Source organism: Zalophus californianus, chromosome X (genome assembly GCF_009762305.2).
Source record: "Zalophus californianus isolate mZalCal1 chromosome X, mZalCal1.pri.v2, whole genome shotgun sequence".
NCBI lineage: Eukaryota > Metazoa > Chordata > Mammalia > Carnivora > Otariidae > Zalophus > Zalophus californianus.
In genome coordinates, this window is record NC_045612.1 from 15,330,332 (window position 1) to 15,474,510 (window position 144,179).

Genomic DNA, 144,179 nt, shown 5'->3' on the forward strand with positions numbered 1-144,179 from the left:
ATGCAGTGCTGGGAAGAGATGTGTAGAAAGCACACCATTATAACGTACTGGTGCCGTACAGATAGAATGGACATAAATAACCTCAAGATCACAGGTCATAGTAAAGGGTGATAAAATAATTAGGAAGTTATGTGTTTTGAGCATTGATTACCTGTGTTTTGAATGTAATTCATTTAATTGTAGGCTTATATAATTTCACTTTTAACGAGCACTTGCAAAATTCCTGAAAACTTCACAGTCAGCTCTCACACACCAGTACAGACTGTCTCCAGGTACTTCACTGTAACCACTGAATACTCCTTGGGAAGAATTTCACAGAAGCAGGGCGCCTGGGTGGCTCAGTTGTTAAGCGTCTGCCTTCGGCTTAGGTCATGGTCCCAGGGTCCTGGGATCGAGCCCCGCATCGAGCCCCGCATCAAGCCCCGCATCAAGCCCCGCATCGGGCCCCGCATCGGGCTCCCTGCTCCGCGAGAAGCCTGCTTCTCCCTCTCCCACTCCCCCTGCTTGTGTTCCCTCTCTCGCTGCGTCTCTCTGTCAAATAAATAAAATCTTAAAAAAAAAAAAAGCATTTCACAGAAGCATCTTCTAGAAAAGTGCCACCTTTTGCCTTCATGTGGGCAAAAACTCAAAAACATATGGCCACTACAGTTTGGCTTGAAGAGGTTGATTTGTTTCCCCCTCTAAGGCTGATATCTGAGCATGGCAGAAATATTTTCCTAAATGTGGAAACATAATCCTATTTTCTGTTGACTCCATCTTGAGACATTTTGGCAACATCACTACAACCCACAAGCAACACAAACTATTCAAGGAAGGCATCTGAGCACACGAGAATTGCCTTTCTCTGGTCAACCTGCTGGCTCCAGAGCTCTCTTCTGATTCTTAACTGTCATCGAGCTCAGTGTTTGTACAGTTTTATGAAGTCAAACTTCTAAATGTCTTACTTCAGTGAGAAACGAAATATAAATCAACCTTTGAAAACTCCACAGACCCTGATATTGAATGCAGAGTCAGGGGAGGTTTGAAGTATTTGGTACTCTGAATATTCACTACTAATTAGCAATGGGTCAATTCTAACCACCCAAGCCCTCCACTCAAGGAATACGCGTTGTGGAATGGGGTAGGCCTGCCGAGGGCTCCTGGCCCTGGATACTGCACCAACATCACATTGTGAAACTCTTGGGCCTCTGGGCAAGTTGACTTAGCGTGGTTCCAAAGACCAGAGGGTTTCCTGCTCTGGGAGTGACAGTGAGCAAAGCAGGTACCAGGGAGTAAGCTCTGACCTTTTCCTCATGCTACTGGGATGACTATGAGCAAATTATTTAGCTTCTCTGAGCCTCAGTCTTCTCTTCTATAAGATAAGGAATATTGGCAATACCCATCTCATAAGACTGTTGGGAAATTAGATGAGATAAGGTGTATAAAGTTCCTCGCACATCAGTGATATGTTTTTTTTTTAAAGATTTTATTTATTTATTGAGAGAGAGAGAGAGAGAATGGTAGAGAGAGAGCATGAGAGGGAAGAAGGTCAGAGGGAGAAGCAGGCTCCCCGCCGAGCAGGGAGCCCGATGTGGGACTTGATCCCAGGACTCCAGGATCGTGACCTGAGCTGAAGGCAGTCGCTTAACCAGCTGAGCCACCCAGGCGCCCCAGTGATATGTTTTAAAAGTTGCTTAGAATAGGGAAGCAAAATCTTGTAGCAGCTAAGCATCCACATTGTAAAGTCAGATTCTGTCCTAAATCAAATTTTAGCCTTGCCCGTTCCTAAGTGACTCTGAGTAAGTCATGGCTCCTTTCTGAGGCTTCGGTTCCCCATCTATTAAATGAAGCTGATGGCAGCACCTGTCTCCCAGCGTTCATTAAATGAGCTCAGAGAGGTGAAGTGCTAGATATGTTGTAAGCCCTCAGGAAATGGGCGCTTTTAGCCTGCCATGAGGGGACAAACACAATTCTGCAAGCATTCAGGAAGAACACGTTGCGTTCCCATCACGGAAGGAAGGCGGGGCAGACACTGATGACTAGAACACAAGGCTGGACTGATGACAGCCAAGACAGGGGTGCTGGAGGCCTGATGGTTCCCTCAGACAGAGGCCAGTATACTAATGCTTGAGGTGAGATCCTGGGGACACAAACCATTGGCCTTGGGGTTTTCTTTCCCAGAGGCTTTTTTGTATTTACAGTTTTATTTAGGCATAAGAGATGTAGATTAAACCACACATATCCGAAGAGTACCACCTGATGAGTTTTGACATAGGTATACACCCACGAAACCAGCACCACCATGGGGATAATGAACATTTTGCATCACCTCCAAAAGATTCTTCATATCCCTTTTGTAATTCATCTCCCATCCCTCCCTTCCCCCAGCGCAAAGCAAACACTGACTTGCTTTATGTCACTTTAGATTAGTTTGCATTTCTGAAACATTATGTAAATGAAATCATGCAGGATGTACTCTTTTTTGTGTGGTTTCTTTCACTCAGCATAATTATTTTGACATTCATCCATGTTGTCATATCTATATCAACAATTTGTTCTCTTTTAGCTGAATGGTATTCCAATGTGTGAAGATACCATATTTGCCTGTTGGTAGACATTAGAATTGTTTCCAGTTTTTATCTATTACAAATAAAGGAACTATAAACATTCATGTACATCACTGCAAGGGCAAATGTTCTAATTTCCTTTAGGAGTGGAAACACCGGGTCATAAGGTAGGTGTATGTTTAACATTTTTTTAACCAAACCACTTTCCAATGTGGCTGCCCTATTTTACATTCCAAAAGCAGTGCATGAAGCTTATAGTTTCTCCAAATCCTCACCAACTATTTGGAGAAGCAAGCATTATGATGTGCTATGATACGGTTTTCTCCATGTCCCTCGTGCTTGAATTTTATTGAGGTTCTTGGATCTGAGGGTTTATAGTTTTTATTACCCTTTGGAAAGTTTCGGCCATTATGTCTTCAAATAACATTTCTGTCTCCCTAATTCCTTTTGGGACTTCAATCACATCCGAAGTTGTCCCACAGTTCACTGTTGCTTTGCTCATTTTTTTCTCTCTTTTTTCTCTCAGTTTCATTTTGGACAGTTTCTATTGCTATGTCTTCAAGTTGACTAAAGTTTTCTTCTGCAGCGTCTAACGTGAGCAATGTCATCAGTGTATTTCTTATCTCAGACATTAACATTCTTTATCTCTAGAAGTAAGATTTGAGTCTGTTTGCTCTCTTCTCTGCCTCTCCTTAACATGCCCACGCTTTCCTCTACCTTCTTGAACATACGAAGTCTGTTTTATTAACAAAACATTTTAATGTCTTTGTCTACCAATCCTATCATCTGTGTCTGTTCTATTTAAGGAGTTTTCTTCTCATTAGGGGTCATAGTTTCCTGTTTTGCCCACCTTGTAATGTTTTATTGGATTTTAGACTTTGCAAATATTATCTTGTTGGGAGCTAGATAATTTTTGTACTCCTTTAAATGTTTTTGAGCCTTGTTCTGAGTTGTGGTAAAGATAGTTGGAAACTGTTCAATCTTTTCAAAGCTTGATTTTAAGCTTTGCTGTGTGGGATCAGAACAAACCTTAGGAGCACCTGGGTGGCTCAGTCGGTTAAACATCTGCCTTCAGCTCAAGTCACGATCCCGGGGTCCTGGGACTGAGCCCCATGTCAGTCTCCCTGCTCAGCGGGGAGCCTGCTTCTCCCTCTGCCTGCCCCTCCCCCTGCTTGTGCTCTCTCTCCCTCTCTCTCTCTCTCTGTCAAATAAATAAAATCTTAAAAAAAGAACAAACTTTAGACTAAGGTTAATTTGGCTCCACCACTAAGGCAATCTTCTTCTGAGTAGTCAGTCTGCTGTCCTGTATGTTACGAAGTGTCTTCTCTCTGGCTTTTGGGAACCTGAGCTCTAGCCGGCCATGGGTGAGCTCTAGACATCCCTCCACCTATTCCTTTTGCGTCATTCTTTCCCCAGCCATAGGGAGTTTTCTCACACACACGTGCTGATCAGCATTTGGTCAAAAATTTGAGAGGTACCTTTTACAGATCCCTGGAGTACGTGTGCGCTCTCTCTCTCTCTCTCTCTCAGAAGCTCCTCTCTAGTATATTACCTTGTAAAATCTAGCCACCCTCACCTCCCTGAATTCTAAACTCTGTCTCCTCAATTTAGGCAGATTTTCAGGTTCAGCCTGGGCTCCCCAACTGGAAACCTCTTCTATGTAGCAAACTGGGCTCACCTCATTTATTTCTCTTTTCCTGAGGATTACTGTCCTGTACTTCTTGTTTTCCAGTGTGTGACAATCACTATTTCATATATTTTGGCCACTTTTTTAGCTGTTTGGAGTGGAAGGGTAAATCCAGTCCTCGTCATTCTTTCACGGCCAGAAGCAGAAGTCCAGATTTCAGTTTTTAAATATTTGAGTTGGATTAGTTTGGGGAATTTTTAATAATACCCTGATAGAAAATGGATGGAATCAAAAGTCAGAAACTGACAAGATCTTTAGAGATTACCTAACACTTCCCTCTCCTCATTTAGTGGATTAAGAAAACAGAGATCAGAGAGGGGAGAGGATCTTCTCATAGTCACACAGCAAGTTAGCCACAGAACTAGGACTAGAAATCGGGTCTCCTGCTCTTCATTTCTAATCCATCCAATTATTTTCTGCCAATACTCTCTTCCAAACCATTTGATTTAGATAGACATAGCTTTGAAATCCAGACCTTCTGTCCTGCCCAAGCCCATGGAGTGGGCAATATTAGCTCACACCCAGATGGTACTTAATTTCCTTTGGATTTTGCAAACACAACCCCTAGGGTTGGCCTAAAGTGAATGCCAGAGAAGCTCATAACATGGAAAAACTTTAAACGCTCCCATGGGTAGGCAATCCAGAACAAAACCATATATTATTCCCCACTGACTTATTACAAACTCGCTAAGCAAGAAAGAGTATGACTTAGAATTTAGATTAACTAATTTGGTCATTTTGCCACCTATGGGAGCCATGTATCCCACTAAGAGAAGCCGTTATCACCGCCCCTGCATTTGTCTTCCCGCAATTCTAGCAATTCTCCTGGATTCCAAACGTTTTTTTCTGATCTGGGTCCCTGGGAACCTTTCTGTTTTGCCTCTTGAGCCTTCCAAGAAGCAGTCTAGGAAATGTCCCTGCATTGGAGTCAGGTAGAACAGGTTTTACCTCTCAGCTCCAACACATGCTGTGTGGCCTTGGGTAAGTTATTCAACCTCTCTGTAAGGACAGGGATGGTACTATCATTCATGGCTTCTAAAGCACTTTTTTAATTTTTCTTTTTACATTTTAGCATCCTTGAAATAAAGAGGTATATTGCTATGAATGATGTGACAGTTAAATTTGCAGCTTTTCTTTCTTAATGATATATGATATCTTGGATTCTAAAAATACTGTATTAATCTCTAACTTGCAGAGTTTCCTCAAGGTTTAAAGAGGATAGAGCAAACATAGGGCTTGGCACATGGTAGGCACTCAAGGACCCTTGCACCTCCATTGTTACCAGAATCAATACCTGGGTTGAGTGGTGGGCCTGTGATTTCCCTCATGCAGCAGTTGATACATCCATCAGGGCAGTGTGATGAGGTGAACAAGTCTGGGAAGATCAGGCTGGCATGCTGCTAGCCAATGTTGCAGCATGTGACTGTCGCCAGACCCTAGAGCCCTTTCTTCTAGTAGCTTCTTGTTCTCTAATAGTATTATCCCAAGATTACTTCTGTTGCCACAGAATTGTGAAGGTAGGGAAAAGGACTAGGTGACGTCTGCGCCATCACCCCAAACTCTCCCTGTCTCATCCCAAGAACCTCTCCAGAATCTAAGGAAGCTTGTCAGTTGAAGGGCTCTTCCAAGGCCATCAGAATCAGAGCCTGCAGGGCCTGAAGCCAAATCCACATTGTCCAAGGCCCCCCACATACCTCCAGTTGGGATGCTGATACTTGAATGCCTTTGAAATTCAAGGACACCAACTCTGTTCATGCCTGGAGGGAACAAGAGGAAACAGACACCTGAGGATTTACAACCCTCAAATATCTCCTTGTACAAAAAAAAAAAAAAAAAAAAAAAAAAAACACAAAAGTGACTTTCATTTCTTTCCCAGAGCTTCCTTGGCTTTCTTGCTGTTTCCTGCAGGCAGACTGGCGTCAGTTGCAGAGGCCTCATCCCGCTTAGCGCCCAGGGGTGCAGCCGCAGGCTCCATGTACCTGCCATTCGAAGGCACCCACCTTTAATATGTACCTCGAGGTCTGCGCCCTGTCTCTGATGGATCCCAGCAGTCCAGAGAACTCTGGGGACCGCAGTGGAAAGGAGGAAAGGGCGGGATGGACTGAACTGGCCTTGGTCTCTGACCACTTGTCACAGCTTGACTGCCTCCCAAGTGATTCTAAAATACCGGCGTCTTGAGGGAACTGCCATTTGACAGTGCATGCCACCCGGGATTCTGCACCATGGCCAGCATGAGGCTAGAAATTAATAACTGTGAGCGATTATCATGGAAACTGTCTCCAGGAAAAACGACCAGGTTTATACCATTCAACCTTGGGAAGATAAAATCAGGTCTAGCAGAAAAAAAGACAAATGATCTACAGCAAATGTAGGACTTTAAATCCAAAGAGCGTCCTGGAGCCTGATGAGACACCTGCCTTGTCTCCCTGTCCGGGAGGCATGGGATGCAGGAGTAGGGGGCGTCTCTCTCTAGCCCATGAACGGACTCAGAATCTTGTGCTCATTCTAGACGCTCTCCAACACCTCCTGCCCTTATCGCTCGGTTCTGTCAATTTTGCCTTTCCGTGGGTCTCTCCGTTCAGCACCCTCTGCGTGACCTGTCAAGACCGGACTTGACTTGTCCCCTGCCACACAGCCTCCTTTCTGCTCTTTGTCCATTCAATGTCTCACCCACCCCCACCTCAGCCCTGCTTCTAGAAGACCCTGGAAAAACAGAAATCTCATCACATCGCCATGCACAGAAACCATCAATGAACAATAATGGCAAAATATTATCATTGTTAAGGCTGAATGGCGTGAACGTGGGGGCTTATTTTATTATTCTCATTACACTTGCGTACGTTTGAAATTGTTCATAATAAAACAAATCCTCGCCAGCCCTCCAGGCATCTGAGGATACAGTCCAAAGTCCCCAGGCTGGCATTCAAGGTCCCTCAGGACCTGCTCCTGCCCCATTTTTCCAGCTCACCTCCTGACACTCACCATACTGTAGCCTCTCTTGGCACCCAGCTCTCTCCCGAAGCCTTATCTCTGCCAGTGTGTCTCCTTCTTGCAGAACATGCTTTCCCTTCTTTCCTACCTAGAAAACGTTTCCTCATCTCTTGGAAACCTCATGCAAATGACCCCTGGACTGGGATATGGGATACCTTCCCAGGCCTGGCCCTCCCTTTTTATTTGGGGGGAGTGGCGGGGGCGGGGGGGGGGGGGGAGGGAGACAGCCTATGCCCTGGTGTCCGTCCAGGCATGATACAGAGCAAACTCTCCGTATGTTTGGGAGAGACCAGAAAGTCTTGGTTAATAAAGCAGGTGCAACATTTACTTGAACTTGGGTAAGTAGGGCAATCTCTCTTAGCTTCGGCTTCTGTCTCTATAAAATGAAGATAATAGCAGTACTTATCTCACAAGGCTGAGGTAAGGATTCGGTGGTATTCTCCGTGTAAACAGCTTAACACAGTACCACAGTACCTGGTGGGGGGGGGGGCGGACTTATAGACAGACTTCAATCAAATAATATAGTGGATAATTAAGCAGCTTCTCCTCGACGAAATGCTCCCAAAACCCACAGGAAAGGAACTACTGTTTAGCCCTTGCTGGGGGCTAGAGAAAACTGGAAAATTGGTGACCTCAGAGTCACGATTCCTCTCTCGGGCCCACGGGTGGTTCTTACTTTAGGGGAGTGGAGGTGAGGGGAGGGGGGTCTTCAAAGGTCGTGGCCGGAGGCCCGGGCCCAGGTTTCTGCTCCTCTGGGAAGAACTGTTGCAGGTCTGTGGCCGGGGCCTGGCCCGAAATCCGGGGGCCAGGAAGGCACAGGGTTGCACGAAAATCCGTCCTGGCGACAATCCCCAGTCTGTGAGGTGTCGGCGAGTTCGGGCCGCCCCGGTGGGGGCCGCGGGGTGAGAAGATGGGAGCGGGGTCCGCGGCGGCGCCCCCCACCCGCCGGCCCCGCTGCTCCCGGCGCCCGCGGCCTCGTGCGTCACCGGCGCGGGCGGGGGCCGAGGGGAGGGGGACGCCGCAAGGTGAGGGCCCCGCGCCGCCTTAAGACGCCGCGCGCCCCCGCCGCCGCTCAGAGCTTGCAGCGCGGCGCGCCGGCCGGACGTGCGGGCTCAGGCGCCCCGCTCCCGCCGCGCCCCGCGCCCCGCGCCCGCCGCGAGCTCCCCCGCCGCCGGCGCCTCGGGAGGCAGCCCGGACGAGCGCGGCGAGTCCCCGAAGGAGCGGCACGCAGCTCCCGCGGCGCGACGCCTCCGCCAGCAACAGGTAAGCGGCCCGGGGCCGCTGCCCGCGCCGCGGCCCCCGCGCCCACCTGGCCCCGCGCTCGAGCGCCCCGGACGCCCAGTCCGCCGCGGCCCGACGGCAGCCGCTCCGGGCCCGGCCGCGCCGAGCCCCCCGTGCGCCCCGCTCGCCCGCCCGCAGCCCTCGCCTGTGCCCTCGCACTTCTCGCGCGCGGCCCCCCACTCTCCCCTTTGCTCCCCGTCCTCTCTTCCTTCAGTCTCTCTTCGATTTTCCTCTCTCCGTCTCTCCCTGCCTCTCATTCGCTTGCTGTCTCTCATTCGTGGTCTCCATTCCTCTTCCTCTCGTTTTTCTATGCCTCTGCGGGTGGCTCTCATCCTGTTTCCGTCTCTCCTTCTCTTTCTGTCTCTCCGGGTCTCATTTTTTCTTTCTCTGTCTCTCTCATTCCCTTTCTCTTCTCTGCCTCCCGGTGTCTCCCTCTTTGCCTCTCTCAGACTCTCCCACCAGCCGGCACCCCTGCCTCCTCTCCTCTCCCCGAGCTCCCCCCGAGCTCCCCCCTCCCCAGCCGCGCCGCTGCGAGAGATAGAGAGATAGCGGGCGGGGGGGGGGGGGGGGCTGGAGGATACAGGGAGGGGGTCGCAGGAGGCATCCTCCCTGCCTCCCGCTGCGGCCGCGCCGCTGAGAAACTAGGAGATTTATCCGCCGGAGCCCGCGGTAGCCAGGGCGGCAGCTGGTTTCCATGGCAAAATAGTCAACCCAGAGATAGAGATCGGAGACAGAGATCCGGCCAGAGAAAAACCGAGGTGAGGGATCGTCGGAGGCAAACGGAGAGACACAGAGATACACACGCACTGAAAACATACGAAGAAAGTGTTGCGCGAGAGTCCCGGGGACAGAGGGAAAGACAGAGAACCCGAGTGTGTAAGTGCGCGCGCTAGCGAGATAGCCCGAGCCACGAGAGACAGGGAGAGCCAGGAGAGACAGCGGCAGATCGTCAGAGGCAACGGCGAGAGACGGGCAGACAGCGGTAAACAGGGAACTAAACGCGCGGAGAGACAGAATCCGCAGGGAGACACGCGGGAGACAGAGGGAGACGCGGAGAGCGACTGGGACACGCAGGCAGCGAGGGATACTGAACAGGGGCACTGGGGACCCACAGAGATTGTCAGGGAGATAGGCTGGGGGAGACCGGGAGAGACGAGACCGCATCGGGAAAGGACCGAGCAGCGCACGCACTAGCGAGGGACAGAGACCGCGACCGGCAGAGACACGCAGAGAGATGGGAGCGCATCAGCGAGAGACGCAGGGAGAGACGGGGACGAGGCCGGGAGACGGGAGGAGAGAGACAGAGAGAGACGTGCGCGCACAGCTACAGAGAAAGTGCGCTGGCGAAAGAGTAACGGGGCGGGGGGCGGGGGAGGGGACGGAGTCCGAGAAATTGACTGAGACCTGAAGGGACGGACGGGAGTGACAAAGAGACGGAAAGCTTGGAGAGAGAACGAGAGACTGACGGGGAACGACTGCGCGCACGTGCTAGCGAGAGACTGGGAAGGAGAGACAGGAGACAGAGTGAGAGACCCGGGCGAGAGAGTTGGAGAAGAACGGTGAGACACGGCCACAGACCCCCAAGAGCCACAGGGCAAGTGCGCTAGTGAGGGACACTGGGGAGAGATGGAGCGACACGTAAACAGGCAGAGACAGCGCTCGGGCATGAAACAGCGCGCGCGCATGCGCCAGCGCCAGAGATCGCGGGAGAGACGCAGAGACGATGTGGGAGAGACGCAGCGCGCGCACGCCCGCGGGAGCGGCGGGGGCGGGGGGCGGGGAGCCCCGGGGAGCCCCGAGACCCCGAGACCCCGAGACCCCGAGACCCCGAGGGAGAGCCGAGCGGAGGGCCCGGGAGAGCAAGAGGAGGTGCGGAGAAACTGCCCTCCCGCGGGCCAGGGCGGCGCGGGGGTCCCGGGGAGGGCGGGGTGACTAACCCGGCCCCGGGTGTTTCTTCCGGCCCCAGCACAGGCACTGGCCACGGCCCGTGCGGCCCGCCCGCCGCCGCCATGACGTCCACCTGCACCAACAGCACACGCGAAAGCAACAGCAGCCACACGTGCCTGCCCCTTTCCAAAATGCCCATCAGCCTGGCTCACGGCATCATCCGCTCGAGCGTGCTGCTCATCTTCCTCACCGCCTCCTTCGTCGGCAACATAGTGCTGGCGCTCGTGTTGCAGCGCAAGCCGCAGCTGCTGCAGGTCACCAACCGCTTCATCTTTAACCTCCTCGTCACTGACCTGCTGCAGATTTCGCTCGTGGCCCCCTGGGTGGTGGCCACTTCCGTGCCTCTCTTCTGGCCCCTCAACAGCCACTTCTGTACCGCCCTGGTGAGCCTCACTCACCTGTTCGCCTTTGCCAGTGTCAACACCATCGTGGTGGTGTCCGTGGATCGCTACCTGTCCATCATCCACCCCCTCTCCTACCCCGCCAAGATGACCCCGCGCCGGGGGTACATGCTCCTCTACGGCACCTGGATCGTGGCCATCCTGCAGAGCACACCCCCTCTCTACGGCTGGGGCCAGGCTGCCTTTGACCAGCGCAATGCCCTCTGCTCCATGATCTGGGGGGCCAGCCCCAGCTACACCATTCTCAGCGTGGTGTCCTTCATCATCATTCCACTGGTGGTCATGATTGCCTGCTACTCCGTGGTGTTCGGTGCGGCCCGGCGGCAGCATGCTCTGCTGTACAACGTCAAGAGCCACAGCTTGGAGGTTCGGGCCAAGGACCGCGTGGAGAATGAAGTTGAAGAGGGAGAGAGGAAGGATGCGATCCGTGGCCAGCATGGAGGTGAGGTCAAGGTCCAGGAGGGCGGCGTGGAGGCCAAGGAAGGGAGCGTGGAGAGCAGTTCGGGGAGCACGGCCAAGGGCAGCGAGGGGGTCAGAGAATGCAGCTCGGTGGTGGCCGGGGAAGGCAGCGCGGAGGGCAAGGAAGAGGGCAGCCTGAAGGCAGACAAGGGCCGCACGGAGGAAGGCCAGTGCAACATCGACCTGGGTGAAGATGACATGGAGTTTGGCGAGGAGGCCATCAATTTCAGTGAGGATGACATCGAGGCCGTGAACATCCCAGAGAGTCTCCCGCCCAGTCGCCGAAACAGCGCCAGCGACCCTCCTCTGCCCAGGTGCTACCAGTGCAAAGCTGCGAAAGTGATCTTCCTCATCATTTTCTCCTACGTGCTGTCTCTGGGGCCCTACTGCTTCCTAGCAGTCCTGGCTGTGTGGGTGGATGTCCAAACCAAGGTACCCCAGTGGGTGATCACCATCATCATCTGGCTTTTCTTCCTACAGTGCTGCATCCACCCGTACATCTACGGCTACATGCACAAGACCATCAAGAAGGAAATCCAGGATATGCTGAAGAAGTTCTTCTGCAAGGAAAAGCCCCCAAAAGAAGACAGCCACCCAGACCTGCCGGGAACAGAAGCCGGCACAGAGGGTGGGACCGAAGGCAAGACCATCCCTTCCCATGATTCTGCCATTTCGCCTTGAAGCTAGTTCGAAGGCAAAGCTTGAACCGTGCACAGTGCAGAAACAGGAGCAGCTTTGTTTTCCGCGGACCGCCCCCAATCCCGGTAACGCCAACCCATACCATTTCAGGCAAAGGCCTTGCACACATCCTTCTCACCGCCAGATAGAGAAACATGTGGAAGAGGTAGGAACTGGAGTTTTCCCTTAGAAGTGTGTCCCTCAAAGCGCAGACTTGAGGATTCTGACTGAAATATCCCCCCCCAAAAAAAGTATTAGGCTCTAAATTTCTTAAAGCAACAAGGGCTATCCACTTTGGACCTGTGTCTGTCTCCCCAGAGCTACAGCGTGTCAGCTTTTGCTCTGAGGAAAAAGGAAGATGATGCCTGTGAACTTAAGGACTTTTAGGCCCTCAGGTCAAGAGATTATGGGTAAGGGCTACAGCCTGTGTTCAACTGAAAGAAAAGCAGCGGACCAAATCATTCATGGAGCCCAAGAAGCAGAACCCCACTGACTGATCAATGTACGAGTCAAGTTCTAAACTGAAGAGACCCACGATCTGGTGTAAAGACTATTATGGAAACTAAGGCAAAGGGCATCGTGTAGTTAAAATACCAAGAAAGTTTCTAGATCCTCGAAAGGGATCCAGAAAAGCAGAACAGGATATTAGGGCATGTTTGAAATGGGAAGGTAGTCCAAGGGAAAAGGTAGAGAAATAACACACATCCATGAGGCTAAACAGTTGGCTCTTTTCCGTAAAACCCTGGGTTTGTGCTCGGGCTGGGACCCAGGTCATTCCACGCAAATGGAAAATTGTCAATTGACACTAAAACTATTTTCTGTCTCCTATTCGAATAATAGTGAGACAGAAAGCATGCCACAATTTCACAGTTTTCCCTTTGTGATTGAATCGGGATGCTCATAAGAATCCTCCAAATCTCCTCTGCCAGTCACTTGTTCGGGGGTGGGGGTGCGGGGGTTCCCAAATAGGCCTTTTTGGTCAAACAGTATTTCCAGAAAAAAAAAAAAAAGAAAGAAAGAAACGTGACTGGGAGTGGCTAAAAGTTTACAAAACTCACACTGCCAATCAAGAGTGATGTGGCCATTAGAAATCTCTTTTGTGTCCGTGGGATCATAGACAAGTGACATGACCTCCACGTGGGGAGCAAGTAAGACAGGCTAAACATTTTCCTTCCTCCAGGCACACCCATGTGTCTTTTCCACCTGTGGCTCTCTCTAAAGCCTTTAAGCTCCCTGCAGATGTGGAAGAGAAATAGAAGAGAGTCAGAAATAGCAGAGACGGTGGTTTCACAATACCTGGCAAGCATCTGACCTATTTCAAACAATCCTAAGTGAAAGCATTCAGGTCAGACATATCCTAAGTATTGCTACTGAAATACGTTGCTTTGGCAAAGACTTCACAATACCTAAATTATCCCCAGGGTCAATACAGAGGAAGGCTCTTTCACATCTCAAACCCCAAAATCACTTTGGGTCAGGATATGCCTGTGTATTTCTGAGGGCACAGACCACATTGACATGACCAAATAAACATGGACCCCCAAAATGGTCAAGACAGTGTTTTTGATCCTCCTGATGATCAAATGAAAGCAACTCCATGGCCAGTCAACTGTTCATGCAGAAAGCCAACATTAATATGGGTGGAGGGAGAGGAGGGGGTATTTGGTTGAAAAATGGTTCGTCGGGTGGTTGTACATAAAGATGGCCATATTCAGAGTTTAGCCTCATTCTTGTGTGATTACCATGTCTATATTAGAACTCAAATTTCATTCATGTAAAGGACCAACTCATTGAATTTTTTTATCTCTTCCTCCTCACAGATTCCAACATGAGCTTCTCAAGGGGGAGAGGTAAACAGCAGTGTATGTGGGCTATGAATAAGTCTGCGTGGAAACTTGGGATTGCCACGTTCAGAATTTAGGAAAGGAGAGGGGGATAGAGGCAAACGGTACTGAGCTGGCCTGTCGACTCAGTGTGTCCGTGAAAATCTTATCAGTTCCAACCTCATTACCCTGGAGCGTGTGGTAATTCTGACAAGTGTGGGCTGAAGTTTCCCCTTGCACTATCCTTTATTTTTCTACTAAAATGTATAAAGTGAATTAATAGTCATAAATTTATTATACCAATTTATTGCCAAACTCTCACAGTGACCTGTCCTCAAAGGATAGCTGGGTGGAGAAATGGCCCGTGTGGCCAGGCCTCTTAATACGGGGGAAGGGTATCGCCTTGAAGGTCTGTCATGGTCAAAACAGTTCAAAGTAGCGAGAGCCTGTCCTTTGAGTAGAAATGCTTACCTGGGTAGGAAACAGGATTTCCAACACACGTGTCTCCAAATATTTTGTTGAAACTGAACTTCTTGTTTTATTTTTTAAAGCTCAACCCCTTCAAAGTGTATCAGAGAAAATTGTTTGCCAAAATCCCAAATCAAAATGGAACCAGAGCCTGTCCGAGTGTGGTAAGTTTACTTAACAGCACACGCAACATTCTCCGGGCCACCAAGACTCACCAATTTCCTTTATAAAGTTCCTCTTTTCCCTATTTTAGTCATTGTCCGTTCTTACAGCAAATTGGATTTTTCAAAGGTGAAAACCTTTTGAAAATTAGGAGACTGGAAAAGAGGACCTTTGAATTAAGAGCACTCTGCTTTGCTGACATTTTCTACTTAATGAACAATAGGGCCTCTGGTTAGCTCGAGATAGCAACTGCTTCAAATTTTGTGCTATTTTGAATAGAACACTATCAACCTAATGAGGTTTTGCTGCACATACTGTTTTGTCATTTAAAAATCTGAAAGCACACAAAAAAGTCATCATTAGCCTCACAGATCCTCATGTGCAATAGCATTCCCTAAATGTTTTTAAAGGATGTATTCTTTTGCCAAGGCCACTTCATATGTGCAGTAAAAATCCCATTAAAGTACAGGGGCCAGACAAATCAGACTTTGAAATGATGTGATTTCCAATTTAATGATTTCCTTATTTAAAAATAATAAAGCATCTAGTTTGCCAAGGAGTCGCAGGTGCTTTCACTAACACACCAATTTCAAAAAGCTTGGGAAGGCAGTAATAAGGAGCAAGCCTTGGGCTTCCATGGCTTCTGTGATTCAAGGGTCCATCTTCTGGAAAACACCACAAAGAGCAGCTCCCTGCCTACCTCTTGCCGGCAGGCCCCTGCCTCCACCTGTCTCACTCCCCCTCCCTCCCCTTGCCCTGCTGGCCAGTCCCCTCCTGCACCCAGAGCTGACAGATTTGCAGGAACCTGGAGGCCCGTGGAAGCAGGGAAGGAGAGAAGTGAAAGGTAGGAGTGAGCAGCAGTAAAAGGTATTTTTCTCTCTCCTCCCCAACTCCAGTCCAATTTAGAGATGACGGGATATCAACTTCAAATTCAACAGGTAAGGAAAAGTGCCATTTTATAGCTTAGGAGGAGGTCGGCACCTCATTTCTTACCCAAAAAGCACCCAATACAGCCCATCTTTGGGGACACCTTCAGTCCTGTAGATACTGTCCACTGATTGCAGCAGGAAAAAAAAAAAACACTAAAAAAACTTTTACCTATAAAATTATAAGGTGCCTAACATTGCCTTATTTTATACATAATTAGCCAATTAAGCTAAAGTTACTTCAAAAGATTTTTTTCATACTACCTTGAAGAATAATTTACAAGATTAAACTAGGCGTTCTTTCTTAGACTTTGCCAAAATGCTCTTAAAAATGTCTGAAATACACCACTTGGAAGAGAAGAATTATGCATCATCTGGTAATTGGAACTCTCCAAAATAAAACCCTCAGAGGTTGTCGGGATGAAACACAGAGAATAACAATTTATTAACTACTGGACTCGTTTTTTCTCTCACAACTATCCTCCCCCATATTTTGAGGAAAAAAAAAAAAAACAAAAGAAGTGTTTGCCCCTCATAATGGTTCTTTTTGGTTATTGTTTTTTGTTTTTGTTTTTGTTTTTTGCTGTGTTCCTCTTTAAGACAAACCCCATGCTGTCAGGAGAGGCTTCTCTAAGCAAAACGTCTTTTCCTTCTAGAGCAGACAAAAAGATTAAAGGAACAGTTGGCTGCCAGCCAGTTACCAAGATAAGGAGAGAAAATCTGGTCAGTCATGGCTTTTAACCCTCTCCCTCCTTATCTCTGTCTCTCTCGTTTTCTGTGGGCTGGACAGGTGCTCTTGACCCCCCTCAAAGCCCCTCCCAGCTTAGGCACGAGGAGATGGAAGCAGTGAGCTGCAGATAGCAGACCATAGCCTAAAACTTGAAAAGAAGCCCTTGTCATAAATTCTTTCCAGTTACTTACAAAGGCTCTCTTCCTCGATGGCAAATGCCCAGCTTGTTTACAGCAGTCTTCTGCTAAAAGCAACAAGACTGGCTGAAGGAAGAAGTAGGAAAGCTGCAGTCCACCGAACTTGACCACTGATTGCCACGTCACTGGCAAGTTCACTGCTCTTTGGTAAGTAGAATAAGAATCCTCGGGGTAAAAATGAAGGCTGCCAGTAGGAATCAAATGTTCCCATCATTGCCTCCCAAAACTCTTAGATCTCAAAGTACACACACCAAGAGGAAACCACATAATTTCTACACTCACGAGAGGCTCGCTATGTTTGAAGACTCATTACTGGATCTCCCTTGTTCCAAACTGTAGACGGAAACAAGATTGGTTTTAGCTTGGTGCTTTAAAGTTGAGTGGATTCCCCACCATGCTTCATCTGTGTTACAACTTTAATGTTAAAAATTTGGTATTTTGGTCTGTTTCAGTGGTGTATTCCCTTCTGTGGTAGTTCTCCTAAATCTAAGCTGTAACTGTATATAAAATACCAGTGTTCTTGGAGATAAGGTGCTAGATATTAGATTGTATGTGTTCATAGATAGTGTCATCCTCAACAATGGATAGTTCGTACATGTAAAGTTAATAAAATGCATGCAGAATTTCATGTGTGACCCACACCTTGGTCAGTTTCTGAAGTAGAACATAGTACATTCGTTTTTTTAAAATTTCATTTTTAAAGTGTATACTACAGGCTGTATAAGACGGCTCTTATACAGTGGGGTAGCAGGTAACAGGTGCCTTTCGTTCCTTAAATCCCTGGTAGTCTCTGACAGGGGAGAACTTATTCTAGTACAATTGATCATTAGTGTGAATTAATAATCTTGGCTGAAGTCCTCCCTGGCCGTTCTCCACAACATGCTTGGCACTGGTATGCCTGTTGTCCATTAGGGTGAATGTACAGAATGCAAAATCAAAAAAGACAATCCTTTCCCCTTCAAAGAGCACAGACCACAGGAGAGGCTATTGGAGTCCTGTTGACAGGATTAAAAAAAAAAAAAATACTGTACTCTCAAGACCCAACCAGTACCTGACCGTGAACTGACAGGACACACATTTAGCAGATCTATATTGTGCCCATCCCTCTATGGCTAGAGCAGCACCCAAACCCAGAAAAAGGCTGCTCTGGGTTTTTCCTTTGATCGGTCGCCTGAGAGATGAGCTAGAGCACGGATGGGTAAATAACGTAGTGGGACTCCTCCGGGGTTCGCAGCTAAGGTGTTTGAGAATATTACAGTCATGTATCAACAACATTTGCATCAGACGAAAAAGAGAGAACGATGAGTTTATTATATTTTAAAACAAAAATATGAAAACAGAAGACTATGTATATACGTATACCCTCATTGAGTAATTTCTAAAACTGCCTTTAAAAATCAAATTTTATGTGCTCTGAGACTGAAAACCATAGAAAGATGCATTCAGTCAAAAACAGTTCTCTTTAATATGTTCAATTTTGAATTTAAAATTTTCCTTTTCCTTTAAAAAAAATTTGTAATTTAAAAGTGCCTTTTCAAAGGATTGCCACATTACAATCCTGGGGCCAGGTTCCCCTTGGCACAACTTACCTTCAGGTGCACAAAAGGGGTGGGCTTTATCCTCCTGCCCCAGCAAGAAGAGAAACCCCTTCACACCCCAGTCAAATTCATAAATCAATACTGTTACATGGGCCAGTAGTCTCAGAGACTCTGCCCAAGGACAAGGTTTCATATATTGGTTGGTTTTAATTGGATCCTTTCTAAAATGGTTACAATGCATTTTTTTTGCCGGACAGGAATAATGGACTCCTGCTTGGGGAAGGCAGAGAGATTGATGTTTGTGGCTTAACTAAATATTATTAAGTAATGTTTGTGTTTCTTAAATAGGTGCTGTTAATCTGTCCTTGGTATTCTTCTTAAATATGCTAAATAAAGTCTAATTTTAATGTGCGTATCTGGTTATTATGCTGGGCTCAGTGGGAAAACAGTGAGGGAGACACACAACTAGGTCCCCGTGCATTCTGTCTTGCTCGAAGGGAGGAGACAGGATAAACTAACTGTATGACATGGTAGGATGGAACATAGGGGCTCCAAGATTTCATACTGTGCTGCCCCAATACAAGAAATATGCCACAGGATGGGGGAGCCATCCTGATGGGCTTGCTGGAAGAGGGGCATGTGCCTCAGTCCTCTATGAATGAAAAGGATTTCAAAGTGACAGTTGGGTGGGCAGAGTAGGAAAAGGGCCAGGTGGTTTGTGGGGTTCCCAAGGCAATGAGGTCTGCCCAGGGGGAGGGGAAGGAGTAGCCTTCCATTTTAGGAAACAATACTGCCCAGCACCCAGGTAACCCCCACTGGGCTCCTGCTCCTACCACCCTGCTACCCATTACCAGGACACCTCCCTTGGCACAACCCAGTCCCAGCCACCTCAGCTCAGCCCCAGTTCACCAGGGTTTCCGGAACAGGAGGGCAGGCGCACGTTCCCTCGAGCCCCAGGGTGAGAAAATTATACCTTGAACACCAGCCATGACATATGCACACACAGGACACAGACAAGACAGTCAAATATGTCTACAACATAAGAGCCCCCTAGTTCCTCCGGAGCTGACGTGCTTGACCTGCTAGTGGCTCTTCTGTCATCTCATCAGCAGTAGTTCAAGGAATTGCACACCTCGTGCTTCCCGAGTGGCATTCATGGCCCATGCTCAGAGGCTCAGGGAGCTATTAATCTCCGTTTCAATCAAAGTAAAGTGCTCTTCTCCATTTTTCACTCCAAAATCAAGCTAAACACTGATGTACACATTGTATTTCAAGATGTTCAAAGATGGCTGCCACGAGACCTGCACACAGCTGCAAAAATAAATTTGCCCTTCTATTTCTTTCTAATACTTATTACTGAAGTATGGGTGACCTACAATGTTATATGAGTTTCAGGTGGACAACACAGTGATTCAACAATTCTGTAGGTTACTCGCTGCTCCCCACAATGGGTATGGTCACCATCAGTCACCATACAACATTATTACAACATGATAGACTGTATTCTCTATGCTGTCCTTTCCATCTCCATCACTTACTTATTTTATAACTGGCAGTTTGTACTTCTTAATCCCCTTCACCTATTTCGCCCATCCCCCTCCCCCCCCTCCCCACTGACAACCACAGTTTGTTCTCTGTACCTCTGAGTCCATTTCCATTTGTTAATTTTTTTTTTTAGATTCTACATATGAGTGAAATCATATGGTACGAGTCTTTCTCTGCCTATTTCACTCAGCATAATACCCTCAAGGTCCAGCCATGTGTCACAAATGGCAAGAGCTCATTCTTTTTTTTTTCTTTTTTTTGAAGATTTTATTTATTTGACAGAGAGAGACACAGTGAGAGAAGGAACACAAGCAGCAGGGGTGGGAGAAGGAGAAGCAGGTTTCCCGCCAACCAGGGAGCCCGATGCGGGGCTCGATCCCAGGACTCTGGGATCATGACCTGAGCCGAAGGCAGACGCTTAACGACTGAGCCACCCAGGCGCCCCAAGAGCTCATTCGTTTAACAAATTTGCCTTTCGAGCAAACTACTACCATCAATGCAAACAGGAGGGCTTGTGAGCTTAGATAAAACTCCCAGGCAGCCAACCCGGTGGGAAGAGTCCCCTGAAGCTCACTATAACACTGCTTGGTTCAAAGTATTTAGAGGAGAATGGAATTGGTTCCAGTGAATCTCAACAACAGTTACTCCTCTCAGGCAGGGCCTAGGGCTCAGCCTGATTTTGAGACTGAGTGGGAGAAAGTGGAGAGGATCTGAAAATTCTATTCAAGACACACCTTTTGACCTTCTATAGCCACTCCCTCTCTCGCCTGTCTGCTCCAGGCCCCAGGCCAATTTGCCTGGGGTCTGAGCCCTGATCCTTCACTATAGACAAAGGCATCCTACGGGCTAGGTAATTACCTTCCTCCTTGAGGCAACTACTAACTTCCATTTCCTCCCACCACTCTCCTTCAGAATGCAACTCTCTGACCCCATCCCTCCCCATCCCAATCTCCCCTTCAAGAGCAACAGGGCTTCTTTGATCCCCCCACACACAAACAAGTACTCCTCAGCTTAAGGAAGGCTTTGAGAATGTTCATGAATTGAAGCTTGTGCATATACAGTTTTCAAACATTTTCCTCAAGAAGGCCAATATTGATCAATAAAAATGTATCACAGAAAATATATGATTTTCATGACTGCCTTCCCAAAATTGCAAGCTCAGAGAATATTTGTCATAAGAATTCCTGACATTTGGGGAGTTATGACACCTGACTATTGTTTAGTCAAAGCAAATAAATCCCAGAAAACTGGTTCCGAAAAGCTAAGTCAAACTTGAACATTCTCAGCCTCCAAAGGACAGCAAATAGAAAAAGACAACCAATAACCAGAAATGTGCAGATTTAATTAAGGAATAAGACAGCAGTGCCCGGTATTTCATAAACTCTATATATACTAAACCAATGTGCAGGGATGCCTGGGTGGCTCAGCCGGTTAAGCGACTGCCTTGGGCTCAGGTCATAATCTCAGGGGCCTGGGATGGAGCTCTGCATCAGCCTCCCTGCTCAGTGGGGAGTCTGCTTCTCCCTCTCCCCCCCACCCCCATTCATGCTCTCTCTCGCTCTCTCAAATAAAAGCTTTAAAAAAAATGATGTGCGTTGTTAAAATGGTCATCCAGGGGCACCTGCTTGGCTCCGTCAATAGAGCAAGTGACTCTTGATCTCAGGGTTGTCAGTTTGAGCCCCATGTTGGACGTAGAGCTTCCTTTAAAAAGTAAATAAAATAGGGCGCCTGGGTGGCTCAGTTGGTTAAGCGACTGCCTTCGGCTCAGGTCATGATCCTGGAGTCCCGGGATCGAGTCCCACATCGGTTCCCTGCTCAGCGAGGAGCCTGCTTCTCCCTCTAACCCTCCCCCCTCTCATGTACTCTCTCTCTCTCTCTCTCATTCTCACTCTCTCAAAATAAATAAATAAATCTTTAAAAAAAAAAAAAGTAAATAAAATAGGGGCCCCTGGGTGGCACAGTCAGTTAAGCACCAATCCTTGGTTTCGGCTCAGGTCATAATCTCAGGATCATGGGATGGAGCCCTGTGTCGGGCTCCATGCTCAGTGCAGAGTCTGCTTAAGTAAGATTCCCTCCCCCTTTCCTTCTTCCCTGCTCTAAAATAAATAAGTCTCTCAAAAATAAATAAATACATAAAATGGTCATCCAAATACAAGAGTGGAATACAGTCTGTACAATCCACATAAGATAGAAAAATTCACATTTTACCTAAGATTTATTTGACAATAGTTCTGATGCTGTAAACAAAATAAAGAAAAAGGAAAAAAAAAAAACATTTCATCTGAAAAGCCCGTGTGCTCAGCTTTCATTTCATAAAGAAATGTGCCTCCCTTGCTCTAATTGCTTTCAATTAAACCTTTTTATGGTATCTTTTCAGGACAGTCTGACTTAGAATAAACCTGTTTCCAAACCAACCTGTTTTTTTCCACATAATCAGTATTTTGTGTCATACAAACTGAGGCCAATGAGATTTTTAAGTGATATATATTTAAAATGTGTAGTAGGAAGCATACACATATATCTCCATAGATGTTCATACAGATATAGATGTATATATTCAAAAGCAGCGGTGACATGCCTGGAAGCCTTTGGGGGACATTCTTTAATCCACTTTTACCACACTGTAGATTTTAGTAATAAACCAGAAACAGGAAAAAAAATCCAGTTGTCCCTGAAACAAAATGAAAAAGATCCTTGTTAACCAGAGACTATAGCAAATCAAAGTAGCTTTCTCAAAAATGCAAAGCATGTCAGTTTTGAGGTGGACTACTGATTCTCTAAATCTCAGGACTCCCACATTATCAAACAAAAAATCACCAGGCTGTCTTGTTGAGCAAAGATGAGCAGTGGGGCTGGATGCAGCCACCTGCAACAGGGTGTGAGAATCCATTTGATTGAATGCTGCAGGTCTCTAACCAAAGCAAAAAAAAAAAAAAAAAAAAAAAATGAGTAGCTTAAGTTCTCTATTTCAAAAAGGATACAAAGAGGTCCAAGGCTAGTTTCTAATATAATAAACTTGGTATAACTTGCTTCAATTTAGAAAATGTAACCATTATCACTTGATGTAACAAAAGTGGCAATAATCTATTATTTACTTGCATATTCAAGACATAAATTAGTTTTATAAATCAAAGTTTTGTCTTATTAAACTTGAGAAATATCCCATTTCTGGGGATTTATCCTAAAGAAATGAACCCGTAGGGGCACCTAGGTGGCTCAGTGGGTTAAGCAGCTGCCTTCGGCTCAGGTCATGATCTCAGGATCCTGGGATTGAGTCCCGCATAGGGCTCCCTGCTCAGTGGGGAGCCTGCTTCTCCCTTTCCCTCTGCCTTCCCCTCCCCGGCTTGTGCTCTCTCTCTCTCTCTCTCAAATAAATAAAATCTTAAAAAAAAAATGAAATGACCCCATAGAAGAAAAAAAATTACATGCAAAAAAGGTGTTCATAATACTATGATTTATAATATTGAAAAATTACAAACCAAATGCCCCCCAATAGGTGACTTAGCTAAATGATGTACTAAGTGCTCAATGAAATAAGATAGTCATCAAAAATGACAAATTTAAAGACTATACAGCAGCATGGAGCACTCTTTATAATATGGTGTTAGGTAAGCCAGATTGTAACTCACCAGTGTGAACACTGTATACATTTAAACCCATGCACTAGATACAGAGAATGGACCAAAGAAGATACCTTTATATGTAGGGTGATACAATTCTGGGCAAATTTTTCTTTAACATAGGATTTCATCGATGTTCATGTTATAAAAACAATTCTCAGATGATATTATGGTTCAATAACACAAAGAAAACTCTAATAGGAGTCTTCTTTTCCAGATCCTATAATCTAATGGGGGTAACTCAAGACAATCAATCGTCTAGCAAAACATGTTAATCACAGAAGGCTTTAGGCAGGGTTTGGTCCCTTTTTCTTTGCCAGTTTCCAAGCTATCCAATATACCATCATGCCACCTCCCTCCCACCCTTCAAAGCTCCTTGTCAGGAGTCAGTGTGGTATAGTGACTAAGACCATGCATGGGCTCTGGGAGTGACATAAACCTGCTCTTTTGGTTACTAGCTGTCTGATCCTGGGCAAGTGACAATCTAGCCAAACCTCCATTTTCTCAGCTGAAAAATGGGGATGATAATACCCATTCCCATTTTAAGCTTCCTTTTCTGAATACAACAACTTCAAAGGTTCAGGAGATGACCATGTGTAGCTAACACATGTCTCTGAATCTAAGATATTCCTGATTTCAATTTGCTGCATATTATCCCCATACACTACTGAAATGTCTTATGAATTCTCAAACTTTTTTTAATAATTTTTTATTGTTATGTTAATCACCATACATTACATCATTAGTTTTTGATGTAGTGTTCCATGATTCATTGTTTGTGCATAACACCCAGTGCTCCACGCAGAATGTGCCCTCTTTAATACCCATCACCAGGCTAACCCATCCCCCCACCCCCCTCCCCTCTAGAACCCTCAGTTTGATGCTCAACTTACAATACTCACATTGTCTCCTACCCGAAACACAAAGCTCCATCAACTCTCACACTGTTCTGATTGGCAGCTGAGCTAAGTCAGCTGACTCTGGAGTCAGGCAGACACTTAGCTATAGGATATAGAACAAGCTACCCATCTCTGGTCCTCCTAAGTGGAAAGGAATTCTATCCCCCACCCAACTAATGGGACTGGCCTGAGAGAAAAAGGTAAGATACATTAGGGTGCCTGTCAGAGGAGCTAGCATTCGTGTTCTGATCTGGGGCTTGAAAAATATAGTCACATGGGGCTTATTTGACTAGTGTGGTAGTCCTCAACATTGCCTGTACCCTGGCATCATCTAGGAGGATTTAACAGCTACTGTTGCCTGGGTCACGTCCCCCAGATGTGATTGATCTGGGATACAGCCTCAGTATCAAGATTTTTAAAATCTCCCCAGGTGATTCTAGTATGCAACCAGGGTTTCAGAGCCTCTGGTCTAGCCTGCCTTTCTGTCCCCCTCTCTCCCTCCCTCCCTTCCTTCCTGTGAACAAACATCATTAAGTATAAAAAGAGGTGGGGAAATTTCTCTTCTAAGGGCCACTGAACCACACAATTGAAAAGCAACTTAAAGGATCTGGAAAAATGGAAATATTTTTTTCTACAACCCAATTGCTTGTACTACAGTTTGTGGGTAGAAAAAGAGATGGGCCAAAAAGGGAGAGAATGGTCACTTTGGTGTCTCTGTCTACTTTTGCCTCAGGTCAGAGAAAATACTAAACCAGTACTAGAAATGTCCTAGTTTCTTTCTAAGCTTCATAACCTTTTATCATTAGGTCAGGTGATGCAGGATCTTGATGAGGCAGCCCAAGCCAAGCAGAGAAGCCCATTTTTCCCCTTGTCCTGGCCCTAATTGCAATTCTCTAAGGTAAAGAATGCACAGCCTGATCCTGGGACTGCTCTCCAGTACACATTTCTTCTGAGGCTTTCCCAAAGTAGTCATTATATATGCACACTTGAAGAAGAAGAAGAAGAAGAAACTAGCTAAATAAAACATTTTGAAAGTCTACCAAATTCTACTTGATAGGATCAAACCTTTAAAGAGTCTTTCCACAGCCACTGTGGGGGCTGTATTCCAATACACATTAATCTCAGAATTTGCACCAGTAAGACATGCAGACAGAAGGTTTTCTTAAAGTTGGAAGGAAAGCCATTACACAAAGGAATAAAGAGAAAGATTGTTTGGAGAAAAGAGTCTTGGGGGCCTTGACTCTCTTCGGCCATATTTGATTCAGTATTCATGAAGCACTTTCTCTGGGCCCGGCCCTTGCTGGGTGGGTAATGAGGAGGACAGAACAGGGCTCTTGTAGGGAATGATCTCAGGTGATGGCTATCCTACACATCTCCACTGACAAAGACATCACATTCTCTTCATCTCTCATCTAGAAAACTCTCTCGGCTCACCTCTGCCTCCAGTCTCTCTCTCCAATCCATCCTGCACTTGGTCAGAGTGACTGTGAGATTTCCAAAGCACAAATTTGATTGTCATGCCTCTACTTGCAAACCTTTAATAGCTCCCCATGGCAAAAGCACTCAAACCCCTGAGTGTATCAGAAACCTTTTAAGCTGTTAAAAATAAACATCAGCAAGGATTCTGATTCAGGGCTTTGGGATGGGCCCTGGGCATCCGCTGTATTGGTTTTCAATCATTTCCACAAATGAATGCGATGCACGCCCACGTTGGTGTCAGCTCATAAGGCCCTCCAGGACAAGGCCCCAGCTTCCTCCTTTAGGACTTGTTCCTGTCACTCCGTGCCTTAAAATTTCAAACTCCAGCAGCCCCAAATTACCTACAGATCTCCCCATACCATGCCTTGCTCATCCTGTCAATTCCATCTTCAAACTCCAAGACTCAGTCTTCCCTCAAGGAAGTTCTATCACTTTCTCCAGCATAGCTTTTTCTGACCTCCTTCACCCTCCCCATGCCGGGGCTGGGCGCCCCTGTTCACTGCTTTCACAAAACCCTGAGCTTCATTTTTAGGCTCCTTGCCACAATGCGTGGAATGATCAGTTTTTTTGTTTTTTGTTTTTTTTCAAGATTTTACTTATCTAGGGCACCTGGGTGGCTCAGTTGGTTAAGCGACTGCCTTCCACTCAGGTCATGATCCTGGAGTCCCGGGATCGAGCCCCGCATCAGGCTCCCTGCTCAGCAGGGAGTCTGCTTCTCCCTCCGGCCCTCCCCCCCTCTCATGCTCTCTCTCTCATTCTCTCTCTCTCAAATAAATAAATACAATCTTAAAAAAAAAAAGAGATTTTACTTATCTGAGAGAGAGAGAGAGAGAGAGAGCATGAGCAGGGGGAGAGGCAGAGGGAGAAGCAGGCTCCCCGCTGAGCAGGGAGCCCGACATGAGGCTCGATCCCAGGACCCTGAGATCATGACCCGAGCCGAAGGCAGTCGCTTAACTGACTGAGCCACCCAGGCACCCCGGAATGATCTGTTTAGAGGCCTTCTCTCTCCAGACTATAGCTGTGAGGCTAGGGGTTAAGGCTTACTCAGTTTTGTACCCCCAGTGCTTAGCATGGTGTTGAGCACATTGTAGGCAGATAACAAAAGTTTAAACTGAACTGTTTGGATAAACTGCATAGCAATGTAAGCTCCATGAAGACAGAAATCTTTATCCCTTTATATGAAGTTTTGTTCACTGCTAAAGCCCCGGCCTCTAGGGCTAGTGCCTGACGCACAGCAGGTATTGAATATATACTTCTTGAATGAATGGCAAGAATTTGGAGAGGGCATCACAGAGAAGGTCCTCTAAAGTTGGACTCAGGTATTTGAGGATGGGAGACAGGTATTCCAGACAGAGCGAACAGTACCCATAAAGGCCTGGAACAATTAAACCCTGACAGTTGTAAGGAACAGTGAGAACCATGGCAGAAGGATTGGGACATTAAGGGTGTATGACCGAAGAATTAAGGAAACATCGGGTGTCTGGCTGGCTCAGTTGGAAGAGCACATGATTCTTGATCTCGGAGTCACGAGTTCAAGACCCATGTTGGGCACAGAGATTACTTAAAAATAAAGAAACTGAAAATATTCTTTAAAATATTAAAAGAAAAAGTAGAGTTAAGGGAATATCAAAGAAAGCATATAGGAGAAAAGACTGCAAAAGTAGGTGAGAACCAGGGAGTGAATGCTAAGAAGTTGGGATTTGATTAAGCAGGCAGCTGGGAGCCAGTGACAATGCATAAGATGACCAAATTTCTATTTCATGACAACGACAATGATGATGATAATAATGATGAGGACGATATGTGTTGTTTACTAAAAATTTCTATGCCTGGCTCTGGGTTAAGCGCTTACACATGCGATCAGATTGAGTCGAAGTCTCTGAGCTAAGTACTAGGATTCTCCCCATTCTATAAGGAAAGAGGGGCTCAGAGGGTCTGTCGACTTGCCTTACAACATCCAGCCAATAAGCAATTCAGATGGGACTCAAAGCCAAGTCTTTGTTCTAGGGTAGGGAGATCAGTACGGGCTGAGGTGACCACGAACTGCTTCGTGCAGAAAGACCGCAGAGAATGAGCAGCAGCTGGACAGGAAAAGCCTGGCGTGTCGGGAGTAGAAACCAATTCAGGTATGAGATGCTAGAGAGTGTAAGCCACCCAGTACAAGAATATGCCAGAGAATGCAGGTTCTGCTTCCCGCCGGGGAAAGCGAGGCTTCCCTTCCTCTGAAAAGTTTTAGCAGACTATTCAAAACTAGAAGAACACTGGCTACCGGAGGACCCAGAGTTAGAGTAGGTGTGTAGCTACTTGCACTGGGAAAAACAACGGGAGCCCCAGTTTTCCATACCCTCAAGACTAGAGAGGACTCTGTCCTGCTCGTTCCTACAGCACCTGGCATGTGGATCCATAAATGTAAATTGAAACCAAAATGAGCTGGGCTTGAAGAAGTAATGAGGAAAAACTGGAAGAATGTGCCTCCATTTTCTGAAAGAAGGGTCAAAAGGGTATGGGAAAGACTGAGATATTGTTTCCATCAGCTTATTCCCGAGGGCGGTACTGTGCTCTTAGATGCGCCCGTCTTAGCCCTCCCAATTCAGAGCAGTCCACCTGATCAAACAGAGGACCACGGAGGAGATTCCACAGGCATTCTCTGGTTGTTGGCTTGGCCTCAGCTCAAGGAAATGGCTCTCTCTTGAGGAGGACATGGAGAGTTGTAGTTAAGAGAATGAGCTTTGGAGTCAGACCAGCCTGGGTTCGACTGAATCAGAGCTCCAACACTTACTAGCTGAGTGACCTCAGACAAGTCACTTGATCTCAGTTTCCTCATCCATACAATGGGAGTAATATGACTTAACATCTCATGATAATTAGACAATTAGGTGAAAAGTAAGTGAGATAAATACATGCAAATAGTTGGCACACAGTCAACTCAACAAAAACCAGATAGTATTAGATCTATGTTTCCGTATTCCCTCTTAACACATTGCCAAGCCCATAGAAGCTTAATAAATATTTGTTGGTTGGTTAACAATTAGCATTAATTTATCTTTATCCCTTTTTGATCTTTTACCCTTTAGAACTGAAATATTTTTTTAGATTATTTATTTATTTATTTGCCAGAGAGAGAGAGAGAGCGCGCGCGCACAAGCAGGGGGAGCGGCAGGCAGAGGGAGAGGGAGAAGCAGGCTTCCCTCTGAGCGGGGAGCCCAATGTGGGGCTTGGGCTCGATCCCAGGATCCCGGGATCATGACCTGAGCCGAAGGCAGACGCTTAACTGACCAAGCCAGCCAGGTGCCCCAGAACTGAAATTTTTAATAAGGCAGAGACAAGTCGGTATGGTAAAACACGAAAGGCCCACTATGGCTAACATTTGTGCGTTGAGGTAATTGGCCTTTTCCTTCAGTGTATTTCATCTTACACTGTGTGAGGACATGGATTCTTCACTTTAATTTAGTGATAAAATATTACACAGTAGACATTCTCAAAACATATTGAGCTTCATTAGGTTCTTTTAATGAATAAAAATATATTCAAAGCACAGACACTTAGTGAGAAAGCCACCAGTAAAGCACTCGGCACTTGGCTAATACTTCTGGGTCTTAAAAGCTCCTGGTACCAAACTGGCTTCAATCACCGCACAGTGAATGGTGATTCAGAGTCTCAGATTCTAAACATAATCTTGATTTTTGAGACAATCAAAACTGTATTTTGAAAATAGCATTAACTCCTAAAGAAAAGTAAGGTTTGAAAATAGTTCGCTCTAGACCGGGGTTTCTTAACAGTGGCACTACTGATGTTTTGGGCCAGATAAATCTATTTTGTAGAGGGCTGTTCTGCGCATAGTAGGATGGTCAGCAGAATTCCTGGCCTCTACCCACTAGATGTCTCTAGCACCCTTCCAGTCATGACAATTAAAAATGTGTCCACATATTGCTAAATTTTCCCTAGGGAGCAAATTCACCCCTGGTTGAGAAACACCGCTCTAGAATAATAGACTGTGGCTAAATAATAGACCTCGGCTAAATGCAAACATTTTTCATTGCTTGCTTAAAATATACATCATCACATAAAAGATTTCAAGGTTTACATTAGGCTATAAATGCCATTATTATAATACAACATAGCACTTTAGACTTTTAGAGAAGGAATCCTAAGTGTTAGATCTTAATTGGTTATTGTGATTTTATATCCTTCCTATCAAAATCTACAAAACTACATTATTTCAATTCATTTTCTTAAGACTTTAACTCATTTGGGGCACCTGGCTGGTTCAGTCAGTACAGCCTGACTCTTGATCTTGGGGTTGTAAGTTCAAGTAGAGATTACTTAAAAATAAAATTTAAAAAAAGACTTTAACTCATTTGTTGATATCTAAAACAAAACTTGATGCAAATAAAAATCACTATCTTCCAATCGAGACCGAGTATCCATAAGTGAACCATCAATGAGCATCCATAAGAAATCGGAGGAAAACAATCAAATTGGAAGACATCACAGCCTACTTGGTAATGCACAGACTTAGTTTCTTTTTTAACTAGCTTAACCAGCTGATAAACTAGTTTTTTAAAACCAGTTGAGATTTGAGGCAAGTCACCCACACTTAACTGAAATTTATTTATCTTAGTCTATACAATACAAGGTTTCCGTCCTGGTGCCCTCTGGTGATACTGTTGATATACTGTGGCTTATCTTCCCTCTCCCTGTCCCTTGCATCCTACGTCAACGTGTTGTTTACACCTCGGTAAGTGTGCCACCAACTAAAAATTGGGTAGAGGAACACCAGCCACAATGCACAGCACTTCCTTTGGCTCAAAAAATGAGAGGAAGACAACAATGGGATGCCATTGTAGACATACAGTGTTAACAAAAAAGAAAACCACTTTTGGGGTTTTGTTTTGTTTGTTTTTTCAAAAATAATACTCGGTGCCAGCCAAGGTTGTGGGGAAACCAATACACTGTGCTAATGGCAGAAAAGCATAAAGAATCATAAAAATATTCATGCTTTTTGACCCTGCTATCCCATTTCACAGACTGTCTTAAGGAAATAATTCAAAACAGAAAAAACAAAGTTCACTAGGCAAGAAACGGTTAAATAATCTGCTCAATAGATTAAGCAGCCTTACAAATGATAAATATAAAGGATTCATAGTTGGGGCACCTGGTTGGCTCAGTGGGAAGGGCGTGCAACTCTTGATCTCGGGGTCGTGAGTTTGAGCCCCATGTTGGGTGTAGAGATTAAATAAATTTTTTTAAATAAATAAAGGATTTGTAGCAACATGGAAGTATACTTAGTATATAAATAGTCTTCCCTACAGTCACAACACTCAATATTGAAAGATGACAGCTGTGAAGTCTTATCCTTCTGCTGCGATGACACAGATGAATCCAAATACCAAAGACAATGTGGTGACCACAAGGAAGAGCTTTGGATGAATGCATAATTATTCTAAATGAGTGTGAAACTCCTCGGCATTTTTAACATGAGTGGATATTGCTAATTTTCAAGTTGCCATTAAAAAAAAAAACCCTCTCAGAAGCATTTGTCTACAGCAAGAAAGAGTAATCAGCAATTAATAACTGTATTTTTGTGTACATCCATATTCTCAAGACTAATGATTTAATTAAGGATGTCTTCCTCAAAAGTGAAACATGACCATAAGCAATAAGCCTCACTTCCTGCTGTGAGCCTCAAAATATAATGATGATGAAAAAATAAAAAGTAATTCAACAGGAAAAAAATATATAATGATGAAATGTAAAGAGATGCCATTTAAGGCTCTGTAAGCAGACAGGGCTTCTTAAAGAACAGTTCTAGAAAACAGATGCCAAAACCAAAAACACTTCATGGGATGCCTGGGTGGCTCAGTCGGTTGAGTGTCCAACTCTTGATTTTGGCTCAGGTCATGATCTCGGGGTTGTGGGATCAAGTACCCCCCCCAAATTGGGCTCTGCACTCAGTGGGGAGTCTGCTTCTCCCTCTCCCTCCCCCTCTGCCCCCCTTCCCTCCATACTAGGTCTCTCTAAAATAAATAAATACATCAAAGATGGAAAGAAATTTAAATGAGTCAGTCTTGGGAAAGGAAGCACTACACTCACTAGAGTTGGCGTGTTGAGTTGGCAGTGCCAATGGGACAGGCAAATGTTCAGAACCTAACTGCATAGACTTAGGAGCTGTCAGCATTGAGGAGGTAGATGAAGCCATGGGACTGGATGAGCTCTGAAACGGGGAGGGTAAAAGAGGGGCCTGAAATGCTAAAGACTGAACCTTGTATAAAGGCTAGAGGTAGGTGACAGGAAGAGGAAGGGAGGTACAAGGAGAATGATGCAAATTACATTGAGGGAGTTTCACAGAATAGGTGCTGAGTAGTTAGCTGCAGAAGCCAAGGAGGGTGAAGGCTAGGGAAAGGCCATTAGATCTGGCAAGGGATCACTGGGAACCTTCAAGAGTCAGTATCCAGGAGCATCTGGGTGGCTCAGTCGGCTAAGTGTCTGCCTTTGACTTGGGTCATGATCTCGGGGTCCTGGGATCGAGCCCCACATCGGGCTCCTTGCTCAGCAGGGCCTGCTTCTCTCCCTCCCTCTACTGCTCCCCTGATGCTTGTGCACTCTCACTCTTGCTCTCTCTCAAATAAATAAATAAATAAAATCTTTAAAAAAGAAAACAATCCTCGTATTAAAAAAAAAGTCAGTATTCAGTGGAGTGTGACAGAAGAGACAACAAGTGGTGGAGCCAACCAATGGGAGAAGACTTCTATCAGCAATGTGACCATTCAGCATTCCATCTACTTTCTGAAAGAAGCTGTTGTCATACAAGACTCCCAGAAAAAAGCAACCTGAGTCAAAGTGCTAGGTATTGAAGAAAACAGAAGCCTGAAATTACTGTATGAGACACATCCAACTGCACATCATCCAAATATAAAAAACCAGTCAGTCACTGGGGGAGAAATCCAAAACAAAAGACATGAGGGATGTAGACAAGGTCTACACACAGCAACGTAGAGGAACCTCACCAACAATACCAAGGAAAAGAAAGCAGACATAAAAGAGTACATCCTATAGGATTTCATTTATGCACAACTCAAAAACAGGCCAAATTAATCCATGATGCTAGGTGTCAGGGGAGTGGCTGCCTTTGGGGAAGGTGAGTGGAGAGAAGTGGCTTCCAGGGCACTGATCATGTACTGTTCATTGCCACCAACACTAGTTAGAAAAGTGGGTTCACTTTGCAATAATTCATCGAGCTGTACGTGTATGGTGCATGTTGTGTGCACTTCTCTGTATGCATATTTTAAATACGAAGTTAGAAAAACCGCAAAACACATGAAAAGCCTGGTAAGACTAGGCTGGTGAGACATTCTCAGGCCTTCAGTTTTAAACAGAACGTCTGGTGGCTGAGAGATGAGAGGAGTCCAGCATAGTCTTCTGTGTGCTGAGGAATTAAGACTGGCAGTTTATAGGTAATACATTATTAAACAAGGAGACCCACCAAGATGCCTTGGTTTCTCAGGTAAGGAGACACCAAGACAAGACACTTGTCTTAAGGCTTTGATTTCTGACAAATTTCCACAGTTGATTTTTACGTTATCTATTGAACCTGAGAGTTAAAATCAGAGACAATACTTGAAATGTGTCCAAGTGATGTAGATAAGTCATATGACTTGAGTGAAAACCAGAACTTAAAAGTGAGGCAGGTAGAGGGGCGCCTGGCTGGCTTGGTTGGTGGAGCATAGGACTCTTGATCTCAGGGTTGTGAGTTCAAGCTCCACGTTGGGTGTAGAGATGACTTAAAAATAAAATCTTAAAAAAAATAGTGAGGCAGATAGAATGGAAAGCTGCCTCACTCATCCTGAAGAGGGTTCCAAGCTCTCCAACTTCCTTATTTCTCTAACTGGATCATTTTATAAACCACTCCATTTTGCCACCTTTATGGCTTTAAGCATTAATCTAAACAAGAGTTGCCATCACATCTTGAACCCAAATAACAACCCCAAATGAGTAATCCTGAGAAGTCAACATCTTGTCCCTCGCATCTAATTGCTTATATGACTACACATTTACTTAATCTATTTTTGCTAATTTAAAAGTTATTCAAGCCAGTTAATGTTTATGCTTGGAGGCTATTCAAAGGTGATTACACATAACCCTTTCTGTGCTTTGGAACACATCCCTACTGTTTAAAAACATTCACAAGGGACAACCTTGAAGCTAAGTACAAAAGGTCCCTCCAGTTCCCCAGGCTTTGCAATCTTTTATCCCCAAAGCATAAAAATGAACATGATGACTTTGTTCCCTATTCCTTCCATTAATTGTTAATTGATGCTTATTACATTATGGCTATCTCCAAGTCTCTTCAGAGAGTCTGAAATGCATGAAGTAATTCTGTGGTTACCTGTGAGAAGGAAGAAAATCAAGACCATGACCATTGTGTACCCAAAGTACAAAATGCTGCTTGCAATGCCCATGATTTGAAGTTTGGCAAAGAAGTAATGAACTGCATATATGAAAAGGTAAACAGCTGTAAAACTGCTGGTAAAAAAGGCTCTCCACCACCAATGATAATCCTGCAAAAAGAAATAACAAAAACAACTTTTTAGATGAAATCTAACTATAAATGGGTTAGGAATTATTGTCCTAAAATAGGCTTCATTAGATTATGCAGTAAAAGAAATAAAAGAGGAAGTTTTGTAAGAAATTCAGTGTGGGGGGCACCTGGGTGGCTCAGTTGGTGATGTGCCTGCCTTCAGCTCAGGTCATGATCCCAGGGTCCTGGGATCGAGCCCCACATCGGGCTCCCTGCTCCGCGGGAAGCCTGCTTCTCCCTCTCCCTCTCCCCCCGCTTGTGTTCCCTCTCTTGCTGTGTCTCTCTCTGTCAAATAAATTAATTAATTCTAAAAAATCTTTTAAAAAAAGAAATTCAATGTGGTATACACTGTCTGACTAATGTACGTCTGCTTGGAGTGCCTTAACATGTATAAACTCTTTGTTTCCAGGGAGACCATGTGTGCCCTCAGGGTCTGTACTTGTAATGCACGCATCCTTTCTATCAGGACCATCCTTTCTATCAGGATACTGCCTCAGCCTTGGAAGGTTTTCCGGTCAGCTTCAATTTACTGGCCACAGCTGCCTCAGGCTAGGTAGGAAAAGATTAGTATAGAAACTTCAGATAGAGCTTTATGGCGAATGTGATTTGTTTTACCCAGCTGAATTCGGGACCCATGGAGGCATGACTGAGGTCAATACGCAAGCTCTGCGTATTCTACGGGCTCCTGATGATGCTAATTTTACTGTAAGGGCACCTGGCTGGCTCAGTGGGGAGAGCATGCGATTCTTGATCTCAAGGTTGAATTCAAGCCCTACACCGGGCGGTGGAGCCTACTTAAAAAAGAAAAAAAAATGGGGCGCCTGGGTGGCTCAGTTGGTTAAGCATCTACCTTCAGCTCAGGTCATGATCCCAGGGTCCTGGGATCAAGCCCCACATCAGGCTCCTGCTCAGCAGGGAGTCTGTTTCTCCCTCTGCCCCCTGCTCATGCTCTCTCTCTCAAATAAATAAAAATTTTTTAAAAATTTTTTTAAAAAGACAGAAAAAAATTTTTACTATAAAGGCACTGTGGTCAAGGGTCAAGGGGACCTACAGTACAGAAAAGAGTTACATAGCAGGTCTGAAGTTACTATCTTTAGAGGGGTCTGCTTGCAAGGTTGGCCCTTGGCTTACATCTGGAAATTTGGCTTTTAATCATTCCCTGACTGATAAGACTGGTTTGCTATACCTAGACTGTACAAAAACAATGTGATTTATGATGAGCACTTGCTTTCCTTTTGGGAGTCTGGAATTTTTGTAGTTGCTAAGCAGAGGGTGCCTATGTGACTATCTCCTAATGAAGACCTTGGATGCAGAGTCCCTAATGGGCTTCCCTGGGCACAAACATCACACATCTATTACTATATTTTTTACTGCTGGAGAAAGGAGCACAATTGATGTATCCTCTTGTGTAAAAGAGAAAGCATAGGAAGACTGTATGTAGATTTCTCCAGACTCCACCTGTGTCTTCTCCCTTTGCTGATTCTGTTATGTATCCTTTGGCTATAATAGGCACTAGCCATGCATACATCTTTATGCTGAGTCCCATAAGTCCTTCCAGTAAGCTGCCAAATATGTGGGTGGTCTTGGGAGCCTCCAAAACATTTCTTTTTTCTTTAACTAGGCTCCACATGTGGAGCACAATGTGAGGCTTGAACTCATGACCCTGATATCAAGACCTGAGCTGAGATCAAGAGTCAGATGCTTAACTGACTGAGCCACCCAGGCACCCCATCTAAGAAATAGAAATATACACATCATATGCCTATGAAAATGCTCTCAGGCATCATGTATATGATAACCATTCCCTAAACTCTCTATTGTCACCTTTAGAGAGTCACATTTAACTACCAAAACAAGAAGGATGTAGGGGATCTACGAAAATAATGTTCACTACCACCTTAATTATCCAGAATGACATCAGAAAAAAAAATGGGGGTGGAGTGGGGTAAACAGAACTATTTATGTCCATGGTAACCAAAAGGCATGAAATGAAAATAAGAGAAAGGGCCTTTAGCAGCAATCTCAAACCCATAAAACACAATGCTGGCCTAAGCGGAGAAAATTTTAATTGTTAAAAAAAAAAAGCAACATTGAACCAGATCTTTTATATGTCCAAATATCAAATCAGTTCCCTATATTTTTCTATGTTAACTGAATATTATGCAGCAATTATAGTAACTAGCCAGAGAGAAATTGCTTTCTGTTTAAATTTTCCATCAAAGTCACATTAACTTGATAGCTGCATCAAAATCAAAATGTGTCATCAGGAAAACACAATATAAAACTGATCCCACATTCTAGAAACCATGCAGTTAACAGTTGCTTCAATTCCTTTCTCAACAGAGGCTTCTAATTCCAATAACACGAGTTTTGGAAGCACAAGATACGTTCGTTTCTTAGGTCTTTACCTCAGCGCACAAATGGAAATAACACAGCAAAACTGTAGCTTCTGAACAGGTAATCAGGAGAATTATAAAGACCAAGAAAAGGAAGCCAAACATGAAATACATCTGATGAGACCTGAAAATAAAAATGACAGCTTTAAAATTAACTTCACAGTACAAAAAAAGCCCAATCCAAATCCATACAAGAGACGGCCACACTTCTCGAACCTTAGCAACTCATTCCAAACCTTTATCTATCCATCCAGTATCCAAAAGATATTCCCTGACCTGTGTGGCTTCAGAGTTCTGCCTGATCTTGTCCAGGTCGTATCTGTGTGGCTACTTACCCATAATTCTCTGCTCACCTCATTCAGTATTCAGTTGAGACCCATCAGTATCTCTGTCATTTTCTTTATGCACATTTTTTTCTTTTTGGCAATAGAAGGTTGTAAGTGCAAAAATACCAGCGACTACGTTATATAACACAAAACCACAGAATCAAATACTGCTTTGCCTTTGAAGCTCTATTGACAGGCAGCCTCCCCCAATAGGTCTTGATAGCACAGCACACAAAATTCTATCAAATATACTTTCAGACGTGCATCTTCTTAAAGCTGTGTGTGGATTACATTTCTGCCAGACTTTGGAGGAACAAAGTCATTTCTTTCATTATTATGGAGCCGAGCTGACTAAATTGGGATGAGCAATTTTAAAAGCCTCCTAAAGAAAAGAAACTGAGGAACCAATCGATACTCCATTTTAAAATCTCCTGCAGAATGTATCCCTGGGCACAAGGGCGAGGGCCAGGGCTTGGGGAAAATCATCTCTGTAGATAATGAACATATACAAAGTTGCATACGGCAAGCACACTCTGTTTCATTGAAATAAAACTTGTCTGAAGACTCTTCTGGTTTTCACTTGAAAATTATTTTCCCATCAGAAACATCTGGAAAATGCGGTTACTATAATCTATTTTGCAGCAGGTTAAATATTTAGTTGCTGACAAGGTAACAGATTTTATTGCTTATCTTTTAAACAAATTTGACACAATGCTGTTTAAAAGGTGAGCAATTAATGTGCATGATTAAGCCTAACTTTTGAGGACTTGAAAGCTGTGTCTGAAAGACTGCTTTGGGACAAAAGCATTCTAAACACACACAGCTGGCTACTGCATTGAATTTTATGGGGACTTTGCCCCATCTCCAAAACTCCCTCTGCAGCACCACCCCACTCGACTCGCTCCTGAAACCAGAATGCAGTCAAGAATCAGGAATTAAGAAAAAAAAGGAACTTGGAGAAACTGAAGCTGTCGAACTTGCATCAGAGAGCACGGGTTCTTACTTTACATATCAGAGTTCTTTTTTTTTTTTTTTTTTTACATATCAGAATTCTTAAATCACGACAGTTTCAAAGTAACAAATAGAAAGAGGAACGCTGTAAGGAGAAGGCATCCTGACAACAGAGCTAACAGCTGACAGACAGGAGAGCAGAAAAACATTACTTACAGCTCAGTACAGATGAAGACCCAGAGTCAGTGGTCTTCAAAGTATTTTTAGCAGAGGAACTCTGAAATCTTGCATGGAAGGTCAGTACAGAAAAGAGAGACACATCAGGGCCGCCTCTTCCCATCTTTAGGCGCCTCCTTCCAGGGGACACCCCTGCCCCACCCCCTGCAAAGGCTCAGAGAAGTACAGTGTGAGCCAACTTTCTAAGTCATCTGGAAAGGCTTAAAAAGAGGTTATTACCTTTTAAAAAGGAAACCTGCATAGAAATTTCCATCAAATAGTGTCTTGAAAAACTTGTGAATTAAGTCAAAGTTCCCTAGGAAATTCCCCTGGGATCAGATTGCCATTTCCTGGATAAAAAGCGGGGGGGGGGGGGGGGGGGGGAGGGGGCAGCAAATGAAGTTTTACCATACCAGAATTTAACCTCCTTGAAATACAGGAAAATTAATTGATCAACAATTAAGATTTTTTTGAGATTATGAAAATCCAATACTCACCAAATACTGTTCAGAATGAAAAAGAGTTGAATAAAAATACAGCCAAAAGGTAAAATGCCACCGATTATGACGCCAAAAAGTGGTTTGGTACAGAAATTCTGCTGAGGAATATGATGGGGAATCTGGTTTGTGTGAACTGGACACTTAAACTGCTCGAAAAGAAATCAAGTGAAAATCAGAATGAATGAAATTGAAGTGAATTTATATACATACAATCACAACACAGAATCCTGAATCAGAACAGGACATGGAACACTTCCAAGAGCAGTCATGTGGGCAGAGCCTAGACCACTGTGTGATAGAAATATAATGCAAGCCATATATGCAGTTTTAAAGCTTTTAGAAGCTGCATTTTAAAAAGTGAAAAGAAATAGGCAACATCGGGGCACCTGGGTGGCTCAGTCACTTAAGCATCTGCCTTCAGCTCAGGTCATGATCCCTGGGTCTTAGGATCGAGCCCCGCATTGGGCTCCCTGCTCAGTATCCGCCCCCCCCCCCCACCCTGCTCATGCTCTCTCTCGCTATCTCAGAAAAATAAATTAAAAAATTTTAAAAACAAATAGGCAGAAGCAACTTACGAATACATTTCATCTAACATCTCCAAATATTTATATTGAAAGTGCTAAATAGATGTTTTATATTTTGTTGTTGTTCTGTTTGAAATTCACTATATATTTTACACTTCCTTACAACACTTACCAATTTGGAACTAGCCACATTTCAAGCACTCAGAAGTCACATGTGGCTGGTGACCACCATACTAGAGAGCACACAGCTAGATAATAAGGATGTTTATCCTTTCCTATCAGTTCCGAGGGAGAGATTAGACAAGATTTAGTGGCGATTATTCCAATATGAAGTAATCGATATCAAAAAGTCCTCTCAGAATGTGTAGAAAACCTGAAAGACTCCACCAAAAAATTGGCTAGAACTAATACATGAATTCAGCAAAGTTGCAGGATATAAAATCAACACAAAGAAATCAGTTGCACTTCTATATACCCATAATGAAGCAGCAGAAAAAGAAATCAAAGAATCAATCCCATTTACAATTGCACCAAAAACAATGAGACACCTAGGAATAAACTTAACCAAAGATCTCTACTCTGAAAACTATAGAATGCTTACGAAAGAAATTGAAGAGGACACAAAGAAATGGAAAAACATTCCATGTTCATGGATTGGAAGAACACTGTTAGAATGTCTATACCACCCAAAGCAATCTACACTATCAAATGCAATCCCTAATCAAAAATGCAATCCCTATCCAAATACCAACACATTTTTCACAGAGCTAGAACAAACAATCCTAAAATCTGTATGGAACCACAAAAGACCCCGAATAGCCAAAGCAATCCTGAAAAAGAAAAGCAAAGCTGGGGGCATCACGTTGCCCGATTTCAAGCTATATTACAAAGCTGTCGTCATCAAGACAGTATGGTACTGGCACAAAAACAGACACACAGATCAATGGAACAGAATAGAGAACCCAGACCCATAACTATATGGTCAACTAATCCTCAACAAAGCAGGAAAGAATATCCAATGGGAAAAAAGTCTCTTCAACAAATGGTGTTGGGAAGACTGGATGGCAACATGCAAAAGAATGAACCTGGACCACTTTCTAACACCATACACAAAAAATAGATTCCCAAAATGGATGAAAGACCTAAATGTGAGACAAGAATCCATCAAAATCCTTGAGGAGAACACAGGCAGCAAACTCTTAGTTCAGCCATAGCAACTTCTTCCATGTTGCTGGAGGCAAGGGAAACAAAAGCAAAAATAAACGATTGAGATTTCATCAAGACAAAAAGCTTCTGCACAGCAAAGAAAAGCACAAAACTAAAAGGCAACTTGCAGAATGGCAGAAGAGATTTGCAAATGTCATAGCTGATAAAGGGCTAGTATCCAAAATCTATAAAGTTCATCGAACTTAACACCCAAAAAACAAATAATCCAGTCAAGAAATGGGCAGAAGACATGAACATTTTTCCAAAGAAGACATCCAGATGGCTAACAGACACATGAAAAGATGCTCAACATCACTCATCATCAGGGAAATACAAATCAAAACTGCAGTGAGATACTACCTCATACTGGTCAGAATGGCTAAAATTAACAACACAGGAAACAGTAGGTGTTGACAAAGATGTGGAGAAAGGGGAACCCTCCTACACGGCTGGTAGGAATGCAAACTGGTGCAGCCACTCTGGAAAACAGTATGGAGGTTCCCCAAACAGTTAAAAATGGAACTACCCTACAACCCAGCAATTACACTACTAGGTATTGACCCAAAGGATACAAAAATACAGATTCAAAGGGGTACCCACACCCCAGTGTTTATAGCACAACGTCCACAATAGCCAACATACGGAAAAAGCCCAAATGCCCATCAGCAGATGAATGGATAAAGATATCATATGAACTACATATATATAGATATATATATATCTATATATGTAGTTATATATCTATATATATACACATATATATGCTATACATAATATATAACATATATATAATATACACATATATATGTATATATACATGTGTGTATATATGTACACATGAACTACTATACACACACACACAATGGAATATTGCTCAGCCATCAAAAAGAATGAAATCTTGCCATGTGCAACCACATGGGCGGAGCTAGAGTGTATTATGCTAAGCAAAATAAGTCAGTCAGAGAAAGACAAATACCATATGATCTCACTCATAGGTGGAATTTAAGAAACAAAACAGATGAACATAGGGGGAGGGAAAAAAAGAGAGAGGGCAGCAAACTGAGACTCCTAACACTAGAGAACAAACTGAGGGTTGCTGGAGGGAGGCGGGTGGGGGAAGGGCTAGATGGGGGATGGGCAGTAAGGAGGGCACTTGTGATGAGCACTGGGTGTTGTATGTAAGGGATGAATCACTAAATTCTACTCCTGAAACCAATATTAAACTATATGTTAACTAACTAGAATTTAAATAAAATTTGGGGGGGAAAAAGAATTTCTCTTAAAATGTGTATTTTTCAGACATTTTTCTTTTTTCTGCTCTGTGTGGAACTCCAGCTCCTGTTTTGTCTTATTTCTTTCCTGCAAACTCACACTATATCTTTATACAATCCTTTTGCAGTATGGCCTCATTTAGTCTTTTTGATATCCTGCTCCTTTACACGATGCATGGAATAGGCTAACTTCAGATCTATAAACTGCACAGCTCCATTTTTCAGACTGTATCTTTGCTTTCTTCCCCCACTGTATAATCTTATTACTTTTCTGACTTTGTTAAAGTCAGCCTTTTGACAATATGTCCCTTTAATTTCATCCAACAGAGATAGACAGAAATATAAACAACCTATAAAGTGGGAAGTACATTAAATAGCGTCTTTTGAAGTATTACTGTGTTTCATTTTTAAAAATTTTTTCAAATCTTTTATTCCAAAATGATTATCCTTTGTAGTTTTTGCCAATGGTACATTTCGCATTCCATATATAGTAATATACATATTGAGGTATTATTTCAGACATTAGTCAGTGGCCAAAAGCAATTATTTTACAAATTTACCTTTTTCTTGCTTCCAAAGTATGCACCCAAAAATGTTAATGGTACTGAAATTCCAAACCACATCGCAAGGATACCTATCAGGGTACCAAAGGAGATTGCAGCCAATGACCCTTCCACCCAAAGAATCAGGTTCATAAAGAAAAGGTCGACAAAGACGACACTAGGGAGAAAAAAACATCATCAGGAAACAATATGCTTTCAGGAAAATGTTATAATCATACTTGATGTGAATGTCAGAACATTCTTTTGGTGGGAAGGATATAATAAATGACAAGGCTAAACCCTAGAAGAATATTAAGTCTCACTGTGGAAACCCGGCCACCGAGCTGGGGCTTAAACCCAATACCATATAATAAGACAGCAGTTTATTATAAGACATCATTTCTACATCCTACTCATCTTTGCACCTCCAGAGTCTAGCAGAAAATAAGGTGTGGAGTAATATACCATGGAAAAACTCAATGTGCAATATAGTGAACACAATTAAGAACATGCATATACTGAGGGGCACCTGGGTGGCTCAGTTGGTTAAGCGACTGCCTTTGGCTCAGGTCATGATCCTGGAGTCCCGGGATCGAGTCCCGCATCGGGCTCCCTGCTTGGCAGGGAGTCTGCTTCACCCTCTGACCCTCCCCCCTCTCATGTGCTCTCTCTCTCTCTCATTTTCTCTCTCTCAAATAAATAAATCTTTTTTAAAAAATGCATACACTGAAAACAGAATTCCAGACTGAAATGGGCTATGAGTCTCAAGTCCAACAAGTGTTCACTTAACACAAGAGCTTTAAATCAGCCACTGGATAAATCACCAGGCAAGCCCAGCTATTGTGCCCCTATTGGTTCCAGACAAGCTTGGTCAAAGCTACAGGTGAATGTGGGTATGGGTATGGATGTGAGTGTTTCTGAAAGCCTAAAAATGAGGGTGAAGGGGTGGTCAGAGGCTAGATTGTGGAAGGCCTTGAATGTCGGGGTAAGGAAGGTAGACTTGCTCCTGGCAACATCAGGAGGCAGCTGAAGGGGTTTTACACTCAAAGCTCTGGGGTACACAGTGCAGCCTTCCAGGCAGATGAGTCTGCAGCATGGCAAAGGACAGCCCTAAGGGAAGAGAAACTAGAGACAAGGAGACCAGATACAAAGTGGTACCAATCTGTATAAGGTGGTGATGGTTAAAATGTAAATGATGTATATAAAAGACATGAAGCACTGAGAGACTTTTGGTTAAAGATGGCAGATTGAAATCACACATTTAGTTCTGCCGCCTCCTCAAAACTCTGATAAAATGTTAGTAAAGGAACTTTAAAAAGGCACAAATACACAAGAAAGGGGGATACAGGAGAGAAGACATTAGCAACAAATTTTGGAAAGCAAACAGCAGATGGACAAGTAGTAACTGAGTTAGTACAACTGGGAAACCTGTATCCCAAGTCATCTGTAGGAAAAGCCGAGAGGCCACTCAGGTTATACCACAGAACTCCAGAAAAGGTTCAGGGATACGTAGCGCCAGGTACCCCTGTGAGTGGGAGGGAAGGAGTGGCCAAAACCAGGACTGGCTGAAAGTCAGCCCAAGACACTCACAGACCTGCAGATTCCCTCCCCTGCACCGCAGAGCCAAAGACCTTCCCTTCCCGACCCCAGCAGAAGACTGGAGGGTCTAGCCTCTTAGAGAAGGTCCCTGCAGCTCACAAGAAAACTCTAGAAAGGAAAATCTATGATTGACATCCACGAAGAGATTAGAAGAGGCACTGCAGCCATGAAGCAAGATGACACTTTAAGGACTGGTGAGAAATAAAAGAACTCTTTGGAATTAGAAATATGACAAGGGGAATGAGAACCTCAGTAAAAGGGTTAGAACATAAAGCTAATGGTATGTCTTAGAAAGCAGCTTGAGGAGGAAGAGGGGGAGGAGAAGAAATGAAAACACCCTAAGTGCCCATCGAAACATGGGTGGATAAAGAAGTTGTGGTGTATATATACGCTGGAATATTATTCAGCCTAAAAATGGAGGAAATCCTACCATTTGCGACAACATGGGTGGACTTTGAAGACATTATGTTAACTGAAATAAGAGAAAGACAAATACCATATGATCTCACTTACACAGGGAATCTAAAGCAAAAACAAAAGCAACCCAAACTCGGGGCGCCTGGGTGGCTCAGTCGGTTTAGCATCTGACTCTTGGTTTCCGCTCGGGTCGTGATCTCAGGATCATGAGATCGAGCCCTGTGCTGGGCTCTGCGCTCAGTGGCAAGTCTGCTCAGGATTGTCTTCCTCTCCCTCTGCCCATACCCTGCTCGCTCTCTTTCTCTCTCAAATAAATAAATAAATCTTAAAAAAAAAAAAAAAGGGCAAACCAAACTCATAGAAAAAGAAATCAGACTTGTGGCTAACTGGGGCCAGGGCGGGGGGAAGAAGGTGGTCAAAAGGTCCGTACAAAGGACGTAATGTACAACATGATGGCTTCCGCTAACGCTGCTGCGTGGTAGATAGAGAGGGAAGTTAAGAGTGTAAATCCTAAGAGATCTCATCATAAGGAGAGTTTTTTTTTTCCTTTTTCTTCTTTATTTGCCTTTTATTGTAGCTATAGGAGATGACAGATGTGAACTGAACCTATTGTGGTCATCAGTGCACAGTATATGTAAATGGAACCATCATGCTATATGCCTTAAACTTATACAGTGATGGATGTCAATTAGTTCCCAATAAAACCGGAGGAAAAAAGAAAAAATTAAATAGGTCAAAAAGAAAGAAAGAAAAATTAGATGAACAATCCAGGCACATGAGAAATAGGAGTCACTTGAATAGACAGAGTTCTTCATGTCTTTTAGGGGTATTAGGTAATTAGCTCAAGGTCAGACAGCGGATAAGAGGCAGAACTGGGATTCTAATTCAGGTGTGTGTGATTCTTCATGAGCAAGCTGTTTCCATGCCACCATGCCATCCTAAGGCATCTATGGTGGGAACCCACCCTGCCAATCAGGTCTATCTTCTCTTCCCCCAGACATTTTGTCAAAGACCAGAGAGAGGGAATGTGGCATCAGCCACATCACGACGCACCAGCTAAGACTCTGGTTAATTCTTTAGTTGGAAGTTCTCTCAAGGTCCATTCCAATTCTAGGATATAATGCTGCCTTCCTATCTGCCACCTTTCTCCAATTTCTTATTCAAGATCATTTTTTTTGGATGTTCCTCATCTCTCATTATAAACCAACTTCAGCCATTTCTTCCTTCATGTTACTATTTCTGCTCCACCCTCCCCACTGTATGATCTCTTCTCCCTACTAAAACCTATGTCAGTAGGTACCTCTATTGTGCTTTTTGAAGGCTCACACATGCTCCTGCCAGAGACGTGGTTTGAAGCTCTTTCAAACAACAATAAATGCAACAACAGTAAACCTCCACCTTAGGTCTCATTAGTTTCTGGCATCTTAATAAGGGAATCTGGTTTCCTATGATTTAACCATACTTCTTCAAATGTTTCTTAATACCTTTCTGCTCTAATGAATTTGTTCAGCCACAATATTCCTCTGCCAAATTTCCTAGCTTTTGAGAGATTCATTTCAGCTGTTATCATTCCATGGCCAGAAAAATTATTTCTCACTTGACAAATCATAACCTCCCTTCTTATACATAAACTCAATTAACCCGTCTCAACAATTTCCCTTTTGAAAGTACACTCTAGAATGTTAATATGTGTTTAACAATTCTGTAACTGCCCTTCAGTTTCAAGTTTTTATATTCTAAATAGTTCTTCCTTTGTTGATCTCTAATTATTTCTAGACCTTTTCATGGAATCTTAAACAGCAAAACTAAAAGGAAACTTAAGAGGTCATCTGGGTTCATCTCCTACCTGAAACATTTATTCACAAATTCATCAAACATTTATTGAGTACCTATGTGTTAGGCCCTGGTGTTCAAAGATAAGTAAGAACCCTTGCTCTGAAAAGCTCAGTCTAGTGGGGGACAGAGATAGACAAATAAATTACAAAACAACATGGGAAATACTATAGCAGATGATAAACACAGAGCAGTAGGAATACAGAACAAAAGAGTAATCAAAAGCACGTTATAGCTCACAAAATAATTTCACAATCCATTAGTTCATTTATTTCTCTAAACGACTCTGTGACACAGGCATTACCCGGCAAGGAAACGGACAATCAGGAAGGTTACAGGATTTCCCCCAAAGTCACTTACCTAATACCGAGAGCCTAATAGTAAGTGCTGGAATTCAGACTTGCTTCTCTCTAATTATAAAGTTTGGGTACATGCCCATCAAACTAGGCTACCTCTGCCTTTTCCTACCTACCACTTTTGGGGTTACATGAAGGAAAAGTATATGGTTTAATAATCTTACTTTCTTCAATTTCTTTTAGGGAACATCTATGTTCATTAACCTAAATGCTTCTTCTTTTAAATCTAAAGCCATTTTTACACTGCCCATTTATGGCACCACATGAGCTACTCGCACATTGATATACCATGAGGCACTGAACTTCTCTTTCCAACCTACTACGTTCTAAGAAATGAGAATGCCAGTACCTTATAATTCTCTCTCCCATCTACCTAAAGGAGCCCCTAAACCACTCGAGGGAAGTATGTCCTTCATATCATGCCTGGTTTATTGCTTTAAAATTGCATTCAATTCTACTAACAGAACTAGGAAAACGAATCTGTTTTGCATTTTTAAATTATTCACTTGATTCAATCATACAGTAGATATTTACTGAGCGCTTACTCCATAGAAGGCACTTATACTCCATATAGGGCACTTGGTTACAAGCTGTGAGAGATACAGAAATGAATAAGACATAGTACTCACCCTCATGAGTTTTAAAATGCACAATAAGGCATATCACAAATAACTCCAATCTAAGGAACACTGTGATAAGTGTTATAATAATGATAATAGACACTATAAAATTCCAGAACATGGAAGTGGTAGCATTTGAGCTGGGACATAAGAAAGAATAGAAATTTGGCATTGGAGGATTGGAAAGAAGTGATTACAAAAAGATGGAACAACATGAGCAAAGGCATGACAGCAGAAGTCAAGAGTAGCTGATAACCACAGCTACCATTTATTGAGCACTCAGTATATGCTAGGCACTCTTTCAAATCCATTACACACATTATCCCATTTAATCCTCACAGCAACCATGAGGTAGATAATACCATGATTTGCATTCTACAGATGAAGAAAGCCAAGATTAGAGAGGTAAAACCACTTGCCCAACATCCCATGATTAGTAAATATTAGTTGAAGATCTTTTTTGCCTAATTTAAAAGACAACTGCATAATGCGATCATTATAAATCTGTGTTGACAAGCATGCAAAGTATTAAGATGTAATCTGTATGGCAACAGCAGCTCAAAGAAGGAAGGAGGGAAAGGAGCTACATAGGAGCAAAGTTTTTGTATAATACTGAAATTAAGTTGGAATTAATCCAAATCAGATTAGTATACATTGATTAATTTAATTGTAATCTGTAAGGTAACCACTAAGAACTCAAAAAAAATAATAGAAGAAATGACAAGGGAATAAAAATGGTGCCGTAGAAAATATCTATTTAATGCAATAGAAGGCAAAAATCTCAAAGAGATGCCCGAACCCCTATGTTCATTCAGCATTATTCACAACTTGCTCAAGGCCTGGTAACTAGAAGGAGGCAGAACTGGGAAATGAACTGCTATGTGTGTGCAGAGTGTAGGGTATGTGTGCATGGGAGTGCACGTGCGTGCACGTGTGTGTGTGTGTGTGTGTGTGTGTGTGTGTGCGTGCGCGCGCGCGCCTCTAAAGCCTGTGTTAGGGGCGCCTGGGTGGCTCAGTCATTAGGCGTCTGCCTTCAGCTCAGGCCATGATCCCGGGGTCTTGGGATCGAGCCCCGCATCGGGCTCCCTGCTCCGTGGGAAGCCTGCTTCTCCCTCTCCCACTCGCCCTGCTTGTGTTCCCTCTCTCGTTGTATCTCCTTCTGTCAAATAAATAAATAAAATCTTTAAAAAAAATAAATAAAAAAATAAAGCCTGTGCTGGTAGCTTCTATCACTACCTCTCCACTTTAATATACGGTTATGAGTTGCTGTTATTGTTGTTTATAATGAAATTATTTAAAAATAGGTGGGGCACCTCGGTGGGTCAGTCAGTTAAGCATCTCTCTTTTTTTTTTTTTAAAGATTTTATTTATTTATTTGAGAGAGAGAAAATGAGAGAGAGCACACGAGGGGGGGAGGGTCAGAGGGCGAAGCAGACTCCCTGCTGAGCAGGGAGCGCGATGCCGGACTCGATCCAGGGACTCCAGGATCATGACCTGAGCCGAAGGCAGTCGCTTAACCAACTGAGCCACCCAGGCGCCCAGTTAAGCATCTCTTGATATCAACTCAGGTCTTGATCTCAGGGTGTGGAACTTACTTAAAAATAATAAAAGTAATAAAATAAAAATAGGTAACACATGCATATGGTATATGATGCAAAAGGTTTAAAAAAAGAGTGAAAAGTAAGTCTGATATAAATAGTCTCCTTCACACTTCTGTCCCCCAGCCACCCAAAACCCACCCTGGACACAACCACCATTATTTAAATTTGCTTTTCAAATTTAAATTTTTTTTCTTTACTTTTACAAAACCGTGGCTTGACACTGCATCATTTCATAGTCCATGTAAACCTGAGCCATGTTATTATGGATTTCTACTCAAATTTTTAAATTTTTCTGTGTAAAACATTCTTCAAAATTGATCCCATAGAAAACATGATGAAAACCGCTCATAGTGCACCGCAAATGCTAATGCTTTTCAGACATTAATTGTTTAATTTGTCTAATCAAGCCTAGTGATATGGTATATTCTAATTCTTTTACATCTTCTATTTCAATGATGTAACTTATTATTGCAGTAAGATGGAACATCTGTGTGATGAAAAATGGCATTATTCATCTTGAGCCACGAAGGCAAAGATTCAGGGGCAATTTTTATTTCTTTCTTCTATAGTGCCTCACATAATGCCTTAAATATGGTAAAAACAAAAACAAAACAAAACCAAAAAGACCACAATAAGTATGTTGAATGAGTAACTAAATAATGCAGAGAATAGTGAATGGCTTATAGACTGGCTCTTGCATGTAATATCCCTTGTATTACAATCTAGTATAATGACTTTTGCACAATGGCACTTCATTGCCAAATTTATTCAGTTTTGGATTCATGTGAGTCTTGAACTTGAAGCAACAAATATCTGAAGTATTGTCAAGGACGTCGCTTTCTTACAGAAATGTAATAAAGCATTCACCTCAGAAAAGACCACCCATTCAAGTTCCCTTGAAAAGAGTTATAGGAAAAGCAGATGGCTCTATTCAAGGTGGGGAAGGGGAGGGGTGTGCACTGTCCTTATTTTAAATAAGTCAAAAATTCTGAGGTTCCTGTATTTGATGTGCAAACTTGTAATGTTCAATCCTTTCAATGATCTAATCTTTTTCCCTGGAGTTTTGAGGGAAACCAGCCACATGGAGATGAATGATTATGGGTCTACAGAACCTATCACTGCATTGCATGATTTATTGCATGACACACAGTCACAGAGCATTATTAAAGCATTTGCTCTCACTTTGTCACTAATCAGAATATAACACAACTGAATTTACTATGTATAACTTTCACTATAGGACCTCTTCCACTATTGCAACATACTCCTAGCATCACGGATGTGGGAACTTTGTAACAAATAGGAATTAAAGTACCACATGACAATTAAGATATAATCCACTACTTTTCCTTTAAAAAAAACTGTCCTTTATAACATATCAAGGAAAGAATATTAGAAATGAAACGTGTTATGAACTGCATTGTGTCCCCCCCCATTCATATGTTGAAGCCCTAATCCATTATGTAATGGTATTTGGAGGTGAGGCCTTTGGAAGGTGATTAAGCTTAGATGAGGTCACGAGAGTAGGGCCTTCATGATGAGATCGGTACCTTTCTGAGAAGGGACACAAGAGTTCACCATCTCTGCCTGCCAAGTGAGGAAACAGTAAGAAGGCAGTCATCTGCAAGCCAGGAAGACAGCTCTCACCAGGACCCAACCCTGTTGGTGCCCTGATCTCCGACATCCCTGCCTCCAGAACTGTGAGAAATCAAATTTCTATTGTTTAAGCATCCCCCACCCCAGTCTATGGTATTTTGTTATGGTAGCCCAGGCTAACTAAGGAGACGAAACCCAAAGTCCCAGGCACCCAGGTGGCTGGCTCAGTTTGTTAAACATCTGCCTTCATTCAGCTCAGGTCATGATCCCAGGGTCCTGAGACTGAGTCCCGTGTGGGGCTCTCTGCTCATCAGGGAGCCTGCTTCTCCCCCTACCCCTCCTCCCACTCGTTCTCTCTCTAATAAATAAAATCTTTAAAAAAAAAAAGAATTCCAACAAAATCTCAAAAAAAAAAAAAAAAGAAAAGAAAAGAAAGAAAGAAACCCAAAGTGAGTCAGCACTTCATCAGTGAGGTTCTGTGGGAAGAGCCCAGGACAGGATGCAGGGGGGACATTCAGTTATGTATAGCCTGGGCTCTGTCACCGACTTCCCGTGTGACCTCGAACACTTGCTCCCTGGCTTGGCTGCCAACCCCACATCTCTATAATGAGGGGGCGGGGGGAGCTACTGGCCCGCCACAGCGGAGCCCCGCCCACTCCCACGTGGACCATGACTCTACCTGAGAGCTGGAGTCACGAATGACACCTCAGGACCTAGGGGAGACAGGAAGAAAGGATCCCGGAAGCCAGTGACAAGGGGAACAACACAAGGTAGAGCGGAAATTGCCATTCTAACATGATCTATAATGCAAGCTATATAACTGAGATGCGTATTTATGAAATCTGCTTCCAAACCAAAGATCAAAATCGAATACAGCGGCACCACGGCTGTCTCTTTGTACTAGAGGTTACGATGTACAAAAAGATGAAAGGAATGCAGATACCACAGAGAGAGAATGCTCACGCTACAGAAAACACAGTGGTAGCTCATCTCCTTTCTACTCCTCATTATCGGGTACAGTGATTTTGTTTTCTAAGAGGAAGTCCAAGAAAGAGTATAATTGTGTAGAGAAAAGAGAACGAGCAATACTAACCCAGGACATAATAGTGCTGTCAGCAAAAAATTTGTCTTCCAGTTAACACCTTTAAGTGCTGAAGAAGGAAAAGACAGAAATAGTTACTGTAGCAACTTATTTAGTCCACTTTTCAACTACTTTATACCCAGGGCCCAATTACATTTTGATAGGCCAGCTAAAATGCCCCATGCAATTTTTAAATGTTTTCTTTTACAGCCTCTTAATGTCTACATTTAACACACCAACTAACTGGAATGATAACAGTTGCAATGCTTACTCTTATACATTCTAGCCGACACATATCCAGCAGGGGTTCCCAGGAGGACCCATAACACAACGGCACAGGTCATCAAGGCCCCCCGATTGGCGGGGGAAAGAAAACCAAAGCACGCCAGAACTAAAGGTACAAAAAAGAAATATCAAAGCAGTGACAATAACAGCCCCAGAAGCATGCAAGACTTCATAATAAATTAAAGACCTGCTTATTAAAACACATTACGTGTAACAGCACACAAGGAAATTCTGTGGTGTGAGTACTTAAGTGACACTGTGAATGACTGTTATTCACTTAGCTAATGACAATTTTTTTCTTAACGAAAAGGTGTGATTTTCAATACTGGGCACATGAAGTCAGTTTCCAAGTGGGGTCTAGTCTTTAATCTCACTGCTTAAATCAAAATTAAGCAAACTAAATCCCCCTTCCCTACTCCAGGATCACGCCCTAAACAGCAACTCATTTTTCCCCACAAAAATGTCCTTCTGCTTCCCTTTATTCAAGGTGAGGAATAAAAAAATCAAAGCAAGACTTGGTCTCAGGAAAATATAACCTTGAGAGCTGCATTTTGAAATTATCACTGACATGTGAAACACCTAATAAGCCTTCCTCTTTTTTTTTTTTTTACAGCAGCTTTGTTTATGAAAATCAACACTCTGGCTATCAAAAATTGACAAGCTCCATTTTCACTTTATAAATGAAGGCAGCCAGGGTTTATCAGCCATTGAAAGACTACTAAAGATGCCATTGTGTTTACACATTTAAAGACCAGCGCCTAGGCTTGCCATAGCATTTCAAAATGCTAGTCATTAATTATGAATTCCCTTAGTCCACGTTAAATATGCTTCTACCCACACGCTGATTTTCAAGAAAGCACCTATTTTGCAAAGCGAGGAATATATGTATTGGACATTACAATAAATTATTCAGAACTGAAGAAGCCATGAAAGGTCCTTGACATAGGAACGTGTTCAGACTCCTCTCCTTAATTTGAGAAGATGGAAATGTAAGTACTAGAAAACATACATTTTCTTAAACTTCAGGGTATTTTCAAAGTCCTTTTGTGCACATGGATCAAAATTTAACATAGGTCAGCAGTTGACTAAGAATGTTTAAGATGACACCTATTGATCTGAGCCTACTCACATAAGGTAATAAACATCATAATCAAAACTTGTGTTCCTTGACCCAGGAAAGCTGAGAGCAGCATTCTATTCCTTGGAGGTCTGAATACATCCCCATGAATCAGCTTCCAACCGAAGTCCTCCTGGACCTCTTCCTGCACATGAGAAAGTCTTTGGTAAACACACACTATGACAGAAAGTTACTGAAACTCTGAAAGGTAGACGAAAATGAATTTTACTCGAAAGACAGATTAACTGGAAACCAATAGCTCATTTTGGATACAGCAGGTCTCTGGAAGGTATGTGATCCTGCCGTAAAATAAGTCGCTCCCTTACTCCAAGGTTTGCATTGGGGGGAATGTGTTCATCATATAGGGCACACACCTGGCTTAATTTCATGAAGAAAGCAAAATCATTTGACATACAGAAGGAATTCAACCAATTTTATAGACATTTAAAATTCACCAATACACAAATGACTATAAGAGTCAAAATGAATAAATGAGATAAAACTAAATTTAACCTAAATGATAGCATTTTGCAATGTTTGGTACATTTATCTCATGCTCCAAATTAATGAAAACCTTAAATAATATCCTGAAAGTTCAGAAACGTATAAAAAGGAATAGAACCAGAGTTGATAACAAATACTTCTCTAACAAACTTACTTGTACTTTCTAAAAATCTACACAACTCCCTAACTTCTGATTTGGTATAATGGGCAAAACGACTAGACACTGAAAGTCTGCTGTATTCAAGGTATTATATACTCTAAGTACAAATATAACATTGACAACTGGGCAGCATAGGCGTTCAAATATGTGCTGAACCAAATATGTGCATTTTTACTTACAGAAAAATTCGCCTGATTGTATCTGATAATATCTCTATGGAGAGCTCTTAATAGAATCATAGCCACCATCCCAGACAAGAAGAGAGCGATAACAAAGGAATTCATAATACTAGAAAATTTAAGGAAGAAAAAAAGAGAGAGAAGTTAAATCTCAAGCTCCTTATTTGAACAGTGAAAAGAAAATGTGTGTATGTATAAAAGAAAGACATGCAAATTATCATTGTGTTGATCAGTTTTCCAAGGTTAAACTTAGATCAAATGCTGAATACATCAATATATTAAATGAACTTAAAGCTCTACCACAAGAAGTGCATTACAAATAAAGCAATAGAGGGCGCCTGGGTGGCTCAGTTGGTTAAGCGACTGCCTTCGGCTCAGGTCATGATCCTGGAGGCCCAGGATCGAGTCCCACACATCGGGCTCCCCGCTCAGCGGGGAGTCTGCTTCTCCCTCTGACCCTCTTCCCTCTCGTGCTATCTCTCATTCTCTCTCTCTCAAATAAATAAATAAAATCTTTAAAAAAAAATAAAGCAATAGAAGCAACATTATTAAGGTGATTTTAGAATTTTTTTAAGAGTACATTCCCAAAAAGAAGCAAGGAGAAGTAAATAAGATGAATAACAGAAACTCAGTTCCAGAGCATGGCACTGAGAACGAAAGTTCAGGAATCAAGGTTGAACTAATGGCTGACTGACTTCTTAGCTGATAAACCAAGGTTGTAGTCTTTTTATCATTCTGTGAGCTTCAGGGTAATGACCCCATGGACAACTTACCTACGAGCTCTTACTTAAACTAAAACTTAAAAATTATCCCCAAATCAAAACCAGTACTTCTGCCATCCTACCACCCAGCCAAACCCAGACACGTCAAGAAAGTTTCACCAGAATCTATGAAAAGACCAGCACTGTTTTAAAAAAGTGGAGGTTGATTGACGTCTATGGCTGCCAGAAGGGAGGTGGTGGGGGGATGGGCAAAATAGGTGAAGGGGAGTGGGAGGTGCAGGCTTCCAGTTTATGGAATAAGTCACAGGGATGGAAGGCACAGCATTGCGGATGTCGTGAATGGTATTGTAACGGTGCTGTATGGGGACAGAGGGCGGCCACACTTGTGGGGAGCACAGCAGAACGTACAGACTTGCTGAATCACCATGTTGTACACCTGAAACTAATGTAACATTGTGTGTCGACTAGACTTTTTTGATATAAATAAATAAGCCAGCCAGCCAGCCAGCCCTGGGAATGAAAGGTACAGCACAAGGAATATAGTCCATAATACTGTAATAACTGTATATGGTGACAGATGGTAACTACACCTATCATGGTGAGCGTTTCGCAAAGTACAGGATTGTCAAATCACTATGTTGTACACCTGAAACTAATAATATTATATGTCAACTATACTTCAATTAAAAATTTTTAAAAAGATGATTGATGTCTAAAATGTCTGTTAAATGTTGTAAGTAAATTAGCTCATGACAGAAACTAAAGTACATTCCTCATTACACTATAAATATCACTGCTACTAGAGATTAGCCCCCACAAGGTATCCAGAGGCCCCTTGCTTTCACAATCCCTTTGGAAAAACCATTTACATAAATTTTATCTGAAGAGACTCCTGGAGGTGTAACAAAATGGGACCTGGCCAGTTGCTCAAACAAGAGACTCTGTGGAAAAGCTACGGTATGATCATAATAATGAAGAAGAGAAGGAGTGAGAGCAGGAAGAGCAGAAGGAACAAGTCTAGAAAAACAGGACTGGGGGATGCTGTTCTCACTTGTTTTTAAAAGATTTATTTAGAGAGAGAGAGAGAGTGCATGCAGGGGGTAGGGGCAGAGGGAGAAGGAGAGGGAGCATCTCCAGCAGACTCCCACTGAGTATGGAGCCCAAGGCAGGGCTCGATCTCACGAACCTGAGATCATGACCTGAGCCGAAACCAAGAGTCAGGCACTTACCAACTGCACCACCCGGGTGCGCCGCTATTCTCACTTTAAAGGCAATGGCAATATAAGGAAAATCATCACCTCAAAAGACCATACTCAGAATCACACCTTTCCTCACTTTCATTTTTACTTTTGTAGTCTTCTTCCACTCCAAATTGAGCTAACACCTGACCCCTCCCTCAGCACTTTGCCACAGTCATGCCCAATCATCACATTCTCAGCTGGTCCATCCCTCCGTCTCAGGTTGAAACTTCTAACTCTGTGGTTTGGCCCTGTTGAAGATTCCTGAGGAATCAAGCAGTTTCCCCTGAATCCACTAGAACATAGTAAGCTTCATGGGAGCAGAAACCTGTGTGGCTCCCTCACACTGTCTCAGAGCCAGGCAGAGCGCACGGCCACCTAACAGAGACTAGGAAGAACACCAGTGGAATGAGCGGCCCTTCACTCAAGCCCCGACCCCCACACAGTCCTCTCCATTATCTGACCTGCTGAGGGAATGTCCCCTTGAGAGGGGAAACTAGCCACAGAAGAAAAAATGTCACCCAAGACCATCTCTGGTAACAAAATAATTTTTAAAAATATATATGTATAGGGGCACCTGGGTGCCTCGGTCGGTTAAGCCTCCAACTCTTGATGTGGGCTCAGGTCATGATCTTGGGGTCCCGGGATTGAGCCCTGCCCTGGGCTTCATGCTCAGTGGGGGGTCTGCTTCACATTCTCTCTCTCCCTTTCGCTTTGCCCCTCCCCGTGCTCGTACTCTCTCTAAAATAAATAAAATCTTTAAAAAATATATATATGTAATACAAATATATATTTACATTTCCCCCCTTTAAGCTATGTATTCTTTGTTTCATAAAGTACTTACGTAGGGGAGCCTGGCTGGCTCAGTTGGAAGAGCATGTGACTCTTGATCTCGGGGTCATGAGTTCAAGCCCCACATTGGGGGTAGAGATTACTAAAAAAAAAATAAATGAATTTAAAAATAAAAAATAAAACTAAAGTACTTACCTAAACCACTGAATGTTGGTATAAGGCATGGACTCCAAAATATAATCCCATCTAGATGCCCACTTGATGCTTTTGTTTTCCTAAAAAACAAAAATATACAATTATATGACCAAACTTTCACTGACCTTTTGCTGGTTATAATCCTAAAACAAACAAAGTTATTCGGCATGTACTTTCTCCATCTCGTCACCACTAACTTCATGGAATAATGAGATGTACCCTGGCATTTTTATCTTATTTTTATTAACTGATATTCTTCTTCATATCAGAAAGGGACTAGAAAGGAAGTAATTTTAGCCTGCTGCTGTTCACCAGAAGTAGCAACCTTTTTTAAAAACAGACCATCTAGGGGCACCTGGGTGGCTCAGTCAATTAAGCTTCTGACTTCGGCTCAGGTCATGATCTCAGGGTCCTGGGACTGAGCCCCGAGTTGGGCTCCACACTCAGCAGGGAGTCTGCTTGTCCCTCTGCCCCTCTTCCTACTTGTGCATTCTCTCTCTCTCTCTCAAATAAATAAAAATTAAACAATAAAACAGACTATCTGTTTGCTTAAAGTAATCTCTACACCCAACGTGGGGCTCAAATTCACAATCCCGAGATGAAGAGTCCCATGCTCTTCCGACTGAGCCAACCAGGCACCCCTACATTTTTATACGTTAAGTATTTTGAGAGGTAGTAGCAACAAGTTTACAAAAGATGTTGTCTTCAAATATTGTAATTTTCAATACTGAATAAACCACAAGAAAATACAATTACCAATCAAGCTGTTCCTGTTGATGTGTGATCAAACTCAAACTGTCAGCAGCTTTCTTACAAAATATCCCCAGTAGATGAAGATCTTAAGTGGTAACCCCCAATAAACACTTACACCATTAATTCAGAGTAATCACCCCCCAAATCAATAACATGCTCTTAGCAAAAGGAAAATGCTGGTACAAATTGACCAAGTAATGTTTGAAATGACTTATTATTTATATATTTTTTAAATGTTTTATTTATTTATTCATGAGAGTCAGAGAGAGAGAGGCAGAGGCAGAGGGAGAAGCAGGCTCCCCGCCTAGCAGGGAGCCCGATGCGGGACTCAATCCCAGGACCCTGGGATCATGACCCGAGCCGAAGGCAGATGCTTAAACATCTGAGCCACCCAGGCGCCCCTGAAATGACTTATTATTTAAAACTGAGTGTTTGTAAGACAAAAATCAGAGGGAGACAAACCATAAGAGACTCAACTCTAGGAAACAAACTGAGGGTTGCTGCAGGGGAGGAGGGTTCAGGGGCGGGCTAACTGGGTGATGGACATTAAGGAGGGCACGTGATGTAATGAGCACTGGGTGTTACATAAGACTGATGAATCACTGACCTCTACCTCTGAAACCAATAATATATGTTAATTAACTGAATTTAAATTTAAAAATAAAATAAAAGTGGGTGTTTGTTAGGTGTCTTTTCTGAAGTTTAGAGTTGGAGTATGGAGACTCAATGTGCGCTTTTTTTTTTTTTAACAAGTAGGCTTCACGTCCAATGTGGGGCTTGAACTCACGACCCTGAGATCAAGAATTGCACGCTCTACGGACTGAGCCAGCCAGGTGCCCCTAATATGTACTGTTTTAAAAAACAAAAACCCAAGGGGCACCTGGATGGTTCAGTTGGTAGAACATGCATGTGACTCTTGATCTCAGGGTTGTGAGTTCGAGCCCCACAATGGGTGTGGAGCCTACTTAAAAAAATAAAAATTTTAAAAATCCAAAGGGCAGATTTTAATTGGGTTTTATTTGAGAGAGAGAAAGAGAGAGTGCATGAGAGGAGGTAGGGTCAGAGGGAGAAGCAGACTCCCCACAGAGCAGGGAGCCAGATGTGGGACTCTATCCTGGGACCCCAGGATCGTGACCTGAGCCAAAGGCAGTCGCTTAACCAACTGAGCCACCCAGGTGCCCCTTTAATTGGGTTTTAATTCAACGGTTGATTTTAGCTAAAACCTGATGACTAGGAGATCGTGGTTAACATCAGCAGTGACAAAGCAGGTTGACATCACATGCCTCCTAACGTGCAGCATCACTTCCACTGTATAATCTCTGCTAGAACGTATGGCCTGAGCCTGCTCATAAAGAACCATCAGACAGACCCAGATTAATAGTCATCCTGCAGACTGTAAAGTCCTTACTCTATAAAAATTTCAAGACTGTGGAAGACAGAGAAAGAAAAACCAGTCTGGATTGGAGATCACAAACTAAACACATACTCCTGGATAGGATCTCAAACCACGAAGGGAAAAAGTGACACTGTTGGCCAGCTGGCAACATTTGAATGGATGGATGTGGACCAGATGGTAATGTGATACCAATGCAGATTCCTGATTTGGAGGAATCACTATGCTAGTGATATGCTATGCTAGTAGGAAAGTGATCTTGTTTGGGGGAAAGACTCCGGAGTGTTTAGGGGTGATGGAACACCTAGCTCTCCAAAGATTCAGAGAAAGACTAAGGCTAATGGACACACAGATAAGGGTGAAAAATGCAGCAAAGGAGTAAAATAGTAACAATTGGGGCATCTGATTAAAGAGACTATGGGGGTTCTTTGTAGTGTTCTGGCAATCTTTCTGTAGTCTGAAACTGTTCTGAAATAAATAATTATTTAAAACCTGTAAGGAGGAGCGCCTGGGTGGCTCAGTGGGTTAAGCGTCTGCCTTCGGCTCATGTCATGATCCCAGGGTCCTAGGATCGAGTTCTGAGTCGGGCTCCCTGCTCAGCGGGGGACCTACTTCTCCCTCTCCCTCTGCCTACTGTTCCCCCTGCTTGTGCTTTCTCTCTCTCAAATGAATAAAATCTTTAAGAAAATAAAAATTAAAAAAGTAAAACCTATAAGGAAATCAGAATTTATAGACAAATCAAGGGATAAATATTCATTGCATAAAAGCATGTATCTTAGCCATTCTATTAAAATATTGTTTCAATAGTAAAATGTGACTTCATTTGTAAAAATTTGAATTACGGGCATCTTCTTCACCAGCCTATCCATTGCCTTAAGCAAGTTAACTCATATCAAGTCTTTCAAAACGGAGAGATACTTTCAAATATGCGCCATGAAGTTTGGGTTTTTAAATACAAAGAGAGCCTAGAAAAATCTGTTAAACCTAATGGTTTTTGCACCAAACATTGCCATCTGCTGGAAATAACAGACTATAACACATATTACTCTTCCCTAAGAAAATAAGAAACTATTTAAAAATCCTAAGGCACATTTGAGAACAAAATGACAAATGCAGACAGATAAGTGGTGGGACCTATTTCCTTAATCCACTGAAAACTAATGAGTTATTCTGCTTCTTTCCATGCCAGCGTTTCAAAGTCTTTTCTAAGACACAGCAATTCTCCTAAAACAAGTCCTTAATTTTGTTTACACTGGAGGCACAAGAAGCAAAGGTAGAAACACACACAGGACTTCTTGAGTCCTGACACAGTATCCCACGATGGAGCTCACTCAATAAATACTCTGGAAGGGGCTCCAAGAATCAAATGGGCAGACAACGAGGGCTTCTTCTAGTCCAGATGTTTTCAACACGGGGAGCAGCGCCCCCTCGGGGGCAGAATGAAAATGTGTAGGGATGCTTCTGGTGTTTGCAGCATAGAACGCCGGACTTCTACAGCGCACTGGGAGACCAACCAACACAACAAGGAATTGGGAAAAACTTCCAAATGCGCCATCCAATATGGTGTGAGGGAAAGACTGCTTATGATTATGATCTGTGGGGCACGTGGGTGGCTCAGTAGGTTAAGTGTCTGCCTTCGGTTCAGGTCATGATCTCAGGGTCCTGGAATCAAATTCTCCATCGGGCTCTCTGCTCAGTGGGGAGCCTGCTTCTCCCTCTGCCTCTGCCTCTCCCCCTTGCTCGTGTGTGCACTCTCTGTCTCAAATAAATATTTAAAAAATACAAATTTTTAAATTTTAAAAATGATTATGGTCCGTGCCTAGATTCTAATTCCATTTTACAAATAAAGTATTTTTACAGGTTTTTAATAACACTGACTTTTTTGGGGACTGCAACTACCATGTAAATTGAGGGAAAACAGTACTATGTTCGGTTTGAAACTTTTTTTTCTTTTTATTTGACAGAGCGAGCACACAAGCAGGGAGACCGGCAGGCAGAGGGAGAGGGAGAAGCAGGCTCCCCGCTGAGCAGGGAGCCCGAGGAGCCCAATGCGGGACTCGATCTCAGGACTCTGAGATCGTAACCTGAGCCGAACGCAGACGCTTAACAGACTGAGACAGCCAGGTGCCCCTGGTTTGAAACTTTACCAAAATCGATCAACATTTCAGAAAATCGGGCGCCTGGGTGGCTCAATCGTTAAGCATCTGCCTTCGGCTCAGGTCATGATCCCAGGGTCCTGGGATCGAGCCCCGCATCGGGCTCCCTGCTCCGCGGGAAGCCTGCTTCTCCCCCTCCCTCTCCCACTCCCCCTGCTTGTGTTCCCTCTCTTGCTGTCTCTCTAATAAATAAAATCTTTAAAAAAATTTTTCAGAAAATCATGCCATCATTTGGAAACATGGGGTACTTGAGCTACCTATGTACAATATTCTCATCTTCATCTGCATCCACAGCTGTCACATTTACAGTGATTATACACAATGGTGCATGCATCTGACAGGGGCTGAAATATATACTGAACTACTGTTATTTTATTAAAAGTTATTTTCTTTTTATTTTATATTACAGTTAGGGTGTTATACTGATGTTTATTGAAACTACATGTATAGACAGTTTCAATCATCTAGTACCTAAAAATGTGAATTCACAGTAAAGGGAGGCTGCAAAAACATTTGATATTAAAATAGGACATTAGGGGAGCCTAGGTGGCTCAGTCGGTTGAGCGTGTCCTACTTGGTTTCAGCTCAGGTCATGATCTCAGGGTTGTGGAACTGAGCCCCCACGTGGGGCTCCGAGCTCAGTGCAGAGTCTACTTGCCCCTCTCCCATTCCAACCCCCCCCACACACACATGCTGCCTCTCTCTCAAATAAATAAAATCTTTTAAATAAATAAATGAGGACATCAATGTGATAGGGTTAAGAACCACGCATCTGTTTCAACTCTCTCATTTTATTATGGGGAAACTGAAGTCCAGAGAGGCAAATGAACTTGCTCAAGGTCACAGTATGAGTTTGAGGCAAGCTAGCACCAAAATACCAAAATTTTCTGCTTCTCAATTCAGTTACTGGCCCATGCTGCCTACAAATCAAGAATATATTTTGAAGGGGAAAAAAAAAAACAACAATGTTATAAATGTGGCTAGGGTCCCAGGCTAGCCCACAAATAACTTATATAACTCACATACATAGCTAAGAATACTGGGATCAGAATGAAACCTTTTTAAAAACGTTTGGTTGGTGGTATAAAAACAGTAAGTTTCTGAAATAAAAGTACTGTGAATAGAAATACCTTAGCCTGGCACTCAAGGCCATTCAAAATCTGGCCTATGTCTATCTTTCTAAACTTTCCACCAATACTATATAAACAACTAAAGTCTAGAGTGTTAGACTGAATCTCTTTGGCCTTTATAGACCCTAGCACCTAACGCCTGGCACACAAAGTGCATTTAATGTCCTTTGATGAATGGATAAGTGAAGGAAAACAATTTTGTTTCAGTTGGACGTTTGTTTGCTGTTCTCCACATATACCATGTACAATCTTACCCAGAAAGCCCTACCCCAGCTCCTCGCCAAATTCCTAAAATCCGGATCCCTTAACTCAGTCCATTGGCCTCCCCACAATGCCTCACACACCTCTGTTCCTTCCATCTAAATCACATGCAGCATCCTTAGAAGCCCAGCTCAAGGTCCCTCTCTTATAAAGCCTTCTTGGACAATTCACCCACCATTTTAAAGTCACACCGTGTATTTTAGAGGCTCCATTAAGAGCCTGGACTCTCTAGTCAGACTAATCTTGGCTTATAATCCTTTACTATAATCCTTTGGGCAAGTGACTTCCCCTCTGTGAGTTTCAGTTTTATTTTCTATAAAATGGAGATTTAAAATAGTACCTGCTTTCAGAGGACTACTGTGAGAAATGAAGTTAAAGGAAGTACTTTATAAAAATTCCCATGCCAGGCATATAATAGGCATTCGATAAATATTTGTCACATAAATGGATGAATGAAAGGTCTTTACTCCAATGTTAATCTTTATGACCCGTCCTTCAATAACTTCTGAACAAATTTGTTATATAAACTCCCAACCTATACCCATTTGGGAACATGAATCATTTTCTGAAAACATAAAGTGCCCAAGATGCTTAACTAAAAAACCAAAAAGTCAGAATTTTTTTTAACTAAAAGTTATATTGCCTCTGGACCTTTCTGTAGCTAGTAGCTGCCTGAGCAGGGGCTCAGGCCCCCAATCTCAGCCAATGACCATGGGCTCCACTTCCAAATGGCAGCTTGCAGGTGGCTGTAGAGGAGGTACAAGGAGGTCTAAGGCGATAGAGGAAGGCCAGGAGGAGGGAGGTCACAACCTAGGTCGCTGAGGAGCCCCAGCTGCTGCATGGCACTGACTTCTGTAAGTGGCTTGACATATGCATGAAGTTTGGCTTCCTGTCCATGTCCCCTGGCTACATCTCTGTGTCAGGATTGTGCAGACCCCTCCCCCACTGACCCCGAGAATGACTGTGTGTACCAGAGGTACATGGAAGGCTTCCACGGTCTGTGTGAGGGTAAGACAGTGTGGTTCACCCAACCAAGGGCCTGGAATCAATCCATGTCACAGGACCGGGTGGGATCTTCTGTACTGGGAGTGAGAGGCAGCAAAAAGAGGGAAAACATGCAGAAGCATGGACCAAAGGGGAAACTCCCAGGAAATGTGGAGGGTTAGATCTTTGCCAAGATGGTGGCCCCTAGTCACCAATGGCGATTCAGCACCTGAAATGTGGCTGGTCCTAAGTGAGATGAGCTGTAAGTGTAACATATACACTGGATTTCAAAGACTTGGTACAAGATAAAAGAACACAAGGTATTTCTTTACCAAAATAAGTGCTATACAAACATGGCATTCTAGTTAATAAATGTGTCTCTCACAGGGGTATAGGTTATCAGTGTTGACATTACATGTATGCTAGGGTTGAACAAATAAGTCAACATAGTGTAGACGATAGGGGCCGGGTTTCTCAGTGTCAGAGAAAGAAGTTACCAGTGAGCAAGGGGAGAGGGCTAGCCTGAACACTGCAGTACTGGATTAAGTCCAAGATAATGGTATGAACTCATGTTCACTTACTTCCTTGTCCACTCACTCAGTTTTATATTTTCCCATTTGCAATTAGCAAGTCATCTGTGGGGTGAACTTTGCCACTGTGAGAGTAACCAGTTTCCCCAATACTCATTCACCTCCAATTTTAACATCCACTGATAACATTGACCTGAATCGATTATTTAACTGGAGGGTGAAAAATAGTGGTTTTCAAATTCAAATTCCACTTCAAACAGTCATTACCACTGAAGCATTTCAACAAATGATGATGTCAACCCAGTGAGTTGACAAAATCCTTCATAAGCCATAATGCAGTTTACTTTATATTACAGTTACCAATGTATGAAGCTTTGCTTCTTATTTGTCCACTGAAAGTTCAAGATGTGTTATGGGTTCAGTAAGATTTTGTGAGCTACTCGAAGATGCAACGACCATGTACACTTGGGATACCCAAAGTGACATCCACAATGTAACATAAATTATACTCCAGAAGAGTACTCCAGAGCCAAGTGTACCTGTAAAATGCTGGGTTAGACTCAGTCAAAATGTTTCTTTATTAGGAAACTTCTTTTTATAAGGATTTTATTTATTTGAGAGAGAGCAAGAGCGAGCAAGAGAGAAAGCATGAGCAGGCAGGAGGGGCAGAGTGAGAGGAAGAAGCAGGCTCCCCATTGGGCAGGGAGCCTGATGTGGGACTCGATCCCAGGACCCTGGGATCATGACCTGAGCCAAACACAGATGCTTAACTGACCAAGACACCCAGGCACCCTAGGAGATTTTTAAATATTTTACTAATGTGCTTTGTGAAGCTAAAAAAGGAAGTAGTAGAGAGTAGCATTTTCCAAACTTGTTTGACTAGTGTTCTAGGGAATGCACTTTGGGAAATGTTGATGTGTATCATTGTCATGGGGTTAAAAAAAATGGCATTTTTCAACTAAAGACAATAAAATGAACAGCACCAGAGCTATACAACACCACTCCTCCTGACACCCGCCCCCACCTACAACAGCAACGTTCTGATGTTCAGATCAAGAATACTGTGGCTTGGTGTGCTCTCTGCATGCAGGAACTACCGTTGTGTGAGACACTTATGAATCACGTGCTCCTGTATCCACAAGAAGGAATAGGAAACATTGTGTGTCTACTACAGGCTAGGCCCCATGCTAAATGTTTTATGTTAGCTCACGTATCTCTGATAGTAATCACCAGAGGTGATTTTATGCCCATTTTACAGATTAGGAAAAATAGGCACAGAGTACCCTATCTAATAAGTTCACACAGTTAGTACATGTCAGAGCCAGAATTCAAACTCAGACACGTCTGGTTCTTTCCATTGTGCCACTTCTTGAAGCCAAGGGCCTTCTAAGCACCCTAAATGAGCTTCAACGGGAGAGGAAGATAATTCCCTCTCCTGAACAGTTTCCAGGATGGAGACCTGTTAAGAAACAGGGGTTGAGCCATAACCCCAATTAAGACTCCTGATATGAATCTGAACTTCAATTTAGAGGTGTTCTCCCTTGGCTTTTACTATAAACATAAAAGTTCCAACATTTAATTTTTTTAAAAAAAATTTTGAAGTAGGCTCCACACCCAACATGGGGCTTGAACTCACAACCCTGAGATTAAGAGTCACCTGCTCTACCAACTGAGCCAGCCAGGAGCCCCTCCACCACTGGCCACATTTAGATTTTTAACAGCTGATGAATAAGAGATAAATATGTAGAAGGGCTTCAATTCTTTGATCAACTTCTGATAGCAGCTTAGACTCTGAATAATATTCTCAATCACTGGGGAAAGGTTATTTTAATTTCTTTAGGGTGTATTTCATTCCTTCCCCCAGATTACACTTCTGCATTTCATCCAGAGATCAGACGGCTGACTGGACTATACTTATTGGACTAGTAAATTGCCTGTTTTTACCAACTGTACTTTGGGTGAACGGCAGGATGTAGGATCAAGTAATCCTGACCTCTAGCTGGATGATCCAAAGTATACACATACACATTTCTAACATAAACAGTTCTCATTTTCTTCCCAGTAACTCTGTGGACAGAAAATATAACAGACCTTTAATAAAGAAAGCCAGAAGGGTAGAGTAGAAAAGCTATGAGTCTGGGGGCCAGACAGATCTGAGTTTGAATATCACCTCCACCCCCGGCCAGCTATGACCCTGAGAAAATTAGTTCACCTCACTGGGCTTCAGTATCTGTACCACATAAGTGATACATAGGGACAAAAGCAAGGCATCCCCAACCTGGAATTGTTTTCAGAATGAGATTAGGAAAAATCATGTTGTAATGGCTGTCAGGCCACCTATAGACATGACACAAACTGAGCACAATTTGTAAATATTTGAAGAAATTTGAGACCTAATCCCAAATGTGATTAGGGTTTGGTCTCAAGAAAGCACATCTAAAGCTTTAAGAAATAAGCCTTTTATGCGAAATCAAGGATGATCAAAGCAGAATCAAAAATATGAGATATAGTCTTTAAAAAAAACTAAAAAGAGAAATGCACAGATCTATATAGTCATAAAAGGTTTTCCCTATAAAAGGAAAGCCCCAGGGATGCCTGGGTGGCGCAGTCGTTAAGAGTCTGCCTTCGGCTCAGGTCATGATCCCAGGGTCCTGGGATCGAGTCCCGCATCGGGCTCCCTGCTTCTCCCTCTCCCACTCCCCCTGCTTGTGTTCCCTCTCTCGCTGTGTCTCTCTGTGTCAAACAAATACATAAAATCTTTTAAAAAAAATTTAAAAAAAAGGAAAGCCCCAAAGTTAATCTTTTGGTGAAGCACCTCTAATACTGTGCAGGGCTGAGTCCCTAACCCATGGATATAAACATTTGGTCCATGGGCAAGCAGAGCACTAGAATGCCATGAATATCATCTTTTAATACCCATTTCCCTTTGCTCTGGGGTCCTATGCTCACCGAGAAACTTTCTATTTATTCTATTCTATTTATATTTACTTTCTCACATATCATTATAACAGGCAGATGTGCTAACCAGCTAACATGAATGGCGTGGTCTGCTGGGCATTTATATTTCTCCATGTAAATTAATAAATTGGTATTCTGGTTTATACATTGGACCCTTAGGAGTTTGCTTAGTATGAATCAATCTTCCTTGGGTATACTCACAGAATTAAAATTCTGAAGCAGATTTTTAAAAATTGACAAAAACCTAGTACTGCTGAGTGTGTGAGGAAACAGCAGATCCTCAGCCCCAGCAACTTGCCTGGACAAGAATTTGGCAATGTGTTATCAAAATATGTACACCCTTTTACCTAAATAATCCTACTGCTAGTAATTTAACTTTAGGAGATAATCACAGAAGAAAAAAAGTAAGAATGTTCATTAAAGCATTATTTATAGTAATTAAAAATTAGATATTTGGGTCATTCTTTCCAAAAGTACACTAAGCAAATCAACTATGGCCTACACATTATGTGTAGTAGGGGCGTCTAGGTAGCACAGTGGGTTAAGCGTCCAACTCTTGATTTCGGCTCAGGTCATGATTTCAGGGTCGTGGGAGCAAGCCCCACGTGGGGCTCTGTGCTCAGCACAGAGTCTGCTTGAAACTCTTTCTCCCTCTCCCTCTGCCCCTTCCCACCCCACCCCTCTCTGAAATAAAAATGAAATCTTAAAAAAAAATTCTTGGGGCACCTGAGTGGCTCAGTCGTTAAGTGCCTGCCTTCAGCTCAGGTCATGATCCCAGGGAAGCCCCACATTGGGCTCCCTGCTCAGCAGGGAGTCTGCTCCTTCCTCTCCCTCTGCTCGTGCTTTTTCGTTCACTCTCTCTCTCAAATAAATAAAATCTTCTTTAAAAATTTAAAAAATAAACGTATTAGGCAGTAAATAAAAAGAAGGATGTGACTCTATATTTATTGACATGGAAAGATGTCCATGACATACACATGGAGTGAAAATAGCACATATAATACCTCATTTGTACAAAGTTGCATATTTTTTGGTACCACATGCAGTGTTTCCCTTGTATATTCTACAGAACATTATAACCCCATGAGTTCTGCCATGGTCTATGAAATACCATGTATCATAATAATCTTCTGAATATTCACAGTGCTTTTTAACATAATGAGTACTCTTGATGCCATTGTTTTAACATTGTTTAACTTACCATTATCCAAAGTAACCTTGTCATAGAATCCCTTTTTCACATAACACTTTTGAAAATACAAAGCAAAAATAAATAAAATATGAAGTAACGAGTTTCCAGAAAAACCTCTGGGAAACATGGGCATCAGAGAGCTGACAGATTATTCACCAGAATGTTAATAGTCAGTCTGTATATCTATCTAGCCTCCCAAAATACATACCACTTCATAAAAACAGCTACTTACAAAAGAAAAATGACAGATGTAGAAACAATAATGAATGCCATATGTTGGGGACCTACTCTGTGTCATGCTAAGGTCTTTACATATTCTGAAAATGTGGATGAAATGACGTGAGGAAAAAAAATTGAGCCTGAGATCACATGACTTACCTAAGCTCACACCGCTAGTAAGTGGCCAAGCCTCAGTTTGAACCACAGGTCAGTCCGAGCCCAATAAAGAATTTCTATTTGGGGTGCTTGGGTGGCTCAATCAGTTAAGCATCTTGATTTTGGCTCAGGTCATGATCTCAGGGTCATGGGATTGAGCCTCTCTCTCTCCCTCTGCCCCCGCTCCCCCTTTCTCTTTCTCAAATAAATAAAATCTTTAAAAAAAAAAAAAAGGATGCTCTTTTCAGTACATGATACTCTGTCTCTTCCACAACATACTCTTCCTTTAAGGTCCCACTTGAGCAGCCTGCCAGCCTGCCAACCGCAGGTGACACCTCTCTGGTTTCCCACATACTTCTTTTAAACCTCCACGTAAAATAAGAAAAAGTAAGTTATCTGACACAGTACCTGAAATGTGGGAGATTTAATACAGAATTCCTTTCACGATTGTCCTCTGACTGGTTTTAATATAAAGAACTTAACCTACCTTCCTGGGCTCTTAGCTGTGTTATAAAACTTGGATGATGAAAATTAAGGCTTAACTATTAAGGAAGTATATGGTATTTATATACTTGATTTGGAACAAAAGATGATGGCATGGAATACTTACTTCAAATCTCACAGAGTAAGTGTAGGTGACACTCAACTTATCTGTATGTTCTCCAGGAATTTCCATAGAGGGTCCATTACAAGTTAAGTGGTTTTCATCTGAATGCTTATAGCTAAGAAAAGAGCAGGGAGTAAGGGAAAGGAATTTTTATACCAAACTGCCACTGTAGATTTCCGATTCACGGCTATTCGGGCATGTAACAATAGCAGACTGAAAAAATACGTCTTTTGTTATATTTCATATTTAAAACTCTTTACAACTCAAAATACTTTTGTTTCTAAATGTCCCCAACACTCAAATGAGAGTCAACATACTGCCAAAAATGCAATACAGGTAGCCCCGCTTTTCCGAAGCTCACTTTATGCCACTTCACTTTAACGAAAGACCTACATTAGTGCCTGTTTTCACGAACTAACTGAAAGAAATGCAAAGAGGATTTTCACTTTTATGAAAAATCAAAAAAAGGATTCAGCATCACTTTTGCAGGGAGCCATAATAAAAGCAGTGAGCATGGTGCCACCCAGCCCCTTCCCTGGGAACCACACAGCATTTTGACATCAAGCCACCAATGCTTTGAACTAGGTCTGTGAGCATCTGTGCTTTATCTCGGTTTATTTTGTGCATCCATTAGCAAGATGTGTCTTAAGGTATCAGAAAAGCCTAAGAGAGGCGATTTGGAGGGTCTGGGAACGCTCACAAATTTTTCCATATAAGTTAATGGCAATTGCTTCTTTGCTTTGGCATTTCGGCTTCCAAAAGCTTTCATAGGAACACTCTACGTTCGGACAGCAGGGGAAAATATATCCCCCTAAGAACCTTCTCATGGTTCTTCTCCTGAGCCTGGCTGGCTCAGTCAGTAGAGCGTGCAACTCTTGATCTCGGAGTTGTAAGCTCAAGCCCCATGTTGGGTGTGGAGATTACTTAAAAATAAAATCTCAAAAAAAAAAAAGGACCTTCTCTTTGGCTGTGGATAGATTTTTTAAAGTCCTTCTATTAGCAAATGGCTTTACTTCTCATCTTTCATCTCATCCCTCTCCAATATATTAAACAACCTGTCTTGTATTCTTAGCTGTAGGCTTAGAAAACCAAATAGGTTTTGAAATCATATTTATAAGCAGCCAGAGATCTGAGGGCCTACTGTGTGTAAAATGCCATGCTTAGTGATGAAAGGTAGTGAGGACAATCTATGCAAACCTTCTGTATTTGAAAAAGATGATTATAAAAAATAGAAGATGGAAAGCAAAAACTAAAGAAGTGTGAAACTAAACTTAAGGACTGATGAAGCTAACAAGTGCCTGGTCAGGAATAAAGAGACTGTAATATTTCTTGAAAAATAAAAGGAATAAAAGGGAGAGAGAAAAATCGAAGGAGAAACAGTGGTGTTTCCCTTTTGAATTATTTACTCAACATACAAATTATCCCTTGGCTTCTGTGTAAAGGACAATATGCAATCCTTATGGGATGGTTATTTCTATGTGTATATACACAATTAAAACATTCACTCACAATTGCAGGGGGTTATTGACGTGCCCTTCTTCCTATTCATTTTTGTAACCCTAGTGTCTGGCATATGATATGCCCTTACTAAGTGTTTGTAGCGTGAATTCTATTTAAAGCCAAAATATATTTTAAAACACCTATGAATTGGGGCGCCTGGGTGGCTCAGTCAATTAAATATCTGACTCTTAATCTCGGCTCAGGTCTTGATCTCAGGGTCATGAGTTCAAGCCCCGTGTTGGGCTCCACACTAGGTGCGGAGCCTACTTTAAAAAAATTTTAAAAATAAAAAACAAAACAGCTATGAATTAAATGATCACTGTTAAGGCTCCCAACAAAAACTTAACATCTACAGGAAAAACATTACATTACCAAATGATAATGCATATCAAGATTTACTGTTTAAGTATGGCCCTTGAATCCAGCCCAGGAAATACCTCAATTTCATATGAGAGAGATCATGCAGCAAAAGGTGTATTAAGATCTCCAATCAATGTAAAAGGCCTATTTTAAACCACCGGCCTTACATATGGGTTACATAAGGCCTTCTAAGCCATTTTCAAAATTTGGGCCTTTACTCCAAGTGAGATGGGAAGTCACTGGAAGATTCTGAGCAGAGGATTGACATGAGCTGACATTTCAAAAGGAATGCTCTGCACGCTGTATTGAGAACAGACTGCCGAGAAACAAGGATAGCACCGGGAGACCGGCAAGGGTGTTGCCATCAGGTAGGTGAGATGTAATGATGTCTTGGACCAGATGATAGCGGTGGAGGTGATGAAAAGGGGTGGATCCTGAATATATTTTAAAAACAGAGTCCCATGGTCTGCCAAAGGATTGGAATAGTTACAGGGTATGAGTGAAAAATGATAAAGAGGAGTCAAGGGTGCTGCCATAGTTTGGAGGCCTGAGCAACTGGAAGGATGTAGTTGCCATTTGCTGAGATAGAGAAGACAACAGGAAAAACAGGTTGGAGGAAAGATTACAAGTTCATGTTTGGTCACGTTAAATTTCAAATGCCAAGGCACCTGGGTGGCTCAGTGGATTAAGCGTCTGACTTTGGCTCAGGTCATGATCTCAGGGTCTGAGGATCCAGCCCTGGGCGGAGAGCCCCCTTCTCCCTCTCCTTCTGCCCCTCCTCCCACCATTTGTGCACTCTCTCTCTCTCAAATAAATAAAATCTTTTTAAAAAAATTTCAAATGCCTACTAGACATCCATGTAGTCATGTCAAGGAGACAGCTAGATATACAAGTTTACAGATCTAAGGGTCATTGTAGGATCCAATGCCATGAGACAGGATAAGATTACCAATGTGTAAGTATATATAAAGAAAAAAAAAGTTCAAAGACTCAGTCCTTGGGCACTCCAATATGAAGACGTTGGAGAAATGAGAATATTGCAACCAGTGAGACAGGAGAAAATCAGTAAAGTATGGTAATCCAAAAGCCAAATGAAGCAAGTAATTATAGGAAAAAGAAATGATCAACTATGGTAACCATCAGGGAAATTAGCTGGGTACAGTCCCTAATAGAAAACACAAGATTGTAGGCCTAGAATACCATTAGGCCTAACTCACTTCTTATGACCTTGAGCAGACTGCCTAATTCTAAAAAAATGATTTATAGCACAGTCCTTGTTCTCAAGGGGCCCACATAAATGACCTTTATAATGATTAAAGTTTTATTGCATGCATACATAAACTGTTGCTATGTGCAGTGTAGAATAAATATAAGTCTAAAAAATTACTTTCTTGGCTTTTTTACTCTGAGTCTGACAATATGAGATATAACTGTAAAGCATTAAGTTTGATTTTCATATAGCTGATGGGACTAGCTGCCTGGATGATCATACTCTGTATGTTTACTACCTAATGACTTCGAATATGAGCAGCCATCCGGAGTTAGACCTCACAGTCCATCCTCCTAACATTCTGTTGCCAGATATCAGAAGTGACATACACCAAAAAGCATAGGTGATTGCCCTTGACAATGATTAGTATTTCCTGGCCTCTCTTGGTAGCTATGTTTATTTCCTGTTGTTCACAAATATGCTCTGATCCCTTTAAGCCTTCTTTTATTTCCCACTTGCAACACCTTGCAAAGATAAATAGTCCTCAAAATTTTTAACATAGACATTAATTTTAAAAGAATATCCTTTTACTAAGATAAACCAGAGTTGGAAAATACCAGTGTTCCTCACCACTTGGGGTCTGTTTAATGAAATCTATAGGCCCTTTTACCCAGAAAAATATACATCAATACAAATGTCCAGAGTTTGATATATCAGGGACCATATTAAAAACTCCTAATTCAGTCCTCTCCTCTCACAGATGAGGAAATTAAGCCTATGACAGATCAAGTTAACCTACCCAATGGTCAAAAGCTTGGCACAATACAGTCTCTAACTCTTCTTTCCCTTTGGGAATAAGCTCTGTGCCAGATGGAACCTTGGCAGAAGTCAAATGGGGTAGTAGCCTTAAAAACAATGAAGTCTGATCCATTTCTACAAACTTAGGGCTGACTTGCAAAATGAAACCAGGAGAGATGAGACTAAAATCCAAATTTCCTAATTCCTTGTTCTGTATTCAGAAAACTATACCACATGGGCGTCCTTTAATATACGCAAGTAGGTTTCAAGGGATAACTTCTTTCCTCCATCTTAGTATTTCAGGTTTTATAACATTTTGCCCATAATGGACTATGATTTTATACACTGTGTGCTATACTCTCCTCTCTATCTTAATTGAAGAGTTCTAATTTACAGCTAGGTCATCCAGGCTCTTTCTATAAATGTACAGGGATAAAGCACCTGCTAATTCTTGAGACTGCTTATTTGTTAGAGAACTCTAATTGTTAGTAGGTTCTTCCTTATATTTAGCTGATACCTGCCTAATAGACTCCAGTAATAGACCTGTCCTCTGAAGAAACACAAATCTAAATCTAAGCTCTTTGTCATATGGCAGCAAGTAAAGAAGAGAGTTAGGATGCCCTCAATAAGTCTATTTCCCTCCACATCTGTCAATTCTTCCTCACGTTACATGGTATTCAACTCTAACTATAGGTAGAAAGGAATAAATTGCCTGTTTAATTTTTCAAACTGTATGTCTAAGGTTACATCACATGTGTATCCTAAAAATGAAAATTCTAGTTGAGAACATCTACATTCTGAATTAATTTTTAAATTAAAGGAACTAATTAAAAAGATATTCTATAATTACCTTTGGGGGTCAAGTCTAGCAGCAACCAATCTTGCAATATCCCAATTTCTTTCACTTTCCCTGTGATATGTAATAATAATATCAATGTGGTTGAAGAAGTAGAAAGTATTACTTTTGTTGAATTCAGGCTACAAAAAGACAAGGAAATTTTAAAGAAGTTTGAACTTTTCCCAGAAACTAAAAAATATAAAATCTGACCATGGAATAAAAATGGGATCCACTATATTATTGGCTATATTCCCTATGCTTTTCATCTTCATAACTTATTTTATAGCTAGTAGTTTGTACTTCTTAATCCCCTTCACCTGTTTTGCCCATCCCCCATCACCCTCCCCTCTGGCAACCACCAATTCTCCCTCAGAACCCTCAGAAGGAACCAACATTGCCTACACCTTGAACTTGGACTTCTAGCCTCCAGAACTATGAGACAATAAATTTCTGTTGGTTTTTTTAAGATTTATTTATTTATTTCAGAGACAGAGAGAGCGAGCATGAAGGGGGGAGGGGCAGAAGGAGAGAGAGAATCTCAAGCAGACTCCCAATGAGCAGGGAGCCCGACGCGGGGCTCAATCCCAGGACCCTGAGATCATGACCTGAGCCAAAGGCAGACGCTTAACCAACTGAGCCACTCAAGCACCCCAAACTTCTGTTGTTTTAAGCTACCCGTTTTGTAGTGAATTTTTAGCCAGCCCTAGCAAACAAAGGGCTTTGCAATATGAGCTTTGAAATCGACAGCATTTAGCTATATGACCACAGACAAGTCATTTAACCTCTTTGAGCCTCAGTTTCCTCTTTTTAAAAATGGGAACAACAGGGGCCCAGTTGGTACAGGATGTGACTCCTATTCTCGGGGTCATGAGTTTAAGCCCCACATTGGGTGTAGAGATTACTTATAAAAATATCTAACTAAAAAAAAATGGGAACTATAATAGGATTGCTCATAGAATGGTTGAGGATTAAATAGAATAATGTATGTAAAGTATTCAGTGCAGTGCTTGGCATAGGAAGCCTTCAATAAATATTAGCTATTACATCACCCAGGCCCTTCAATCTTCAGAAAATGAATCCAAATGAACCTTGTCAATTACCATATTGAGTAATCTACAACATGCAGTATGCCTAGATTAAGAATTATGGCTCTGCAAATCTCAGAATTGAGGGTGATGCCCTGAAGGAATTTTAGAGATCCTTTAGCACAATGATAATGGAGAAGAGGTTAAGAGTGATCCTATGGGGGAACAGCACAGTAAGCTTGGGCTGGAAAGTACGTACTACTCGCTGCAGTGCTGTCCATAATTGCAAAGGACGAGAAACCATCAAGACTGTCTATGAACACAGTTAAATGAAATATGGTGTAACCACATAGAGAAATAAAATGCAGCTAGATTTGCATGTCCTACTATGGAGTATACCATGTATTGGTATTGGATGTCCATGGTATGTACTAATAGAAGCATCCCCGCATTGTGGTTAAGGATGTGGTCTCCACAGTCAAACTGCCCAGGTTGAAAGCTCAGGTACGGCATGGATTAGCCTGTGTGACCAGTTGCTTAGCCTCTCTGTGTCTCAGTTTCCACACCTAAAATGTAGAGATCATAAGAGTACCTATCTTCATGGGTGCTGTGAGAATTGAATCAACCCACGAAAAGCATCTCAACCACTCTTGGGCATAAAGTACCCAATATGAGAGGTAAAGTGGTAACAAGGCCCTTAAGGATCTGGATCCTGCTTGTCTCTCCAGACTCATCTGCCACCATAGCCCCTACTTGTAACCAGCTAAATGACTACAAAGAATTCTTTATTCTGTGCTCTCATAGCACTCAGCTCATATGCCAGTCACTCAATGACCACATCAAATTGTAGTCAGCGTATTTCCGTGTTTACATCCCCTAGTCAATTGTGTTCCCCAGTAGATCACAAGGCTAGGAACTTTGCTTCCTTCCTTCATTCATTCAGCAAATATTTTTGAACATCTATTATGTGCCAGGCACTTCTTAACTATGCCCTAAGAGCTAATATCCTACAGGGGCTCAAATAATACAAGAGGTAGTTTCGTATGTTACAGAGAGAACAGAATCTGGATCAAAAAACATTGGGATGAAACTCAGATTTTGCCACATATAATCTTTTGTATGTCAGTCTTCCTTGGCCTCAGTTTTCTTAAAATGGGGATACCATCACTTACTTCATAAAATTGTTAAGTGGATTAAGTAATTATAGGGAAAGAACTAGCACAGCACCTGGCACAGAATAAGGAAATCATTAAATGTTAGTTTCCTTCCTACTAGATGTCAAAATCATGTTTTAAATCTTCAACTAGATCTCCAATTCCAATCCTATTTGGGCTAAATCTCCTGCTGAAAACTACAAATGGTAAATATAACATAACAAATATCTTCATAAAAGCAACATGAACATAGAATGTATAACACCAAAAGTAAACCCTAATGTAAACTACAGGCACTGGGTGTCAATGTAGGTTCATCAATTGTATAAAATGTACCACTCTGGAGTGCCTGGCTGGCTCAGTTGGTAAAGCATGCAAATCTTGATCTCGGCGTTGTAAGTTCAAGCCCTAGGTTGGGTGCAGAGATTACTTAAAAATAAAATCTTTTTATGAAACTAGAGGGTATTATGCTAAGCTAAATAAGTCAATCAGAGAAAGACAAGTATCATATGATCTCACTGATATGAGGAATTTGAGAAACAAGACAGAGGATCATAGGGGAAGGGAGGGAAAAATAAAACAAGACGAAACCAGAGAGGGAGACAAACTACAAGAGACTCAATCTCAGAAAACAAACTGAGGGTTGCTGGAGGCGAGGGGGCATGGAGGGATGGGGTGATGGACACTGGGGAGGGTATGTACTATGGTGAGTGCTGTGAATTGTGTAAGACTGATGAATCACAGACCTGTAACCCTGAAACAAATAATACATTATATGTTAATAAAAAAAAAAAAAGAAGATAGTAGGAAGGGAAAAATGAAGGGGGGGGAATCGAAGGGGGAGACGAACCATGAGAGACTATGGACTCCAAAATCTATAAAGAACTTATCAAACTCAACACCCAAAACACAAAGAATCCAGTTAACAAATGGGCAGAAGACATGAACAGACATTTCTGCAAAGAAGACATACAAATGGCCAACAGACATGAAAAATATACTCCACATCACTTGGCATCAGGGAAATACAAATCAAAACCACAATGAGATACCACCTCACACCAGTCAGAATGACTAAAATTAACAAGTCAGGAAACAACAGATGTTGGCGAGGATGCAGAGAAAGGGGAACCCTCCTACACTGTTGGTGGGAATGCAAGCTGGTGCAGGCACTCTGGCAAACAGTATGGAGGTTCCTCAGAAAGTTGAAAATAGAGCTACCCTATGACCCAGCAACTGCACTACTGGGTATTTACCCCAAAGATACAAATGTAGTGATCCAAAGGGGCATGTGCACCCCAATGTTTATAGCAGCAATGTCCACAATAGCCAAACTATGGAAAGAGCCAAGATGTCCATCAACAGATGAATGGATAAAGAAGATGTGGGACATATATATATAATGGAATATTATGCAGCCATCAAAAAATGAAATCTTGCCATTTGCAACAATGTGAATGGAACTAGAGGGTATTATGCTAAGCAAAATAAGTCAGAGAAAGGCAAGTCATATGATCTCACTGATATGAGGAATTTGAGAAACAAGACAGAGGATCATAGGGGAAGGGAGGAAAAAATGAAACAAGATGAAACCAGAGAGGGAGACAAACCATACGAGACTCTTAATCTCCGGAAACAAACTGAGGGTTGCTGGAGTGGTGGGGGTGGGAGGGATGGGGTGGTTGGGTGATAGACACTGGGGAGGGTATGTGCTATGGTGAGCGCTGTGAATTGTGTAAGACAGACGAATCACAGACCTGTACCTCTGAAACAAATAATACATTGTATGTTAATAAAAAAATAAAATAATAAAATAAAATCTTTTTAGGGGCTCCTGGGTGATTCAGTCAGTTAAGTGTCTGACTCTTGGTTTCAGCTCAGATCATGATCTCAGGGTCATGAGATCAGGCCCAACACTGGGCTCTGTGCTCAGCACAGAGTCCACTTGTCCCTCTCCCTCTGCTCCTCCCCCAGCTTGTGCTTTCTCTCTCAAATAAATAAAATCTTAAAAATATTTTTAAAAATTTTTTAAAAAAATAAAATAAAATATACTCTCTGGCAGGGGAGGTTGATAGTGGAGGAGGCTATGTATATATGGGGGTTGGGGGTATATGAGAACTCTCTGTACATTTCCTCTTAATTTTGCTGTGAACCTAATCCTGCTCTAAAAAATAAAGTCTTAAATTAAAAACAAAAACAAAATGTGAGCTGACAAGAAAGTAAGGAATTGCCATGCCAAATCTAAGGGAAAGCAGGAAGCCAGAGAGGTAAGCTGGGTGAGGGAGCACTGATGCCGCTATTGTCCTGAGGACACCTGCTGATCTGGGCAAACTTGAACTTAGGTTTGGGTAGCCTCATGGGATAGGGAGGAGAGACCTCAAGGAGGGCCCTCCCAGGTGAGAAGGCTAACATGAGACCCTCTGCACATTAAGCTGAGACCACTGACCCCTCACAAAACCAATACCCTCCGGGTAAAGATGAGCCAGAAGAAAGCCTTCTCCATACAAGACCCCCATGGACTATAAGGAAGATGGCCTTGATGGTAAACAGAAAAGGGGAGTGAGGGAACTGTCCTGGAACAGTTGTGGCCACGGGCCAGCCCTAACATAGATTTGCAGTGTGGATTCCCATCACCTAAGTGGCCCTAGGAAATTCAAGTTGTGAATTTGCTCTAAGGTGGTCCCAGACTGGTATTTCCCAAAGATGTTTGCAGAAGTAAATGAAAATCTTCTCTGGAGGAAACTACTTTGATCCTAGGACTCAAAGAAACTCCACGAACAATTTTTTTTAGAGATTGAGAGAAAGCGAGAGCAGGGTTGGGGGGCAGAGGGAGAGGGAGAATCTTTTTTTTTTTTCCGATTTTATTTATTTGAGAGAGAGAGACAGATAGTGAGAGAGCACAAGTGGGGAGGAGAGGAAGAAGCAGGCTCCCCACAGAGCAGGGAGCCCGATGCGGGACTCGATCCCAGGACCCCGGGATCATGACCTGAGCCGAAGGCAGACGCTTAACCGACCGAGCCACCCAGGCGCCCAGGGAGAGGGAGAATCTTAAGCAGGTTCCACGTCCAGTGCAGAGCCCAACATGGGGCTCGATCTCATGACCCTGAGACCACGACCTGAGCTGAAATCGAGTCAGACACCTAACTGACTGAGCCACCCAGGTGCCCCATCAGAAGCAGATTTAAAATTAACTACATAGGGCGCCTGGGTGGCTCAGTCGTTAGGCGTTGGCCTTGGGCTCAGGTCATGATCCCAGAGTCCTGGGATCGAGCCCCACATCAGGGTCCCTTCTTGGCAGGGAGCCTGCTTCTCCCTCTCCCACTCCCCCTGCTTGTGTTCCCTCTCTCGCTGTGTCTCTCTCTGTCAAATAATTAAATAAAATCTTTAAAAAAATAAAAAGTAAAATTTTAACTACATTTACTATACTTAAAGTAAAATACAAGCGTGACAGTATGTGCACGAAATAGAAAAGTATAAAATAATGACTTAGCAAATTTGTAAAAGAACAAAATAAAACTTGCAGAAATGAGAAAGCTAATTACTGAAATTAAAAATTCAATGCCTATGGGGTTTTTTTCAGGACTTTTGAAGTTTATGGATGAAATAACTTATAAATTGATTATCAGATGCCAAGGCAAAGGGCCTGAAAATGTGAGAACAAAATTTCAATATATTTGATATAAATGTTACAGTAATAACACATTTTTTCTTTCAAGTTTTTATTTAAATTCTAGTTAGTTAACACAGTGCAATATTGGTTTCAGGAGCAGAATCTAGTGATTCACCACTTACATACAACACCTGGTGCTCATCACAACACGTGCCCTCAATGCCAATGTTTGTAAGAGAAGAAACAAATAAAGAAGAAAATTTTAGACTAGAAGATATGCCAGAACGCAGCACAGGAAAAAAAATGGAAAATACAGAAGGGAGGTTAAGAGCATGGAGGAGAAAATAAAAACATTTAACACAGCTTTAATTGGAGTCTGAAAAGGAAAGAAGAAAATATCTGACAGTGGCTGAGAATTCCAGAACTGATAAGAGGCACCAATCCAGGAAACTAAAAAAAATACAAAGAAGATTAAAAACAAAGCAAAACAAAAGTCTATAACTAGACACATAATCATGAAACTGTATGAGACCCTTTATAGAAAGAGGTGACTAATAATTCCATTTCATGGAATCTAAAATGCCACCAATTATAAAACATTCTTTTAGGGATGCCTGGGTAGGCACAGTCAGTTAAGCATCTGACTCTTGGTTTCGGCTTGAGTCGTGGTCTCAGGGTTGTGGGATTGAGCCCCGTGTTGGGCTCCATGCTCAGAGTAGAGTCCGCTTGGGGCGCCTGGGTGGCTCAGTCGTTAGGCATCTGCCTTTGGCTCAGGTCATGATCCCGGGATCCTGGGATTGAGCCCCGCATCGGGCTCCCTGCTCCGCGGGAAGCCTGCTCCTCCCTCTCCCACTCCCCCTGCTTGTGTTCCCTCTCTCGCTGTGTCTCTCTCTGTCAAATAAATAAATAAAATCTTTAAAAAAAAAAAAGAGTAGAGTCTGCTTGGAGATCTCTCTCCCTCTGCCCCTCCCTCCCCTCCCCACCCCGGCTTTCTCTCTCTCTCAAATAAATAAATAAATCTTTTAAAAAAAACATTATTTTATGTGCTGTTAGGAAAAAACATTGCCAATTAAACTTTAACAAGCCATCAACTGAAAGGGATACATCCTGATTTCATAAATGTTAAAATATTGGAAAATATGAGTTTTAGAATCAATAAAATGTGGACTATAAAAATAATAAACAAAGCATAAAATAATATAACAGAAGTGAGACCAAATGTCTATCAGTAAATGTAAATGGGCTTGACTTACCTGTTAAGAGGAAAAGGGCTTTCAGAAGATACCACAAGGCAAAACTCAACATGTTGTATACAAGAGACACATCTAAAACAAAGAGGTTCTGAAAAGGTAAGAAGGGCTGGGCAAACTTACACTGAGGGAAGGTAGGCAAAAAGAAAGCAAGGGAGTTGGACCTCCTCTTCCCGACATGATAGAATAATGCAAGACCAGATTTACCCTTTCACTTTAAACAACTAAAAAAAAATGGGTAAAATATAGGAAGACAACATTTTTTAGACCTCAGACAACAAAGAACATTAAGAGACTGTTCACTGGGACACCTGGGTGGCTCAGTTGGTTGAGCAACTGACGCTTGGTTTCGGCTCAGGTCATGATCTCAGGGTCTTGGGATCAAGCCCCATGTTGGGCTCTGCACTCAGTGGGGAATCTGCTTGGGATCCTCTCCCCCTCTCCCTTTGCCCCTCCTCTCTGCCTCTCTCTCTCTCTCAAATGAATAAATAAATCTTTAAAAAAAGAGAGACTGATCACTAAGAGAAAGGCAACAAATAAGCTGAGCCCCGTTATTGCTTCAAGCTTACTTCCCAGGGAGAATTTCCAGGCTGTGGTGCAAGGAAAGAGTACCCAAGCAGAGCCCTTCAGTCTCCCGGAATTGAGGAGACAAAGTTCACAGTCCAGGGGCTAGATGGTACAGGGCAGAATACCAGAAAGAAGAGAGCTGCACAGAGATTTCTGAAGCTATGCAGAGGGCTCCTTCATCACAGCATTCAACAGTACATGCGTATAAAGCGTGCCAGTCATTGACTTCTTGCCTCTCATCTCCAAATTCATTCCTTTTGGCCTCAATGAAAATTATCTAGGCCCTTTGAAATTTTTTTCCTTTGCAGGTGCCTGGGTGGCTCAGGTCATGATCCCAGGGTCCTGGGATCAAGCCCCGCCCGCATCGGGCTCCCTGCTCAGGTCTTTCTCTCTCTCTCAAATAAATAAATAAAATCTTTTTAAAAAATTGTTTTCCTTTTCAAGGAGGCATTGAATGAAGTGCTGCCAGTAGAGGGTGCTAGACAGACATTACCAGGGAGGAGAGTTTTGTTTTCTGGTTGAGGGGAGCTCTCACGTCACACTCCCCTACTTCTCCAGTGGACACAACCTCTAAAGAATTAATGGATCCATGTGTCACAACAAAAAGAGAGACAAAAAGACATCAGGGATGGGGAGGGAGGCAGGGATGAATAGGCAGAAGGCAGAACCCAGAAGATTTGTAGGACAGTGAGACTACTCAGTATGATACCATAACAGTAGATACATGTCATTATACATTTGTCCAAACCTATAAAATGTACAACACCAAGAGTGAACTCTACTGAAAACTTCTCTCTGGGTGATAATGGTGTATGAATGTAGGTTTATCAATTGTGACAAATGTACCACACTCTGGTGAGTGATGATGATCATGAGGGAGGCGATGCATGTGTGGGGGCAAGGGGGCCATGGAAAATCTCTGTACCTGCCTCTCAATTTTTCTTTGAGCCTAAAACTGATCTAAATAATGAATCTATTTTGGGGGGGGGGAGCCTGGGTGGTGCAGTTGGTTAAGTGTCCGACTCTTGGTTTCAGCTCAGGTCATGGTCTCAGGGTCATGGGACTGAGCCCCACGTAAGGCTCCACAGTCAGCACAGAGTCAGCTTGTCCCTCTCTCTACTGCCCCCCACTCCCCCCATTTTCTCTTTCTCAAACAAATACAATTTTTAAAATAATAATAATAAATCTGTTTGTTAAAAAGGAGACATCATTTGCCTCTTGATGAAAGAACACACCACTACCTTATCTCACCAAAGAGATCAAACTTGAATCTGATCAAGCCACCGGATCCATCTGCCAATTTGCAAGAAATAAAAGACAGAGAACATGCAGCACTATTTGGATGAATGATACAGGGACAGACAAATGGGTAGACATGTGATAAATCAAATATTTTAATGCTAAGTGGGGGCACCTGGCTGGCTCAGTCGGAAGAGCATGCAACTCTTGATCTTGGGGTCGTGAATTCGAGCCCCATGTTGCGTATACAGAGCACTTAAATAAAACTCTAAAAAAATTAAAATGCTCATGATAGACTCTAGGTGCTGGGTATATGAGTGTCTGCTATATAATGAATTAAGCTTTTCTGTGTGTTCGAAATTGCTCATAATAAAAGATTTAAAAAAGATATATAGGGGCGCCTGGGTGGTTCAGTCGGTGAAGCGTCTGCCTTCGGCTCAGGTCACGATCTCAGGGTCCTGGGATTGAGTCCTGCGTTGGGCTCCCAGCTCAGCAGGGCGTCTGCTTCTCCCTCTGCCTCTGTCCCCCACCCCCAGGTCGTAGTCTCGCTCTCAAATAAATAAAATCTTTAAAAAAAAAGACATATAAAATGTTCAAGTCTAAACTACATTGTCTAAAACTATAAAAGAAACTTAAGGAACTGATTAGGATAAAAGTTAGGAGAGTGTTTACTTTAGGAAAAGCAAGGATGTTGTAAATTGACAGGGATACATGGATACCTTCTGGGTGGCTGGCCAAATTCGATTTCCTGGCTTGCTTGAGGTTTACAAAGATGTTCCCTTTGTAATAATTCATTAAACTTTATATCTGTTCTGTGTGGTTTTCTATATCTGTATTTCACAACAAAAAGGCTTTTTTTTTAAAGTCCATATCCTGGGGCGCCTGGGTGGCTCAGTTGTTAGGCGTCTGCCTTCGGCTCAGGTCATGATCCCGGGGTCCTGGGATCGAGCCCCGCATCAGGCTCCCCGCTCGGTGGGAAGCCCGCTTCTCCCTCTCCCACTCCCCCTGCTGGTGTTCCCTCTCTCGCTGTGTCTCTCTCTGTCAAATGAATAAAATCTTTGAAAAAAAAAAATAAAGTCCATATCCTTTGACTCAGCAATTACCCTTATATGAATTTATCCTAAGGTAATAATTAGCTAAGAGTACACAGATGTTTATACAATAACAACATTCACTGAGTGCCTACTATGTATTAGACACAGCTCCAGGCACTTTTTAATATTGTATTTATTTATTTGAGAGACAGAGAGAGCAGGAGTGGAAGAGTGCAAGAGGAGAGGGAGTGGAGAGAGTGGGGGGAGGGGCAGAGGTGGGGGGAGCAGGCTCCCCAACGAGCATGCGTGGAGTGACTGGGGCTCGATCCCAGGACCCTGGGATCATGACCTGAGCCAAAGTCAGATGCTTAACCCACTGAGCCACCCCGGCGCCCCTCTAAACACTTTACAAGTAGTACCCTCTCTATCCTCACAACAACCCTATGTGGTATATACTACCCTCACTCCCATTTTACAGACGAGACTCAAAGAGACATAAGAATGTTAACATTGTGTATCAACTATACTTCAATTTAAAAAAAAGAAAAGCAAACAGGGGCGCCTGGGTGGCTCAGTCAGTTAAGCATCTGCCTTCAGCTCAGGTCATGATCCCGGGGTCCTGGGATGGAGCCCCCTATGTCTGCTTCTCCCTCTCCCTATGCCCCTCCCCCTGTTTCTGTGTGCTCTCCCCTCTCTCAAATAAATAAAATCTTAAAAAAAGAAAACAGCTTTTAAAAATAAAAAATAAATGTTCACTGCAGCATTATTAAGTAACAAAAATTGGAAACACCTAATTATGATGAAGTGGATAAAAAACTACGTTCCAGAGGCTGGCTCAGGTGGAAGAGCATGTGACTCTTGATCTCAGGGTTGTGAGTTTGAGTGTCACACTGGGTGTAGAGATTACATAAATAAATAAATAAGTAAATATTAAAAAAAAAAATCTTCACCAAAAAATGAAAAAATGGGGCATCCGGCTGGCTCAGTTGGTAGAGCATGCTACTCTTGATCTCAGAGTCATGAATTTGAGCCCCACGTTGGGTGTAGAGATTAAAGACTTATTTATTTGTTTTAGAGAGAGAGCACACAGCAGGGGGAGGAGCAGGAGAGGAAGAAAATCTTAAGCAGGCTCTGACTCCCTGCTGAGCACCGAACCTGAGCAGGGCTCAATCTCACCACCCTGAGATCGTGACCTGAGTCAAAATCAAGAGTTAGCCACTTAACTGAGCCATCCAGGTGCCCCAGAAAGTAAACTTCTAAAAATAAATAAAAATAAAAAGAGAACCTTTTTAAAAATTATGTTCCAACCACACGATGGAATATTATGAAACTACTAAAAAGCATAAACACTTTCTTGTTCTTGTATTCTATCTGTATATGAATAGATAGGTAGGTAGATAGATATTGACCACGGAAAGAAGCCCATTATAAACTTCTAAAAGAAACAAAGCAGATTACAGAAATATATATATATACATTTTATAATCCCACTGAGATTAAGAAATGATGTATTCATAAAAAGAACCCATTAAAATTGAGGTGGATTATAGAGAGATTCTCACTTTGTACTCTTTAAACCTCTGGGTTGTATGAGGTTTTTATGAACAGGTATCATTTTGTAACCATGCGGGAGGTGGTTGCCACAAATGTTGATAAAAGTTACCGCTACCCTGGCCCAACTGCAGCTCTTTCATTCTATTGGTCCATTTATTCTTCACAGACTTGGGCCTTCAAAAATGTGCTCTTTACATCATCCCAAAGAACCCACTTTCATATATGCTGCTATCAAACACAGACTATATTAATCAAAATTTCTCCTATTCATTACCTTCTCTTTTCTGCCACTTCTCCTTTATTTTTTAAGTTTATTTAAGTAATCTCTACATCCAACATGGGGCTTCAAGTCATGGCCTGAGCCAGCCAGGTGCCCCTTCTCCCTTACCTTAAAAGAATTAATCAATTATCAATTAAGCATTTGTTTGTTGCTTCTCCTCCCATGTCCCCTACCTAAATGTGTCCTGTTGTGAAGAATACATATCACTGGGGATATATGAGATGATTTTAGGCAGCAGATGAAAAAATAATTTGTCCTCTATTTGTACTCTACTTTTCTATCTATATATTTGAAATTGATGAATAAAAGATATATGTAGTGCACTAAACCTATACTTTCTGGGATATTATAGTTTCCTTTCTAAGTAAACTTAAGTTATGGATTATCAGAAATAGATAATAATGGGGCTCCTAGCTGGCTCAGTTGCTAGAGCATATGACTCTTGATCTCGGGGTTGCAAGTTTGAGCCCCGCGTTGGGTGTAGAGAGTACTTAAAAATAAAAATCTTTAAAAAACATTTAGGGGCACCTGGCTGGCTCAGTCAGAAGAACGTGGACTCTTGATCTAGGAGTCCTGAGTTAAGCCCCAAGGTAGGCATAGAGATTACTAAAACTAAATAAACTCAAAAAAAATTTAATAAATAACAATGTAGGTACCTCCGATTTGACCAAAATCACCAAGGTGATGCCTAAATGAGTGAAATTTAAGAAGCACTGCCCTTTTCTCTGGAAAGAAACAGTTAAGAGTATCATCAGTGAGACAACCAAGCCAGAAACGGGGCAGTCATCCTATATTCTTCCTTCTGTCCCCTTCGTCCTCATCGCTGACCCACACTGAGTCGCCCCACAGAAAACAGATTAAAGGCAGTGCTGCCCTGGCTGGGCTCTTTCACGGCCATTCAGCCTCTTAGTCATCCTCCATGGCAGCCCCAAGGCACTCCTGCTAGTCTAGGGCCCAGCAGGAGACTGACTGAGAACCACAAGGCAGGCCAGTGTGATTGGGACCTTCCAAGCTAAAAAGATCTGAGCTGGAGTCCTACTTCTGCCACTTAACCAGCTGTAGGCCTCTAGTCATGCCACAGCCTCTCGGAGACCGAGTTTCACCATCTGGAAAATGGCAGCAGTAGATTCTAGCAACAGGGCTGTTCTAAGGATGAAATTAGGCACTGTATAAAGCAATATAACATTGCTCCTGGCACATAAGAGGCAATCGATACGATTTTCCTTGCCACTGCACACAGGACCTCCCTCCCTGACCTGGCTTCTGCTTACCTCCCATTTTAGCTTCATCTCTAGCTGTACTATCCAAACCCCAAAACTTATGCCCACAGACATGTTCGACTGCTCACAGTCCCCCAGTCATAGCATCCTGTTTCAGGCTTCCAAGCTCTTTGATCACACCGATCTCCCTACTAGAAACGCTCACCCACCCATTTATTTCACAAATACTTTTTCATACCCTCCATTATACCCTCCTTGCCCCTAAATCTCCTATCATAGGACATTTTAGTGTATTGATTTGTCTACAGGGCCATCTCCTTACTCAGGACTGTGAAATTCTAGAGGATAGAGACCATGTCTACTTGAGTTTGTATGCCCAACACCTAGCCCAAAACCTAGGAGATGGTAGGTGTCCCATTAATGTTTGCTAAGTGATTATAATAGAAAGCAAATTATAATGGGGCGCCTGGGTGGCTCAGTTGGTTAAGCAACTGCCTTCGGCTCAGGTCATGATCCCAGGGTCCTGGGATCGAGCCCCACATCGGGCTCCCTGCTCGGCGGGAAGCCTGCTTCTCCCTCTCCCACTCTCCCTGCTTGCGTTCCCTCTCTCTCTGTCTCTCTGTCAATTAAATAAATAAAATCTTTAAAAAAAAAAAAAGAAAGCAAATTATAAGCAACTTATATTTCTACACTAAGTTCTCAACACTTACGTGGATAGCACAAGCATCTTTCACTATGCCACTTTTGGTTAATAAAACATCCTATCGGGAATCCTGGTGTGCATTACTTTCTATCCTCAATAACATGACACCATATTACTGGCATATTATCAATAATCCTAAATATAAATATTTTAAAATAAAAGATTTAAGCATTTCACACCAAGCAATAGCAACATCATCTTGCATATATTTAAGTTCAAATCTCTAATCAAAGTCACAAAAAATAGTATATAATTTCAAGTATCTATTAAAACTACTTTTTTAAAAAAACTAATGAAAGGACTTAAAATTTTTAATCAAAGTCACAAAAATAGTAGACAATTTCAAGTATTAAAACTTTTTTTAAAAAAACTACTTCTGAAAGGACTTGAAAAATTAAGTCATGTTATCTGTGTTAGCTCAAACCTACCAGTGATGTTGATAATTTAGTTGTACTCCTTTCTTCAAAAAAGCCAGCTTTTTCTTGTGGTCCTCATTTTCTCTATCATAGGATTTTACACAAACTTTCTTACATAATTCTGTCTTGCTAAAAGAAAACTGTTAAGAAAGAATTAAAATAGTAAAAGACTTGACTAAATTTTATAAAAACAAGTATCACAAAATAAGTACTTACCTTACAGATAAAACTTTTTCTCAGAGACTTCAGTATGCCATCATCCTCAACACTATCTCCTTTGAGTTTCAATTCATACCTGAAAGGATTACACGACACACACACACACACACGCACACACACAAACACAACATGCTTTCACCACTAAGCACAAGAATTTGCCTTCTTCGATAAAATATAAGGTGGGATATAATATCCACTGTAGCTTCCTAAAACCACTCTGATATAGAACCCTTCACTTAAAAGTGGTAACAAAATTGATTTTAGTGATGGTCACACAATGCTCTGAATATACTGAAAAACATTAAATCGGAGGGGTGCCTGGGTGGCTCAGTCAGTTAAGCATCTGCCTTGGGCTCAGTCCACGATCCGAGGGTCCTGGGATCTAGTCCTCCAATGGGCTTCTTGCTCAGCGGGGAGTCTGCTTCTCCCTCTGCCCACTCCCTCCCTGCTTGTGCTCTCTCTCAAATAAATAAAATCTTTAAAAAACAAAAAATAAAAAATAAATAAAAAACATTAAATTGGATACTTCAAGGGGCACCTGGCTGGCTCAATCAATACAGCATGCAACGCTTGATCTCCAAGCTGTAAGTTCAAGCCCCATGTTGGGTGTAGAGCTTACTCTAAAAAAAAAAAAAAGGACACTTTAAGTGGGTTATTTGGTATGTGAATATCTCTCAATAGAGCTGTTAATAAAAAAGTGTTAATAAAATATTTGATACTTTTAATATGAAACCTCTTATTTACAAAATCTAGCTATCAGGATAAAGTACCGGTGTTACTAATCAGGAAATAATGAGCAAGAATAGACTATGAAAAAGAGTTATAGTTAGCACCTCATATCCTGAAATCATACAAATATTAACCAAAAAGTTCCCTATTGGCAGCTGAGAACACTGTCACCTTTCTTTCTTTCTTTCTTTCTTTCCTTTCTTCCTTATACTGTCATGTTCTTCATTCCAAGGGACAGCATTTCTTGAAAAAGTTCACTTTTCTATTAGGACAATGGTACTCCACAGAGGTATTTTCTGCAACTTTAATCATTGAAAAGCTAATGCCTGACACACAGACCAAAGAAATAGATCAACAGAGAACCCAGAAATAGATCTATACAACTATATCCTTGTGATTTTTTTGACAAAGGTGCAAAAGCAATTCAGTGGAGGAAGGACAGTCTTTTCAACAGATAATGCTGAAGCAACCGGACATCTATAGGCCAAAAAAAACCCAAAAAGCAAAAACAAAAACAAAAAAATCCAGTAATTTCAATCCAAACCTCATACCTTATACAAAATAACCCAAAAGAGATCACAGACTTAAATATATAAAGTAATTATAAAAGTTTCAGAAGAAAACATAAAGAAAATCTTCAAGATCTAAAGGCTATGTCATGTGTCCTTAAACTTGACACCAAAAACACAATCCATAAAAAGGAAATTTGATTATTGGACCTCATAAAAATTATGTTTGCTCTGTCAAAGACTCTGTTAAGAAGATGAAAACACAGGGGTGCCTGGCTGGCTCACTTGGTAGAGTACACTATTCTCGATCTCGGAGTCGTGGTTTGAGCCCCAAATTAGGTATAGACATTATTTAAAAATAAAATCTTTAAAAAAAAATGATGATGAAAACAAAAGCTACAGACTGGGAAAAAACTATTTGTAAACTACTGTTGCAACAAAGGAATCACACCTAGAATATACAAGGAATTCTGAAAACTCAATAGTAAAGGAACAAACAATCCAAGTAGAAAATGGGTAAAAGAGGGCGCCTGGGTGGCTCAGTTGGTTAAGCGACTGCCTTCGGCTCAGGTCATGATCCTGGAGTCCCTGGATCGAGTCCCGCATCGGGCTCCCTGCTCAGCAGGGCGTCTGCTTCTCCCTCTGACCCTCCCCCCATCTCATGTGCTTTCTCTTTCTCTCTGTCTCTCAAATAAATAAATAAAATCTTAAAAAAAAAGAAAGAAAGAAAGAAAATGGGTAAAAGAGGTGCCTGGGTGGCTCAGTCGGTTGAGCATCCGGCTCTTAGTTTCAGCTCAGGTCATGATCTCAGGGTTGGGAGACTGAGCCCCAGGTCAGGCTGTGCACTCAGCAAGAAGTCTGAAGATTCTCTCCCTCTGCCTCTCCCCCCATTCTTTCTCCCTCTCTCACACACACACAAGTGAATGCTTGTAAAACTAGTGAAATCTGAATAAGCTCTGTGCACTGTACCAGTGTCAGTTCCTGGGTTTTGCTATTGTACTACAGTCAAGCAAGATGCTATCATTGGGCAAACCTGGGCACAGGGTACATGAGAGCTCCTGGTCCATGGTGTTTTTGTAGTTTCCTGTCTAGAATTATTTCAAAATAAAAAGTTTTGGGGTGCCTGGGTGGCTTAGTCAGTTAAGCATCTGCCTTCGGCTCAGGTCATAATCCCGGGGTCCTGGGATCATGTCCCACATCAGGTTCCCTGCTCAGTGGGGAACCTGCTTCTCCCTCTCCCTCTGCCTCTCCCCCTGCTTGTGCTCTGTCTCTCTCCCCCCCAAATGAATAAAATCTTAAAAAAAAATAAATGAATAACAATCTTTAAAAAAAGTTTTAAAAGAAGTTAATGCCTGATGGTTTCACAAGTGTATACATAAATTAAAATTGAGCAAACTACATATTTTTTTAAAGTTTTATTTAAGTAATCTCTATACCCCACGTGAGGCTCAAACTCAAGACCCCGAGACCAAGAGTCGCATGCACCTCCAACTGAGCCAGCCAGCCGCCCCCAAACTATACACTTTCAATATGAGCAGTTTATTGTACTTCAAGTAGATGTCAATGAATTTGGAAAAAAGAAGAAAAAAAGTTAATGCCTTCATAATCATAACTGCTTATGAAAACATCCTTACTCTATACCCAGAATCTATTAAGATATTGAAGGCAAAATCAATAAGACAATGACAGTCCAATACATCTGCTTATACCACCCTACCTGGAATATGCAGGGACAATAAGGTAAACTTTTTTTTCTTTACAAAGCAAAAATAAAATTTGAAAGGCAAAATCTTTATGTGGAACCACTCCCTACTGCAGACAGTTCAAAGACCACATACTCATGCATTCTTCCGGCAACACTACATCCTATCTCCTTTCTTTTTTCTCTACCTCCTTTTAAAACAGACTCTTTGGGGCACCGGGGTGCTCAGTCATTAGGCGTCTGCCTTCAGCTCAGGTCATAACCCCAGGGTCCTGGGATCAAGCCCCGCATCGAGCCCCGCATCGAGCCCCACATCGGGCTCCTTGCTCGGCAGGAAGCCTGCTTCTCCCTCTCCCACTCCCCCTGCTTGTGTTCCCTCTCTCGTTATGTCTCTCTCTGTCAGATAAATAAATAAAATCTTAAAAAAATAAAACAGACTCTTTGCTACAATTTTAAGTAGCCAGTTCTGAGAAGATTCAATTTAAAATATTAAATAAGATCCGCTGAATAACCTCATAGGGAGATGATGTTATTCGTTCTCCAAATAGTACTTGTCCGAGATTTTCAGAAGGGTTTTTCTTTCCAAAATCTTGACAGAAGTCAAAGCTAGAGGAGAAGTTCAAGTAAGGTTAAAAAAAAATATATGTGTGTGTGTATATATATATATAAAATATATATATATATATCTCAGCAAAGAAATTCATCTTTGTAATTTGTCAAGCCTCTCCACTGTTAATGGTAGATACTTCTAAAAACATGACCCAGAAGGTGTCTAATTATGATTTATAGACCTCATTACAGATTTCCTTTTAAATTGTTTAACCTCTTATAACTATGAATTCATTATTTAAAATGCTCATGGTACTGCTCTTGGCTTTTGTAAGGTAGGTAATCACAATCTTAAAAAAACTAACAGTGTTTTCAGGGTTAAACTTCAAATTACATAAAATAAGCAAAGAATAGTTTAAAATCTGTACTAATTCTAACCTGAGACATTTAGAAACTGCTGTTATCAGTTCTGATCAAAGGGGAACTTAAACAACAGAATCCCTCCTCAAATACATGCCCACAGATTCACTCACAAATCAAATGGTTACTACATGAAAAGAGTTACAACTACCTTTAAGTAAATGTGAATATATAAAATTGAATATAAAATGGCAAAGATAAAATCAATGGTAGGCTTGCATAATATTTTAAATGCTCCTGCTAACACCCTACATTTAAACCTGGTATTTTAATGAAAATTAGATCTGATTTAACTTCTGTTTAATTAGTGGAAATAAAATAATACCAAAGGGAGCTACAATCATTTCTCTAAAAAAGTATATCATTTGTCTCTATTCTCAAAATGATTGATCTTAATTTTGATTATGTGATACCAGCTCACTACTAAACTAAGCACTTGGCATCCATTAAAAACCTTAGTAGAAACCTCCTTATCCCATGTTTTAAAAATAAACTACAACTCTGCAATGATTTTTTTAAAGTTCAAAATATAGTAAATTTATAATTTGCTTTTCTTAGAAAAATCAAGTATGAAAACTTCCTAAATTTTTAAGCATTTGCCTCACACTGAAAGCTCTCTATTTTAATCATTTTGTTCCTGTTACCTTTATTACAAAATTACCACCATATTTCTTAATATATCCAGGGCTTTCATCCACTATCTTTAAAAGCTTAAAACACACTTTAACACAATAATATCATAATTATGATGTAACTGCAATTATATCAGATATAATACTTATAACTTACATATTATATTCATAAGGTAGGACAGATTCTGAGTCCAATCTATTCACAAATAGTGCTATTGATGACTACAAAAAGGAAAGAAAACACTCATTAATACAAAATAAAACAAGGTAGCACTTGCAAAACACATAATGAAGTAACTGAAAGGTATTTGGGTCTATTGCTCCAATCAATTTATAACTGTGCAATTATAAATTTATAACTTAGGACAGTGTTATAAATGTATACATTTATAGATTTTTAACACACAGTATAGCTATAAATTCATAACATTTAGGTGGCATCATTGGATTCTCTGAATACATAAATTTTTCAGATATCTCAGCCATTCTTAACCTTTTTTCATTATAGAACCCTTTGAGAATGTGATGAAGGCTATGCCCCTCTCCCCAGAAAAGCATACATATTCACCAAAGTCTCTGTTCAGGTTTAGGAGGCTTCACAGGGCCCCTGAAGTCCATGGAATTCAGGTTAAGAACTTGAGATAATTAAAGCTACCCGCATAAGAGCTCTCCTTGTATTATTTTAGCCATTTTTGTAAGAATCATTCTAAAATACACTTCACTCTTTCCTATCCTAAACAGAACATGGTGATCACAATTCAACCTTCCTTGATGGCTCAGGGTCATTTTGAACATCAGTCCTTGCACCAGCTTTGACTCTGTGACATCCTCAGTATCAAACTAAGTGAGAACTATTTGCCCCAAAACTACATTGCGATAGATGCTACCCACATCCCTACTACCCACACCCCTCACCTCTACCAAAGAACTTCAACTTCTTTGTATAGATTTTAGGTCTTTATTGTCAATTGTTGAGATGCCTCTTCTCCCTTCTTCCCCACCCCCAATCTGCTAGACAGCAAGCCCTCAATTTGTGGAATAAATCACAGATCTGTTAACACTATATCAAAAAGACTGAGAGCATGAGAGTTAGTGCATGAACATTAGGACATCTATTCTGGCTTTTCACAGAATACTTCTGCTTACCTCCCTGGATCTCAGGTGTGTTCTTGATAATTTACAAGATAGGATTTTTTTTTTTAAGTAGGCTCTATGCCCAGCGTGGAGCACAACACGGGACTTGAACTCACAACCCTGAGATCAAGACCTGAGCTGAGATCAAGAGTCAGACGCCTAACTGACTGAGCCACCCAGGTGCCCCAAGATAGGACTTTTAAAACCACTAGAACAGGGGCGCCTGGGTGGCTCAGTTGGTTAAGCGACTGCCTTCGGCTCAGGTCAGGATCCCGGAGTCCCAGGATGGAGTCCCACATCAGGCTCCCTGCTCAGCAAGGAGCCTGCTTCTCCCTCTGACCCTCCCCCCTCTCATGTACTCTCTCTCTCATTCTCACTCTCTCAAATAAATAAATAAATCTTTGGAAAAAAAAAAAACCACTAGAACATAACTTGGGTAAACACTTTATTCTTGTTCAAAATTCCATAAACTGCTTTTTTTCAACTGAACATCTGCTATCATCTTTACCACATGGTTAGTTTTTTTTTTTAAGAGGATATAGGAAATCATCAAGTTTGGCAACAAATATAAACAACCTTACTCTAACTTTGTAAGAGTATTGTATCTGCACTTAATGAAATCTAATCAGAAATTTAGCAGTAGCAACATATATCAGTTAGAGTTTTATAAAGGTGAACAGAGAAAAGTTTCTAAAAGGACAGCAGATAATTAAGGATAATAGTTCTCATCTAGAATCCCAAAACACAACGTACATAAGATTTGAACTCTATTTTAAAATACATATCTGGAGCTTACTATAATTAAAAGAGTCTTAATGGTTTCACAAAGCAAGTGGAGAAAAGATAAATTATTCAATAATACCGTTAAGACAACTGGTCAGCAATCTAGGGGGGAAAAATGTTAAGCTGGATACTTACCTCATACATCACACCAGGAAATATCAATCTTATTTGTTAAAATTTAATCCATAAAAGTAATAGAAGAAACCATGGGAGAATTATTTTATAATCTTGGCTGGCTTGGTTAAGACCTTTCAAAACGGCAAAAAAAGTCAGAAACCAAAAAAAAAATTGATATATTAGAATAAAAGCCAATTTTTCTAAATGGCAAAAAAACAAAAGCAAAAACAAAACACAATAAGCAAAACCAAAAGACAACTGACAAACTTGGGAAAAGGATGTCACAGACAAGGGACTAGTTTCCTGATTTAAGAGTGTAAATTAATGCAACCTCCGTGGAAAGCAATTTGAGGATATCAAAATTGTTAAGTGCATATATTCTTTGACCCAGCAATTCCAGTCCTAGGAAGTTATTCTATAGATATTCTCATATGCAACAATGTTTGGTAAGATCAAGAGAATAGAAACAAGCTAAATACATAAATAAGGGACTATGTGAATCAAGTATAGCACATCCTTATAATAGAATGCTATACCATTAAAAAAGAGCAAGGATGTTCTTATACAATGATATAAAATGATCTCTAAGCTATATTGTTAAATGATAAAGACACCTGAAGATGAGAACAGTATGCTCCCATTTGTGTAAAAAAAAAAAAAAAGGGAGGAAAAAATGATATAAATACCTGTTTGTTCATTTATTCATGAAATCCCTAGCAGGATACATGAGAAACTGATGATATTGGTGCTCTCCAGGGAGGGGTACTATGTGACTAAAAGACCCAGGTAGATGAGACCTTCACAGAGAAAAACCTCTTATCTGTCTATATCCTTGTATATTATTCTAAGTGAGATCATTACAATCAGGGGGTGAACATTTTTGTAGACTTTAATATATATTTCAAATTGCTCGCCAAAGGGTTCAAGTTTAACTATTAAACCAATCTAAATGTCATCAAAAGGCAGCAAAGAGACAAGTCCAGGAGGAGGGACATTGCACAAGAAAAAGAGACTGATCCCTTTTATAAGTTAATGTTATGAAAAGAAAAAGCAGAGACTGTGCTTGATTAAAAGAACCATAGACTATAATAAAGAGATGCAATTTGTGGTCCTAGATTGGATTCTGGTTTGGTTATTTCAGGGACAACTATGGAAATCTGACTATGAACTTGGTAATACATGAGATAAAAATGTATTGATGTGGAAAGATAGAGTTGTTAATAGAAAAGTGCAGGTTATGGGATGGTTAAGCATCTGCCTTCGGCTCAGGCTCAGGTCATGATCACAGGGTCCTGGAATCCAGTCCTGCATGGGGCTCCTTGCTAAGCAGGGAGCCTGCTTCTCCCTCTGCCTGCCACTCCCCCTGCTTGTGCTCTCTCTCTCTCACAAATAAATTTTTAAAATCTTTTTTTAAAAAGGAGAGAAACAAGATATTGATTAAAAAAGAAAGAAAAATGCAGGTTACAAAATAACATGGATACCATGATTTTGTGTAGGTAAAAAAATGCGTATGTACTTTCATTCATTGCTAGTGGGAATGCAACATGGTACAGCCACTTTAGAAGACAGCTTGGCAGTTTCTTAAAAAACTAAACACACTCGGGTGCCTGGGTGGCTCAGTTGGTTAAGCGACTGCCTTCGGCTCAGGTCATGATCCTGGAGTCCCAAGATCGAGTCCCGCATCGGGCTCCCTGCTCAGCGGGGAGTCTGCTTCTCCCTCTGACCCCCCCTCCCCCCCTCATGTTCTCTCTCTCTCTCAAATAAATAAAATCTTTAAAAAAAGAAAAACTAAACATAATCCTAGTATATAATCTAGCAATGATACTCCTTGGTATTTTCCCAAAGGAGCTGAAAACAAGTCTACACAAAAACCTGCACAATGTCTATAGCAGCTTTGTTCATCATTGTGAAAACTTGGAAGCAACCAAGATGTCTTTAGTAGGTGAATACGTAAATGAATTGTGGTACATCCAGATAATGGAATATTATTCAAAACTGAAAAGCAATGAACTATTAAACCATGAAAAGACACCGAAGAACTCTAAATGCATATTACTGAGAGAAGCAAGTCTGAAAAGTCTAAATACTGTAGGATTCCAACTATATGACATTCTGGAAAAGGCAAAACTATGAAGACAGTAGATAGATCAGCGGTTGCCAGGGATTAAGAGAGGGACAGATGAATAGCAGAGAATATAGAGAATGTATAAGGCAGTGAAATTACTCTATATGATATTATAATGATGGATACATGTCATTACACATTCCTCCAAACTCACAGAATGACCAAGGGTGAAGTGTAATATAAACTATGGGCTTTGGGTGGTAATGATGTGTCAATCTAGGTTCATCAACTGTAAGGAATGTAACACTCTGGTGGGGGATGTTGATGAGGAAAGCTATGCATGTTTGGGAGCAGGGGTATATGGGAACTCTATTTTCTGCTCGATTTTGCTGTGAACCTAAAACTGCTCTAAAAAAACTCTAAAAAGTCTATTAAAAATACACATGTGGGTATGAGTATGTGTAGAAAAAATCTAGAATATATGCTAAGATATCAAGAGTGGTAATTCTCTAGTTATTAGAAATGTTTTTCTTATTTTTTGCCTACCTGCATTTTCTAACCATGTATCATGCATGCTACTGCTTTTGCAATAGCAAAAACTTTAAAACCAAAAAAAAAAAAAACAAGGGGCTGGATGCTACCAAATGAAGTAAGTTTAGAGTGTTAAACCTAAAAATGAGAGACTCACCAAAGACAGAAGATGAAATCTCAGAATAAAAAGTAGAACACATGTAGGGATGCAATAACAGCCTAAAAAGAAAAGAGCTTATGGAAAAGAAGTTCCAGACATTTGTTATGGTTAAAGATCATGTTTCTTTGCCAGGAAGCCTGATGAAATAAAGAATAGAGATCCAGGATGAGGTATTACCAGAGAAAAGGCAGACATAAAAATATTTTGTAAATGCCATTTCTTACATGTGTTTGGCAAAATGTTGGCTCAAAACATTACTATCAAAACTTCACACAGGAAAAGGCAAGTTCCAGGTTTTAAGAGCAAACTTGCTGCCCCTAAAACTGGCCTTTAAAAAACCCTGGAACTTTCAAGTTGGTTAAGTCTATAGTTAAACCACACCCAGAACTGTTCTCAACTTCCCAGGGCCTGTGTGGTGCCTTATGCCAGAATGCTTCCCCCATCCAATGAGGAGTCAGAAAAATAAGTCTTATTCATTAATATATTTTGTATTGCTTACAAAAAAAAAAAAAAAACCACTTTTTTTGGACTCAGCTTACAGTTACAGAAACCAAGCTCCTAAAGAAAGGAGTCAGAAAATTATTGGGTGTTGAGGAACACACAGAAGAGGAATTGGGTCAGAAATCTCTGCCCCGGGGCGCCTGGCTGCGTCAGTGGGAGGAGCATGCGACTCTTGATCTTGGGGTCTTGAGTTAGAGCCCCAGTTGGGTGTAGAGATGACTTAAATAAACTTTAAAGAAAAAAAAAGAAATCTCTGCCTAAAGAAAGCTAATAATGGGATGCCTAGGTGGCTCAGTTGGTTGGGCGACTGCCTTCGGCTCAGGTCATGATCCTGGAGTCCCTGGATCGAGTCCCACATCGGGCTCCCTGCTCGGCGGGGAGTCCGCTTCTCCCTCTGACCCTACCCCCCTCATGTGCTTTTTCTCTCTCTCTCTCTCTCTCAAATAAATAAATAAAATCTTAAAAAAAAAAAACTAATAATGACAATAGCTACCATTTATGGAAAGCTTACTAAGCGCCAGGTACAGTTATCAGTGCTTTTCATACATTGTCTCATTTTATTCTCACAAGTCTGAGAGGTAAATAATATCTTGGTGTTTGCAGGTAAAGGGCCCAGGGGAGACAAAAGTGCATTAACAAAACAAAAAAAAAAAGTGCATTAACAAGAATTAAAGAGGTAAAAAGCAGGAGACCAGAGGAGTGAAGAATGACAGAAAGAAAACATGGTAGGGGTGTATCTAAGACCACGATGAGGTGGGTCGGCATACGGATGAAATAGCTGATGGGGATTAAGCAGCGCACTTGTGATGAGCTCCCGGTCTTCGTATGGAAGTGTTAAATCACTAAATTGTACACCTGAAACTAATTTAACACTGTGTGCATTGACTGGAATTTAAATAAAAACTAAAAAAAAAAAAAAAGACCACAGTGTGTGAGTCGTGAGTCCTGAGAGTACAAGGAGGACAATAGGAAAGGGAGGGAGAGAGGGCGAGAAAAGAGCCAAGGCGGGAGAAGAAAAGGAGCTGCGACAGAAGAGGAGGAGCTAAGAAAGGTGGAGGAGCAGCCAATAGGGAGGGAGGAGAGGGAGGAGCTCAGAGGAAGGAGGTACAAGAAGGAGCCAAGAAGTGCGGTGGAGAAGCCGCCCAGAAAGGAGGAAGCAAGAGGGCGAGCCCAGAGGGAAGAGGAAGAGGGAGGGGTGGAGTCAGGCAGAAGGGGCGGGGCCTAGAGGGGAGAGCGTAACGAAGGGGCGGGGCCAAGACGCCGGGGCGGAGCCTAGAGGGAGGGGAGGGGGCTGCGAGAGAAGTGGGGAAGGGAGGGGCGGAACGGAGAGGGATGGGAGGGGCTGAGGGGAAGGGGAGGGGCTGAGAGGGAAGTGGGGAAGGGAGGGGAGGAGCGGAGAGGGAGGGGTGGGGCTGCGAGGGAAGTGGGGAAGGGAGGGGCGGAACGGAGAGGGAGGAGAAGAGGAAAAGCTGAGATGAAAGGGAGGGAGCCAAGAGAAATGGGGGAGAAGGAGGAGCTATGAGGACGGAGGAAGAGCTGAGCGGGAGTTGGACGAACGGAGAGTAAGGGGAGGAGCCAAAAGAGAGGGAAAGAGAATCTGAGAAAAAGAGAGGTCCGGATCTTCCACGTGCGAGGCTCAGAGACAGAGACGCCGAAACCCACACCCACAGAGAGGGCTTTGGCATTCTGGGTCAGAGGCAAAAGAGCTCGAGACCGTGGTCTCCCCCGGTGTGCCCCATACCCCTACCCAAAGCCTTCCCCTCACATCTCTGCCTCTCCCACTGGTCCTCACCTTGCAGGTTGCAGTCTCTCGGGCCGCCTCGCAGAAGTTAACTGGAGCCAACCCGGGGAGGTAGAAGGCCGCGCTGCGGGTGGCGTGAAGCCCCAGGAACAGCCCCAGCCCCAGCAGCCACCTCAGCCCGGGGAGGGCGAGCCTGAGGCTGCAAGGGTTGGTTCCCACGCGGAAACCACGAGTACTCATTTCAGGAGCCCGGCTCTGGGCTCGGGCGAGATCGAACCAGTGCAGGGGAGAAACGGAAATGACAAGAAAGAACCGTGGACGGGCACGAGCCAAGATCGACTGGTGGGACTAGAACTCCGGGGAAAGCTACTTATTCCGACGAGACAGTGGCTTGGAACACGTTGCTAGGGCGCCAGGCTGCTTTTATGAGCGCGCGCAGTACGCATGCGTGCGGCTCTGCGCGGCGTCTTCCACCTCCCCCCCACCCATCTCTCCCACTCCCCCCATCCCCCACCCGCAGCCTGGCACTTTCCTGCGGTTAGAGCTTCCTCGCTGAGCGGGGGAGGGGGGCAGGGGAGGCTGGCTGAGAGGTCTCAGCGTCGCAACATCACAACTTCACAGGGTGAGGTGTCCTCCCCGCGCTTGCCTCAGTCCCAAAGTAGCAATGTTACCTCCCCCCCACCATCTTCACTTCTTCCTGCGGGGTGGTGGGACAAGAAGGGGAAAGAGGGGGAATTCCGGGGCCAAGCCGTCCAGGATGGTGGGTATTAGGCGCTTGAAATGCCGCCAGTCCAAAATTAATGTTCCGTAAGTGTCAAATGCACACCCAGTATCAGAGACTGCTTGGAAAAAGGAATGCAAACCTCTGCATTTTTATAGTGATTGCATATCGAAATGGTAATATTTTGGGTTAGTTGCGTTAAAGAAAACATTGTTAAAATTAATTTCACCTGTTTCTTTTTATTAAAGTGTGGCTGCTAGGGGCGCCTGGCTGGCTCAGTCCGTAGAGCACGGGCCTCTTGATCTCAGGATCCTGAGTTCAAACCCATGTTGGGCGTGGACCCTACTTTAACATAAATAAATAAAAATAAAGCGTGGCTACTAGAACATTTAAAATGACACGTGGCTCGCATCATATTTCTTTTTTATTCGTTAAAGCAATTTTTAATATAAATAAATTCTGCAAAAATACTACAGCAAAACAAAGCCATGCAGTGTTACCAATTAACCAGTTCAGCTATTCGGTATTTTTATGTTGTCTGTGATGATACATGTATCGCTCAATGTGAAATAAGTTCTAGCATCATTCCTACCTGGGAGACACAACTTTTATTTTACATTCATGACTTAAGCAGAATATGTTTATTATGATTCAATGATAATCTGAAAAATTTTAAAACTCACCTTAAAACCACACACACACACACACACACACACACACACACACACACACAAAGAAAACCACAATAATCACATCCTAGAGAATGCCAGGTGGACTTATCCTAAATATGTTCATTGAAGCGTGGTTGACACACAATATTACATCAATTTCAGGTGTACAACAGTGATTCCACAAGGCATTCCATTTCTATTGGACAGCGCAAGTCTGGGGAAGGAGGGGGGAAGGGGGAAAAGGCTACAGAAGAGGGAGGGAGAGGGAAGTGTTGCTCTTAGTCTTTGAAAGTTTTCTTTCACTTAGCGGCGGGGATCTTATTTTTCGACCTCTGTAAGAACCCTCGTCGCCCTCACCTTCCGCTCCCTGTGCTGTCCTATAATGCAAAGTGCTTGTATTTGGACCTAGGCAGTAGTGTAGGTATCATACAACAAAGTTAGTAGAAGAGCTGATCATTTTTCCTCCTGGTCTGTCAAGATCTTTGGAGAACAAGAGGTCGCTTGTTTACGCTGAGCCGAGTGCGCCTGGCCATTCTGTCCAAGTTCCCTCGCTCCGAGAGGTCTGCGTCCTCTGTTGATTGGCAGCCGGCGATTCCAGGCAGAACAAAGGCAGAGAGCTGGCGGTTAGCAGAGGCCTAGTAGAATTTAGCGAGTTAACTCTTGAACTAGAGAAGCAGGAAAAGTTGCAGGAGAAAATGTACCAATGATCAGAATTCGGGGCGTTGTAAGAGAGGGGAGAACGAACTTAACCACGCGGACTGGAGAAGCCCTTGTAAAGATTTGGAGAACAGGAGAAGGTGCTCAGAAGGGGCACCACTTTAGCGAAGAGGAACAGGAAAGAGGAGCTGGGAAGCTGTAGAGCGGTCATGATTAGAAGTCACCAGAGCTTGAATACAAATCTTGCGTTTTACCACTACATTACCACCCCTCTCCAGGCAGCCTGTGGCTGAAAAAGTGTACGTGTTTAAATAAACGGGATGCTTGGCCAGCCTCCCAGGCCTGGGCGCGGGCGTCTAGCGGCTACGCTAGGGCCCTGCGGGCGGGGACTCGGCGCCCTACTGAGCGAGCACAGGCGCCTCACTGAGTGTGGGGACCGTGGGCGACGGGGCTTCCCGGGGCCGGTGTGCCACCCGGGTCACCTACAGGACGCCGGCCTCCGCCCCTCCGCAAACGCAGGAGACAAAGAAGCAGGAAGGAGCAGCCGGTTCGTGATCCGTTTTGCCCCCATCCCCGTCCTCATCTACAGCTCCAACTGTGACTGAGGTCTTCCATTAAAGCTCCCCGCCGCGCCGTGTCTGTTAAACTCAAGAAGCGAAGCAGCACCGAAGGCTACGTCCCCATTCTCAGCAATAAGACACAGCCCTCCGGGTGTCCCCACTGAGTGATTGTCACCACCTCCATCCACCTGCTGGGCCTGAAATGGAGGCGGCTCCTTCTGGTGGATTCTCTGTGCTCCTTGTGCTCCAGAAGTTGTCTTCTGTTCCCCCCCTCAGCCTCCCCCCCCACAATGTGCAAGCCATTCACTAGGCAGGCCGGCTTTGCCCAACTCCAAGGCTCCCCCTGCCCCATGCGCCAATTTGAAGACCTCTTCTAGAGTGAGGCCTGACTGGCACCTGTAACTAGGGACCGTTTTATTTCTTCCTTTCCAATTCTTATGCCTTTTATTTTTGTTCTTGCCTTGTCGCACTAAATAGGATTTCCAATAGGATATTGAATAAGAGGAGACATCCTTACCTGTCCTCCTTCTCAACGGGGAAACATTCAGTTTTTAACCATGCAGTATGATACCAGCTATAGGCTTTTTTTCCCTTAAAGATTTTATTTATTTATTTGACAGAGAGCATGAGCACACAAGCAGGGGGAGTGGCAGGCAGAGGGAGAGGGAGAAGCAGGTTCCCCGCTGAGCAAGGAGCCCACAGAGGGGCTCATTCCCAGGACTCTGGGATCATGACCTGAACCGAAGGCAGACGCTTAACCGACTGAGCCATACAGGCGGCCCCAAACTATAGGTTTTTTATACTTGTCCTTTATCAGGTTAAGGAAGTTCCTTTCTCTTCCTAGTTTGTTGAGAGTTTTTGTCATGATTAGATATTGAATTTTATCCAATTTTTTGGCAGTGTTTCTTATTAAGGTTATTAATATGATGCATTACATTGGTATTTAAATGTTGAATCAGTCATGTATTTCCAGAATAAACCCCACTTGGTTGGATAATATGTAAAAACAAAACAAACAAACAAAAAAACAAATGGGGCTATATTGTAGTGTGGAATGCAAAATTTGCAAGGCTTTTAGAAGATAAAATTCAAGAGAGAGGCAAACCAAGAAACAGGCTTAACTATAGAGAACAAACTGATGATTATAAGGGAAGTGGGTGGGGGGTGGGGGAAACATGTGATGGGGATTAAGGAGTGCACTTGTGATGAGCACCTGGTGATGTATGGAAGTGTTGGATCACTATATTGTACACCTGAAACTCATATTACACTGTTAACTAATTGGACTTAAAAACTTTTTTTTTAAAGATTTTATTTATTTATTTGAGAGAGAGAGAATGAGAGACAGAGAGCACGAGAGGGAAGAGGGTCAGAGGGAGAAGCAGACTCCCTGCCGAGCAGGGAGCCCGATGCGGGACTCGATCCCGAGACTCCAGGACCATGACCTGAGCCGAAGGCAGTCGCTTAACCAACTGAGCCACCCAGGCACCCATTAAAATAAAAACTTTAAAAAGAGATGAAGTTCAAAGAAATTAATCTCTTAATGTAGGTTATGCCCCAAACTCCGGGGAGACATGGGTTTTCCCTTCTATGCCATTAGGAGTATTTTAGTGGAAAGTGAAGAATACATTATTCATTTTATTTCCTTACTTGTCTCTCACCCCCTACTAGAAAGTAAGCTCCTTAAGCACAAGATCCTTTTTTTTGTCTTCATATTCCTAGCACAGACCCAAGCACTTGGTAAGAGCATATTGGAGAAGAAAAATTTTCTCTATGCTTCAAGATTTTTTTAATTGGTCTAAGAATTACACTGACATAAGACAGATTAACAGGAGAAAAATCTAAATTACGTACATATGGGGAATCCACAAAACGAGAGATTTCAAAAACAGGAAAGATGACGTATATGTGTCATTCTGGACTAAGGAGAAGGGGGTAGGGGTCTGGGGCTTCAAAAGGAAGGCAGGCAATTCACAAGAAATTGAAAAAGAGCAAATGTTTTGTAAACAAATGTTTGCCAAGCCATACAGAAACAATGGGACACAAAGAATTTTAACAGATCTTGCTAAGTTCCTCTGTCACACCTAGATTATGTTATACTATAGTTATCTGTCACTATAGCTCCCTTTCTAGAACAGGTCCTCTATCTAGATTCTTTTGGGGGGGGTGCAGAGGGAGAGAGAATCTTAAGCAGGCTCCACACCCAGGTGCAGAGCCCAACATGCAGGGCTCTATCTCATGACCCTGAGATCATGACCTGAGCCAAAATCAAGAGTCACTGCCTGAGCCACCTAGGCACCCCAAGATTCTTTTAGGCAGTTAAGGGAAGATAAAAAGAAAAAGAAAAACTTCCTGGGGCTCCTGGCTGGCTCAGATGGAAGAGTATGCAACTCTTGATCTCAGGGTCCTGAATTCAAGCCCCATGTTGGGTGTAAAGATTACTTAAATAAATAAGCTGAAAAAAAGGAGAAAAGAACACTTTTCCCAATCTTCTGTTTCTTTTAAAGATTTTTTATTTATTTGACAGAGAGAGATAGCGAGAGCAGGAACCCAAGCAGGGGGAGCGGGAGAAGGAGAAGCAGGCTTCCCGTGGAGCAGGGAGCCCGATGCGTGGGCTCGATCCCAGGACCCTGGGATCATGAGCTGAGCCAAATGGCAGACGCTTCACCGACTGAGCCACCCAGGAGCCCCTCTTCTGTTTCTTGATAATCAGCCTAGGGGTGCCTGGCTGGCTCATTCAGAGGAGCCTGCGACTCTTGATCTCTGGCTCATGAGTTCAAGCCCCATCATGTTGGGTGCAGAGATTTTTTAAATAAATAAAACTTAAAAAAATTTTTTGAAAAGAAAAAAAGAATCAGACTAAAATAATCCACATGCCTAAGAGACACACTCTGGGGTGTCAAATTTTGCTCCCCAACAAGCATAATACATTGATTCAGAATAAATGAAAAGAGGGAAGAATGAATGCCATGTAACTTACACTGCCGCAGGATTTTTACATATTTTACTTCATTTAGAAGTCAAAAGAGGATGCAATCAAAAGATGGGAGTAAGTGTAGATAATCAGGATAATCCCCCTTTATTTACAGCAGTAGAGTCTGCATAGTTCCTGCATAGATCCTCCCAGTGCCCATGTAAGGTAGGCAGGGTAGTTATTTTATGTGAGATAACCGAGGCCAAGAGTAGTTAGTTTGCTTGTCCAAGGTCACACAGTAATAGAGGACCAAGTCAAGGCTAGGAAGCAGGTCCCCTGATGTCTAATTTAGTTCTGAAATATAATGGAATTAAAAGGAAGTGCCAGGGGCACCTGGGTGGCTCAGTCAGTTAAGCATCTGCCTTTAGGGGCGCCTGGGTGGCTCAGTCATTAAGCATCTGCCTTCAGCTCAGGTCATGATCCCAGGGTCCTGGGATGGAGCCCCGCATCGGGCTCCCTGCTCCGCAGGAAGCCTGCTTCTCCCTCTCCCACTCCCCCTGCTTGTGTTCCCTCTTTTGCTGTGTCTCTCTCTGTCAAATAAATAAATAAAATCTTAAAAAAAAAAAAAAGCACCTGCCTTTGGCTCAGGTCATGGTCTTGGGTCCTGGGATCGAACCCCGCGGGGAGCCGGGGGGGGGGGGGGCGGGGAAAGGGGACCTCCCTGCGCAGCGGAGAGTCTGCTTCTCTCTTTCCCCCCACTCATGCTCTGTCTCTCAAATAAATAAATAAAATCTTATAAAAAAATAAAAGGAAGTACCAAGTGGTAATAAAAAAGAAAGAAACTCATTTTATGTAGCTGGAAACTCGACAGCTACATCAACTATGAAACACGCAAGTAAAAGCTTGAGTGAAGCATATGAACCTGAAGTTAGGAGCTAACTTTGGCAGTGGTGCACAGAGAGATTCAACCATGAAATTTGTGATATGCAGCGTCACTCAAACAACTTTGAAAAAGGAGAGAAATGCGAGGAATGACACCTCACAAAAGTGGGTGCCTTGGGCTGCACTACAGACAATGCGTAAGATGGATGAATACAGCAACTAGATCTTTAATGGTTCGTCTTTCATAGTGACATTTCCCCCCTCAATTCCAACCATTTGGAGTTAAAGATATCCAAGTGACAGTTCCCATCCTCTTTCCAGTTCACTTCGACATGTACGTATCAAAATTCAGTAGGAGAACAAAGGAATACTGTGACCCAGTGAAATCATGCTCTATTTAAGCCATGTTTCTAAATCAGCATATTGGAACATCAAAAAAAAGAACTAATGTGCCAGCCCCAGAGGCGACATCATATTTTTCACAGTGTCCTGACAGCATCAGTCTAGCTTCTCCCTTGGGCCTCCGGCCTTGACTTACTTTTTCCTTCCCAGGTCCCCCAAAATCTAAATAGGTTTCTTTCAAACTGGTAGTGTAAATCTCATCATTTCACACTCCCCCTTAAAATCCTTTGCTGTACAGGGGTGCCTGGCCATCTCAGTTGGTAGAGCACCCCACTCTTGGTCTCAGGGTCATGAGTTCAAGCCCCACATTGGGTGTAGAGATTACTTTCACAAAAATTAAAATTAAAAAATTCTTTGCTGGGACGCTGGGGTAGCTCAGCTGGTGAAGTGTCTGCCTTCGGCTCAGGTCATGATCCTGGGGTCCCAGGATGGATCCCTGCATTGGGCTCCCTGCTCAGTGGGGAGCCTGCTTCTCCCGCTCCCCTCTGCTAGTGCTCTCCTGCTAGCTCTCTCGCGCGCACATGCGCACAAATAAATAAAATCCTTAACATAAATAGATAAATAAATAATCCTTTGCTGCACAAATCAAATGTAATGTGGCAGGGCGGGGGGGGGGGGCTAGACTGGATCCTGGCACAGAAAAAGGACACTAGTGAAAAAATTGGTGAAAGCCAAATGGAGTCTTAGTTTGCTTAATACCATTGTACTGATGCTTATTTCTTCCTTTGATCATTGTACCATAGTTATGTAAGGTGTTCACATTAAAACTATTTTTTTTTTAAGATTTTATTTATTTATTTGACAGAGAGAGACACAGCGAGAGAGGGAACACAAGCAGAGGGAGTGGGAGAGGGAGAAGCAGGCTTGCCTGCGGAGCAGGGAGCCCGATGCGGGGCTCGATCCCAGGACCCTGGGATCATGACCTGAGCCGAAGGCAGACGCTTAACGACTGAGCCACCCAGGCGCCCCAAGGTGTTCACATTAAGTGAAGCTCCGCGAAAGGTGTATGAGACCTCTATGTACTATTTTTGCAACACTTCTGTAAATCTAAAATTATCTCGAAGTAAAAAATTGAAAAACTCTCCCGCTGGCTCTCCATTGCCCTAAGGGTTAAGTCCAATTTTTGCTTAGCATGGCCTGCTCCACCTAACCCGCAGCCCCCAACACACACCTCCCTGGCATCAACCTTCTGGTGTGGATGGAGCTCCACTCCCACAATCACTCTGATCCTGCTCCAGAGAATTACTTTTAGTTATGTGAAGAGGCCAGTCTCTCTAGCCTCTAAACAAATTGATCCTTGCTGTTCATAGGTCTAGTACGCTCTGCGGATGCTCACCCCCCTCTCCTACCTTTTGTTTGGCTGAAATCTTGATCCTGTATTTCAGCTCATAATTTGGAAGCTACTTTTCCCAGTGTATGTTCCCTGACAGCCCCCCAACACTACACATATCCCACCGCCTCACACCCACACAGAGAGCTGGATTAAGTGTCCCTTGAACATGTTCCCACTGTACTCTATGTATTACTTCTGATGTGTCACTTTCACACTGTATTACAGTTCTGTCTCCCCCCCTCACCCCCCCCCACCTGGTGGATCATGAACTCTGGATCTTCCCCTTCTATCCACACCTACCGCCATTAAAGTAGCTTGACTTCACGGGTTTAACACTTTGAAGGTTAGGCTTCCCCTTTGAGTAATTATTCTTGTAATTCATATACTCTCATAGAGTGAAAGGGAAGAGTTTTAGTTTTTCCCTTTGTACTACAGAATTTCTGACCTGACAATCATATTTTTGCACTAATATCAACTTGTTATCGAAGGATACATAGATCCCTGTATTACAGAAATCATTGCAAAATGATCACCGCAATAAATCTAGTTAACATCCATCACCATACATAGTTATAATCTTTTTCTTTTCTCTCTTTCTTTAATTTTTTTAAATTTTATTTTTAAGTAATCTCCACCACCAATGTGGGGCGCAAACTCACAACCCCGAGATCAAGAGCCCACCAGGCCCCTTGCAAAAATTTTTTTCTTATGATGAAAACTTTTAGATTTACTCGTTTAGCAACTTTCAAGTATACAATACAGTATTAACTATAGTCACCATGCTGTAAGTTACATCCCCGTGGCTTTTTAATTTTATAGCTACAAATTTGCACTTTTTAACCCCCTTCACCCGTTTTGCCCACCCCCACGTTCCTACCTCGGGCAACCACTAATATGTCCTCTGTATTCATGAGCTCAGTTTTTTGTTATTGCATTGTTTTGGTGTGGGTTTTGTTTGTTTGTTTGTTTTTTGTTTTTTGTTTTGCATTCCACATATAAGTGAGATGATATGGTTTTCTTTCTTGTCTGACTTACTTCACTTAGCCCTCAAGATCCATCCATGTTGTTACAAACAGCAAGATTTCCTTCTTTATTAAGGCTAAATAATATTCCATTGTATATATTATACCACATTTTCTTTATCCATTCATCCATTGATGGATATTTGGGTTGCTTTTGTATCTTGGTTATTGTAAATAATGCTTCAGTGAACATCAGAGGGGGAGCTATATCTTTTCAAATTAGTGTGTTCATTTCCTTTGGATAAACTCCTAGAAACGAAATTGCAGATCATATGGTCATTCTATTTTTCATTTTTTGAGGGACCTCTATACTATTTTCCACAGTGGCTGCACGAATTTACATCCCTACCAACAGTGCACAAGCGTTCCCTTTTCTCTATATCCTCACCCACACTTATTATTTCTTGTCTTTTTGATAGTACCCATTCTAACAGGTATAAGATACTATCTCATTTGGTTTTGATTTGCATTTCCCTGATGATGAGTGATATTGAACATCTTTTCATGTGTCTGTTGTCTATTTGTACATCTTCTTTGGAAAATGTCTGTTCAAGTCCTCTGCCCACTTTTATTCTGATTTTTTAAAAAGATTTATTTGTTTATTTGAGAGAGAGAGAGAGAATGCACACACACGGGGTTGGGGGGAGCAGAGGGAGAGGAAGAGAAGCAGACTCCTCACTGAGCCCAGCCCTGGGGCTCAATCCCAGGACCCCGGGATCATGACCTGAGCTGAAGGCAGACACTTAACCCCGACTGAGCCACCCAGGCACCCTTCCTCTAACCATTTTTAATCAGATTATTTTTTTGCATGATTTTGTTTGCTATTAAGTTGCATGAGTTCTTTATATATTTTGAATATTAGCCCCTTATCCGATATATGATTTGCAAATACTTTCTCTCATTCAGTAAGTTTCCTTTTCGTTTTGTTGGTGGGTGTTTTTTTTGTTTTGTTTTGTTTTGTTTGTTGCTGTGCAGAAGCATTTTAGTTTGATTGAGTCCCATTTGTGTATTTTTGCTTTTGTTGCCTTTGTTTCTCGTGTCAGATCCAAAAAATCATTGCCAAGACCAACGCCAAGGAGCTTACTGCCTATGTTTTCTTCTAGGGGGTTCATGGTTTCAGATCTTACATTCAGATCTTTGATCTGTTTTGAGTTAATTTTTGTGCATGATGTAAAATAAGGATCCACTTTTATTCTTTAGTATGTGGCTGTTTTTGTTTTCCCAACACCATTTACTGAAAACACTGTCTTTTCTTCATTCTCTATTCTTGGCTCCCTTGTCATAAATTAATTGACCACATATATTTTGGCTTATATCTGGGCTCTCTCTTTTGTTCCATTGATCTAAGTGTCTGTTTTTATGCCAATACTATACTGTTTTGATTACTGTAGCTTTGGAGTATAGTTTGAAATCAGGGAACATGAGGCCTCGAGCTTTGTTCTTTCTCAAGATTGCTTTAGCTAATGGGGGCACCCGGGTGGTTCAGTTGGTTAAGCATCTGCCTTCGGCTCAGGTCATGATTTCAGGGTCCTGGGATGGAGCCTCTGCTCAGCATGGAGTCTCCATCTCCGTCTCTGTCTGCAGCTCCCCCTGCTTGTGCTCTCTCTCTCTCTCTCTGTCTCTCTCTCAAATAAATAAATAAATAAATAAATAAATAAATAAAATCTTTAAAAAATTATTCTGCAGACAATATATGTTTAAAAAAAGATTGTTTTGGCTATTCTGGGTCTTTTATGGTTTCATGCAGATATTAGCATTGTTTGTTCTATTGTTCAGTGGTTATAAAAAAAACCCTATATTCTCTAAAACAAAAGAAAGCAGTGCGAAGAGTGGTATTGTTTTTCATTTTTGCCAATCTCTTTAATGTCTGGCTTAATAGAAGATAGCCAGGTTCTCCTACTTGCTTCTGCCTTCAGTTTGTTGTGATATCACATGTCACAGAGCCTCAGGGCTACTGCATATTCAAAAGAGAATAAGAGTGACAGAGGCACATCATATCTTGGTATCATTATGCAATTTATTTCATCTTGTGAATGCACTGGATGTGTCCCTGGATCCCTCCAGAGTTCTCAAACCAAACTTTGAGAACCGCTTGACTAAAGCATTAACCTAGGGCGCCTGGGTGGCTCAGTTGGTTAAGCGACTGCCTTTGGCTCAGGTCATGATCCTGGAGTCCCTGGATCGAGTCCCGCATCGGGCTCCCTGCTCAGCGGGGAGTCTGCTTCTCCCTCTGACCCTCTTCCCTCTCGTGCTGTCTCTCACTCTCTCTTTCTCAAATAAATAAATAAAATCTTTAAAAAAAATAAAAAATAAAAAATAAAGCATTAACCTAGTGTTAACCATGGACATAATGAGATATTTAGGAGTTAAAACTGATAGGATTTGGTGATGGATGGATGATATTGGGGGCTAAGGGAGAGAAGTGCCCTGGCTAATTCATAGGCTGCTGACTTGCACAGGTGGCTGTGTGGTGGAGCCATTCCCTGAGGCATGGCATTGGAAGAGGACCAGGTTTAGGGCAACAGAGAGAAAGAGATCAGGAGGGTGGTTTTTTTTTTGTTTTTTTTTTTGGAACTGTTATACCTGAGGAGACCCTGAGAGTTACAAATGGAGATTTTTTTTTTAAAGATTTTATTTATTTATTTGAGAGAGAGAATGAGAGACAGAGAGCACAGAGGGAAGAGGGTCAGAGGGAGAAGCAGACTCCCCGCCGAGCAGGGAGCCCAATATGGGACTCGATCCCGGGACTCCAGGATCATGACCTGAGCCGAAGGCAGTCACTCAACCAACTGAGCCACCCAGGCACCCCACAAATGGAGATTTTTTAAAATTTAAATTCAATTTAGTTAACATATAGTGTATTATTAGTTTCAGGGGTAGAATTTCGTGATTCGTCAGTCGCATAGAACACCCAGTGCTCATTCCATCACATGCCCTCCTTATGCCCACCCCCCAGTTACCCCATCCCTTCACCCACCCCCCTCCAGCAACCTTCAGTCTGTTCTCTATAGTTAAGAGTCTCTTGTGGTTTGTCTCCCTCTCTAATTTTGTCTTATTTTATTTTTCCTTCCCTTCCCCTATGTTCATCTGTTTTATTTCTGAAATCCCACATATGAGTGAAATCATATGGTATTTGTCTTTCTCTGACTGACTTATTTCGCTTAGCATAATACCCCCTAGTTCCATCCATGTCATTACAAATGGCAAGATTTCACAAATGGAGATTTCAAGCATGAATATATAACTCCGGAATGGAGACACAAATTTGGGAATTGATGGCTTATGATAGAAGAAATCACATAATGGGAGAGTACAGGATGAGAGCAGAAGAGGATCTAGGGCCAGTCTTTGAAAAATGTCAACAATTTGTGGTCTAGTAGAAAGCAATAAGCTACAGAGTTGCTAGAGAAGGAGCAGGCGGAGAGGTGGGTGGAAAACCAGAACTATGTGATGCTCAATATGAAAGGCCTTGGAAGCCAGGGGAAGAGAGCATTCAAGAGAAAGTGGTCAAGAACAAAAAAAGGCCATAAAATAGCAGACAACATCTTATCTTTTTGATTTGGTGACACAGATGTCATTGGTGATACGAGAGAGAGCTATCTGAGGGAAAATTATCAGGAGAAAAGCCAGATTGGAGCAGATTAAGCATTAACAGGTGATGAAATGAAGGTAGTTGGTATAGACAACTTTTTCTTTGATTAACTTTTAATTGCATAAGTAATACAGAAATATGTTTCCCCTTTATAAAAATTAGAACATTACAGGGGCGCCTGGGTGGCTCAGTTGATTAAGCGTCTGCCTTGGGCTCAGGTCATGATCCCAGGGTCCTGGGATCGAACCCCGCATCAGGCTCCCTGCTCAGCAGGGAACCTGCTCCTCCCTCTCCCCTGGCTTGTGCTCTCTCTCCCTCACTCTCTCTCTCTCAAATAAATAAATAAAATCTTAAAAAAAGAATATTAAATATCCTTGCCTTAAATTGTCCTTTATTAAAAAAAAAAGAAGAAGAACATTACAGAGAAGACTAAAATCCTCTGTCCACTGTCACCAGTCCTGGTGTTCTCCACCTTCCGGAGGTTACCACTGTTATTTGTTTGGTGTGTCCTTCCTGGCCTTTTTCTAGGTGCTAACATGTTATAGTTATCTCTAGTATAATTTTACATGTGTGCATACATATATACACATGCATATACTTAGGTATATTTTACATGTACCTATTTTACATATAGTATAACATGATGAATAGAATGATGTACTTCAGTGTTTTAACAGATGTGCTGTGGATATCACATACTACAAGTATATCATTGTTTATTCAGCATTCCTCTACTGATAGTCGTTTCAGTTGTTTCCACTTTTTTCCCCAGTCACTAACACTTCTGCCCCCAAAAAACTGCCTTATACACACTGGCCTGGGCAGGGAAGGCAACAAGAAGGGTATGCTCATTTAAATGTAATAGACACCACTTCTCCTTTTGATATTTTCACGGAGACTACCAAACTGCCCTCCCAAATGGCTGTACCAAGTTTTCTTCCCACCAGCTGTGGGAGTCTAGCAAGAAATACTGATGGCCCACTGTCCCACACGCTCAGCTCTTTAGAGCGGTAGCCAGAAGGGGATGAAAGACCGAGGTGGGGGAGGTTCTTTTCTTTTTTTTTTTTTAAGTAAGCTCTACACTCAACGCAGGGCTTTGAGCTCACAACCCTGAGATCAAGAGTCGAATTCTCCACTGACTGAGCCAGTCAGGCACCCCAGAGGGGATTTTCTATATGAGAAAGGCTTGTGCATGTTTTAATGGGCCAGAGAAAGTTCCAGTTGAGGAGTGGTTTAATATACACAAGAAAAGAAGAAGAATTAATGACATAAAATTCCCAAGAAAGCAGGGGAGGACATTGTCCAAAACACAGGTAGAAGAACTGGCCTTAAAGGAGAAGAGACAGGGGCGCCTGGGTGGCTCAGTTGGTTAAGCGGCTGCCTTCGGCTCAGGTCATGATCCTGGAGTCCCGGGATCGAGTCCCACATCAGGCTCCCTGCTCAGCAGGGAGTCTGCTTCTCCCTCTGACCCTCCCCCGTCTCATGCTCTCTCTCTCTATCTCATTCTCTCTCTCAAATAAATAAATAAAATCTTTAAAAAAAGGAGAAGAGACATTATTCTTCCATTGCATTGGTTCCCCAACTTGATTGTGCAGCAGAGTTGCCTGGAGAGCATGTCAAAACACAGATTGCTGCCCCTTCCTCCACCAGAGTTTGGGATTCCGTAGGTCTGGAGGTGGAGTCTGCAAATTCGCATTTCTAACAGATTCCCAGGCAGTGTCAGTGCTGCTATTGGGGGTTGAGGCTAACCACGCTGTGGGAGCCACTGTCCTACCTAGCAGGAGGAAAGGAAGATGGGATGGGTAGAGATGTGGAGATATGCATGTTTGGTAACCAGAAGATGAGGGAGTTCCCATCTACTGCCTTCCAGTTTGTCTATGAAATAAGAGTTGAGGTCAAATATTGGGGTGCCTGGGTCGCTCAGTTGGTTGAGCGACCCTCTCTTGGTCATGATCTCATGTTGTGGCATCAAGCCCCTTGTGGGGCTTCGTGCTTGGCAGGGAGTCTGCTTGGGATTCTCTCCCTCTGCCCCTCTCCCCAGTCATGAGCTCTCTCCTTCTCAAATAAATAAAACTTCAAAATAAATTTAAAAAAAAGAATTGGGGGGGCGCCTGGGTGGCTCAGTCATTAAGCATCTGCCTTCAGCTCAGGTCATGGTCCCAGGGTCCTGGGATCGAGCCCTGCATCAGGCTCCCTGCTCCATGGGAAGCCTGCTTCTCCCTCTCCCACTCGCCTGCTTGTGTTCCCTCTCTGGCTGTGTCTCTCTCTGTCAAATAAATAAATAAAATCTTTAAAAAAAAAAGAATTGAGGAGACTACTGGGTGGCTCAGTCGGTTAAGCGTCTGCCTTCAGCTCAGGTCATGATCCCAGTGTCCTGGGATCGAGTCCCGCATCGGGCTCCTTGTTTAGCGGTTGAGTCCGTTTCTCCCTCTCCCTCTTCCTGCCACTCCCCCTGCTTATGCTCTCTCTCTCCTCTCTCTGACAAATAAATAAATAAAATCTTAAAAAACAGAATTGTGGTCAAATACTGTTAAGTTGGGGGCGGGAGGGCAGTGATGCTGGGGTAGGAGGTTAGAGAAGAGTGGAAAAGGTTCTAAAACATGATTGCAGTATGTAGAACAGTTAATTGACTAAAGATAGGTGGTAAAATTACTGGGCAATACTGAAGTCTCACTTGAGGTCTGGGATCAGGAATTTTATAATAGACCCCATCCGCCCGATTGTGTCAGTTTTTCCGGTAGATATGGAGAAAGTGAATTACTGGTTTCACCCAAGACTGAGGTTTTGCCACCCTAGTGTCTCAAAAAGACATCTAGTAGCTCACGCCAGAAACTTGGCATCACCGTGGATTCCTCCGTCCCTCCCCATAACCAATCTGTCACAATGTTAATAGTTAACACTTAATATAGTGCTTACTCTTCTCTTGGAAATGTTATAAATGTGTTGTATATATTAAATTCATGTAATCCTGGCTCTTCCTATAAGTACTCTTATTAGCTTCATTCTGGAAATGAAGACACCAAGGTACAGAGAAATGAGTAATTTGCTCAAATTCATACAGCTTGGGGGCCTGGGTGACTCCGACATTGGGCGTCTGCCTTCGGCTCGGGTCATGATCCCAGAGGCTTGGGATCGAGACCAGCATCGTGCTCCCTGCTCAGTGGGGAGCCTGCTTCTCCCTCTCCCACTCCCCCTGCTTGTGTTCCCTCTCTCACTGTGTCTCTCTGTCAAATAAATAAAATCTTTAAAAGAAATTCATACAGCTTGGAAGTGGCAAAGCCTGGCTTCAAACCAGGCATCTCAGCACCAGAGTCTAGTTCTTAGGTAGGCTATTCTGCATTACTTCTACTTCCTAACCAGCTTTCTCATCGATCCATGTTTCTCTATCTCCACAACTACTACCCCAGCATAAGCAGTGTCCTGTCTTGCTCCGAATTCTGCGTTAAACTCCTAAGTGGTTTTCCAGTTCTGTGCCTGCCCCCTTTATAACTCATGCTCTCCTCAGCTGCCAGAGTGATCTTTCAAAAATACAAATCAGCTCAAGTTTTTCTCCTGGATTAAAGCTTCCTATTGCTCTGAGTATAAATCCCCCAAATCTCAGGCAGGACTTGCAAGGTCCTGGGTGATCTGACACTTCCCCAGTCTTCCAACTGATGCCACTTGTCATTGGTTTCCTTAATCCCCATGTGCCAGTCAAAGTGACTTCATTTAAGTTCTTTAAACACATCAAATTCTTTTCCTCAGCAGGGCTTTTCCACATGCTGTGGCTGCTATCTACTCTTCTTCCTACAGTTCTTCCTCCGGGTGGTTGCTTCTCATCATTGAGAACTCTCAGCTTCCACGTCTCTTCCTCAGAGAGCTCTTCCCTGGCTATTGTAAGTAGGTTTCCTCCCCTTGCACACACATACTTTTAAAAAAATTCTCTATCACTGCAATTTGTGTTCTTCATAGCGGTTTTCACTTTTTATTTTCTCGTCTATTCTCTCTCTCTCTCTCTCTCAAACACACACACCCCAACTAAAACATAAGTTTCATGAGGGCAGGGACAAAGTCCATTTTATTCACCATTGTATACTGTAGGGGAGCAAAATGTGCCACCCCAAAATGTGTCTCTCTGGCATGTGGGTTACTTTAGGCTGATAATTTTTTTTTTAAGTAAAAAATATGTCCAATGTGGGGCTTGAACTCAGGACCCTGAGATCAAGAGTCGCATGCTCTACAGACTGAGCCAGCCAGGTACCCCAGGCTGATCATTTTTGAAAAAACAGAGGATTTAGGAAGTTTTTCTTTTTGCCCCTTAACTGCCTAAAAGAATCTAGAGGACTTGCTCCAGAGAGGGGGCTATCACCGTAGGTAACTGTAGTATAACATGAACTAGGTGTAGACAGGAAAAAATTTAGCAAAGTCTGTTGGAATTCTTCTGTGTCCCACTGTTTCTGTATGGCCTGGCAAACATTTGTTTACCAAACATTTGCTCTTTTTCATCTTCTTGTGAACTGCCCGCCTTCCCTTTGAAGCCCCAGGCCCCTACCGCCTTCTCCTTAGTCTAGAATGACATACCTACTTCACTTTTCCTGACCGTCTTTGGAATCTCTCATGTTTTTTGTGGATTCCCTGTAGGTACATAATTAAATTCGATTTTCTCCTGTTAATCTGTCTCATGTCAATTTAATTCTTGGACCAGCCAGAAAAACCTTGAAGAACAGAGGAAATTTTTCCTCCCCAACAATACAGGTCCAATCTTGGTGACTAATGCACAGTAGTAGGTAGCCGATAAATATTCAGCAAGGGAATGAATTAATAAACTTGAGGCAGCTAAGGGGTAATGTGTGACAGGAAGTTGGACATGCAGGTTGAGGAGCTCAAGTGAGAGATCTGGTGTGGAAATATAAATCCAGGAGATGGAAGGGCATTTATTGTAGTGGACACTCTGGTAATGGATACAATTGCCTAAGGAGTGAGAATAGAATGAAAAGATGAGAAGGTCTAGCAACAAGACTGAAGAAACTCCAATATTTAAAGACCTATTGGAAAAGAATGAGCCCGTCAAAGACTTTTGAGAATAAATGAATGCTCTTACAGTCCAATCAATCAGTCTTTTCATTCATGCCATCGGGATTTTGTGTCACAAAGTCCTTTTGCTTCAACCTTCAAAACATATCCAGAACATAGTAACTTCTCACCACCTCCACTGCTGTCTCCTCCATCCCAGGCCCTATCACGATAGTCTTCTCATTGGTCTCCCTGCTTTCACCCTCGCTCCCTATAGCGCATCCTGAATGGAGCAGCCAATGCGATACTGTTAGGGGGTAAGACAGGTAAGCCACTCCTCTGCTCGTGGCTCACCAGTGGCTCTTGATTTCAATCCCAGTAAAAGGTGAAGGAGCAGAATTTGCCACCCCCAAATATGCCTCTTTGGCAAAAGGGTTATTTTAAGATGATTATTTTTAAGAACTCCAAACTCAGGAGACGCTCTAAAAACCCAAGTAGAAGTTGCCTTTTCGTAAGACACATTAACATTTATAAGGGACTATCCATTCGTTAGGGTGTCTCCCTCTGTGGACCAGGAAGAGGGTGACTCTAAATCTCTAGAAACTCTTATCAATGGAGAAGGTAATTACTTAAATCTGCATAACAACCTTACCCTTGTTTCCTGTACATCGCCTGCTCCCCTCCCATAATGGACTCCCCCATCCCAACATTTTTCTTTTGTTGTTAGCTGAAGATGCTACTTAAGATGATGGCTAGGGCCATTTCAGAGAGTTATTCAGATTTCCTGGGTCTTTCCCAAGCAGAATGGAGGTATACATGTTATTAAACTTGTTTTTCTCCGGTTCATCTGTCTTTTATTATGGGGTGAGGGAATGTGTCCTCAGCCAAGAATTTAGAAGGCCAGAAGGAAAATTATTTTTCCTAACAAAGGTAAAGGCTTCACCACTGTCTACTAACATCTACAGGATCTGGCTACTCTGCTACTTAGCATCCTCTCTTCCTACTCTTGTGCTCCTTCACTTGGTTTCAGCAATACTGGCCTTCTTGCTGTTCTTAGAACATGGCAGGTAGGTTTCGGTCTTTCTGGTACACTTTCCGCCCAGATATCCACAGGGTTTACTCCCTCTTTTATCTTTGCTTCAAATGTTACCTTAGTGGGCCGCCTGGGTGGCTCAGTCGGTTGGGTGTCTGCCTTCAGCTTGGGTCATGATCCCGGGGTCCTGGGATCGAGCCCCACATTGGGCTCCCGATCCTCTGGGAGCCTGCTTCTCCCTTTCCCTCTGCCTGCCGCTCCCCCTGCTTGTTCTTGCTCTCTCTGTCAAATAAATAGATAAAATCTTATAAAAAAAATGTTACCTTAGTGAAGCCAATTCTGAGCCACCCTTTCAATTTTGCACCCTTCCTTTCCATACTCTAGACCCTCCTTCCTTTATTTCTTGCATAGTACTTTCAACTTCAAACATACTGATTGATTGATTTCGATTGTTTATTGTCTTTCCCTCTGTAACTAAAATGTTAGCTCCAGGTCGGCAGGCACTCTTCTCTTTTTGTTTACGGATGTACTCCCAGCACCTGAAACAGTGCTGGCACAGAATAGACACCGTGTTTGAGTAAGGATGTGCTAAGTGGATAAATGAATGGATGGATGGTCTTCATGACCAGATGATAAAAGCACCTACCCATTTTTCTTCTAGTACTTCAATGGTTCTACCCTTTACATTTAAATCTTTGAGTTGGAATTTATTCCAGAGTTAAAAGTGTGGTGTGAATCCAGATTTTTCCCCCCTTCAAATGCCTAATTGTCTCGACACAATTTATTGCAAAATCCATTGTTCTCCACCCCCCCATTTGAAATGTTTCTGAAGACATACTTCAGTTCCTTTTAATCAGGTATTAAGTTTGGTAAAAACTCATTATCTCCTTCATTGTGGAGAAACGTGCAGTAGAATTAGATCTTCATCCCTTCTGCCAGTATCTATAGAGATACCAGAGCCACACTTTGGTTTACAAAGTTTTTCCTCGCTTATTGTAGCTAAGTTGGCTATCTTCTGGACAGTGGCTACTTTAAGTGGTTTGGAAAGTCTCCCCATCTGTAATCTCATGAAATTCTTCCCTCCCTTCCTTCTTCTTGCTGGACACCAGATAACAGACGTTTCTAGAACACACGGCAGAATATCTTTCTGTCGTTTGGAGAACAGGCATAACTGGATGCAGAGGGACCCTTCATATGAAAATGCAAGCCTTCCTGGAGAGCTTCAATTTACTCATCTCAGAGTGAGCCTTAATTTGATGATCAGAGTTTCTTTTTTTTTTTAAGGGTTTTTTTTTTAATTAAGCAGAAATTATTTCTTAATCATTTAATTGCTTTTCGTTGTTGTTTGTTTTAGTAAAAAAAAAAAGTGAACCCTTTGCAGGTAAATTGAGATTTAAGAAAAGGCTACAGTATTCATTAAATACTCGCTATGCCCCCCATCTCATACTAAGTACCATGGAGAACAAAAAGAGCTTGCAAGTCATTCAGCCAACATTTATTTGGCACTGATTATATTCCAAAGATACCTAGTGGTGAACTAATATTGCTTGACTCAGTCTATCAGCCAATCATCGAAATGGCATCTGGAAAGAATCAACCGGACCAAGGGAAAAATTATAGTAAAGCGAACGTATAACTAAATGATAATCCAAAGGAGTAAGTCGAAAGAAAGCAGCAAAGGGAAAAATCTAGAGGATCCATGAAGGGGAGGGATGGGTTTCAGAGATTACTTTTGGGCTGTGTGAGACCTGCTTCTCCCACTGTCCCTTGGCCAGATCCCTTCACACTGGGCTGGCCCACCTCCCCTCTCCAGGATATCAGCAATACCCTGCTTCTGGCTCCTCCCTCCCCCAGTATAGTTTCCAGACAGCAGCCGGGGTGATCTCTTTAAGATGGAATCTGACTACCTCAGTCCACCTCTTAAAAAGGCTCCCCTCTTCACTGCTACCTGTATCTAGTCAGTAGGCCCTCGCTCTCCAGCTTCTTCTTTTGTCCCCTCTGTCCTGACTTGCACTCTGGCTTCTTGTCCTTGGAAGTCCTGTTCCCCCCCCCCCCACACACACACTCCTGGGCACTCATTGCAAAGACCAGACTGATCTGGTCCACACAGATGCACATTTCCCTCTTGAGACCCAAGGGGACAGGGACATTTATTGTAGAGTTGGCCTGGCTGAGTCTCAGAGCCTAGGGGAAAATCTGGTAGTGCTCTGTCTGGATTTGAGACAGAAATACAGTGCCTGCTGATCCGGGGGGAGGGGTTTCTCTTGATTCCTCCTGGGGGTGCAGACTGCTTGCTGAGCCAGGCATTTAAGTGGTTTTTGCCAACCTGGCCAATTCCCAACTATTGCCACAGCCGGTAATTTACATAACTCATCCTGAAGGCAAATGGACAGGACTTTTGCTTTATTTGTCATTATTTGGCTAGGAGATAAAGGAACCAATATTCTTGCCCTACTGAGTACTATTCCGTCCAGTAATGTTACTAATTCAGAGCTGGTTCCAAGGCTCCTCGGGGTTTTTACCCATGACTTGAACATCATTTACTACCACCTGCCCAGCTTATACCATAATACACCATGGGCAGCGTAATTTTTTTTAAGGTTTTATTTATTTACTTGCCAGGGAGAGAGAGAGAGAGAGAGCACAAGCGGGGGGAGCAGCAGGCAGAGGGAGACGCAGACTCCCTGCTGAGCAAGGAGCCCCATGCAGGACTCCATCCCAGGACCCTGGGATCATGACCTGAGCCAAAGGCACAGGCTTCACCAACTGAGACACCCAGGCGACCCTGGGCAGAGTAATTGTAACTGTGAAGAAGGAAAGTAACAATTTTTAGTAAATCCTACCCCCACCAAGATAAACTGGTAACATTTTAGCATATTTCCTTCCAGTTGCTTCTCTCCATCTACAGATTTTCTAGTTAATAATGTGTGATCTTGGGCCTTCTTTTCCCATCGTGTTCTCTTTTTTGGTGGTCTCATTCTTTTTTTTTTTTTTTAAGATTTTATTTATTTATTTATTTGAGAGAGAGAGAGAGAAAGAGAGAGAGAGAGAGAGAAACAGCATGAGAGGGGAGAGGGTCAGAGGGAGAAGCAGGCTCCCCACTGAGCCAGGAGCCCGATGTGGGACTCGATCCCAGGACTCCGGGATCATGGCCTGAGCCGAAGGCAGTCGCTTAACCAACTGAGCCACCCAGGCGCCCTGGTGGTCTCATTCTTGTATTATCATTTGTAAGCGACAATTTAGCCCTGATCTCTACTCTGAGCATCAGGTTTCTCCACGTCTCCATCCCAAACTCGCTTCTCTGCAACCATTTTGGTAAGTGGCCACCACCATTTATGCCAGATACTTAGTCATCCATACTGACTTCTGTTGCCTCAATTCTGCCCCAGTCCTTTCCTGTCTGATTCATTGGCAAATTCTGTCCACACTACCTGCCACACATACCTAACAATTGTTCCTTCCTCCTCATCTCCACAGCCACCACCCTAATTCAAGGCCCCTCTCTCTCCAGGTCTGTTCACACAACCCCAGTGGTATCCCTCCTTTCACACTTAACCCTCTGCAATCTTTTAATGGGTTCGAAGATGCTGCCTACCTCCTTGGCTCCCTCTCTTGATGCCCCTTAAATTGCTGTCACCCTGGATCTCTTTCTCTTGATCTGTGCTTTCTGCTTAGTGCTCTCTCTTCTTGAAAAGCTTTCCCATGGCTAGTTTCTTTTCTCCATTCAGATCTGATGTGACATCTAAAATCAAATTTGGTCTCCCATATATTGTCTACCAAAGCACCTAGTTTCCTTCCTCCCTGGCACTAATCACAACATGTAATTTTGTTATCTGTATTAAAATTGTTTTCGTTGGTTTTTAAATAGAGAATTTAAAATTTTTGTAATCCCCCCCAACACGAGTAGATTGGCACCGATAAAATACACAATGCCTACTTAAATTTGAGTTAAACATCAGGTAAGTTTTTTGTATATGATTTTGGGACATACGTATGCTGAAAAAATTTATCTGAGATTCAAACTTAACTGGGCGTCCTGTATTTTTATTTGCCAAATTTGGTAGTTTTACCTTCGAAGTAAGTGCCTCCTTTCCCTTGTCTCGCTTGTTCTGGGTTGTATCCTCACAGGCAAGCCCAGAGCCTGCCTTTTATTAGTAGGTTTTCAGTAATTGTTCTATATGGAATAACTGTCTGCCGTTTTGTACTTTTTCCCCCCCAAGTGACATTCATTTATCAAAATTTTCCCTATTCACTACAAATTCTTGTTGAAGATATTTTGGGAAGACATATTTTATTACCTAAACTTCTTTGTTTCCCATTTACGCAAAATTAGCATAGTTAGGAGTATCTACCTTCATCACATTGTTTTGAGAATTAAATGAGTTAATGGGTATAAAGTTTAGCACCGCGTCCGGCCCCCTAGAATATGCAATAAATTTCAGTTCGGTATTAAATGTAGCTAGCCCCTGAACCATTTTAGCGGAAAGCAAAAACGCGGGTTTGTGGAGCACGGGTGGGGGCTGGGGGAACGGTTAGAAACAGGCGCCGGCTAGAACGCGGAGGGCCCGGGGAAAGGGGAGGGGCAAGGAGTGAATGACAGAGAAGACAGCCAATGGGGAGACTGGGAACCGCTCCCCCTCCCTTTGCGTTTCAAATTCTAAGCTCGGTTTCCATCCGGGTCCTTCAGCCTCGTTCCCGGGCAGTATAAAGTTTGCTGTCTCCTTTGTTCGCCCTCGTTGCGCAGTAGTGCTAGCGGCTTCCCTATTCCGTTCTCGGAACCGGCGGCACTCCGTCGTGCTGAGCTGCTACGAAGCCCCTGCCGGCGAGCTCGTAGGAGCTTGGAACCGTCGTCACCCCTCCGGTACGTGTTACCCTTCCCTTCGTCCGTTTCTTGTACCTTCTTGGCACGTTAGAACTTGGGATTATCTCCCTGGAGATGGGGGTGGCGGGCGCCATTTTAAGAACCGAAAGGTGCCGACCTATTTCGCTAAAGCTACGCGTCTCCGAGGAAAACAGACGTGGGGGCTCCGTTTCGTTGTGTGCCTCTCGAGAAAGTTTGGCTGTCGCCTGCGGGGGTGGTGCCGGAGGTCGCGGCTGGAACGGGACGAGGGCAGACCGCGCCACCGCGGTACCTGCATTGGGATGGCGCTGGCGCTACGGATGGGCACGTGCGCTTTTACGCGGGTCCTTGTTCATTGGCGGCCTTGGAGAGGAAGCCCTTTGAATTTTCCCAGCCACTGCTGATGGCCAAAGTTACTCCCCTGACCAGTGTAGGTTTTTCTGGGTTGAATCCAAGTGTCGCCATTTTGTGTTTTCCACGCGGTTTTTAATGACGGGTTTTAATTGGGTTCTGGTGCAGTCATGGAGTGTTGAGTGATAACGATGCGCGCTTCCACCTTCCGTTATTATGAAACGATACTGAAACCTTTTTTGTTTTTCTTCTAAAAGAACCTTTTCGGTGGGGTTGGGGGCTGGTGAAGAAGAGGAGGTAAAACTTGGCTCAAACTTTAAATTTCTGCTTAGATTGATTAGAGAATCCTAATGAGGAAAGGCAAAGTTCTTGGAAGAGGACCTGCGTCTGGCCTGTGACCTTGAATGAGGCGATACGCTTTAAAAAACCATTAGGGTAATTGGAATGTGATAATTGAATCTTTAAGAGGGAACACAAATAGGATTAAAACTAGAATTGTTTTTTCAAATGCTGAGTAGCTGTTACTTACTTAAAATTGCCAAGGTGGATTAAGGATGAAGGTGTTAGTTAAGTTGGCCTTTTTAACTAGTTTAATGTAAACTCCGGTGTCACTAAACTACTTAAATTGGTTTCCTGGTGAGGCTTAGAAAAGAATACTTTTTGGTGTCTGCAGTTTATAAGAAATGATGATTTTGTTAAAAACAAGGAAGATACACCAGTAAATATACTTGTCCTATAAGCTTGAACTTTTTATAGGGAGGTAATACTGTTCGTTTTCAACAGTGTCTCACCAGGGGGAAAAAATGGTTGAAGCAGATCGCCCAGGAAAGCTTTTCATTGGTGGCCTCAATACAGAAACAAATGAAAAAGCCCTTGAAGCAGTATTTGGCAAATATGGACGAATAGTGGAAGGTGAGTTGTCTGAAAGCATATAGGGAGCTGTTAAAATTAAAAATGTAAGCTATGATGTATTTGATTGCGTTGATCGTCTGAAATGATACGTTATTTTGTCCTCTAAGAAGTTCTGAGCTTACATTTTGTAGGCGCACTTCTGTTATTTAATTCGAACTAGAGTAACACTCTCCCCCCAACTACTTTTTTAGTTCTATTGATGAAAGATCGTGAAACCAACAAATCGAGAGGATTTGCTTTTGTCACCTTTGAGAGCCCAGCAGATGCTAAGGATGCAGCCAGAGACATGAATGGAAAGGTGAGATTGCACAATGATACTGTTCCCTAGTGCATAAGCAGTGTTAACTGAAGTCTGGTCTAGGGAAGTTCTTGAGTTGTGTTTGAATGTATACCTTTCCAGAACCCTCTAATCTTGGCCCTTTGTAATTTCCAATTTTGCAAAGTTGTGGATTGTACTCTTACTAAATTGCTTCAGGTCAGAAAATTATATATGACCGTGTGTTACCTAGAATCCATAAAATGACTTGGTAACTTGGCTTTTATTTTCGGTTATCGCATCTGATAACGAGTTGTCTGGCTTTTTAAATTTTATTGACCAGCAGTGTGATGGATTCACCTTATGTTGGCTCAACTGATCAGTATTGTTCTAAAAACCTTTGAATGAAAAAATTACCCTTTATTTTATCGCTTTTCTCAGATTAATTGGTGAGCTAAATTTACCTAAAAACTTCATTTTGGAGGGCACATTGGTGTCACAATGCATAGTGAATGGATCTGCAAGATCTCTTTAAATATGGGTGCGATTAACCGTTTTGATGTTCTTTAGTCCTTAGATGGAAAAGCCATCAAAGTAGAACAGGCCACTAAACCATCATTTGAAAGTGGTAGACGTGGACCACCTCCACCTCCAAGAAGCAGAGGCCCTCCAAGAGGTCTTAGAGGCGGAAGAGGAGGAAGTGGAGGAACCAGGGGACCTCCCTCACGTGGAGGGCACATGGGTAATGACTTGAGTATACCTCAGGCTTGTTGGAGAATTTTAGGAACTGCAAACCCCATGCCAGTCTGCATTGGTTAAGTCCTGTTGTAAATTCTCCAGCTTTTGATACTGTGAACACCTCATTTACCAAAGTCCTAATGACTTAAGAGAAACATAGAAGGCATCCTAAGTTAGTGTTTAAAAAAAACCATGGATGGGAACCTGGCTGACAACTCTTGATCACAGGGCATGAGTTTGAGTCCAATGTTGGGTTGTAGAGATTACTTAAATAATAAAGAAATGAAACCATGGGCAACAAAATTATCCAGAATTTGCAGAAAATTTTTTCTCAGAAAATTTTTGATAACGCATACTTAAGTGTATAAAAATGGAACAATTTGTATTTTTCTTTGAAGCAACTTACAGTACACTTCAGTTTTGTTAGTCTGTATAGACTCCCTTATGCTTGGTAGTCTTGGGCAAGTGTAAAAACTCACGATTCCCCAACTAAACAGAAAATGGTCATTGATACAACAAAGAAACCTCTTATTGATGCTAGAATTAACATGTTTTTCTTTTCTATTTCAATGTAGATGATGGTGGCTATTCCATGAATTTTAACATGAGTTCTTCCAGGGGACCACTTCCAGTAAAAAGAGGACCGCCACCACGAAGTGGTGGTCCTCCTCCTAAAAGATCTGCCCCTTCAGGACCAGTTCGCAGCAGCAGTGGAATGGGAGGAAGAGGTAAATGCAGGATTTATAGAACAATCTGTTATACCACTGTAACAGGATTGATAAGTGAATTTCAAAAATGCTTTTTAAAATAAAAAACTTAGGGGGGCCTGGGTGACTCAGTCTGTTAAGCTTCTGCGTTCAGCTCAGGTCATGATCCCAGTGTCCTGGGAACGAGTCCCATGTAGGGCTCCCAGCTCAGCGGGGAGCCTGCTTCTCCCTCTTCCCTTCCCTTCTGCTTGTGCTTTCTTGCTGTCTCTCTCAAAATCTTGAAGAAAATAAAAAACTTAAATGTTAAATATAAAAATGGTGCTTATGAAACTGACTCACGGACTAGAGGTGAATCTAGGTACATAAAGTTGTAAGTACTGAAAAGATTGTGAGTAGGAAATTTTAAAGAAGAAACGTCTTGATTTAGGTCCATACTGTTTGAATCCCTGCTTTTCATTGCCTGAAGGTAAATGCACATTTTAGCTTTCCATTTTGGGTATATTTTAAAAATGGGTTTTTTCCCCCTTAAGCTCCTGTGTCACGCGGAAGAGATAGTTATGGAGGCCCACCTCGACGGGAACCCCTGCCGTCTCGTAGAGATGTTTATTTGTCCCCAAGAGATGATGGATACTCTACTAAAGACAGGTAACAGACAAATGTGCTAGTTTGTCTTACTAATAATAATTGAGGTTGAAGGGAGAAATTTTCAAAAGTGTGAACCAAGTTAAATTTTGTTTTTGTAGCTATTCAAGCAGAGATTACCCAAGTTCTCGTGATACAAGAGATTATGCACCACCACCAAGAGATTATACTTACCGTGATTATGGTCATTCCAGTTCACGTGATGACTACCCATCGAGAGGCTATAGGTAAAGTAATACCGCTGCTTGCCACAAGCTTGCTGTAAAAAATGAAATTGCTCTGAAAATTGATGCCCTTACTAAACAAGTTTTTCTCTTGGATTTAGTGATAGAGATGGCTATGGTCGTGATCGTGACTATTCAGATCATCCAAGTGGAGGTTCCTACAGAGATTCATATGAGAGTTATGGTAAGATACTGGTTGAGGGTCTTTGAATATCACCAGCTTGAGTTTTTAGGTTCATGAGCCACTTTATTAGGCTGTGTGGTGCTTGCTTTTTAAGGGATATTTGCTTGCTTTTAAGGGGTAACTTTATCAGCTGGGCTTTTCCTAGTTTTGTGAGGGGCTTTTGTTTTTTCTGAGTTTTTTTTTTGAGGCTGTTTGCTTGCTTTGGAGGGGATTTTGCTTGCTTAAATTGGCAGCCTTATGTGTTTTCCCCCAACAGTGAAAATACAATTTAAAAATTTTATTAACAAGATCAAATGTTTACCATTGCAATATGAAGGAAAGTCTACAGTTCAAAATTGCAACTTATCACTGGAAAGTGTCTGAGTGTCTACTATAAAATAACAAGCTGTCTGGAATATCCTCTTGAAATACACACCGTCTTCAGTCTTTTCAAACAAACATTAAAACCCATCCATTTCCGTATCTCAGCAGATGAGCAAATCCCTGTTAATGGCCAGCAATGGCAGAGTTTAAAACCTCCCATTTAAGAAAGTAAACGTTTAATACAAGAATTCTGTAAATTCAGATTTAAATGTTGTATATATACAATTTATAGTGTTGCCATATTACCTGACCATTGACCCTGCAGGTAACTCACGTAGTGCTCCACCTACACGAGGGCCCCCGCCATCTTATGGTGGAAGCAGTCGCTATGATGATTACAGCAGCTCACGTGACGGATATGGTGGAAGTCGAGACAGTTACTCAAGCAGCCGAAGTGATCTCTACTCAAGTGGTCGTGATCGGGTTGGCAGACAAGAAAGAGGGCTTCCCCCTTCTATGGAAAGGGGGTACCCTCCTCCACGTGATTCCTACAGCAGTTCAAGCCGCGGAGCACCAAGAGGTGGTGGCCGTGGAGGAAGCCGATCTGATAGAGGGGGAGGCAGAAGCAGATATTAAAAACAAACAAAACTTTGGACCAAAATCCCTGTTCAAAGAAACAAACAAAAAAGTGGAACCTTTTCTGTCATAACTACCCAAGGACTACTAAAAGGAAAAATTGTGTTACTTTTTTTTTTAAATTTCCTGTTAAGTTCCCCTTCCATAATTTTTATGTTCTTGTGAGGGAAAAAAAAGTAAAACCTGTTTAATCTTATTTGACTTTATGACATTGCTTTCAATAAGCAAATGTTAAATGTGTTAAGACTTGACTTGTGTACTAGTGTTGTAATTTTTCAAGTTAAAAGTGTCCCTAAAGGCCACTTTCTATATCTGATTTTTCCCAGTAAATGAGGCAAAGCAATTCTAAGACCTTCCACAAACATCTAGCCATCTAAAATGGAGAGGTGAATCCTTCTGCCTATACAAACAAGCTAGCTATTAGAGGGTGGTCGGGGTATGCTACTCTAGGATTTCAGAATGTCTTCAACTGAAATCTCAATGTTCTCAGTATGAAAAACCTGAGATCAGATGCTTATGTAAGGAAAGTGCTATTCACCCAGTAAACCCAAAAAAGCAAATGGATAATGCTGGCCATATTTTGCCTTTCTGACATTTCCTTGGGAATCTACAAGAACCTCCCCTTTCCCCTCCCCCAATAAGACCATTTAAGTGTGTGTTAAGCAACTACAGAATACTAAATAAAAAGTTTGGCCAAAACCAACCATGAAGCTGCAAACGGTGCTTGCTCTTACTGTTTCAAATTTTTGCAACTCTGTAGTGTCTCACTTTTAAGGAACAGCTTGATTGCAAAGGAGAAAATAGATAAGCAATGAAGTTATCTCCAACTTCTCAAAGGCTTATGACTTCTAAAAAGTGAATCTATCAGCATTCCACATCAGATTTAAAGCATCAAATGCCTGTGAAACAGCAAAGATGGTAAGCAAAGCAAACTAGTTTTTCCGTCTAAGTCGAGCTTGAACACTTACCTTCCTCATAGTACAGTGAGACATACTGTACCTCATGGCAATGGAAATGCTTTCTAGATTTAAAAAAAAAAACTTTTGGAAAAGCAAAGTGTTCGATAGCATATTAGAAGTCCTCCAAATTTCAACACATGGATTTTTTTTTTTAAAGCATGTATGACACTTAAAGGCCTTAATAATACAGCTGTTGTTTACCAATGGCGATCTGGGGCTTGGGGAGGGGGTGTCTTTTTTTTTTTCTTTTTTTTAAGTATTTTTGATGAAGACCTTTAAACATGCTTCATATGTTTTAACATTTTTCAAAATAGCCTTTTAGTCAATATAGGAAATGGCTTAAGTTTGGGGTTCCACTCTCTGCCCCTGTAAGCCATTGCAAACTTGACATTTAGTTGGATGCCTGACTTGTTTTTAGTTCTTTGAAACTACACTGTATGGAGAAAATCTATTGCAAGTGGTCTTTAAAAAGCAAAACCTGAGGCAGCATGACCCAGGTCCAGCCATGAAGTTGAAAAAGATGCTCTTGAATATAGTAAACTTGAAGACCTCCAACTAAAATCCTTACACTGCACTTATTCCTTCAAATAAGTTTTGTCCGTTCAACTTATGGATTTAACATGGCAGTGCACCATTGGAACAGAATGAGAATCCATAAGCCATGCAACTTAACCATTTTAAGCCATTCCAGTCCATCCCAAGCCAGTGAATCTTCCACCACTTTGAGAATTAGTAGAACATGAAATAACGTTAAGCTGCAAGTCTGAACTTGCCTTTTCTTTCTGGAAAAGAGCAGTTGTAGGCAAGTTTTGAAGATTTTCCTTTAAGAGAGATAACTAGTTACATATTTAATTTTTACAGGTTGAGGATTTTGGTCATTATGGTTGGAGTGCTGATTTATTCACACTAGATAAAGCTGGCAGCAAGAGAAATCAAATGCTAAGGTAAGTTTTAAAAGCCGTGGCCTTTATAGGTGTAAGTAATAACTTTTCCACTTTGCATACCTGTGATATTTGTAAGTTCTCTGTGAAGGGGTATAATCTTGTGGATTAGGAGGATAAAGTGCTGTAATGTGTAACACCTGGTACGTTAACTTACCATTAGAATGTAGGGCAAAGTATTTTAAGCAGGTATATTTCCATTACTGGCTCAGTCATACAATATTAGCATTTTTTCCTATATTCTGTGTTTTCCAGCGGAGTTATTTATCCTGTAACTGGAAGTTTGTTCCTCTTAAGGTCTTTTATAATTCATATTTAAATGTATAAAGCTTGCTAATATAGTCCCCATAAGCAGTGGTTGATTGGAGCTGTACACTTCGTGTTTTGGTATGTGAACAAACTTGACTTGGCATGAGGTTTAAACTTGGCTCCCATGCATTTTGTAACGGTGCCGCCTCAGCCACAGTACAAATTGACTAAAGGGAGAACAGATGCCGCTGCATCTCAGTTCCCACTTGGAGTAGCAGTGTTACAGGTGTAATGATGACCTGGTTAATACTCAGTATTACCAAAGTGATTTCGATTGCATTTTAGAGCTTGCAATTGAAAGGCAATGTTTTTGTTGCCAGTTAAAGCAATAAAGTATGTATTTAAGAACGGGTAAGACGGGGGGAGTAATTTCTAGTATAAAAGAGTATCTTGTGATCTGATCACATGCTTTTCATTTTACAGAGTTGTTGAAGCAGAAGAATGCTGATTGTCGATAAGGCACAACAGTTGCATAAGCAGTACTCATCAGAATTGGTTTGGTGCAGGCAATAGATTTTTGCCTTCAGGGATTCCTGTGGATCTAAGGAAGGAAGGCATCAATGTTGGTTAGCACTTAACTAGGGAGTGGTAGTTACTTTAAAAAAAAAGAAAAAAGTAATTGACCAGATAAAGGGGAGCAGTTAAGGAAATTGGTAAGTGGAGGTAGTAAGTTCTTGTGGTTCTCTATGTGGATTTTACAGCTTTGGCTTTCCTTTTGTTAAAGTCCTGGGGACAACTCTGCAATTTAGAACTTCCTAATTATAGCTGACTGTCAGAAAGTTGAAGTAGAAAAATGAAAGGCATGAGTAACTCTATCCATTGAACTGTTTGATGTTTCAGCAAGTGGAACATTTGGTGTAGTTGATCCAGAAGTAGGGTTCAGCTATAAAACAAAGGGAGGAGTAGTGTCTGGAAACTAAAGTAACTGGAAACATAGCTGAAATGATTGAAAGCACACTTGAAAAACTGGAAACAATTGGGCCACTTGGCTTTTTTTTTTTTTTAACTGTACTGTTTGTAAGCCTGCTTTACCCCCACCACCTGTCTTGGAAACCAGTCATGTTGGAGACTAGAGTTGATAGTATATAAAGCTAATAATGTTCTCAAAGGGACTGGATTTGAGTTGTTGGGTTAGAAGAACTAAGTACAAAAACTTGAGACTTTTTTCATAGTAAAATCAGTGCTATCATGTTTAATCTTCGCAACTGTGAGAAATAGTCCAAAAATTTGTAATCCTCATTGGACAGACAGGCTCTTCTAATCACAGACCATGATGAGGGTATTGACCAAATTTAAGTAGTTGTTGCACTTACATAGCTGTCTTCCTCAGTCCTCCTGTAATGTAAACTACTTGGGATTATGCTTCTAATACTTTTTGGCTCTGGAGATTTTATTTAGGTACCTTGAAAATAGTGTAGAACATAGAAATTAATCATAGTAAACATGAATACTAAATTCAAATTAAGCATACCTAAATGACCATTCGCTGTTTGGCAAATAGTTTACTGACCCAGCAGACTTACTCCCCCATTGGAAAAAGAATCCGTCTTGATTCTTCTGGCTTTATACTGGTTGTAAAACAGAATGATAAAGAATGTTTTGTTTAACTGGTAGTTGAATATAGAGCTTAGATATTATAGATCACTTTTCTCTTTTTGGAATGTTTTGTATTTGAAACTTAATAAAACTTAACATGCATTTTTTGTGGCCCCTGGGTTCTTTTTATTTTTTTTGTAATAAGGACTTCAGGCTTTTCAATATGCTGTCCACCTGTCCCCCTCCCCCAAACTACTCATGCACTTCACTTTGAGCAGTTGCCATGGAACATAGTCAACCAAGGTGGCCTGTTTTGTGACTAGGCCCCCTTTATTAGGGGAGCTTCAGGTGTAGGTATCCAGGTAATTGAGGTGATTGCATTTAATCTTTATCCCTAAGTGGGTAAATGGGAGCAGTGACATCAAAGAACTAGAAGTTGAAAGACCAAAGATGTACTCTGGTGCTTCTGCTTAACTCTTGGGGGAAAACCGGTCCATTTTAGCTCAGTTTGGTAGTGAATCCTAATTTGGGCCTTCAGCAGTGCCGTTAAACTCAGCACCATATGAATAACGTACTTCTGTATTGACAACATTCTCTGTTCGACAACGTTCAATAACGTACTTCTGTATTGACAACATACTCTGTCGACTGTTCTATGTACATTTGACTCCTGGTATACTGTTAAAACTAAAAGTTTAGTGACCTTTGTCCTTTATTCAAAGACAACCCTTAGAGTGCAGGGCCTGGTGGAGTCTCCGCTTCTGGTGGGGGGGGGGTTGGGGCATGAATGAGTATCAGCATTGGAAGAGGTGGTGCAGAAAGGCATTGATTGGCTATGAGGTCCGATAGAAGGTGAAGCTGAGTTGGATTTTTTGGTGTGTTAGGTTTCCTCTGAGTGCATCTAAACATCTTGACAGGTTTAGATTTATGACATGGGCCAGAACACTGAGGTAGCCTCCATTCTAGGGGTATGCGTTATATGCATTGAATTCATCTGCACCTAAAAGTTGTATTTGGGTTATTGAGCCAGTTGAGAAGTAATCACATGGGAAAGTTAATGTCTGTTGAACATTAGGATGGCAGAATAAAGCCCTAGGTATTGTCCTGTAAATTTCTTAGCTCCACAGCAGTTAGTCTAGAAAAGCCAGTCCTTGTCAATTAAGTTGCACACATAAATGTGCTTCCCTAAACACACCTGTATCAATGAGCTCAGTATTTACAGATTTTGAAGATGAATATTAAACTTTGAAATGTTGAAATCGGTGTACCATGAAATTTGGCGAAACATGTACTATCAAGATAGAGAACATTGCTGTCACCAAGCAAAGTTACCTTATGACTTCTTCCTAGAAAATTCTTGCCCTGCTTTCACAAAGATGTAGACTAGTTCTGTCTCTTCTGGAGCAGCAAAATAATAAAAGTGGAGCCTTGCAAAAAAATTTTTTTTTTTTTAGCAAAATGCTTTTAAGATTCTGCCACCAGTGTATCTGTAGTTCCTTACCATTGCCAAGTGTAAGCATGGTACAGTTTACCTATTGATGGAGACCTGGGCCTTTTCCAGATCTTGGCTATTAAGAATAAAGTTGCTGTGAATGTTCTGATATGTAAGTCTGTGCATAATTAGATGAAAACACTTCTGTTTGGAACTGCTGGATCATAGGATAGATAATTTCATAGTAAGTTGCCATTTTTCCAAAGTTGTAACATTTAACTTGCTACCCACTTGGAATTGAGGTTACTCAGTGCCCTTATCAGTACTTGGTGCTTTTAAATGTAGCCATTCTGGTGGGTACATTGTATCTCAGTTTAAATTTATGTATCTGATGAATGAGTGGCATTTCTATTTTTATTTTTTTATTTTTTTAAAGATTATTTATTTGAGAGAGAATGAGAGATAGCACGAGAGGGAAGAGGGTCAGAGGGAGAAGCAGACTCCCTGCCAAGCAGGGAGCCCGATGCGGGACTCGATCCAGGGACTCCAGGATCATGACCTGAGCCGAAGGCAGTCGCTTAACCAACTGAGCTACCCAGGCGCCCGTGGCATTTCTATTTTTAAAAAAATACAATTTATTTATAGTGAAATGCACACAGATCTTGTGTTCAGTTTGATCAGTCTTGGAAAAAGAGTTGTATAACCCATTTATCAAGAGGCAGAACATTTCCCTCTAGAAAGTTCCTATGTGCCTCTTACCAGTCAGTGTCTCTTCTCCCAGGCCCAGAGAAAATTGACCTGGTTTCTATTGTTGCAGGGTAGATGTGCATATTTTAGGACTTCATAATTAATTAAATCTTAAATCAGTGTACTTTTTTGTCTAGCTGCGTTTGGCATGTTTTTGAGATCCATGTAGTTGTATTCGTACTTTTTTGGTGCAGAGAATTCTAGTGTATAGTTTACAGTGTATATAGTCCATCTGTTTCGCTGGACATCTGGACTTCCAGTTTGGGGCTCTTATAAATAATGTTGCTATGAATATTGTCCAGTCTTGGGCATATAGTTCATTTCTTTTGGATAAAATTTGGAGTGGAATTGATGAGGTTATAGGGTAGACAGTATATGTTTAATTTTTAAACTGCTGAATAGCGTTGCGAGAGAGTGCCATTTCATGCCCTCCTAGCAATTTATGCGTGTTCTGGTTGCTTTCCAACATTGGCTGCTGTTGATCTATTTCATTTTACCCATTTTAGTGGGTGGGTGGGGTGGAATCACATTGAGATTTTAATTTGCATTTCCCTGATGACTAATGCTGAGCACTTTTTAAAAAAATGAACTTTATTTTGGGATGATTTTAAATTTACAGAAAAGTTGCAAAGATAGCATAGAGCTCCGATATATCCTACACCCAGTTTGCCCTAATTTTAACATCTTATGTAGTTTTGTTGTATTTGTCAAAATTAAGAGATTAACATTGGTATATGTTACAAGTCTGTTAGTTTTAACTTTGTTAGGTCTGTAATTCATTTTGAATTGATTTTTTTTTGGTAAGAGTAGAATTTTTTTTTTTTTTAAATAAAGCTATCCATTCTAGTATGTGTTGAAAAGACTTCTTCCATTGAATTACTACCTCCATGTGTTTGTAGGAACCATTACCATACATTTTTATTGACGTGTCTGATCTTGATTATTGTAGCTCTATATTGTAAGCTGTCTAAAGATAACTGATTTTTTTATTCTATTTTTAAAGATTTTATTTATTTAAGAGAGACTGAGCCAGAGACAGCACACAAGCCTGGGGGGGGAAGGGGGGAGAGGCAGAGGGAGAAGCAAGACTCTCTCCCGAGCAGGGAGCCTGGGATCATGGGATAATGACGTGAGTTGAAGGCAGATGCTTAACCAACAGAGCCACCCAGGCGCCCCAAAAGATACTGATTTTGAAAAGTTGTTTTTTCTCCCTGTGGAGTGTTTTTTCCTCAGTTACTGTTGCTGGGTTTTTATTTTACTTCAAATTCCATCTTCTATGTTTAGAGGCTTTCTTAAGTGGAAATTTTTGGTTTTGTGCTCATGATTATAATAGATGAACTTGTTTGTAAGTTCTGAGGCTTCTTCAACTCTGAGCTTCACTGTGGGGGCTGTTTGTTGGGGAACCCCTGATACCAGCGACTTTAGGTTTTTCCTCTTGGGCTGGTCAGATTCCTCAAGGAAATCTTGGCTGCAGTCCTGCCTTTGAGGGTCTAGGGTGTATTTACTGGTTTAAGATGTGAGGTTCGGGGCCCCTGGGTGGCTCAGTCGGTGAAGGGTATGCCTTCGGTTCAGGTCATGATCCCGGGGTCCCAGGATCGAGCCCCGCATCGGATCGGGCTCCCTGCTCCGCGGGAAGCCTGTTTCTCTCTCTGCCTGCCACTCCCCCTGCTCGTGTTCCCTCTCGCTGTCTCTGTCAAATAAATAAGATGTGAGGTTGGGGTTTCACTGTGTGGGGGGAGGTGGGAGCTGATTGGCCTGGGTGCTCACACATGCTATGCTCTCCACTGCAGTGACCTCAGTGCTGCCTTAATGTAACCCACCTCCAGCTGGCTTGGCACTGCTGTTCTTTGTCTTAACACGGTGATGAGGTGGAGAAGGTTCGTTCCAGAGTGATGTTGGAGGAGGGAAAAATAGGGCACAGTTAGAAATTTCTTCTGGTCTCTCTTCTGTCTGTGGTGCCTACCCCTCTTCCATTTTAGACCACTCTCTTCTGACCTCCATCCCTGCCCTAGACTCACCTTCTCTAGTCTCTAGGTGTTCCTCAGTTTCATCTAGACTATCTTGAGTTCAAATTCGACCTCCAGCATTACCAGTTGTGTGACCTGAGGCAATTTACTTTAACCTCTCCTTGTCTCACCTGTTTAATGGGGAGAAGAGTATCTGTCCTAGCATGGGCTATCTCAGAGCATGAGGATTAAATGAGTTAATAGTGCCTGGCACATGGTAAATGCTGCATAAGTAGATTTCATCATCTGTCCGTTTTCCTCTTGTGTGTCATCTTCAGGGCTGGAATTGGGGGAAGGAGCCCAGCACCTTATGTTAGAATCTTGTCAAGGACTGGAAGTCCCTATTATATGCCAAGGTTCTTCCCCCCCCCCCCCCCCCCGCCATGAGTCATAGTCCTCAGTTTTTTTTTGTTTTTTTTTTTGGTACGTTATGGTGATTAATCCATACAGGGCCCTTCTCATTTCATTTTCACTTTTTTTTTTATAAAGATTTTATTTATTTGACAGAGACAGTGAGTGAGAGCAGGAACACGGGGAGTGGGAGAGGAAGAAACAGGCTTCCCGCGGAGCAGGGAGCCCAATGTGGGACTTGATCCCAGGACCCTGGGATCATGACCTGAGCCGAAGGCAGACGCTTAACGACTGAGCCACCCAGGCGCCCGTCATTTTCACATTTTTAATCCCCACTCCCATTTACCATTTTCCCCTCCTCAGTGGCAACCATTCATTCTTTCTTTTAAAGAGAGAGAGCAGGAGCATGGGGAGAGGGAGAAGCAGACTTGCAGCTGAGCAGGGAGCCCGACATGGCACTCGACCCAGGACCCCAAGATCATGATCTGAGCCCTAAGGCAGACAAGCTCAACCGAATGAACCACCCAGGGGCCCCTCCCCCCAGTGGCAACCATTCTAATGCATTTAATGTATATTGATGTTTTATATGCATGTATTTTTAATCCACTGAAATGCTGTATTGTGTTAAATATCTCCTGTTTTCTTGTAACGGCTCATTGTGTTTTGAAGATTTAGTCATGTTGCCAATACGTATCTGATCCATTCCTTCTAGCTATAGTATTTAATGGTGTGCATCCCCGTATTTTGCCTATCCACTCCGGTTTGGTGTGGAAGCGGTTTCTTCCTGGGTTGTAGTGTACACCTGGCTGCCTGGAGGATGCTGAGATTTGACCCTGCTTATGGGAACTCTAGTGGCAGGGGGAGGCGGTTGTGGTGGATCTTGAGAATAGAGCCCCCTTTCAGGGAGTGTGCCCCACGTGAGGTTCTCAACGTTTTTAAGCAGAGGTTTTTAAACAGAGGAAGGCTTATTTGCAGGCATTGCAGGGCAGTCTGCTTCAGCTGGTAAGGGAGATTCAGGATGACTTGGAGGTTAAAGATTGTCTGTTTCATCTGGGTCCAAACAGAAGTGTCCAGCAGGGTCTCATTCCTTATCAACCCCTGCCCTTTCGTATGAGAAACTTGAGCCTGAATTCAACTATCGTCGTTATTCGGCACCCTGTACAGTTGACTTTTCAGAACTGTCAGCCCTGTGACTATAAGAAATAAGTCATGGAAACTCTTTGATTCTCAGACTGTGATTGGAGCTGCCAGTTAATGGACTTCAGCTTGTAATTTTTTTTCTTTGTAAGCGTTCAGGTGAACACAAACCAACAGTACAGTCTTTATGGTCACCTTACTGGTACAAGGGTTAAGTACAGCAAGCTTTGGGGCTCTCAAAGCGTGTGCTTCAGTTAGCACTTTTTGATTCATTGTGATGCTCTTACATGCCATGAATTAACTACCATCCTAGTTTCCATTTGCAAGGAACACTGCACTCAAGCCCAAAGGCTTGAACAAACCGATCCTCAGATCCTGTTGGTGTGGGTTCATCTCCAGTTGTCACTTCAGTTTCTCTCTCTAGGTCAAGTCAGTATTTGGGGCCAATCAGAAGAGAAACCATGCAGTCATTTCAACAGTGAAGGTTTGATATAAAGATTTAATATGCATGGGGAAGACAAGGGATTACTAAATCAAGAAACTTTTTAAAGATTTTGACAGCACAAGCGGGGAGCAGCGGGCAGAGAGGGAGAAGCAGCCTGACGTGGGGCTCGATCCCAGGACCCCGGGATCATGACCTGAGCTGAAGGCAGACAATGACTGAGCCACACAGGCGCCCCAGTAAGGAGAGCTCTTTAAGAATAAAAGAATACTGGGCTGTGGCCATGGTTAGAGAAGTCACTGTGGTCCCCCTCCCTAACCTGCAGAACTTACTAGAACTATTTTCTAGGGTAACGGAGAAGGTTCTTAGGGAGAGCGGTCTCTCTCACCAGAGGTACTGGGCTATAAAAGGGACTGGGAGGCCGCCTGGGGAAGCTGCTGTGCCCAGACCACCTCTTGAGCACAGGAAGGGCCTGAGGCTGGAGGAACCTGCCCTCACTGCAGGAGCCAGGCCTGGAGGAGTTGCCCAGGCTAGAGAAGAACATCTTGTAAGAGGCTGCCAAACAAGCATACCTGGACTCGGATGCAAAACCCTTTTTCTCCATGCAGTGTCTCTCTGCCCTTCATTGACAAAACCTAATGTGCTATTGTTCTGGTGTTTTTTTTTTTTTTTTTTTTGAAGATTTTATTTATTTGACAGAGGCACAGCAAGAGAGGAAACACAAGCAGGGGGAGTGGGAGAGGGAGAAGCAGGCTTCCCGCCGAGCAGGGAGATACGGGGCTCGATCCCAGGACCCTGGGATCATGAGCTGAAGGCAGACGCTTAACGACTGAAACACCGGGCGCCCCCCTAATGTGCTATTGTGATAGATTAAGAAATACATCTTTTGGTCTTCTGTTTTTTTTTTTTTTAAAGATTTTATTTATTTATTAGAGAGAGAGAATGAGAGATAGAGAGCACAAGAGGGAAGAGGGTCAGAGGGAGAAGCAGACTCCCCGCCGAGCAGGGAGCCCGATGTGGGACTCGATCCCGGGACTCCAGGATCATGACCTGAGCCGAAGGCAGTCGCCCAACCAACTGAGCCACCCAGGCGCCCACATCTTTTGGTCTTCTCATCCCCATCTCCTGAAACAGCTCTGGAGTGATAAAGGTTAAGCATCTTCTGTTCTATTTGGGTTTTGTCCCCAGTTCCTGAAATAATTCTAGAGTGATAAAGGTGGAAAGAATGTCTCCGTTTGTTCCAAACTAGCCCCTTTCAGCCACACCCGAGTTTACGTTAATTCAGTTTACTTTTGGAAAGTCCCCAAGGATGGGGGCTGGTTGCCAGAGGAACTGACCATGTGATTGTAGAGGATTGGAACTTTCAGCTCCACCTCCTTGACCTCTGGGAAGGGAGAGGAGTGGAGGATGAGCCAAGCACCCGTGGCCAATGATTTAATCAGTCATACCTACGTGATGAAACCTTCACAGAGAAACCTAACCAAGGGGATTTGGAGAGCCTCTTGGTGGGTGAGCACGTGGAGTTGCTGGGGAGGTAGTATGCCCTGCCCGAGGCGGGCACGCATACCCCGTGTCCCTTCCGCGTACCTTGCCCTATGCATTTATTCAATTGGTCTGTTCCTGAGTTGTGTCCTGTATCATAAATGGTAAATCGTGAGTACAGCTTTTTTTCCTGAGCTCTGTGAGCTGTCCCAGAAAAGTATCAAACCCGAGGAAGGGGTGGTAGGAATCTGTTTGATAGAAGTATAGGAGGCCCAGACTTGTCCTTGGCATCTTAAGTGAGGCAGTCTTGTTGGACTGAGCCCTTATAGATGCTAACTCTAGGTAGATAGAATTGAATTGCCACCCAGCTGTTGTCAGAGAATGCATCAATGTGGGAAAAAAAACCCACGTTTGGTAGCCACAAGTACTGAAAGTAGTAGAGAGGAAACAAGTTTTCCTTTTATATACTGTTACACACCAGCTGGCAAAGGGAAAATATTTAAAGGGTTCAGATTTTCTTTTTTTAAAGATGTATTTATCGGGGTGCCTGGGTGGCTCGGTTGGGCGACTGCCTTTGGCTCAGGTCATGATCCCGGGGTCGTGGGATCGAGCCCCATGTCGGGGTCCCTTGCTCAGCGGGGTATCTGCTTCTCTCTGTCCCTCTGCCCCTCCCCCTGCTTGTGCTCGCTTGTGCTCTCTCAAAGTCTTTAAAAAAAAAAGATGTGTTTGAGAGAGTGAGAAAGAGAGCACTTGCGAGCAGGGAGAGGGAGAGAATCCTGAAGCACACTCCCTGCTGAGCACGGAGCCTGCCCTGGGGCTCGTTCTCATGACCGCATCTGACACTTAACCGACTGAGCCCCCCCAGGGCCCCCAGATTCATTTTCACAGAGCAAGCAAGATGTGAATTTGGAGCTGAGAGGCAGTAAGTCGATAATTGGTATGAAGGGTAATGCTGGCCTCATAAAATGAATTAGAAAATGTTTCCTTCTCTGTTTTCCAAAAAAGTGTGTTTAGGATTGGCATTGTCTTTAAATGTCTGATAGAATTCACTAATGAAATCTGGGCCTGGAATGCTCTCTATGGGAAGATTTTTTTTATTGCAAATTTATTTTAAAAAGTGTTTAAAATTTTTTAAATTATATTTGATTCTAGTTGACACACTGTTAGTTTCAGGTATACAACTTAGTGATTGGACAAGTTTATACGTTGTGCGGTGTTCACCACAAGAATAATTGCTATTACAGTGTCATTGGCTATATTCCTTACGCTGTGCCTCTTGTACCTGTGACGGTAGTCATTCCATCCTGGAAGCCTGTAACTCCCATGCCCCTTCACCCATTTTGCACAGCCTCCCATCCTCCCCTCTGGCAGCCATCAGCTTGTTCTCTGGATTTATAGGTCTGATTCTGCTTTTTGTTTATAAATTTGTTTTTTGTTTTAGATTTAGTTTCTCGAGTAGATACAGATCCATTCAGGTTTTCTACTTCTTTTTGTGTCTCTGGTAAGCAGGATTCCAAAGTGGTTCCCCAGATTTTTCTCCCTAATAGCCAGGGCTGTGAATATGATATGTCATAGTCATGCTTGTGTTAAGTTACAAGGTAAAAGGGAGGAGCATCTGGCTGGCTCAGTCGGAAGAGCATGTGACTCTTGATCTTGGGGTTGTGAGTTCGAGCCCCACTGTTGGGTATAGAGATCACTAAAATAAAAAGGGATTTTGCAGATATAATTAAGGTTACTAATCTGACAACTTTGAGTTAATCAAAAGGGAGATTGTCTAGGTAGGCCCAGTATAATAACATGAGCTCTTTAAAAGCAGAGAATGTTAAAAAAAAAAAAAAAATAGAGCTTGTCTCTGGCTGGTAGCAAAAGAGGAAGTCAGAGGTTAGAGCATGAGAAGAATTGCTTGTTACTCTTGCTTGCTTGCAAATGTAAGGGAGGCTGCGTGTCAAGGAATAAAGATAGCCTCTAGAACCTGAGAGCAGCCCCAGGCTGACAGCCAGCAATGGAAAGGAACTAAATTCTGCCATCAGCCCAAAAGAGCTTTAAAGCAGATTCTTCCCCAGAAGCTCCAGAGAATACCCCCAGCCCAGCCTGGCCAACACCTTGATTTTAGCCTGACATGTTACACAAAGAGAACGCAGTAGGGCCTGCTTGGGCTTTCGACCCACTACCTGCTGCAGATAACCGTTTGACTCACCTCTCTTAAGTCTTTGCTCACATCTCACCCACCCGCTCAATGAAGCTTACCCTGACTGTCCTATTTACTACTGCATCTGTCCACCCCATTTCACCCCATTCCCAGCATGCCTGAGCTCCATTGCCCTGCTCTAGTCCCTTCCCCCTCCATAATGCTTATTCCTTTCTTACCATGTAATTTACCTACTTATTATATCCATTGTTTATTTTTTGTCTTTCACTGTTAGAATATAATCTCCATGAGATCAGGGAACTTTGCCTGTTTTGTTTATTGATGTATCCCAAAAGCCTAAGTGAGTGCCTGCCACAGTAGGAGTTCAATAAATACGTGTTGAATGAAAAATGAATACACTTTTCTCATTTATTCTTCCAAAAATGTGTCCACCTAACACACTTTATTTTGCATATATCCCCAAATGTATTGCTTCATGGCCACCCCAAAGAAAGACACCCTAAAGTTTCATGAATAATTACATTCAACTTCCAAGTGCAAAATCTCTGGGAGCTTATTTTCATATTCTCCACTATATGGACTAAAAATGTTATGTTTATCTTCATTCTTTTTAAAAAATTTTAAACTTAATTTTATTCTTTGAAGATTTTATTTATTAGAGACAGCATGAGCATGAGCAGTGGGGAGGGGCAGAGGCAGAGGGAGAAGCCGACTCCATGCTGAGCAGGGAGCCCGAGGCCAGACTCAATTTCAGGACCCTGGGATCATGAGCTGAAGGCAGATGCTTAACTGACTGAGCCACCCAGGCATCTCCATTCTTTCTTTTAAGATTTTATTTATTTGACAGACAGCAAGAGCAGGAACACAAGCAGGGGGAGTGGGAGAGGGAGAAGCAGGCCTCCCGCTGAGCAGGGAACTTGGTGCGGTGCTCGATCCCGGGACCCTGGGATCATGACCCGAGCCGGAGGCAGACTCTTAACGACTGAGCCACCCAGGTGCTCCTCCATTTTTTTTTTTTTTTAAAGATTTTTTAAGTCATCTCTACACCCAACGTGGAGCTCGAACTCACAACCCCAAGGCCCATGCTCCACTGACTGCGCCAGCCAGGTGCCCCTATCTCCAAATATGTAAAGTATTGGGAGGAAACGAGTATGCTAGAGCAGGGGACAAAATTAGAGTGGAATCTACAACACTTGACTTAGTAACTGGTCACAAGACCATATTGGTATTTATAATGTTCTTCCTAAAAGATCAATTTTATATTCCTTTTTATCTCAGTTAATGGTGGTATTTACTTGGTGGTATGACCTAAACTTTTATTTCTGAGGGGTAAGCCCTTGGTGATTTTACCTGTGTATGGTAGTAATCTTTAACTTTTTAAAAAACATGAAAAATACTGAAGTCTACACACAGAAGAGTAAACCAAACAACTTCCACTTCTGACAATGATGGAGTAATTGGTATGAAACCTGCTTTCCAGCCATAAGCAATTGTAAAACTGGACAAACTAATGAAACAACCAGGAGGATCCATTTCCTTGCTCATTTGGGTGGTTGGCAGATATCATTTCCTTGTAGGTTATAGAGTTAATGACCATGTTACTTACAGGCTGTAAACTGGGGAATGTTCTCAGCTTCTAGAAGCTACCAGTTTTTTGGGTTATATCCCTTTTCCTCCATCTTCAAAGTCAGAAATGGCAGGTTGAGTCCTTGTCATGTTGCATCTCTCAGACCTTTTCTGCTCCCGTCTTCTATTTTTAAGGACTCGTGGTTTGATTGGGCCTATATGGGTGATCCAGAATGATCTCCCTATTTTATGTAAACTGCTTAGGAACTTTATTTTTTTTTAAAGATTTTATTTATTTATGAGAGAGAGAGAAACAGCATGAGAAGGGAGAGGGTCAGAGGGAGAAGCAGGCTCCCCACCGAGCTGGGAGCCCGATGTGGGACTCGATCCCAGGACTCTGGGATCATGACCTGAGCCGAAGGCAGTCGCCCAACCAACTGAGCCACCCAGGCACCCCTGATTAGGAACTTTAATTCCTTCTGCAGTCTTAACTCCTCTTCTCCGTGTAACATAACATTACAGGTTCTGAGGATCAAGACATGGACATCTTTGTGGGGAGCCATTATTTAGCCTACCACACCTAAATATATTCTCTTTAACTGTAATGGAACCAAACTAGAAATCAGTAACAGAAATGCAACAGGGAAATCGATGAACATTTGGAAATAAAACTTCAGCACTGTTAAGTAATCCATGGATCAAAGAGAAAATCTCAAAGGAAATTTTTAAAATACATAGAATTGAATGAAAATATGACATATCAAAATATGTGGGACTCATCTAAGGCAGTGCTGGAAGGGAAATTTTTTGAGATATAATTTACCCTTTTGAAGTGTGAAATTCAGTGGTTTTTAGTATATTCACAGAGTTGTGCAACCATCACCACTAATTTATTTTCATCACCCCAAAAAGAAAGCCCGTAACTATTTGCAGTTACTTCCCATTCCTCCTGTCCCTCTCTCCCCTAGGCCCTAGAAATAACTGATCTACTCTCTCTTTCTGTGGGTTTGCCTATTCTTGCATGTAAATGGAACCTTAACAATATGTGTCTTTTTGTGACTGGCTGCTTTCACTTAACATGTTTTCAAGGTTCATCCATGTTGTAGCATCTATCAGTACTTCATTCCTTTTTTTTTTTTTTCCCCAAACATTTTATTTATTTGTCAGAGTGAGAGCACAAGCAGGGGGAGCGGCAGGGAGAGGGAGAGGGAGAAGCAGGCTCCCCGCTGACAAGGAGCCCGATGCGGGACTCGATCCCAGGACCCTGGGATTATGACCTGAGCCGAAGGCAGACACTTAACCGTCTGAGCCACCCAGCTGTCCCAGTACTTCATTCCTTTTATTAATCAAATAATATGACATTGTTTGTTTACCCATTCAACAACTGATGGATATTTGAGTAGTTTGTACTTTTATTGGTTATCATGAATGATGCTGCTGTGAATATTCCTGTGCAGGTTTTTGTGTAAACATGTGTTT

The 144,179-nt window shown here is 42.4% G+C and overlaps 3 protein-coding genes and 1 non-coding gene across 5 annotated transcripts; 3 read left to right on the forward strand and 1 right to left on the reverse strand.

Moving 5' to 3' along the window:
* Nucleotides 1-10,514: 10,514 nt before the first annotated feature.
* GPR101 (G protein-coupled receptor 101) lies at nt 10,515-18,205 on the forward strand. The gene has a single exon (XM_027607427.2). The coding sequence runs from the start codon at nt 10,515-10,517 to the stop codon at nt 11,991-11,993; it is 1,479 nt and encodes a 492-aa protein (XP_027463228.1). The 3' UTR covers nt 11,994-18,205.
* A 3,680-nt stretch (nt 18,206-21,885) lies between these two features.
* LOC113930982 (transmembrane 9 superfamily member 2-like) lies at nt 21,886-99,435 on the reverse strand. Its single transcript, XM_035725657.1, has 16 exons — nt 99,123-99,435; nt 92,197-92,261; nt 90,951-91,044; nt 87,292-87,419; nt 73,240-73,299; nt 68,525-68,636; nt 56,183-56,262; nt 53,236-53,344; nt 52,405-52,537; nt 51,262-51,381; nt 51,003-51,060; nt 41,906-42,065; nt 38,342-38,490; nt 36,364-36,475; nt 33,764-33,935; nt 21,886-22,050 (listed from the first exon to the last, which is right to left on the reverse strand). Exons 1-16 carry the CDS (start codon nt 99,309-99,311, stop codon nt 22,010-22,012), a joined length of 1,782 nt encoding a protein of 593 aa, XP_035581550.1. The 5' UTR covers nt 99,312-99,435; the 3' UTR covers nt 21,886-22,009.
* Nucleotides 99,436-122,547: 23,112 nt separating this feature from the next.
* On the forward strand, nt 122,548-131,575 carry RBMX (RNA binding motif protein X-linked). 2 transcript variants are annotated; one of them, XR_004819820.1, is made up of 10 exons: nt 122,548-122,711; nt 123,825-123,953; nt 124,145-124,251; nt 124,780-124,951; nt 125,523-125,675; nt 126,185-126,299; nt 126,398-126,523; nt 126,622-126,704; nt 129,464-129,546; nt 130,276-131,575. XR_004819820.1 is itself a non-coding variant. In XM_035725602.1 (9 exons), the coding sequence occupies exons 2-9, from the start codon at nt 123,845-123,847 to the stop codon at nt 127,641-127,643; spliced, it is 1,176 nt and encodes a 391-aa protein (XP_035581495.1). In that variant the 5' UTR covers nt 122,548-122,711; nt 123,825-123,844; the 3' UTR covers nt 127,644-128,365. The 2 variants fall into 2 exon arrangements, 1 of the variants encoding a protein (XP_035581495.1); XM_035725602.1 differs by lacking the exons at nt 129,464-129,546; nt 130,276-131,575 and adding an exon at nt 127,333-128,365.
* LOC113931669 lies at nt 124,002-124,073 on the forward strand. Its single transcript, XR_003522821.1, has one exon. It is a non-coding gene; the product is annotated as a small nucleolar RNA SNORD61 (small nucleolar RNA).
* Nucleotides 131,576-144,179: the final 12,604 nt, after the last annotated feature.

Coding starts and splice junctions, on each gene's coding strand:
- GPR101 (XM_027607427.2), top strand. CDS start 10,515: ATGACGTCCACCTGCACCAACAGCACACGCGAAAGCAACAGCAGCCAC.
- LOC113930982 (XM_035725657.1), bottom strand. CDS start 99,311: ATGAGTACTCGTGGTTTCCGCGTGGGAACCAACCCTTGCAGCCTCAGG. Junction 56,263..68,524: donor CTTACTCTGTGAGATTTGAA/GTAAGTATTCCA, acceptor TTTGTTTTTTAG/GAAAACAAAAGCATCAAGTG. Junction 42,066..51,002: donor ACAGCACTATTATGTCCTGG/GTTAGTATTGCT, acceptor TTTTCTCCCTAG/TGTCGTCTTTGTCGACCTTT.
- RBMX (XM_035725602.1), top strand. CDS start 123,845: ATGGTTGAAGCAGATCGCCCAGGAAAGCTTTTCATTGGTGGCCTCAAT. Junction 124,952..125,522: donor CTCACGTGGAGGGCACATGG/GTAATGACTTGA, acceptor ATTTCAATGTAG/ATGATGGTGGCTATTCCATG. Junction 126,524..126,621: donor TACCCATCGAGAGGCTATAG/GTAAAGTAATAC, acceptor TCTTGGATTTAG/TGATAGAGATGGCTATGGTC.